Raw genomic sequence first — 133,576 nt, 5'->3', positions numbered from 1 at the left:
ATTTTATTTTGGTATATGAACAAATGCTGCATGTCTCCGGTTTCTCTTTTGATATATGGTACAGTAAACCAATGTCGCTATGTATATTAATCAGAGATGGCAGTCTGTGTAGAAAGACTGGCCCATGTGTTCTATTCATTTTGTCACCTTATATCTTTAAACCCAATGCAAAGTAGGTTAGTACACCCCACCAGCTTCCCTTTTGAAATGGTTATACTGGCAGTGTCCTCAAACCTGCCCTCTAGAAAATTCTGTGCTCTGTTAGGACCAGGAGAAGGTGCCGAGGAGTACACAAGTAAAGCCTTTTTCTAGAGCTACACATGGCATTCTGTGTTTGAAAACCAAAACTTCCTCCATTTCACTGCAGTACAGAGGAGTAAGATAGAGGAGGAGCAAAATGATTGGAGGAATGAAAATCATTCATGAAAAATGGAATGACAGGGAGAAGACCAGAGAGATGGAAAAGCAAGCAATACAAAGGGAAGTGAGGATAGGAGAAAGGGAGAGAGGAAAAAAGAGAGAGTAGAAGGGCATGTTAGACGGAGGGCAGGGAATGAAAATGAAGTGAAATCTGAAAGATGTGAGTAGAGTGACTTAAGAGAAATGGAAGAGGGAGGTGGAATGATGAAGGAGAAAGAATGGCAAAGTAAAAGAATGATAGGAGATTGATAGAGAAATAGGACAAGAGAAAGATGGAAAGAAAATTTAGAAACAGACTAGAGAGATTGTGACATCACAGGAGAATGCCACCATACTCCTGTTAAAAGTGTGGATGCTCATACATTCAGCCTCACCAAGCACAAAATCCTACTTCTCTCTGACTGAACTCCAAACAGGAGTGAGGCCTCACTGAGGGGGGGGGGGGGGGTGGGGGTTAAATCACTAAGAGAAAGAGAGGACTGATAAAAGTGAAGAAAGGATTGAAGAGAGAAAGGGAGCGAGACAGATAGACCCAGGTAGCCTTTGTTTGAAGGTCAGAGTAACTTACCAGTAGTGATGTTGATTTTGGTAATAGTGCTTGAATCCAAACTGATAGATTTTGGAAAAGCTAGGTTACTGAAAAAATCCTGAACCTGGGAGGAATAAATTGATGTTTCTAACACAGGAATTAATTGTATATAGGCAGCATAGGAAAGTAAACCTAAAATACAAAATATATATATATAATTAATTAATACATTTGTGCAAAGTTTTCATGTAACATAAGAAGTCCATGATAATGGACGATCACATTTGTCATGCATGTTATCAAGTTTATTTCCCTTTCTTATAAAGCCTGTTACACATGTTCTAAAGTTTCAATGTAAAATAAGAAGTCTATGTTTAATAGACTCCCCTATTAATCTGTAAACCGGAATGATGTGTCAATTTAATTTCGGTATAGAAAAACAAACAAATAAATAAATGCTTGTAAATTCATCATTTTTTTTTGCTCCAGAATTATTGGTTGTATGTGAATTCTATTTATCCTTTATTTTGAATTTGGAGTTAACTTTTGTACTGATGAAAGATGCTGAACTGATAACTCTTGAACTTGAAGTCCTCTGGCTAACTTTGATATTCATACTGTGACTGAATATGGACCGCAGACATTTTTTTTTAGCTTGGAATGAGAGAGCCAAAGGACCTCCACAAGGTAAGTGGATTAGTTTTATCAATAATTTGAATTTTGAAGTATGGCTCTAAGGAGCTTGGAAGAATTAAAGTTTTTTCAAATGGCTTCATCTGCAGTTCTCCATAAAACACTTTTTGACAATCAGTGTCTTTCACACTCATTTTTAGAGGTTTTTGGCTGCCTGGAACACTGAGTCCAGCGTTGCCTTCCTGCCATTTCTACATGCATTATGCCACATAAGCAGTATTGTGCTATGCTTGTGATAACTACATGATGACCTTTGCAACCTCACAAAATATGTCTTCTGCTTACCAGCTTCTTTCTTCTCTCGCTTCAAAGACCTGTGGGCATCTGCTGCATTCCTGTGCCACTTAAAAACAATGCAGAAAAGATCCTGTTGGTGAGGGGCAGGAGGCACCGAAGATTATTGCAAGCAACAAGACAGGGATGTGTAACTGCTCAAGAGATAAGGTGCACAGCCAAGGTAGGGGGGAGAAATCTATAGTATATGTATAGTAGACTTTCCAGTATATGCATGTAGCTTTTTCTGTTTAAGTCGCTGCAGAAATGGCTGGTGTACTTTGTGCCTGTGAAATTTCTAGGTGGATTTTCAGAACAGAAGATCCATCTAAAGTTACACAGATACAAAGTATCCACCTATGCTGCTACTAAATGATTTACTCAAAATGTATCTAATTATCATGTTTATTAAGCCTGAATAAGAGGTATTAGTGATGCAGGAAAGCTTTCAGTCTGACCATTGCATTGTTTTACTGTAGGAACATGCTACAACCATTTCTTTTTAAACTGGTTTTCAATTTAGCAGAAAAAAGATTGCAGATTACTAAATAAATTTTTTTTTTGTTGAGACATTGTTGCAATGTCTTAGCAGTGATTTGCAGGCTTGTTATTAGGTTTTCTTTTATTGATTTTCTTTTTTTATTTCTTAGGTATGTTTTATTTGTTTTATCTTTATTTTTATTTCTGTGGCAGGGAACTATAATGCAGATCCCTTCCCCCATGAGCCTGTATTTGTATAAGGCTTGGGCAGGGTATTGACAATAGGGCTGATTTTCAAAGCCCTACATGCGCCGGGCCTATTTTATAAAGGCCCGGCGACGCGTATAAAGCCCCGGGACGCGTCTAAGTCCTGGGGCTTTACAAAAGGGGTGGGGTGGGGCGGTCCAGGGCGCAGAAGGTAATTAAAATTTTTGGGGGGATAGGTTAGCGGAAGGGGGTGGGAAGGTTAGTTTAGGGGGAAGGGAAGTTCCTTCACAGGGCGCTCTGATTTTGGAGTGGCCTGAAGGGAACGGGGGAAGCCTGCGGGCGTCGGCACATGCAGAGTGCACAATTATGCACCCCCTTGCACGCGCTGACCCCCGATTTTATAACATGTGTGTGCACATGTACGCTCGCACGTGCATATGAAAATCTGTCCCAATGAGTGTTATTGAATTGCTGTACTGTCTCCCAGTTGCTTAATAAAGGGAGGGACTCAGAATGTTTAGCAGTCCACTGCTACAAGAAAGAAAAGTAAGAAAGGAAACCAGAAGAAACTGTGGCTAACAGACTTGTTTCACTATAGCAGTTGTACTTTTCAGAACCATATGCTTCAGGTAGGACCTAAGAAGCAAGAAGCCTCCCCCCTCCCTGCCTGAGACTGACATAAGCCAGGAGATCCCATGGCTGGAGTCAGTGAATGGCAGCTCAACAGAGATCCAGAATCAAGGGGAAACCTACCCAACGGAGAGCCAGATAAGAAAAAAGGCCTGTTGTGTTTGTTTTTCCCATGGTTCTGTGGGTGCCATTAGCCAGAAACAAGGGCTGGAAAGAGGGGGAAAAAGGAAGGACAGTGTCTCTGGGGAAGAATCCAGAGAGAAAAGTTCTGGCTGAGGACAGAGAAGCTGGCTGGTTTCCAGAGACCTGCAAGAGCTAAGGAAAAGCAAAGAAAAAAAAACAGCTGGAGAGGAAGAAACAGAAGAGAATAAACAGTAGGAGAACAGCCAGAGAAAAGCGAGAGCTGTGACTGATACCAGGGGTCGAGCTGCAGAAAGGATTCCTCTCACGTTCCCCCACAGCCACCTGGAGCCACTGTGCACAGAAGGAGCCTCCGGAGATTTTGCTGCAGGAGCTGGGAATCCAAGTCTTCCTCCTTCAGGACCAAGCTAAGCTAAGTAACCATAAATGCTTCTGATATCAGTACAGATGAAAGAGAGTTTTGTTTTCTTTTACAACCCCAGTGACTGTTAATTTCACCAGTGAACTGCCAGTGTATTATTGCTATTAGTCACTGCCTGAGCAGAAACCAACTCAGGGTTTTCAAATACCTACTAATGGATTGGGGATCCAGTTTGTTCTCCCCTATTGAGCATTCCTACGTTTTGAGTTGTTGGTTTTTTTTTCCCTGAGAGTTCTACACTAATCAAACTACAGCAGCAACTCATTTGTGTGGTTTATTACTGACTTCTTATACACAGACAGGACTCAGTATGATACAGTTTTTTTTGTTGCTGCTGTTGTTTTGGAATGTATACAGGTCCTGGACTGGGGACTTTTTATGAGGGGAGGGGCGGGACTGGTAACATTTTTATTGCAAGGATGTGAAAGTTACCCCTGGGGTTCTGGGTAAAAGTAAGTTTATCTTGCCAGGGGCAATCAATTCTGGCTACACCACTGGCGTGATCATATCTCACACATTCTATTTACATTTCAAATTGATTATTGCCATTGTTAACCTGATGAACTGCTTATTACAAGGGTTTCAGAGAAATTAATATTTTGGTATATCTTGGCATTTATGCATATATTTGTCTTGTTATTAATGGATGATTATTATTGTTCCAGCCTTTTTACTCCTGCAAAAAATTATTTGTGCTACTTGCCCATTTGATAGTAAAAGCTTTAAGTGTTTACTGTAGGGTGGTGGTTCTATTTATTTATTTACTTACTTTTTTGAAAACTTACATGCCGCAAATCAAAATTACTAAGTAGTTTACAATAAAACATTCATAAAACATAAACAAGACACATTTAAAACATAAAATACCTTAACACTAGCTGACTACATTCATAGTCATTTTTGGTCCATAATAGGTATTGAACTTCTGTTTTTATACATTAGTGCACATCATAGAATCTGCTGCCTACTTAAGTTTACATTAAGCATGAGCCTGAGAAAAAAGAAAGTTCTTTAGGAGTTTGCTAAATTTTAATAGAAAGGACTCTTCCTTTAGATTTTGAGGGAGAGAATTCCACATTACAGGGCCCTGCACATAGAATAGTCTCTCACAAGATTCATCAAGGTGAACAATCCTAGGAGAAGGAAGGTGCAAAAGCATTTGGCCAGCGGATCTTAAGGTTTGTGATGGACAGTATAGTTTCAGTGCTGCATTAAAACTTGCAGGAACACCACCATTCAAAACCTTTAAAAACTAACATTAATATCTTAAAAGAAATCCTCCATTTAACAGGGAGCCAATATGAACTCTAGAATGTGTGAGATATGATCATGCCAGTGACGTAGTCAGAATTGATTTTTTGGGTGGGCATAAGGTTAACATGGGTGGGCTATAGGCATGCAGGTCTGAGACCTACTAATTGTTTTCTTATTGATAAATAATGCCATATACTGCACCCTAGAATGGCTAAGTAATTTGCAATAGCCATTATGCATCATGCATGAAACTTTAAAACATTTTACCTCATTTATTTCAAGCACTTACCAGCATTAAAATTTCCTTATTAATCTGAATTTATTTTATATTTATTGCAGTTTATAAATGCACAAGTATAGAAAACAATCAGATCCAGTCATGTAATAAAACAAAAATTAATGTATTCTTTCATGAACCATCTTTGAAGAAAACCAGAAATCTTCAAAAATACAATAAAATATAATTAATCTTCAGAACAGGTGCAGCACAGAGCCAGGGCAATTGACATTACAACTAACATAAAAAAAAAAAATTCAAATTCTGGTGTCACCTCAGCAAAAAAATAACCCTCCACTGCTATTTTGTGAAGTAACACAAACTCTCGCAAAGAAAGAGGCATCTAGAACCTTGCCATACAGTCACAGCACTGACTCTCAGGATTCAAATAACAGCATCCTTATGAAAAAGCAGCAATGCAAATACTACACCAGGCCCTAGAACATTAATACATCACCTACGGGAATAACAGAACAAGCTGGACTACTACTACAGAGAACTACAACGCTAGCAAAATACTGCATTTCAGTCACACACACAGGCAAAAGAGAGACCAATCTTTACCTAATATATAAATAAGAGACCACAAATTAGAAATAGAAACATGCAGATAAAACCAAAATAGAAGCCTAAGAAACTAAAGTGGAAATACTGAAGAAAGAGCAAAATACAAAAATATAAGAAGTGCACATTCCCAAAGATGGCATATCTAACATCTCAAAATATATATATTTTTTACCTTTGTGATCTTTGTATTTTTCTAATCTGTTGGTCCTGGTCTCTTTATCCTATTTTTTCCCTTGTTGCTCATTTCCTTGTTGCTCATTTCCTAATTCCTTTTCAGTGTCTCTCTTCTACTACTGTTTTCTTCCCTTCCACACACACACATACACGCTTTCTCTCACAGACTCCCTCACACACTCAAGCTCTCACTCTCATATGCCTCCCCCCCCCCCCCCAAAAGCTCACATTCTCTGCAGACACACATACAAGCTCTCACTTTCTCACCCCTCCCCAGGCTTACATTCTTATGCACACACAGACACACATCCAGGCACCCATTCTCACCCACACACTCAAACCCAGACTCCCATTCTCACCCACAAACCGATGCTCCTATTCTCACCCACACATACACATATTCAAGTTCCCATTCACACCCACACAATTCAAGCTCCCATTCTCACGCACTCACAAACCCAGACTCCCATTCTCACCCACACATACACACATTTAATGTCCCATTCTCACCCACACATACACACATTCAAGCACCCATTCTTACCCACATATTTAAGCTTCCATTCTCACCCACTCACAAACCCAAGCTCCCATTCTCACCCACATACAAATCCAGGCTCCCATTCTCACTCATATATACACACATTCAAGCTCCCATTCTCACCCACACACAAACCCAGGCTCCCATTCTCACCTACATATTCAAGCTTCTATTCTCACCCACACATACATACATTCAAGCTCCCATTCTCACACACACACACACCCTGGCTCCCATTCTCACCCACATATACACATTCAAACCCGCGCACAGCTTCAGCTTCCTCCCCCTCCCAAGCAGGAAGATCAGTTGGCCTCTCTTGCTGCCACTGGCCTCCTGCTATCTTTGGGCCGCACAGCCAACTGATCTTCCTTTTTTTTGGGGGGGGGGGTAGGGGGAGGAAGCGGAAGCTGTATCCGGCGCTTCTGCTCCCTCCCCTCCCCAAAATAGGAAGATTGGTGGGCCATACGGCCGCAGGATCACTTCCCCATGTGTGCTGTGCAAATGCACGGAATGGCACACCAGCCCCGGGTCCTCCTCTTCGCCATGTGGAGATGGGATCCCACAACAGCCTTGCAGGTCCGGTGCTCCATTTATAGTTCCAGTTGGGTGGACCGGGGTCCAAATTGGGTGGGCAGCTTCCCACCCAGGTCCACCCGTGGCTATGCCACTGGATCATGCATCAGCATCCCAGTAATTATCCTGGCAGCAGACTTTTGGGCATGTTGCAATGCCTTCAAAGATTTTTGGGGAAGACCCAAATACAAGGCATTACAGTAGCCCAGAGAGGAAAGGGCAAGAGAATGGGTGACAGTTCTTAAATCGGACTCACTTAAGAATGGCTGTAATTTACAGAGTGTATGAAGTTTGAAAAACACCCCTTTCACAACTCTTGAAATTTGAGGCTTTAATGATAAGGTAAAATCCATAATAAAACCGAGATTCCTTGCCTCAGCCACTATTTATAGATGAGCAAGCTTTATTGGATAGCAATCTGGTATTTTAATCTAAAATAATCCCCAAATCATGGGAAAAATAACAAAGTCCACAAATACATTAATATCTCAGGGGTCTGTTTTTTCTTTGATTTTTTTAATACTCTTTTCCCCAATGTCTTTAATCCCTCCCCCCCCCCCCCCTCCAGATGGCATGACTGGGCAACTCTGGCCCAAGGGCTGGAGGGGTGTCTCCTCTGAGATTTACCCTCAGTGCCACTTGTTAGATGGTACGGCCACTACAGTAGTAGTAGTAGTCTTTCTTCCTTCTCCAGTCCTGCGTGTACCACTTCTGTGGCACATCCAGGTTTGACCCAGCCTCAAAAATGAGGGATCCAAACCTGCATTTACCAGGGTCCCATCAACAATAGTAGATATAATAGGAGAAAAAAAAAAAAGTACCAAAAGGTTTGTTATCTAGGTGTCTTGATTGACCCAACATTATCCATGAAAGCTCAGCTAAATGTAGTGGTAAGATTTTTCTTTTAGAAACTGCACCTGCTATAATGGTTGAACCACTTTCTAGAACCTGTCAACTTGAGCTTTGCATTACAATCTTGGATACTAAAAGGTTTAGACTATTGTAATTCTCTATACTTGGGTTTGCCAGCTATCAGGGCAAATGCAAATAGTCCAGAACTCAGTAGTTAGAATGCTATCCGGGGCTAGTATGAGTGACCACATCACCCCTATTTTACATTGTCTTCACTGGCTCCCTATACAATATCACATCCAGTACCAAGTTGCCACAATGATTCTCTGATTCAGCTTCCTGCGATCCTACGGCAGTACAAACCTGCAAGAGCTCTCCACTCAGCAAATAAAATGCTTCTGGAGGTTCCTCAAAATCAGCACTCTTATTTATAACAAAAGACAGTGTCTTCTCCATAGCTGGCCCATGCATTTGGAACTCTCTCCCAGGACAAAGCATTGCAAGGGCTGTGTTTTATTGCTTGCCCAAAAGCTTTTAAGGAGGCTTTAAAGATTTATATATTTATCCAGGCTTTTGAAGCAACATGACAATTTAATAGACTGTGGTATATAAGACTTTTAAAATAAACAAATAAATCAGGACATCTGTTATATTGCTGATTCACACAATAGTCTGTTCTTAAATTATGTATTTATACATTTGTAATCCACCTTGGGACATGTAGTGTATATTATATAAGTGCAAAATATAAGGTTAGTTAAAATAAAGTAAAATAATAAATGTCAATATTCTGACTTACCCAGTTAGGTTAACCAGATAAATTAGACCTGCTCAACAGCAGGTCTAAAGTTAACCAGCTAAGATATCTGGCTATCTAGCAATTTCTTCAGGGATATTCAGCAGCATAGCCTTACTGCTGAATATTTCTTGTAATTAGTTGAATAAGTCTTATGTGGCTAACTTACTTAAACTTTCAGCTTTAAATATTTCCTTTGTATGTGCTTACATTTTCATGAAAAAACTATCTATACAAATTAGTAGGTATAATCATATGTAGATAGTTTAAAAACATCAGAACATAAGAAATGTCATGCTTGGTCAGACCAAGGTCCATTGAACCCAGCAACCTGTCTCCAAAAGTGGTCAGTCCAGGCACAAGTACCCAACAGATCTCAAAAGATGGATCTGTTTCCTGTTGTTCCCTTACAGGGATAGCAATGGCTTTCTCTAATCTACCTGGCTAATAATGTTCTATGGAGTTTTCCTCCAGGAACTTGTCCAATTCTCTGTTAAACCTTGCTATACTAGCCACCTTGACCATGTCCTCTGGCAGTTGATTCCACAGCTTGTTTGTGAATTGAGTGAAAAAGTACTTTTTAAGGTTTGTTTTAAATCTGCTGATTGTTAGTTTCATGGAGAGTCCCCTTACTTTAGTATTATTTGAAAGGGTAAATAACAGTCCTTTATTTACCTGTTCCAATTCACTCATGATTGTGTGAACTTCTAGCATGTCGCTTCTCAGCCATCTTTTTTCCAAGCTGACAAACACTAACCCTCATAGGGGAATTGTTCCATCCCCTATATCATTTTTGTTGCCTTCCTCTGCACCTTTTCTAGTTCCACCATGTTTCTTTTGAAATGGGGCAACCAGAACTGCAGATAATACTCATGTTGCAGTCGCACCATGGATTGATAGAGAAGCAATATGATATTTTCCGTTTCATTCTCCATTCCTTTTCAGATCATTCCTAACATTCTATTTGCTTTTTTGACCACTGCCACAAAATGAGCTGAGAACTTCAATGTATTGTCCACAAGGTCTCTGAGGTCCTTTTCCTGGCTGGGGATGCCCAATACAGAACCCAGCATCGTGTACCTGTAATTGGGATTATTTTTCCCTATGTGCATATGTTTGCACTTTTCCATATTATATTTCATCTGCCATTCAGATGCTCAGTCTCCATCTCACAAGGTCCTTCTACAGTTCCTCAAAATCTGCTGCTATTTTAACAGCTTTGTACAATTTTGTGTCATCTGCAGATTGATCTCCTCACGCATAGTTTGCTTTTCCAGATCATTTATGAATATGTTAAGTAAGGGCAGGAGAGGGGATGGTATGGAAGTGGACACATTGCAGTAAAGTAGCTTCCTCCCTCTGGATGTTCTTTTAATCGCAGCCATAAGACTTTGCCTTAAACTCCTGGTATGGTCTATGTGAATCATCTCTCCATTAAAGCAAATTAAAAAAAAAAAAAGTATACACAGCATACAACATTTGCTTAAATCCCTTCTGGAAAACATTTACATTTTTTGTTAGATCCGATTGTGATGTGTGTGTCATTCAAATATTAAAACTTAATTTAAATGCTCCCAGAATCTCAAACATTAAAGAAGCCATGATCATTTTCCTCTGCTGAGAGTCAAAAGCTCAGTGCCTTAGCCTAAAATACTGAGAGACATACTGTTCTGCTGAAATTGTTAGTTTGACAAAGGACAAACTAGAAAGTTTAATTGGAGGTGATCTGATTTACCATCACCAGAGCTGCCTACTTGCTATCACAGCCACAGTCCCAACTTTGACCTTATGTGAGAGACAGGTATTCAAGATGATGTGTGGCCTATTATTGGACTTAATAGCCCTGTTTTCTAACTTCTATGAACAAAAACTGATCAGACAACTAAGTATCATCAACATACTTTTTAATGCAGATAACTCATTTCAAAAAACTTTCTTAGAATGTTATCCAGCCATCTAACTCTAAATGTTTCACTATGTGCATGAGCACTTAGATTGAGAGAATGGCAAACACTAGCTCAGAGATACAAAAGGGATGTGAGACATTATAAATCTCAAGAGGGTTGTGGTAAAGGGAATATACTTTACCACAATGTTTTTTTTTCCAGCATGTAAGTGGCCAAAAATGTGTAGATGTGTGAAATGGTGGTATTTAGATTAATACCCTGTTGCCAGTTTAAAAAAGGCTGGCTTTCCATTGAAAAATTAATGGTGCTTCTTTTTATGGTAATAGTGCTATCATTTCTTTCCTGCAGCTTGAAACAGCAGACCTGGATATCACTCAAATGTATGCTCATGTTTGAGGTGGTCAGCAGTGTGCCTAATATGCAAGAGCGCCTCTTTTGTTGCTTAGGATTGCTACCCCACACAGTTCAATCTGAAGAAGCTATCCTGGTTTTCCCCCACTATATACCTACTTTTCTTATAGAAATCAGAATGCAGTGTGGCAAGACTGTTTCTTTTGGTTAATTTGGTGAGATGGCAATCTTAGCACTGTGTAACAAAGTGCAATGATTCACAAGATAATATATAATAATGATGCAATTTGGCTAGGAGATTCATTACACTTTTATACTACCCATCATATTCTAAGGTCAGCCAATAAAGGTTTACTATCGATCCCAAGCATCCCACAAGCACATCTGAGCAAAGTCAGAAACTGTACAATATCTATAGCAGGTCCATCAATCTGTAATAAAATACCCGAACAGCTGAGTATTGTGGCTGACTCAAAAGTCTTTTAAAAACTGTTTAAAAATGGCTGTTTCAGGAGGCATTTGAATTGATGAGACCAATCCATAGAGCAGCTCCCAGGTAGATTGCTATTGTAATAAATAATCCCATGTGTAACTAGGCTACAGTCTGTCAAAGTCACATTAAGTAAACCTACTGCAGAGGCATTTAACTTTAAAAAGGGAGACTATGATAAAATGAATAAATCGGAAAAAAAACCTAAAAGGAGTGATTTCAAAGATTAACAGTTTACAAGCAGTGTAGGTATTTTCAAATATTGTATTGGAAGCCCAGATAAAACATCTTCCATGCATTTAAAAAGGTCAAAGGAAGACCAAACAGCTGGCAGCATGGTTACACAGTGAGGTGAAAGAGGCAGTTAAAACCAATAGGACAGGACTTCCCAAATGGTGGGTTGTGACCCCAAATGGGGTCATAAAACCTTCAGTTGGGATCACAAGTGCCACAAATGGCAGCACTCTTCTGGTGCCAGCAACACTAGAGGAGGTGAGGGGTGAGAGGGGATCAGCTGGGGGGAAATGTGACAGAAGGAGTGGAGAGGAGGAGGTGATGCTGAGAGGTGAAAGAGGGGATTGGAATGAGAATAAGAAAGGAATGAGGAGTGGAACAAATTGGAAGGGTTATAAGAAGGTCTTGGGGGGGGGAGACAGAATCAGCTGGGCAGATGTGAAAAGGGCTGGATGGGCTGGGGCAGTGACAGGAGTGGAGACTGAGTAAGGGGGTCTGCTGGAGGGGAGAAGGTTAAGAGAGAATGTCCTCTGGAAGAGTTGGAGGTAGAGGGGATCAACTGGAGGGTGGGGAGGATGAGATGGAGTGAGTTTTGGAGGGGGGGACTGCACCCCTGCTAATTTGTTTTGGTTGTTCCCTGGGATCATGTGAATTTCTGAGTGCTAAAATGGAGTCACATTGGGGAAAGTTTGGGAAGCCCTGCAAAAGGACATCATTCAGAAAAGGAAAAGCAGATCCAAATGAGAAAAATAGAAAAGATCATAAGCAAAAATCCCATCTATAGGTGCACAATGGTGGATTAGGAGTCACCACCCAGGAAAATGATTGTGGAGTCATTTTGGACAATATATTGAAATTATTATCTCAATGCATAGTGGTGGCAGTGAAAAAAGCAAATAGAATGTTAGGAATGATTCAGAAAGTGATGGAGAATAAAACTGAGAATATTATAATGCCGCTATATAGATCTATGCTGCAACCGCACCTTGAGTATTATGTGCAGTTCTGGTCACCCCATCTCAAAAATCAGAACTAGAAAAAGTACAGAAAAGGGTAATAAAAATGAGAAAGGGGATGGAACAGCTTCCTTATGAAGAAAGATTAAACAGGTTAGGGCTCTGCAGCTTGGAAAAGAAACAACTGAGGGGGGACATGAAAGAGGTTTAATAAATCATGAGTGAGGTGGAATAGTAAATAGGTGACATTTATTTACCCTTCCAAATATAACTAAGACTAGGGTATGCTCCGTTAAACTAACAGGTAGCAGATTTAAAACAAGCTGGAGAAAGTATTTTTTTCATTCAATGCCCAATCAAGATGTGAAAGACATTTAACATAACTGGGGTTTGGACAAATTCCTGGAGGAAAAGTCCATAAACCATTATTAGACAGATAGATTTGGAAAAGCCACCACTTATCCTTGGGAGTGAACAATAAGGAATGGATCTACAGTTTGGGAACTTCTGGATAACTGGGACACAGACTGGCCACTGTTGGAGACAGGATGCTAGGCTCGATGGACCTTAGGTCTGACTCCAGCATGGTATTTTTAATGCAACAAAACTTACAAAATCTTTGAGGTCAGTATTCAAAGCATGTTCAGTGCTATTTAGCCAGATAAGCATAACTTATGTGGCTAAGTAGCGGCCATTTATTTATTTATACCGACGTTTGTATGGTACATCACATCGGTTAACAATAAGTAAAATTTAAGTTATAAAAAAATCACATTGTAAAATACAATAAAACATCAAACTATAAAGTTACTTAAATGGCTAGCTTTGAATATTGACCTCTTTAGGTTTCTGATATGGAAGGTCAAATTTTCACCTATACAGATCACAATGACTTTGAGCAGAATAATTTTGAACTTTTTAAAGTCACTTTTGTTTGTGTGTTAAGAGAGTTTCCTCCCATTTTTTTTGAAAGGGATTTGTAGAGCGTTTTTGTACCTTTTTAATATGCATTTTCTGTTATTTCAGTGTTTTCATGTAAAACAGTAATTTTGTTTGGAAACCCCCCTTCAGCAACACTGGTGTAGGTCCTGTTATAATTTATTGTGGTGTTCTGTTCAATTTCCAATTGTTTTTGTGATCAATAAAAAGAGTCCGAAAACAAATTCAACTTTCTTTTCATAGTAAATATGATTAAAGCATTTCATATCCCGCAGATCAAAAGTGAAATAATTATTAGAGAGAAAAAAAGGGGGAACTGGTGGCAGCAGTACATATGTAGTAAAATGTAAGAAAGTTTTACAGTAGCTTTAAAAATCAGTTCAAGTGAAACAAGCAGCACCAACATCCCCACACATGCGCTGGCGTCAAAGAGCGCATGGGTTGCACTGCTGATGAGCCATTGAATAATCAGGCATGAACTAACTATTACCAGCTGGAGACTAGATCCAAGCAAAGAGATCGGTCATCTTAAGGGGTCTTTACCCAGCAGCACTGCTCAAGAATCTTTTGGAAGCACCAAACTCTTCCGGTTTGAAATGTTTGGGCAGATTTGGAATAGTGGCTAAAAAATAAAACTGGATTTGGAACCTAACACTATCAGCCGGAAAGACAGATAAGAGGGAGGGGAGGTAAGAAAGGGAAGTTGATGTAAGACAGAGAGAACGAGAACCAGGATGAAAGACAAAGAAAAAGAAAATCCAAAGGACAGGAAAGGCAGAGGACACAGTGAAGTGGAATGAGACAGATCTGTATAACTTCAAATTGAACAAATTCTTGTGTTCAGGAGGCAACGTCTTCTTATGGATGTCTGTTGGAACCTAATGATGTATTAACCTTCCCATACCTGTTTATACCCTGCATTCCCATGGAAGTATACAGTTTTCTATTAAAAATATCCCAGAACCTCGCTGGCACTCACCATAGGCTTCTCTCCTGGGAGGGTCTCTTCAGCCTGCAGAGCGAGGCTGGAGATGGAAAGAAGCAGCCAGAGCCATAATATCTCAGGGCAGCCCATTCTGTGACCTTCACAACGTGCTCTGCAGACTGACTGCCACCCGGGGACACAGCTCTCCTGGGGAAAGCAATTATGCAAATCTCCCAGAGTGATTTAAAAATTTAAACAGAATACAAAGCATCATGGTTTGCTTAATGCCCAGATGTGTACAGCTGCTAGACTGAGGCGACCTGGAGCAGAATGGGCCATTTGATATGCCATGCATGTTATTCAAGAATCCCTAGAGTGATAATTGCTACTGAGTACAGAGGGAATACATGCAAATATACATGTAGCTGGTTGGTGAGTGCCTTAACTGGTTTGGGATATTAATAAAATTAACTTTTTAAATACTCTTCAGTGCTACACAGTTCAGGGTAAGGCCACTGGGAGCACTAGGTGGCTTAGGCGGCTGCCAAGAGAACCACGGTCCCGGGGTGGCAGCAAGAGCTGACATGTCATGGGGGCCACCCTGCCGGATGATGAAATAGAGTCCGGCAGCCCCAGCAGCTGGCAGGATATACAGTGCCTGTTATATAGATGTCAATTTGAATCTGAGTGTACCTTCATACGATGCTGTAAAAATTACTGCTCTCGTGTCTGTGAGCCTGCAATGAGGCTTCAAAAATCATTAGGTACCTCAGTGATGATACTCTTTAAATGTCCACACTTCAAAGATATTGCATGGATGACAGCACAAATAATGCCATTATTGTCACTTTTAGTTCTGTGGTCGGTCTTGCACAGCCGACCTCCAGATGTTTCGGAGGCTAGCTCCTTCTTCAAGGGCTGGTTGTTTTCAAGAAAGACTCGTGGAATAGTGCTGTAATGGCAGTGTTCTTTCATCAAATGTGGACTGTGCCGCTGCTATGGCATTACAGCACTATTCCACGAGTCTTTCTTGAAAACAACCAGCCCTTGAAGAAGGAGCTAGCCTCCGAAACATCTGGAGGTCGGCTGTGCAAGACCGACCACAGAACTAAAAGATAAGTGACAATAATGGCATTATTTGTGCTGTCATCCATGCAATATCTTTGAAGTGTGGACATTTAAAGAGTATGATCACTGAGGTACCTAATGATTTTTGAAGCCTCATTGCAGGCTCACAGACACGATAGCAGTAATTTTTACAGCATCGTATGAAGGTACACTCAGATTCAAATTGACATCTATATAACAGGTCATATATATTATTCAGATTTGGTTACATGTTATATTATTCAGGGTCCTATGAATAACAGGATATACAGTGCAACATGTTAGCATGGTCTGAAATCGTCTCGTGCACAGATGCAGCAGAGAGGCTCGTGCTGTCTGCCGCGTGCGCACGCGAGGTGTGACGAAGCAGGTGAAGGAGGAGGAGTGCCGTGCGCGAAGAAGGAATCGCGACATCAGAGCCAGCACGAGGGGAGTGGAGTAACTGAGCTGATAAAGACATTTGAAATCCCAGCGGCAGCCAGGTAAGCTAGCCAATGCCTCCTCTGCATGGGGAAAAAAAAAATCAGGGGCCTGTGCTGGATCAGAAAAGCTGGGCGGCCTGGGCCAGTCAGAGAACAGAAGTGGGGAGGGGGTCGAGGCAGAGCACTCAGAGCTGTTCTGAGGGGAGAATGGAGATTTGATAGAAGGGCCCGGGGAATTAGCATGGAGGGAGAAAGAGATGGCTGGAGGAGAGTGGGGAGGGATGAGGGATTAAGTGGGCGAGGGGAAATTTGGGGATTGAGGGAAAGAGCATGGACTCAGATTGGGTGAGGGAGGAATTGAGGGAGAGAGCAAGAGGGAGTGAAAATTGCTCAGGTGGGGAGGGAAGAATTGGGATTGATGGGAGAGCAGTGGTTTGGATTGAAGAGTGGGTAGAAAACACCAGCAGGGATTGGGTGGAACAGCGGGAATGGAGGGAGGTGGGGAGCAAGTTATTGTATATTCTTATCATATTCTCCTTTTCATGTAAAATACATTTATTGTTATAAATTCAGACTTCATTATTCATACCAATTCACAATGTTAATTTTCTAAAGTTAATTGTGTGTTTAGGGGTGGCCGGGGGGGAGGGGGGCACATGACTGCAGTTTTACCTACTGCACTTGCACTTGCCGTGGTTCAGGGGGAGCTTATAAACTGCACCAATTTCAGGGAAAGTTGTGCAGGTTTTTGACAGCTCTCTGTGGTTCAAGCAGTCTCCTTCATGCGTGAGAGAGCCTGAAATGCTATCTTATGGACATTCAAAATGGCATTTCACCAACACACTCAGCAAAATGACTCCAGGAACACTCACAGTTTGTTAATTACTCCTGAAACATTTGTTGATATTTTATAACACTTAACATGCACTTTGGAGTGCAACTGATTGAATATTCACTCTGCTATAAAAATAATTCACAATTTCCATATTTCCATATTAGGAGCTACCACCCAGGAAAAAGATCTAGGCATCATAGTGGATAATACTTTAAAATCTTCGTCTCAGTGTGCTGCAGCAGGCAAAAAAGCAAACAGAATGTTAGGAATTATTAGGAAGGGAATGGTTAATAAAACGGAAAATGTCATAATGCCTTTGTATCACTCCATGGTGAGATCGCACCTTGAATTCTGTGTACAATTCTGGTCGCCGCATCTCAAATTAGATATAGTTGCGATGGAGAAGGTACAGAGAAGGGCAACCAAAATGATAAAGGGGATGGAACAGCTCCCCTATGAGGAAAGGCTGAAGAGGTTAGGGCGGTTCAGCTTGGAGAAGAGACGGCTGAGGGGGGATATGATAGAGGTCTTTAAGATCATGAGAGGTCTTGAACGAGTAGATGTGAATCGGTTATTTACACTTTCGAATAATAGTAGGACTAGGGGGCATTCCATGAAGTTAGCAAGTAGCACATTTAAGACCAATTGGAGAAAATTATTTTTCACCCAACGCACAATAAAGCTCTGGAATTTGTTGCCAGAGGATGTGGTTAGTGCAGTTAGTGTAGCTGGGTTCAAAAAAGGTTTGGATAAGTTCTTGGAAGAGAAGTCCATTAACTGCTATTAATCAATTTTACTTAGGGAATAGCCACTGCTATTAATTGCATCAGTAGCATGGGATCTTCTTAGTGTTTGGGTAATTGCCAGGTTCTTGTGTCCTGGTTTGGCCTCTGTTGGAAACAGGATGCTGGGCTTGATGGACCCTTGGTCTGACCCAGCATGGCAATTTCTTATGTTCTTATGTTTACCAAATGTGATTTTATAATAACTATCTTCTGAAAATACAGAAAACCATTCTACAACTTTGCAAAGGGAAATTATCAATAAAGAACTGCAGCAACAGCAGTGCACAGAGGCAAGCACACATCAAAGCTAATATTTATTATAACTGTATTTCTTCCTTTGTCTTAAGATAAATCAAATCTAGGCAATGCAGTGACAGAGAGCATAAATGCAGTTAATAGTGGGGTTGCTATTCAAAAGTGTTGGACCAAGATAAGTCTTGGGTTACATGAACCAACCTCAAGTTTTAAATTTCCCGCTCCTCACAGCAGCAGCTACAAAAAATTTTAGCGGGGTAAGTTATTACTTATTTAAAATTTAGTTGGATATAAAGGGGTAGATTTTAAAACAGCGCGCCTTCGCGTACTTTTGTAGGCGCATCAGGCGCAAATAAAAGTACGCTGGATTTTAGTAGATACGCACGTATCTGCTAAAATCCAGGATCGGCGCGCGCAAGGCTGCCGATTTCGTGTAGCCGGCGCGCGCCGAGCCGCGCAGCCTACCTCCGTTCCCTCTGAGGCCGCTCCGAAATCGGAGCGGCCTCGGAGGGAATTCGCTTTCGCCCTCCCCTCACCTTCCCCTCCCTTTCTCTACCTAACCCACCCCCCCAGCCCTGTCTAAACCCCCCCCCCTACCTTTGTTGGGGGATTTACGCCTCCCGGAGGGAGAAATAAATCCCCGCGCGCCAGCGGGCTGCTGGCGCGCCGAGACGCAACCAGGGGGCGGTTCCGGAGGGCGCGGCCACGCCCCCGAACTGCCCCGGGCCGAAACCACGCCCCCGGGCCCGCCCCCGAAACGCCGCGTCCCGCCCTGAAAACGCCGATCGGCTCCGCCCCCGACACGCCCCCCTTGAAAAACCCCGGGACTTACGCGAGTCCTGGGGCTCTGTGCGCGCCGGCAGGCCTATGTAAAATAGGCCTGCCGGCGCGCAAGGCCCTGCTCGCGTAAATCCGGGCGGATTTACTTGAGCAGGGCTTTTAAAATCCGCCCCTATGTGCGTTTCAGCAGCTATGATTGCATATGTTAAACATTGTGTTAATGAATGCTAATGGCTGATGTTTACTTTCTTTAGTACATTGGACCCTACAATTGTAAGAATTGACAATGGATCTGCTTTGCACTTGTTATCGCTATGTTTGGTATTTAGTATCTGTACCAAAAATGTATCAAATGCAATTTTTTTTTGGGGGGGGGGGAAGGAGGATGGGAAAAAAGCATGGTTAGTGGGAAAGATCAAGAGGAAGGAAGAAAAATGGGGTGAATATTTATTTATTTATTTTATTTAACAGATTTTTTTTATACCGTCATTCAGTTATACCGTCACAACGGTTTACAAAATTAAGAACATAAATATATAGTGTTAGTGTAAAACAAGCTAATAAAATAGAAGATCAAAACTAATATGTAATCTTCCTATTGCCCCACCACCTTAGTGATGCTTCCTCTAATATCTGGCCTTTCTGAATGCTACTTATATTCTGATCACACATTCCTCTGCACCAAGTGACTCGTGCTCTGTGTCTCTCATGCAGTCAGATTCTCAGCATTATGATTAAATGAATCAGTAGGGCTCACAACTTGTCCCCTCTAAGCTGAGTTTGTAGTTAGCTGGTAGGGAAACTGATTGACAGCTAACTCCTACGCTTATCAACCTGAATTTCAAGGAAGTGGGCCAGGCCGTATGAGAATATGTGCTCCTATGGCTATATAGCCAGTACTTAGGGGTTTTGTTCTTAGGCTGCTATGGTGTTCTTTGGTTAATAATTCAGAACTTGCCATGAGCCATGGTGCTACCTCTACTTCCCTCTGCTCTTGGAAGTGCCTGTACTCCCTAGTTCAGATGTCTGCTCTTCATTGATTAGTTTGGTCTGGGAGTTGTGGCACTGCCCTGAGGCTGCATGTGGATACCCTCTGGTGGAACTGGGCCATGGTTGTGTTAGTGTGATATAGGAGGGGGTGATATGATGTGGCGTCAGCGTTCTGCCCACAGCAGGTATACCCCTCCCCAGTGGGAGGGGAGAGAGGAAGAGGATCTCAGTGTTAACATGTGAAGGTAGGAAAAATCAGTGGTTAAATGCTGACTTGTGGAGAACCCAACCAGTTATGCAGGGCTACAGAACTGAAGGGTTGTCTGATTTGATTTATTTAAGAACATTTTTCACTCATACATTTTTGTAACTTTTAAAATTTTTAGTGTAAAAAAAATGGATTTATGTCTAAAAAAAGCACGAGTCATTTTGAGAAATGGCACAATCTGATTAATGCTTTCCTCTTAAAGCACCTTATATGGTAATAACTTTATTGAGGATTGATTCAAAATGAAAAAAATAAACTACAGGCAACAATCATTATCTTTGTTTGATCCCAGATACTACCAAGAACTTTGCCATTTTTGTCCCACTTTCAACTGATCTTATTATTGAGATTGGTGTTGATTTGCTAAATTCTACCTCTATTGAAAATTTCTGGATTTAGGATAGCATTGAGGCTCTCATTTCAAGACTGTGGTTTTTCTTTTCCTTTTTAAAATATTTATTAGTTATTAGAATTTAGCATGTTAAGTAGAAACGTAACTAGACATAGAAAAAAGTATGCCTAACACAAAGAAAGAAATAATAGAACCACATAGCAAAAAAACAAAGAAAATAAAATATTAGTGCACTATATTATGAGAGCAACATATTAGAGAAGCCGAGGGAAAAACCTGGGAGTGGCACACAAATATAAAAGAGAGAAAAAAATAAGAAATCTGGAAAAGGAGGGAGCATATACCCAGATATCACTTAACATACTCCCAAACTACGCTGACCTCAGACAGAAATGTTACTACATACAAGATTTATTGGACTCAAAGTAAACTCACTTAATGTTAGACCACACGAGAAAACATTTGCAAGGAAAACAAAGTAAAAAAGAAGCACCAAAAGCAACAGAGCCAAACATTTCTCCTTTCTTTCTTGGGTCGCTCTACTTAATCAGGGAATATCCATACTTTAAATCCCATAAGACTGTGATTTTTCAGGCAGGCTTCCATCCCAACTGAAAGAAATGAATCTGCTATCATAACTAGACCATTTTTGAAAATCTAGTAACAGTGACCAGGGGTGCATATTCAGCCATTGCGCGGATACACTTATACGACTAACTTAACTTGAATATACAGCTGACTTTAGACCAGCCCTACGGTGTGGCTAGAGTTAGCCTGATAGATTAACTGGCAAACTCCACTCCTCCCCAGAATGCCTACCTCTATCCCAGGAATGCCCCTGACTTCTCTGGCTAAATTCTAGCCAGATAAGCCATTTAATATCGCAGCTAAGCCATTTAATGTTTTAGTTATCCATCTAAATGGCTTTTGAATAGTGGCTTCAGCGTGGATATCTCTGAGTGCAACACAAACTGATACTGCAATACTTCTACATTGTATATGTAGCAACCCTAGTTACATAAGAACATAAGAAATTGCTCTACTGGGTCAGACCAAGGGTCCATCAAGCCCAGCATCCTGTTTCCAGCAGTGGCCAATCCAGGCTACAAGTACCTGGCAAGTACCCAAACACTAAGTAGATCCCATGCTACTGATGCCAGTAATAGCAGTGGTTATTCTTTAAGAAAACAAGATTAATAGCAGTTAATGGACTTCTCCTCCAAGAAATTATCCAAACCTTTTTTAAACCCAGCTACACTAACTGCCCTAACCACATCCTCTGGAAACAAATTGCAAAGCTTAATTATTTGTTGAGTGAAAAATAATTTTCTCTGATTTACTTTTAAATGTGCTACATGCTAACTTCATGGAGTGCCCCCTAGTCCTTCTATTATTTGAAAGAATAATCAATTCGTATTTACCTATTCAAGACCTCTCATGATTTTAGAGATCTCTATCTTATCCTCCCTTAGCTGTCTCTTCTCCAAGCTGAACAGTTCTAATCTCTTTAGCCTTTCCTCATAGGGAAGCTATTCCATCCCCTTTATCATTTTGGTCATCCTTCTCTGTACCTTCTCCATTGCAACTATATCTTTTTTTAAATTAGGTGACCAGAATTGTACACAGTACTCAAGGTGCGATCTCACCATGTAGCGATACAGAGGCATTTATTCACCATTCCCTTCCTGAACCTTTTTTAGATAGGAGTTAGAGTTAGGCAGCAGAGGGAGGGGTGCATCATTTCAGAACAGCTCCTGCACTGAGGTTGCTGGAATGGGCAGCTTCTGCTAGTATAAAAGCAGCTTGCTTCATTGCTAGGTGTTGCAGTGCAGCTTTGGTTTGAAAGTTAGAGGAAGCAGGAGATTTTTATGATTTGACATTGGGGCCTATTTCAGGGACCAGACCCCACAGTCTGAAATCCCTGGAAAGGTGAGAGGATTAAGCCTTCCAGTCACTCCCTGTTTGGCTGAGTTGCCTCCAGAATTGTTTTAAAGGTTTCTACTAAGTTTTTGGAGTTTTTGCGAGAACCCTGGTTTTTGGCCTGGGAAGAGATTACAGGGAAGTCTTTTTTTTCTGGGGTGGCCAGGACAGGGAAGAGTCTGGCCTGTTCAGCTTGGAGAAGAGACGGCTCAGGGGGGATATGATAGAGGTCTTTAAGATCATGAGAGGTGTTGAACGAGTAGATGTGAATTGGTTATTTACACTTTCGGATAATAGAAGGACTAGGGGGCATTCCATGAAGTTAGCAAGTAGCACATTTATGACTAAAAAGAAACGACCCTGGCTAGTCTGGGGTCGTTGAAGGTAACCTGGGCTCGAGCAGGGACGGCGGCGAAGGAGGGGGGCGGGGAGAAGAAAGGGGGAGGTAGGGGGGGGGGGAACCAGTCAGGCGGGTTACACCAATGGGAGGCGGTGAAAGTCAAAAGCTGTCCTCCCATTGGTGTACCGTCGGGGGCACTTAGAAGTCAGGCCAGGCTGACCGGCAGTTGGGAAACAGGCAGCGGAGCAAGCGGAGGGTTCTTTGCTTCCCGCCCTCCCTCCCTTTGGATGTTGTGTTTTGTTGTGTATATTGGTGCATGTCGCAGTTGGAGGCGGAAAACCCGAGCCATATGTTGTATTTGTGTATTGGAATAATGTAATGGACTGTTCGGAGGAGGGGGAGGAATGCCCGTGTAACTTGGGGCCGTTACACGGGAAGGCCTAAAGAGCAAGGGGGGGGGGCCGATGCTCAGGCCGCAATCTTACCCTCGCTAATGCCGTGGCAGGGGAAGTGGGGGGGGGGGGGGCAAATCGCTAGCTTACCACCGGGCCGCGGTGGTAAGTGAAGAAGAGGAGGCGGCCAAGGAGGGGGAGGGGGCATTGTTATTTGGATGCATATTAAGATAGCGGCTCGGGTTAGGTTAATAAACTGCGGCCTTTGTTAATACCATACAGTTGTCAAGTAGTTTTATTACAAGGGGGGGGGGAGAGGGCGGACCTGCAGCTGCCGGAACGAATGTCTCGAGTCCCGATGTTAGCGGAGAAAATTCTTTTTCACTCAACGCACAATAAAGCTCTGGAATTTGTTGCCAGAGGATGTGGTTAGTGCAGTTAGTGTAGCTGGGTTCAAAAAAGGTTTGGATAAGTTCTTGGAGGAGAAGTCCATTAATGGCTATTAATCAATTATACTTAGGGAATAGCCACTGTTATTAATTGCATCAGAAGCATGGAATCTTCTTAGTGTTTGGGTAATTGCCAGGTTCTTGTGGCCTGATTTGGCCTCTGTTGGAAACAGGATGCTGGGCTTGATGGCAATTTCTTATGTTCTTATGTTCTTCATGCCCAATCTGAGGGTGGTGGGCTGGTGGTGAACTGTTGCAGTAAACCTCCAGATGTTTTGGACATTTGAGTGAAGAGTTTGTTTTGAAGGAGACCTGGTAGGAAGGTTTTTGCTGCCACCCTTTCTGTCCTGAAGGGGAAAACCAGAAGAGCACTTTGGATTTCTGCTGCCTGGACATTTCCTCTGAAAAATCCTGTGTCTTCTGAAGAGAGAGAGAGATAAATGTGTGTAAGAAATGTGATAAACTTGGAGACCCCTATCTGGAGTCTTCACCCTGGGGAGAAGAGGTATAAGTGAGACATTGTGCAGAGATTGAGACTGTGTTTTTTCTCTGTCAGTATTTCTGGAAGGGGATTAAGATACCCTGTCCACCTGGGAAGCCTTTCTTTTCCATGCCCTGGCTCATTTGCTGAGAGACGCTTGCATAGATATGGAAAAGTGGAGAAGTGTGATGATAAGTTGTTTGTGATGAGAACTAGTGTGTAAAGTGCCAGTATTCACTTTTGAACTGTTTTAAATGCTAACAGAATGTTCCTTGTAAACCGATACGATGTGCAAACGGTTATCGGTATATAAAAGCAATTAAATAAATAAATAATAGATTTGTTTGTATAAGCAACTTGAGAGTCCGGAGTATTTTGTTGGCATTCACATTCCTCCCCCAGAAAGTGAAGAGAAACCTCCCCAAAGGAAGAGTAGACAAAAGAGTCACCCCGACACACTGGGCCCTGGAGAACTCCCCTGTCCCTCCAACCCCTGTTGGTAAGAACCCTAAGGTCGTAGTACTGTAAAGGAAAAACAAGAACTGCCCTGGGACATGTGTACCCCTATCACTCTAGGATAAAGCACTGGAACAGGGGCTTCAAATAAATATTTTATTGGTGCTGATTAACATACCGTAACTGGAATACAAAAGCCAAACACAAGCATTCCACATACAAAATCTTATAGCACAGAGGTAAAAGATTCATGAAACTCAATGCCAATCAAGCTGACATCGTTAGGCGTAAGCAGACTTGCAGAGATTATTACTTAAGAGCCGACTCTTCATAAAGGTTTTTCTCCCCTTCTCTAGAGTTTAGACAACTGAGAGGCTCACTTCATAGGCAGTTCTTTAGGTGCATGAGGATGTTTCCTGTGAAAAAAGGAAAGAGGTGTGACTACTGACAGAAATCTTATTTGATTGTTCTACTCATGCCATTTGTGATATCTGAAAAAATCCATGAAATTTCCCATAGAAATTTTATTGCAAGCCATCCCTGAAAAGACAAATATATTTTGACAAAATGCAGACACTGAGAGGACAATATTCAGTAAGCTGGAGAGTGGACAAGTTATCCGGATAAAGTTAGCCGGATAACTTGTCCTGTATATTCAGCGGGATAAACGTTCTGCTGAATGTACTCACCAGATAACTTAAAAATCTAATCAGCTATGTTAAAATATGACCGGTTAGTATTTTAAGTTATCAGTCTTGTGTAGCCAGATAACTTGCTACTTAACCAAATATCATCAAAGATATTTGCTGAAAGGTGAATTTTAAAAGCCCGGTGCGCGCAACAAGTGGGGGATGCGAGCACAAGTCGGGCTGGTTCGCACTGACCGAATTTTAAAAGCCACTCAGATACGCGCGTATCTCCCGCTGCACGCAGATATAAAACTTTTCAAAAAGGGGCAGGGCATGGGCGTGGTTCAGGGCGTGGCCAAGAGATGTGTGCATAAATACTTACACACCTGGCCGCACACCGAGGTTCAGTGGTACGTACGTTTACTTTTGTTAGGGATGAGGTGTAAGTTAAAAAATAAACAGAGCCATTTCTCAGGGGTTTAACTGGGGGGAATGAAGGCGGTTTGGAGGACCTAGCTGTTAACTGGGAAAACTGGTGGATGAAGTGGTGAAGCTGGCAATGGCGTGGGCGCACGCCCCTTTTAAAATTCCCCGACTTAGGTAGTAGAAGCACGATTTACGTGCATAGGTGCACACCCACTTAAAACTGGGCGCACATATGCGTGCGGTCAGGCTATTTTATAACATTTGCGCATATATGCGCTTGAAGTTCTAAAATGGCTGCCTATCTGGGTGTGTGCTGATGCGCATGCACTAAAGAGCGTCTGCACAACGGTTTGAAAGTTACCGTCTTAGGGGGTTATTTTCAAACCCTATCGCACGCGAAAAAGGGATTTTTTGCGTGCAATACCTAGATCGGGGCGGAGTTGGGGTGGCGTCAGCACCGGAAGAGGAGGAGTTGGGGCGGCGTCGGGGTGGATGCCGCAGAAACTTCGCTGACGGCGAAAAGGTAAGTCCTCTTATCGCTGCCAGAGGTGCCCAAAAGCACCACCTTTTACGATGGCGATATTGGGTGCGAAAGCCGGCAGTGATAAAACCGCAGTGGTGCGATCGCTGCCGGCTTTTGCAGGCCCGCCCCCCTCTTCGTTCCCCCGCCCCCCCGTTAGCGCCGGGATTCACAAACCGGTGCGAAGAAAGAAAATCCAGGCCTTAAGTAGCACTGTAAAGCAAATATATAAAAAGTGCCTTGCGGGTCTGCGGCCCGATTCCCATCCCTTCCCTTATATGTTTTAACTGGCCCTGCCAGGTTAAGCAGCCCCCAGCCCACCAAACCCCCACCAAAGACTTTAAAAAAAGATTTCTCCCAGGGTCACAAATCACCCCATCCCCTCTTTCCCTGATTTTTTGTTTTTAAGGCTGTCTCCTGCCCCTCCACTCTCCTCCCACCTGCAACCTCAATAACACATACCCCCTATTTTTTACCCAGCTAGATTTTAGTATTTGTTAACCATTCTGGCCGGATCTGGAATCTGTTGAGTGGTATATAAGAAATAATATATATATAAAATAAATAAAATCTAGCAGAATAAATGGCTCAGTATTCAAATACTTGCCATTTAGGGCCTCATTTTCCAAGCCGCTCGCACGCAATACCAGGTTGGGGGCGGAGTCAGCCCCGGAAGAGGAGGAGTCGGGGCGTCACCGGGGCCGACTCTGCGCCGACGCCGCAGACAGCGAAAAGGTAAGTGCCTTTTCGCTGCCTATTTCGCTCCCAATAGCTACACCTCCTATGGTGGCGCTATTGGGTGCGAAACCGGCAGCGATCGCACCGCGATGGTGCGATCACTGCCGGCTAGCGCAGGCCCACCCCCAGTTTTGGCGGACCGCCCCTCATCTTCTAAACTATCGCAGGCCTGCGATACTTTAGAAAATGAGGCCCCTTAGTCAGGAAAGGCTAAAGAGATTATGGCAATTCAGCTTGGAGAAGAGCTGGCTAAGGGGGATATGATAGAAATCTACAAAATCATGAAAGGGCTTGAATGGATAAATGCAAATCGGTTATTTACTCTTTCGGATAATACAAGGACTAGAGGGGCACTCCATGAAGTTAGCAAGTTGTTCATTTAAAACAAATCAGAGAAAATTATTTTTCACTCAACACATATTTAAGCTCTGGAATTCATTGCCAGAGGATGTAGCTATGGCAGTTAGTATAGCTGGGTTTAAAATAGGTTTGGATAAGTTCCTAGAGCAGAAGTTAATAAACTATTAATCAATAATCAATTGTTTGCTCCGTCCCTAGCTGGCCCTATGTTATGGAACTCCATGCCTACTGTTTTACGTCTTGAACTGTCTCCCAAGATTTTCAAACAAAAGCTCAAGACATGGCTATTCACTCAAGCCTACACATGATCTCTACTTGCTCCATTATTCCCTCATTCACAATAAACATTATCTTTTTATGTTGGGAGATTGGAGGTGTTGCCTCGCTTACCTTCCTCTTTTCTACTCCATGCAACCTTAGAATTTCCTGTATGTAATCGCTATCCCTGTATATAATCACTACTCAGCTCCCTCGATGCCTTTTACACCACTCTTATGCCTATTCCTAGATGCAACGACCGTCATACCCTTGCACCCTAATTCTCAATCTTTCTTTACTCCTGCCCTACCCCCTCAGTTTTCCCCGTCAATTTAAGTTATTTTATCTCCTTTAAGCTCTGCCCTAAGTTATTCCTCGTTACTATATCAAGTTGTTTTTTAATAGCTATACCTTGTTTCTATTAAGTATATAAGTTATTCACTGTTACTGCTTTAGCTGTTTTATGTATTGATTTTCAATTGTTACCATACTGTTTTATGTATAACGCTTTTGCGTATGCTGTTTCGTTCTCTGTACACCGATGTGATATCTCTGATGATCGGCGGTATATAAAAACTAATAAATAAATAAGGATTAGTAGCTTGGGATCTATTAATTTAAAGTTTGGGTACTTGCCAGGTACTTGTGACATGGTTGGCCATTGTTGCCACATGATAATGGGCTTGATGGACCCTTGGCCTGACCCAGTATGGCAATTATTATGTTGTTTTGTTCTTATTTTGGAGTTTTGTATTTCCATTTTTTGAGCTCCATTGGATTTGATGCATGATGGATTCATGTATGGGCTAAAGATTTTATTTCTTTTTCCCATTTTGGGTTACTTGCCCTTCTCATATTTAATGACTTAAAACTTGGAAGGAAGGGAGGGATACTTTTTCAGAATATGCATTGTTGCTGTTTGTTCATTATTTACTCTTCCCGTTGTATTTTTTTTCTGTGTGATAACTGAATACTAAAATATTAAAGTTAAATAATGTCAAAAGTAAATCAGACAAAAATTTTAAGAAAAATATATTTGTGGGTATATTGATATGGTTAGATTTTAAACAAAAGTTCTGAGCCAGCTGATCACCATATTTGGGGTCAGGATAAATGTTTTTTCTCACTGTTGCAGAATTGGTTATAGAAGCACAGTGTTTTGTTTCTTTGCTTGAATTTTTACCTTCCCCTGAATTACATGTATAAATATATTTCAGGCTGTTAGAATTTAGCATACAGTGGACCTCTGGTTTCCTTTCAATGACTAAATCAACCAGTAGCACCAGGTGTTATCAGTGTTGATCTGTAGTATCTTAAAGGGACTATTGTACTGATACTTCCACTTCCTTTCTTAAATCAGTTATGTGAATATGTGACTTTGCAACAAATAACAAAAAACTAAATCTACTGAGCTTACTTTAATATGTAATTTGTAATTATTTCTTCCACAAGGAGTAAGCCTAAATATTTTATATTGAGGTCCATATTCAGACACAGTCTGGCTAGCAAAGTTAGCCGGATAAATTTATAAGGCTAACTTTGGATGTATTTTCAATAGTGAACGTGCACTATTGAATATAGCCGGCTATCTTAAAGTTAGCTGGCTACTATAGATGCCTAATTTTAGGACAGCTTTTTGACCTGACCAGATTTAGCCAGCTAAGTCATCCGACTAACTCTGAATATTGGAGTTAGCTGACTAACTTAACTCCTCCCAGTTATGCCCCTGGAATGCCCCTAGCTTAGGAAGCTAAATTCTAGCTGGTTATCTTATTAGTTCTATCTGGTAGACTTCTGAGAGGTACCTAAGAGGCTATGGGCCGGATTTTAAGAGGTACGCAGCCGCGCGCATGTTATAACATCCGGGGTCGGCGCATGCAAGGGGGTGCACACTTGTGCACCTTGCGCGTGCCGAGCCCTAGGGGAGCCCCAATGGCTTTCCCTGTTCCCTCGGAGGCCGCTCTGAGGGAACAGGGAAAGTCATTGGAGCGGCCTCGCAGGGAACTTTCCTTCTGCCCCCCACCTTCCCCTACCTAACCCGCCCCCCAGCCCTACCTAAACCCCCTCCCCTGACCTCTGGGCAGGCGTAGGTTGTGCGCGCCGACCAAGTGCCGGCGCGTGATCCCCCAGCCTAGAGGCTCTACGGAGGCCTCTGGCCATGCCCCCGCCCCGCCCCTTTTTCAAGCCCTGGGACATATGCGCATCCCGGGGCTTGCGAGCATCGCCGGGCCTATGCAAAATAGGCTCGGCGCGCCTAATCCCCCTGTGCGCGTAAATCCAGCTGCATTTTTGTGCGTAGGGCTTTTAAAATCTGCCCCTATATGTTCAGGCAACAGCAACTCTAGTATGGGTAGCTATTTAGATTAGGTCCGTTTCCCAACCAGTTGCCTTCAGACCTGATCAGGACTCAAAGGAGGAAGGTGAAGAGGTGCTGTGTGCATTGTATGTGCTGCACAAAAGTGGGCACAGCTTTCCATGCCTTGCATATTGCCCATTGATCAACATACTCCAAGGCTTATGCTGTAGGTAGGATGAAGAGGCATGCATGATTACACATGTTCTCAGAAAGGAGCTCCTAAATGTTTAATTAAGCGTCACTGCTGCTAACTCTTCTTGCTGCGGGGTGTTGATCCTGGATCTGAGCAAGTGCTGGTCTGGATCTAAGCATCATGTATGGATGATTTTTTCATATATGATGCTGATATACATGTATCAGGTATACTGTAGTCTCTGCTAGCTGTATTGTTCAAATCAACTCCTTTTGATCACTTATAAGGTTTAAAATTCTTTACTGATGTCAATTTTACAATGAATACCTCTGAATGTGTCTGTAACAAACCCCCCCAACCCCAACCTATCTCCCAAAACCTCACCCCGATTCAAAGTACCCCTTTACAATGGTCCATATATAGAGTATCAGACTGAGCCTTATAAAGAGGTTAAGAACATAAGAATTGCCATACTGGGTCAGACCAAGGGTCCATCAAGCCCAGTATCCTGTTTCCAACAGTGGCCAATCCAAGTCACAAATACTCAAACATTAAATAAATCTCAAGCTACTGTTGCTTAATAATTAATTAATAGCAGTTTATGGATTTTTCTTCTAGAAACTTATCCAAACCTTGTTTAAACCCAACTACACTAACTGCTGTAACCATACACTCTGGCAATGAATTCCAGAGCTTAACTATGCACTGAGTGAAAAACAATTTTCTTCGATTTGTTTTAAATGAGCTACTTGCTAACTTCATAGAGTGCCCCCTAGTCCTTCTATTATCTGAGAGAGTAAATAACCAATTTACATTAACTTGTTCAAATCATTTCATGATTTTGTAGACGTCTATCATATCCCCCTTCAGTCATCTCTTTTCCAAACTGAACAGCCCTAACTTCCTTAGCTTTACCTCATTGGGCAACCATTTCATGCCACTTATCATTTTGATTCCTCTTCTGTGCACTTTCTCCAGTGCAACTATATCTTTTTTGAGATGCAGCAGCCAGAATTGCACACAGTATTCAAGATGTGGTCTCACCATGGAGCAATATAGAGGCATTATGACATCCATCAATTTTATTTGCCATTCCCTTCTTAATAATTCCTAACATCCTGTTTGCTTTTTTGATTGCCACAGCACACTGAGCCAACAATTTCAATGTATTATCCACTATGACGCCTAGATCTCTTTCCTGGCTGGCAACTCCTAAGATAGAACCTAACATTGTATAACTACAGCAAGGGTTATTTTTCCCTATATGCATCACTTTGCGCTTGTCCATATTAAATTTCATCTGCTATTTGGAAGTCTAATCTTCCAGTCTCGCAAGGTCCTCCTGTAATTTATCACAATCCGCTTGACATTTAACTACTCTGCATAATTTTGTGTCACCCGCAAATTTGATCACCTCACTCATCATCACCCTTTCCAGATCATTTATAAATATATTAAAAAGCATCGGTCCAAGTACAGGTCCCTGAGGTACTCCACTGTTTACCTTTTTCCACTGTGAAAACTGACCACTTAATCCTACTCTCTGTTTCCTATCTTTTAACCAGTTTGCAGTCCACAAAAGGATATTGCCTCCTATCCCATGAATTTTTAGTTTTCTTAGAAGCCTCTCTTGCAGGATTTGTTGAATGCCTTCTGAAAATCCAAATGGTTCACCTTTGTCCATATGTTTATTCACCCCTTCAAAAAAATGTAGGAAATTTGTGAGGCAAGACTTCCTTTGGGTAAAGCCATGCTGGTTGTGTCCCATTAAACCATGTCTGTCTAAATGTTTTGTGATTTTATTCTTTGTAACAGTTTCATGATTTTTCCCGGCACTGAAGTCAGGCTCACCGGTTTATAGTTTCCGGGATCACCCCTGGAGCCCTTTTTAAATATTGGGGTTACATTGCACATCTTCCAGTCTTCAGGTACATTTTTTAGTTCTTTCAGAACCCTGGGGTGTATGCCATCCGATCCAGGTGATTTACTACTCTTCAGTTTGTCAATCTGGCCTACTACATCTTCCAGGTTCATCAAGATTTGGTTCAGTTTATCTGAATCATCACCCTTGAAAAACATCTCCAGAATGGTTATCTCCCCAACATCCTCTTCATTAAACACCGAAGCAAAGAAATTGTTTAGTCTTTCTGTAATAGCTTTATCTTGCCTAAGTGTTCCTTTACCCCTTCTCTCTCTCTCTCTCTCTCTCTCTCCCCAATGTTCACCAGACAGACTCCTGTGTCTAGTGAGGATCTGCACCTATGTGTTGTGTTTTTGACATTGAGTCGTGGACCCCTGGTCACTGCAAGAGATGGCACCTCCCACAAGGCAGAGCCCTGTGGGGACTTGCAGTGATAGGCTAGTTCTTGAGAGTAATAAGAGCACAGCAAGTTGTAAGTCTTTATTTTACAGGAGTGTGGTTGGCAACCTGGGGCACGAGTTGCAATCCAGGCTTGAGGAGAGGAGTCTCTGAGGATGGAGCAAAGTCTGTTCAATGCACTGTAGAAAAGAGTCTCACCAGGTCCCGAGAGGGAGAAGGGTTCGGTAGTGGGGTAACCCAAGAATCTGCACAGCAGAGATGAGGCAGAGACAGACCAAGAGCTGTGATACTCGAGGCAGGAAAGAACTGTCGCGAGAAGGCCCCCGAGGGCAGAGGTTTGGGACGGAGGGAGGTCCCCGAGGAGTGGGTACCTAGGTGTCCTAGCTGAAGGCAGGTCCCCCGGAGGGTAGGCAGGATCAAGGCAAGGCCCCCGAGGAGCGGGTACCTAAGTCATTCCGAAGTGAGAGTACACAGAGCGAGGGTGTCAGGTAGCAGGCAGAGATCAGCAGGGAGATTCCCAGGCAGGTTGGAATAAACAAGTAGAGTCCTTGGTAACTCACCAGATGAGAGCGAGAAGAAGCTTTAAATACCCCACCAGGGGTGGAGGACATCTGGAGGGTTGGCCCAGGGTTTTCTCATGCTGGCCCCTTTAAGGAAGGGGCTGTCGTCACGCGCATCTAAGCGACGTTGGGGGCGGGCCTTAGATGGTGGCAGCATTCCTGCTGCTGGGGAAGGCTTCTCGACCATGGGACAGGCCGTGAGGGGAACAGGCACGCTGCCGATCTTGGCGTCGGGCACCCCGGAGCAAGCAGACCACTGCGGGGAGATGTGAGCATGGTCGACCACGGCAACCGTGGTCGACTGGCGTAACAATATTTGGCCATTTTTGCATGCACAATGCTTTTAAAGTCTACCTCTATGTGTGTAGGTGCAGTGCACTCACAATTGTTTTATGCTGGGATCTGCATAATTTTTATACCTATTTTATAAAAATGCACATATATAATTTGTTAAATATTTGTAACATATGCATGTAATAAACCCTCAGGATAATGTATGCATGTACTGCACCTGTGGAAATATTTGTGCATGTACTTCCAAGCACAAGTTCACTAAGACCTCCACAGCTCACCCACCCCCCCTCCACCAGTTGCCCCAGATCCTCCACCCAAAAACTACAGACAAAACAGAAGTCTGATTTAATTTCCAGAACTGTACTAGTAAGTGTAAAATCATCCATGCCTTTTTGATGATGTATGTGCATAGTCCGCTTAGAAAATATGTGAGTGTGAATGTGCTTTCTGACCCCTGGCCTGGAATGCTCTCGCAATGTCCATGGTATGCTCTCTTTGTACGTGCATACGTTTTCCAGGACACAGTGGCAGTATGCACTTCCGGTCTTTAAAAATTTGCTTGGCCTGCACGTTGGCTGCTTATCTGCGTATATCCCCATGTTACATGCACAAACACCACATAAGTGTTTGAAAATTCACCCCTACACATGCAAAATATTGTACTTACTTTAGGCAGAGAAACTGTGATATTATCAGTGCTCGAGGTAAAAGCCTTAAAAAAAATAACAAAAAAACATTTCATTACTGTACATTCTTGCAACAACTATTATCTTGCTGCAGCTTGAATCAGGGCAGTGCTTAATTTCAGATGTAAATACTAAGTTGTAAAACTGATATCAATAAATAATTTTTGACCTTATAAGTGAGGAAAATTCAAACGAGGAGTTGATTTGTAGCTTGCAGTGTACAAATCAACTCCTTTTCATCACTTATAAGGTCTAAAATTATTAAATGATGTCAGTTTTACAATGGATACCTCTAACAAGAGGAGTTGATTTGTACACTGGATTACTGCACCTAAGAAGGAGCTGTGGCAAAGTGATGCATGCCAGCTGAGGAAAACTGGAGTTGTGCTGACCCTTTTCCACCTACTATTTCTGGGCGCACGTACCTCAATGTAAACATGCCCTTCCTGGCTATTTAAAATTCGCTTAGCTCCTGCACGGCCCACTTATGCGTAAGGTTTTTAAAATCTACCTTTAAGGGATTTTCCCCATAGACACAAAATGGGAGAAAAGCTTTAATGAATCTGGCCCTAAGTTAGCAGGATAACTCAACTCCTCCTTGGAATGCCCCAGTAAAGCCCCCTTTTTATCCAGCTAAATTATTATTATAACTTTTGAATTATCCATCTAAATAGCTTTTGAATATAGACCTCAAGAATTTTCCTCTGGATTCATGTCTAAAAGGCATTGCAATAATAGATAGGTTAAGTTTCTGGAATTGGAAAGTAAAGGAAAGTTATGTCTACTAAGTATTAGACTCTTGTTCTTCCCTCTACCAGACACAATCATTGGAGAAGAAAGTATTTAATAAATTGTAGTAGTTCTATTAAGCCTCTCCTCTCTGCTTTTATACCCATGTAACCCATTTTCGGGGAATATAATCTAATTCCAAAGGGCCATAAAAGAATTTATTAGACGTGGCTAGTTCCTCTGTCCTTTTCCCAACTCTTTTTTTTCTCCCAAGGGGAGGATTCTTTCCCTATAGGGGCCAGGCAGTAGTGTTATCCCATATGTATGTGTTACCATATCTCTTCAACACAGGTACACTTACTAAACAGGCAGGACTGACTGGACGGGTGTTGTTCAAATTAAAGTTTACTGTAATTCCTTTTAAAAGAATCAATATATGCAAAACATAGTGTCCAGATACTTCCAGCATTTCCAGATTTACATAGGCCAGGATATGGATTCTCTCTAACTCTGTAGAAATGTTCCTCCAGGCAGGGGCTTGAAACCTACTTATCCTCCATGGTAGGGAATGATAATTTCTCCAATGTAGTTGGAGTATCCTAACAGTGACCTGATCCCTTTCCAGAGTACCTGTGGTCCACGCTGAATCCCGAACTTCACTTGGCAGTGTCCTGGAGTGCAGCGTCTCCAAATTTTTCTCCCTTGATAATTCCTCTTCAAAAGATAGAAGCTGGCCTCCCAGAAGGAAAGGCCTGTACTGGAAACAGTTATCAAAAGTCTCCAGTTCAGAGGAAAAGAAGCAGAAAGATTTGCCCTTTCCCCAAAGATGGAAAAATATAAAACTTGAAAAAACTTGAATCAGGATCTCTTCTCACACTGAGTGCTGCAACCTCCTCTTATGCTAATCGAAAAGGTGGACAGAGCCCTCCTGATCACCCTGAGCAAGAGAAACAGCCTGCCAGGAGTGGAACAGGTCAAAAATGTAGAAACCAGAAAAAAACTGTAAAAACCTCTTAATATCCCTCTTCCTTCCTGCCCTATTACAGGAACTGGCAAGACATGTGCCTCTCTTCTCCTATGTTAGACTAGTGGGCCTAGTCAGAGAGCACACATGATACACATCCTTCCCTTCTGAAAGCAAACTATATCTGCCCTAATCTCACCTAAACTAGCCCCCCCTCCCCCCTGTGCCTAAGGGATCTTCCAGTTCCCAACAACCTCTGGGGGAGGTGCAGATCAGAATGGTGTGGTGCTCTGCAGCTGTCTATTCATGGGCTGGAACTAGGGACATCTAGTGGAGACTCTGGGGGGTCTTTATATCCCTATAACCTTTCATTTTGCAACATTCCCTAACTGCAGCGAGGCTTCCCAAGATTTGGTGCATTTATTTGTGCCCTTCCTGCTGTCATGTGATAGGGGCAAAGACTATTTGTTGCCAGTTTGAAAGATGGTATTGACTGGCCCAGTGCTAGGGGCTACTCTGGGCCTCCACTGGATCACCAGGGAGCCTTTTAAAGGTACATTAGGTGCAGGGGGTACATGGGAACCCCATTAGATAACAGGAACTTAATCTATGGAAGGTGAGGCTGGGGGGGGGGGTTGGATACTTTGGGGAGGAAAGGTTGGAATGGGGAGGTTAACCAGGGAATTATTTTTTGGCAAAATGGAGGAGTTTGGGATGGGGGACACTACGTGACACTGTGTGACACTGCGATCATTTTTTAACTGTTTTTTTTTTTAACTTCTAGGCCACCTCAATGGGTAGCGGGAGATGGGTGGGGGTCGTCCATGACCCCTGGGGAGAATTTTTCACTTTGGGGGCAGGGAATATTTCAGACTACATGGCCCTTTAAGACAATGGCAGCCTCGAGAGACTTTTGCCATCATCGCATGGTTTTCCTCCTATTTCTGTGATATTTTTTCAACAAAAAAAATATTGCAGCGATATCACTGCAATATTTTAGTGGGGAGGGTCAAAATATCACGGGGATGCCCCCTGCGATATTTCACTCCTCTAGTGGTAAAATATCATGGCTTAGTAAATAGACCCCTTTAAATTGTAAGTCCTTTGGGGATAAGTGAAATACCTACAGTACCTGAATATAAGTTATAAGTTCCTTTGAAATGTCACTAAAGGCAGAATATAAATAATAAAAAAAAATTGGAAATCCAAGAGAGTATCTCAATGAATCTATCCGAAGGGATACTCTGGTGTTGGTGGCTTACTTTTGGTGATTCATTTTTTTCTTTGCTTCTTATGGTTAAGCGTAAAGGATGGGTTCAGGGAATTGTCCCTATGATTCCAAGCCTACCTTCTATGTGCCTTCACTCAGTTGACGACTTCTATGAGGTACAAGAGAGTACTGGAGGCAGAGTGTTTGCTTCACAGCTCAGGCTGTGATATCTTGCTTATCCCAGATCCTCAAACATTACCCCATCAGCCAGTTCTCATTGGAGAAGGATTCCTGTTACCGCCACTGGAAGCCTTAGTTGCTGGAAGTCCTATGAAGGATTGGGGAACTGGAATCCTGTTTTACGCGAGAGTTGAGCATCATGGCATCCCAGAGAGAAAGACGCTGTGGGAACTGCAGGGAGAGGGAATATCCATCTGCACAAAACCAAAAGGTGTTGCTGGGAAGAATGAGGACCTGTTACTTGAGGCAAGTGAATGTTTGTTTTCTTTTTCTTCTATAACTTCTATTTCTCCTTTTGTGGTTCCTCCTTTGGAAAAGCCTGACACTGTAACACTGGAATCTACCTGGACAACTGCTGCTTCTTGCATCAAGTGGTTACTAGTTTGGTTTACCTTACTGTAAATTCTGATTCACGAGTGAAATTACTGGAGTTCAATACTGACAAATGTATTAAAGAAGTTGAATGAGTCTCTGAGCAAGTTGGCCAGATTTCTGCTGTACAGATGATTCTAAACAAAAGAACATATGACTTGCCATACTGGGTCAGACCAAAAGTCCATCAAGCCCAGTATTCTGTATCCAATAGTAGCCAATCCAGGTCATAAGTACCTGGCAGGATCCCAAAGGGTAGATAGATTCCAAGCTGCTTATACCAAGAATAAGCAGTGGATTTCTGCAACTCTACCTTAATAATGGTTAATGGACTTTTCCTCCAGGTCCAACCTTTTTTTAAATGCAGCTACACTAATAGCTTTCACCACATCCTCTGACAAGAACTGCAGAGCTTAATTATACATTGAGTAAAAAAATATTTTTTCTTATTAGTTTTAAATGTATTTCCTACTAACTTCATTATGTGTCCCCTGGACTTTGTGCTTTTCAAAAGATAAAACAACTGATTAATGTTTACTCGTTCCATTCCATTCATTATGTTATTGACCTCTATCATATCTCCCCTCAGCCATTTCTTCTCCAAGCTGAAGAGTCCTAAACTCTCTAGCCTTTCTTCATAGAGGAGGTGTTCCATCCCCTTTATCATTTTGGTTGCCCTTCTCTGTACGTTTTCTAGCTTTTTTGAGATGTGGTGACCAGAACTGCACACAATATTCAAGATGAGGTCACACCATTGAGCGATACAGAGGCATTATGATATTCTCTATTTTATTCTCCAGTCCTTTCCTAATAATCCCTGGCATTCAGTTTGCTTTCTTGGCTGCTGCTGCAGACTGAGCAGAAGATTTCAATGTTTGTTTAGTGATGACACCTAGACCCTTTTCCTGAGTGGTGACTCCTAACCCATTATGTAGCTATAATTTGGGTTACTCTTTCCTAAATGCAACACTTTGCACTTATCCACATTAATTTCATTTGCCATTTGCATGCCCGTTCTCTTGCAATTTCTTACAATCCTCTTGCAGTTTAACAACTTTGAATAATTTTGTGACATCGGCATATTTGATCACCTCACTTGGTCACATTTCCAGGTCATTTATAAATATATTAAAAAGCAGTGGTCCCAGAACAGATCCTTGGTACACTCCCTTATTCACCTTTCTCCATTGGGAAAACTTACCAGTTAGGTCTACTCTCTATTTTCTATCTTTTAACCAATTGGCAGTTCCAACAGTGTCCCCCACAATAGGACACTGCCTCCTATCCCATGACTTTTTAATTTCCTAAGAAGTCTCTCATGAGGGACTCTGTCAAATGCTTTCTGGAAATTCAGATACACTATATCATCTGACTCACCTTTATCCACATATTTATTTACGCCCTCAAGAAAATGTAGCAGATTTGTGAGGCAAGACTTCCCTTGGCTGAATCCCTGTTGGCTTTGTCCCATTAAACTATGTTTATCTATATGTTCAGCAGTTTTATTCTTTATGATAGTTTCTACCATTTTGCCTGGCACAGACATCAGACTCACTGGTCTGTAGTTTCCTGTCTCACACCTTGATCTCTTTTTAAAAATTGACGTTACACTGGCAACCCTCCAGTCTTCTGGTGTACAGATGATGTTACTGATAGTTTACAAGTTTCCAATAGCAGGCCCGCAATTTCATTTCTCAGTTCTTTCAGCACTCTGGGGTCAAGATAAGTTGGTAGTGAATTAAAAAATTGGAAAATTTGGAGAACTTTACCATACATTTAAATTTAAGATAAATTAATTTTCCTAAGATGCTCACTGCTTCCCTGTTGGAATTATTTAAGAGGTATTTGGTAGAAATATTTAATGTTCCAGAAAATTCTGTTCCACCTCTTAATAAGATATACAGTATTATCTTCCTGGAGAAAGAAGGATGGACAATTTGGATGTGAGAACTTTGTTGGAGAAATCTGTGGATTTAGAGGTTAATAGAGCAACCTTATTGGTGTCTTTTGTTTTTGAACAGGTTAAGGACTCTATAATGTGCCTTTTCTTCGTAATCATAACATATTGTTTTTCAGTGCTAGGATACAAATTTTTCCAGGTTTAACTAAGAAGACTCAGGGTTGTAGGAAGAAGTTTCTTAAAATGTACCAGGAAGTTTTATCTCTTGGCACTTTCTTTATTATAGGATACCCTTGTAAATGCTTAGTTAGAATGTATCATACACCTTTTTCAAACCATCTCAATTATGTTTTTTCTTAAATGCAACAAAAGTGGGTAATTATGGGAGCCCCAGCAGTAATTGAGCATTATTAGATGCTCATTACTGTATATTAGTCAACTCTGTTCATTTTCTTTTTCTCCTTTTGCTTTATATCATTTCTTCATTGGTTGTGGTTGGATCCCATTCTTCTCTTTGTGGGCTAATATTGGAGCTACTGTTTTGCTTTTTAGTTTATTGCTGGGTGTTAGTAGCTTATTTTCTTTGCAAGTTATCTTGTTGCAATATTCAAAAATTTCCAAATAAAAAGTTTAATAATAATAATAATAATAATAATAATAATAAATCATCCTCCCTCTTACCACTTTTATGAAGTGATGTCTTCCTTCCTTCTAAGCTGTTGCCAAAAATTGATTGAATAGAACCGTCAGTGGAGTTGCCAGAATCTCCTGAGCTCCCTTAATATTCAGTGTATCCTAGTCATTGCCTTGTCCACTTTCGGATTTGCTAGTTCCATGTAAATCCTCTCTCAAGGAATGTCTACCACAGTATCATATGTACTCCTGCCTTCTTCAGTCTCTTCTTCAGTAAGCACTGAACAAAAGTAATTGCTTAGTTTTTCTTTATCCTTGACATCCTCCTCACATTCCTCCTGTTTACCTCTCTGTTTTACAATCACTCTCTGCACATCCTCCTGCACTGACATATCTGAAAAATGACTTGTCACTTTCTTTAATACTTTTTCTTTTTTATTTATGCAGCTTTCTGATGAAGTTCCTTGTTTCCCTCAACATTTCCAGATATTGTTCCCTATCCTCCCATTTCTGAGATCCCTTATAATTTTTTACCTTACATTTTTACCTTACTTTTTCACCTTACATTTTCAGCCTTTTCTTCTGAAAACAAGATTGCTCTCTTTTTCCTTTTATATTTTATTTTCTAACATGTATATTTGTTGTCCTTTGTTGTAGGCTGTAAAGAATTGCTTAATACTGGCAGCTAACAGAGAATAGTCATTTATTGAGATATCTCAGGAGAGTGCAATTATCAGCAAGGGCAATTCGAAAGCAGTCTCAGAGAAAGTTAGTGATACAATAGGTTAAATAAGATGCCACCTCTAATTTTCACACCAGTGAGTTAGTTAACATAGATTTTCATAATTGGTTGGCATTGTAATTTTATCTCATATATGCTAATAAGATTGAATTATTGTAAGTCATATGTTTTCTTATAAATTGAGTCCAGAAAACAGAGTTGACCCTTAACATACCTTTTGACCTTTTACATACTTTTTAGCCTTTTGGTAGCTTTAGCTATTCCTGTAAGACTAATCACTTAATATGCACTGTCATCATGTAAGTTGAGATTAGAATTAAGATGGAATGCAAGCACTAACCTTTTGTACTTTCAGCATTTCCAAGTACTTTTTCTACAGTGAACTTGCAGCACTAGTTTTCTCCAGAACATTCCTTTAGCAAAAATGTGATTCAGTACATAAGAGTAATGATTTATACTGTGGCTTGCCTTGCATCTCTGCCTTGTCATTGTTCAGAGATATACCTTTTATAACTGTATTTTTCATAAAAAGTTTATGGAGTACCTTTCCACCTTTCTGTCGCTCCTTTTAGTTTAGCCAATTGTTTTACTTTACAGAAATCATCTGACCTGCCAGGGCGACCTTATGTTATTCCTTCATCTTAACAAAGTTGGTACTTTTGAAGTTCAGAACCCTGAGCTTTGTGTGACCACTATCTGCCTTAGTTTTTATATTAAACCATTGCAGCTTAGGTGACCACCTACGTTAGGAGCATTTTCCTAATTTGAATATGGCATCTGTGTGCCACAGAGTGTGTAAGTTTTAACATTCTAAAGGTGTGTAATGTTAAAGTGGAGATTTCTCTCCTAAGGGAAGTCTGTAAAGATTGCAGTAAAGTAATGTGAGAAGGTTCTGGTGCAGAGGGTTCATCTGGTAGTCAGAGGGTGATATAAACAGCTCTTTGATGCAGCCCTTAAGGGCAGGAGAAGGTTATAAAAACCCTGACTATACTTGGTCTGGGGCTTCTCCAGAGTCACAGAGCTAGAAGGAAGAGGTAGCTCTGACCCTGTCCCAGGGGTTACAGGGGAAAAGCAGGAGTTTAAGCAGAGATACTCTCAAAGTGTCTCAAAAAGCTAGAGGGGAATGAGAATCTATGATCTTCTGGTGGAATAGTGAAACAAAGAGTACCTTAATTGTGGTGGGAATTTGTTTGGATCAGGAGGAAAATTGTGCCAGTAGAAACCTGCTACAGGGCTAAGTTGATTTCTGTCTGCAGAATCAAAGGGATTTCTTGAGCTAATCAGGACATGGTGAGTGACTACGTCAGAATGAAAGACTGTAAGAGAGCCAGGGTAGGTCGAAGCAAGGATTGTTACTTAGAATATAAAGTAGAAGAAATTGATGCAAATATCAAAACATTTCTGGAATGTTTTTTCTACTCACCTACTACTAATCTAGAACACTACCTTTTTTAGTGGACATTGGACTTATTTGAAGGTGAAAGCTGGTGTGTGTCCTTGACCCAATTTGCCCTGAAGGTTATCCTGCCCCCAGCCCATGGGAAAAAGAGACAATGTTTTTCCTTCCTTTGAGTGGGTTTTCTCCGATGGAATGGGGGGCGGGGGGGGGGGGTTATATGTAGGTACCAGGTTTGATATCACCCCTTCCTTTATGGTTTCTGTAAAGACAGCTGGGTTTAAAAAAGGTTTGGACAAGTTCTTGGTGGAAAAGTCCATAAACTGTTATAAACTAGGCAGACTAGAGGAAATCCACTGCTTATCCTTGAGATAAGCAGCATGGAATCTAGCTACTGTTTGGGATCCTGCCAGGTACTTGTGACCTGCACTGGCCACTGTTGGAAACAGGACAATGGGCTTGATGCATCTTTTGTCTGACCCAGTATGGCCATTCTTATGTTACTATTTACCTAAGGAGAGCCCATTGAAGGAGCATCTGAAGCTAGAAAAACATATTTAGAAGAGGTACCCAAGGTATGATTTGCCAGACATTTCCCCCATAGATACAAAGTGGTAGAAATGCTTCAAAAATGAAACTTCTAAAAGGCATTTTTGGAGAGAAAGAATAAAGTAAATCAGACTTACTGCATTAGCTTTTAATGGAATCCGCTGGAAGTATTTCCTTGTAAGTTCCATTACCTGAAGTACAATGGAAAGATTAAGCATTAAACACAGTGGCTGGACAATTATATAAAGCAGAAATTGTCTGATTAGTATACTGTGTGTTAGGTATCACTAAGTCCATATTAAAGATAACTCTTTAGTAAGTATAAAATACGCTTATAAAATACACTATCTTCAATTCAGAAGTTCCACTAAAATTAGAAAACTAGAAGGTGGCCAGCCTCAGTACTGGCTTTTGGGTGGGGCAAACTGGACAGTCAACTGTGAGGCTTTGGCCCTATCAGTATCCCCAAGTGGGATGGCCAGTTGGTGGGCTAAGTAGTAGCAGTGCTGACTGGTGCATGAGAGGCAAGACAAATTAACTACAGTATAGCAAAATTCCCCTCTGAGTCTGCGCTCTTAAAGATTCAGGCGTTCCCGAGCCAGCATCGTGGACCAGCTTAGATAGAATATGCCACTTCTCAGCGGCATCGGCTGTGAAGAAGGAGGGAAAGCAGAAAACATGGCTGCAAGGCAGCTAAGCAGAAGGAGCACCGGCTGTACAAGGACATGAGTGAGCAGTGGGCCAGAAGTAGCAGCCAGTAGTAAGGAGAAAACAGAAGTCACTTCGTGCTGGCCTGTGCAGGCAGAAAAAAGGGCATTCAGGCAGAGGGAGGAAGGAGGGGTCTGGGCAAGACCCTGTCAGAGTTCCAGAAGAGAGGAGGAGAGATAGGAGAGAATAGCTGAAGGAAGAGAATGTCTGTCTGGAGGGAGAGAATGGATGGATGGAGAGAGAGAATGCCAGGAAGAATGGATGGAGGGAAGGAGGGAGGAGAAAAAGTAGAAAATGCCTGGATGGAGGAAAAGAGGAGGAGAGAGAATGCCTGGATAGAAGGAAGGATGGGGAGAAGAGGAAGAGAATGGATGAATGGAGAGAGAAAGGGGGCAGATTGCTTGGAGGGAAGGAAGAAGAAAATGTCTTGGGTTGAGCATCAATAATTTTTGCCCAGGGTGCCATTTGCCCTAGAACTAGCTCTGGTCATCCTGGTTAACTGCAAGTCCAAATGTGGTTTGCTGACTTCATGGTGACCAGGGGTAGAGGAGATGGAGGGAGGCAGGTGAAAGTTACATCAAATACAATTTCCCCTCCTCAGAAAAAAATCCCAGAATATCAGTAGTACTTGCTAAGTGCAGGAAATAGCATGGACAAGAGAAGACCAATGCCACAAATCAGTTATTGCACCTAAAGTTTCAGAAAGTATATTAAATATATATGCAATGTATAATTTAAAACGTTCACAAGCCACATAATCCAATATATAAATTGAGAATACATTTATTTTTTTGTCTCCCTAATGATACTGCTCTCAGCCTCCCTTTACTTTACCTTGTCTGGCTTTTGGTTTGCTTTCCTGGTTCTCCTATCCTTGTAGGTGTTTTACTCCATCTCACCTGCCTCTCTCTAATATCCAGTTTCTCCCTTCCAGGTAACTTCTTTATATCCCACCTCTCACCTATTTCTCTTTCCTCTTTTAGCACATCTTCATGTAATGCCCATGGATTGTAATTTCACAGTGAGTTTTTCTTTAAGAAGCTTTGAGAGAGCAAGGGCATAGAGCAGGCTCAGTTGGATGCTCTTGCTTTACAGCAATACACATGCTCAGTGTTTGAAGAAAGTACACGTGAAATAGGTGCATACAGCTTGCAGAAGGGTGGGGTTTATGCAGTCCTGCACAGACCCCAAGGAGACGGCAGACCAGTGCTCCCAACAGGATAGCTATAGGACAGAGGTCAGCGAAAATCTGAGTGGGTTGCAGGACTCAAGTTTTGGAAATGTCTTTCAGGCTAGTGCTAAATAATTATATTAAGAAGCATAATTGATGGTATCTTTTTTTACTTGCGGACAAATATTTCTGCAGATGTAAACCTGTGTAATATATGTGAGATGATTTGGATCATAATACTGTGGCAACACAAGTTAATAGAATGGAAACATTATACTAAACGTTTGTAAAGTGCTTTTCTTAATCCTGCAAGGACCCTGGAGGAGACAACAGACCTGTGCTACCAACAGGATCAGTGCAGATAGAGGCCAATAGAAATCTGAGCAGGTGAAGGACTCAAGTTGTGGAAACCTTTCTTTCAGATGGAGTAATGGACTTCTAAAAGCAGTGGAGCCAGAAGACTATACATAAAAAAGATTACATCAGGAACTGGACCCTTATCGTGGAAGAAAGTTACAAGTAAGAAGTTTGAGGATAGGACTTAGGCAATTGAGAAATTCTATTTTTCCTGTTACAGAAATTAGAAAGATAATTGTACAAAAATTATCATATGCATTAATTTAGTAAATTCTTGATTTAATGTTATTTTCATGAGTGAGTGAAGAAACAACTTTTCAAGCGTAAGTTATATAAGTTGGGTTATATTTTTGGTCAAAACAAATAACTGTTTCTCCTTCTCTCTGACTTTTCCAGAGAAGCTGGTAAGTGGTTACCAAAGGGAAAATGAAACGAATCCAGAGCCTGATGTGAACTCCGAGCAGGTTACATTCACATCTTATCTTCCTTTCCATCTCCTTCCATGTCTTTTTCCCACATTTTTATACCTTATTCCTTTATTTGCCTCTTTTCCTATATTTCTCACCTTACTGCCACTCCCAACCTTCCATCTTTTCTTGCTTCTTTCCCATAGCTCACATTCTCCCCTCCTCCACGCCAATCTCTTCTCCCCTCCCCCCCCACTCTCCTTTCAGTTTCCAGAACAGAGAGTGGGAGTGGGCAGTGGAGTGCCTCAGGGATCTGTTTTGGGACTCGTGCTTTTCAATCATACCTATAAGGGAGCCTGGACCGACGTGCCGCAAATGCGCAGTAGAGAGCAGCTCTACTGCGCATGTGCGGGTAAGCATCAGTGGAAAAAAAAAACATGGCGGCGTCGGGCGGCAGCGAACGGGAGCGGCGGCGAACGGCAGCGGCGAGCGGCGACAACGAGGAGCGGCGACAACGAGGAGCGGTGGCAGCGGCGGCCAGTAGCGAGGGAGGGACTGAGTGAGGGGGAGGGAGGGACTGAGTGGGAAGGAGGGACTGAGGGAGGGGGAGGGAGGGACTGCGTGAGAGGGAGGGACTGAGGGAGGGGGAGGGAGGGACTGAGTGGGAAGGAGGGACTGAGGGAGGGGGAGGGAGGGAGGGACTGCGTGAGAGGGAGGGACTGAGGGAGGGACTGAGTGAGAGGGAGGGACTGAGTGAGGGGGAGGGAGGGACTGAGTGGGAGGGAGGGACTGAGGGAGGGGAGGGAGGGAGAGTGGGTGAGTGTGTGGGAGGGAGGGAGGTAGGGGGTGGGGAAGAGTGAGGGGAGAGGGAGAAATGAGGGAGAGGGTGAGAGACAGGGATGGGAGTAAGTGGAGAGGGTAAGAAGTTGTGGAGCAAGAAAAAAGGGAGTGGAGGAGGGATGAGGGAGAGGGGGGGGGGAGTGACTGAGGGAAGGGGGAGAGAGGTGGGAGTGACTGAGGGAAGGGGAGAGAGGTGGAGTGACTGAGGGAAGGGGAGGGAGGTGAGAGTGAGGGGAAGGAGGCAGTGGGAGACAGAGGGTGAGTAAGACTGAGTGGAGGGAAGGGGAGGAGTGAACGAGGGGAAGGGGGAGTGAGGGAGAAAAAGTATAGAAGGGTGCTGTGGTTTCAAAAAATGGACTGAAAAAAAATGTAATGTAGCCCATTGTTACGGGCTTAAAGGCTAGTATATTTATAAATGATCTGGAAAGGAATACAATGAGTGAGGTGATCAAATTTGCAGATGATACAAAATTATTCAGAGTAGTTAAATCACAAGTGGATTGTGATAAATTGCAGGAGGATCTTGTGAGACTGGAAAATTGGGCGTCCAAATGGCAGATAAAATTTAATATAGACAAGTGCAAGGTGATGCATATAAGGAAAAATAACCCTTGCTGTAGTTAGACAATGTTAGGTTCCATATTAGGAGCTCCCACCCAGGAAAAAGATCTAGGCATTATAGTGGATAATACTTTGAAATTGTCGGCTCAGTGTGCTGCGGCAGTCAAAAAAGCAAACAGAATGTTAGGCATTATTAGAAAGGGAATGGTGAATAAAACGGAAAATGTCATAATGCCTCTCTATCGCTCCATGGTAAGATCGCACCTTGAATACTGTGTACAATTCTGGTCATCGCATCTCAAAAAAGATATAGTTGCGATGGAGAAGGTACAGAGAAGGGCGACAAAAATGATAAAGGAGATGGAACAGCTCCCCTATGAGGAAAGGCTAAAGAGGTTAGGACTGTTCAGCTTGGAGAAGAGATGGCTGACGGGGGATATGATAGAGGTGTTTGAAATCATGAGAGATCTAGAACGGGTAAAAGTGAATCGGTTATTTACTCTTTCGGATAATAGAAGGACTAGGGGGCACTCCATGAAGTTAGCATGTAGCACATTTAAACTAATCGGAGAAAGTTCTTTTTCACTCAACGTACAATTAAACTCTGGAATTTGTTGCCAGGGGATATGCTTAGTGCAGTTAGTGTAGCTGGGTTTAAACAAGGTTTGGATAAGTTTTTGGAGGAGATGTCCGTTACCTGCTATTAATTAAGTTGACTTAGAAAATAGCCACTGCTATTCCTAGCATCAGTAGCATGGGATCGACTGTTTTTGGGTACTTACCAGGTTCTTATGACCTGGATTGGCCACTGTTGGAAACAGGATGCTGGGCTTGATGGACCCTTGCAAGGTCTGACCTAGTATGGCATGTTCTTATGTTCTTAGAGATTGGCAGCAGCATTCTCGGCCACAGGGAATGACACAGAGAACATAATCACCATGAGACCGTAATAACCTCATCTACTCCTTCTGTAAAGTACACTTCCTCTTCCAAACCAAAAGCACATGGCAGAGAGTTGAGGAAGTGAGGCAGCCATGGGAAATAAACAGTGTTCTCTCTCCTTTACTGTGATTTGTGCTGTTACTTCCACTGCTCTGGAAACCAGCTGCTGGTGAAACTTGAAAAGCGCAATCAAGTTAGGGATCCAGGAGCTGGGAGAGAGAGAAAACTTCCCAGGATCTTCCAAGAAAATCTGGTGACTTAGGCTATCTATGATTGCTCCTTGGGATTCCATGCTTCGTGACCCAGTGTAGCATTGTAGACATGATGTGCACCTTAATATTGTCATTCTGCTAATTGACCTCTGAAATGAAATTGCCTAATTCATCCTGGTTCAGGGGACCCAAACCCCGAAACGGATTTTCCCCAAACTTTGGGAAAAATTTGTTTTTCAGGTTAGTCCGGGGGGGGGGGGGGGGGGGAGGCACATTTATAAAAAAAACAAACACCCCAACCCTTCAAATTTACTTTATTACAACCCCCCCCCCACACCATCCCGATCCCTCCCCAAGACTTACTAAAGGCCCTGGTGGTCCAGCGGGTTCCCGTGAGCGATCTCTCCTTCTCGGGCTGTCTGGCCGTTGGGCCTGCCAGGAATCAAAATGGCGCCGGTGGCCCTTTGCCCTTACGATGTGACAGGGACTACCAGTGCCATTGGTCAGCCCCTGTTACATGGTAGGAGCAATGGACGGACGGCACCATCTGAGAAAATGGCATGGGCCATCCATTGCGCCTTTCATGTGACAGGGGCTGACCAATGGCACCGGTAGCCCCTGTCACATCGTAAGGGCAAAGGGCCACCGGCGCCATTTTGATTCCTGGCAGGCCCGATGGCCCGAGAGAGAGACTTTGCTCGCGGGACCCCGCTGGACCACCAGGGCTTTTAGTAAGTCTTGGGGAGGGATCAGGATGGTGGGGGGGGGGGTTTGTAATAAAGTAAATTTGCAGGGTTGGGGTGTTTTTTCTTTTTCCGATTCGTTTTTTCCGATTCATTTTTTCCAATCCGTTTCGCCGAAAAATGACCCGCGGGAAAACAAATTTTTCCCACGAAGCGCCCAAACCGAAACCCGACCCGACACAGAAAAACGAAGCTCATCTCTAATATGTTGTTCCTCACTTTGGGTAAAATTTGTATTCAAAAAGGTGAGTAATAAATACAATTATAAATAAATAGTGCTTTTGTTTTATACTGTAAGCCCTCTGGGGTTAGGAAAATGTCTCCAGTACCTGATTGTAATCTGCTTTGAAGTGGCATGAAAGGTGGAATATAAATACAAATTATTTTGTTTTAATTAATTTATTTTTTAGCTTGTGAGTCTTATTACCCTTCTATAAATAAATGTGAGTGTTCATGTCAGCTCTGATGCTTTCCTGGATAGAGAACTGGCACCATAGTGAACTATTTTGTGATAGTATATTTAGTGGGTAGATTGTACCCTACGATTATAGTCCCCATTGGGTAATACCTCTTGCTTTCTTACAGGGTCATTCATCAATTCGCATTAGAGCCTTATTGCGGGTGTTAGGGCCCTAACGCCCACAATAACACCATAATGCATGTGATAAATAACGGATCGCGAGATACATATGCAAATTTAAAAGGGAGGAGTTTGAGCAAAGTTTATGAAAATGAGGGGTGTTTAACATCACGTGTGATATACCCTGTTTCCCCGAAAATAAGACATCCCCTGAAAATAAGACCTAGTAGAGGTTTTGCTGAATTGCTAAATATAAGACCTCCCCCGAAAGTAAGACCTAGCAAAGTTTTTATTTGGGAGCATGCCCGTCGCACAGAACACCAGAGCATGCAGCTGTGATTTTTTTACCCTGCAGGATTCACAGTTAGTTGTCATCACAAACCAGCATAACCAGACAACTATTCAGAATATGATAAATGTTCATTTTTTTGTTCAGCAATATATGTGAATTCTTCTTCATGGAAAAATAAGACATCCCCTGAAAATAAGGCCTAGTGCATCTTTGGTAGCAAAAATTAATATAAGACACTGTCTTATTTTCGGGGAAACACGGTATATATAGAGAGAGAGAACACCTGAAGAAGAGCACCTATTAGTCAACTTTTTATACCACTGTAAGAGGGGCACCTAGTATCTTGGGATGAGGTTTTGGTGGTGGGCTAGGTTTTGTTTGTACCTCTGACTTTGCAAGCTGCCCCAGCTTGCAAAGTCAGAGGTACAAACAGCACAATACACATCAGTGAAGATTTGATGTGATTTAGAGTGACGAAATGTACACAAAGATGAGATTTGTACAATGTATTCTTGACCTAGTTTGATGCACTCTCTACCTAGCTGTTATCAAGTTAGGTCAAGGGTACAATATACAAATCTCATATTTTTGTACCTGTCATCACTCCAAATCACATCAAATCTTTACGCTGTTCGTTCCTCTGACTGTGCATGTAAAATTGCCCCCCAAAACCTAGGCCACCACAAAACCTCACCCTGAGTTACTAGTTGTCCCTCTTACAGTGGTATAAATAGTTTACTTATATGCAAGCCTTGTAAAGAGTCAGTCAGTCTCTCTTTCTCTCTCTCACTGTCTCTCTCTCACGCTCACATTGTGGTATCTTGAAAATTACCTTAACCACACCCCTTTTTTATTGTAGGTGCTATATTTAGAGCAAAATGATGAATCTAGGTCTGAGTTAGGAAAAAGATGATTGCAGCTCTGCACTATTTTAATATTTTTGGAGGTTCTTCCACAACTTTGCCAACAACAACATTTATGCAGATGATATACAATTACTGTTACCCATTCCAAACACCATTGAAGAAACAATGAAACTAGCCAATATGTACCTAGAAATAATCAAACAGCTCCTAAACCAGATGGAATTGGTTATAAACATTGACAAAACTGAATTCTTACATCTTGAACGTAAAAACACTCACCACACACAACCAACATTCACAATCAAAAATATTCAAACCACCGAGTTAGCAACAAAAGTTAGGAATCTAGGAGTAATAATTGACCCTGAGCTAAACATGAAACAACACATCTCACAGAAAATAAAAGAAGGTTATACAAAACTAATGATCCTAAGAAGACTAAAACCTCTATTAACGATTAACAATTTTCGCACAGTTCTACAAGCAATGATATTCGCTAGCACAGATTATTGTAACTCCCTGCTGTTAGGACTACCTCAATCTACAATTCGGCCTCTGCAAATATTGCAAAATTCCGCTGCCAGAGTTTTGAAAGGCAAAAAAAAGAGGAACACTTGCTGAACTCCACTGGCTTCCAATTGAACAAAGAATACAATATAAAGCACTTTGTATAATCCATAAACTAATCCACGATGATAAAGCCGACTGACTTAACATGGCACTGCGCGTGCATGTACCACAAAGAAACCTGAGATCTGCAAATAAAGCTCTACTAACTGTCCCCTCTGTCAAATCAGCACATCTCACGCAAGTAAGGGAAAGAGCACTGTCACTGGCTTGTCCTGTACTCTGGAATACCATGCCACTCGATATAAGACTACAGACAAATCTGAAATTATTTAAAACTAATCTGAAAACCTGGCTTTTTAAACAAGCATTTTATAAAGATAAAGAAAAGGAGAAAAATAGTTGAGCGATAAGGATGCACCAAGCTAGAAGTTTTTAGTAACCTACATAAGCATATTAATGTTAAAATCAAACTGCCTAATTTGTTCCTAACAATCAGGTTTAATTTACACACCTACGGGCGGATTTTAAATGCCCTGCTCGCGTAAATCCGGGCGGATTTATGCGAGCAGGGCCCTCGCGCGCCGGTGCGCCTATTTTGCATAGGCCGCCGGCGCGCGCAGAGCTCCGGGACGAGCGTAAGTCCCGGGGTTTTTTTTAGGGGGCGTGTCAGGGGCGGGGCCGAACGATGCGGCGTTTTGGGGCGGGACGAGGCGTTTCGGGGGCGGGCCCGGGGGCGTGGTTTCGGCTCGGTGCGTTCCAGGGCGCGGCCGCGCCCTCCGGAACCGCCCCCGGGTTGGGTCTCGGCGCGCCAGCAGCCCGCTGGCGCGCGTGGATTTACGTCTCCCTCCGGGAGGCGTAAATCCGTGGATAAAGGTAGGGGGGGGTTAGATAGGGCCTGGGGGGGGGGGGGGGGTAGGTAGGGGAAGGGAGGGGAAGGTGAGGGGAGGGCGAAAAAAAGTTCCCTCTGAGGCCGCTCCGATTTTGGAGCGGTCTCTGAGGGAATGGAGACAGGCTGCGCGACTCGGCGCGCGCCGGCTGCCCAAAATCGGCAGCCTTGCACGCGCCGATCAAGGATTTCAGAAGATATGCGCGGCTACGCGCGTATCTTATAAAATCCAGCGTACTTTTGTTTGCGCCTGGTGCGCGAACAAAAGTACGCGAACGCGCTTTTTTAAAAAATCTACCCCCTAGTTTATTATTTTACACTAGCTGTACCCGGCCACGCGTTGCAGTGGCAGAGCCAGGTTAGGTGGAAAAGAAAGAAAAGAGAATGGGGATAACCGCCCCCTGCCCCCCCCCGAACATGGATGCAATAACATCCCCACGCCCCCCCCCTGCAGGCCCGCCGATACCTGTCAAAAATGGTAGTCGGTGGAGCGGGCGTTCATTCCGGCATGGAAGTATTGGCGCCTGGCCCTCAGCAGCCAGCACTGAAACTGTCTCCGACGGCTGTTAGAACTTATTCTGTCAGTAGGGTGGAGCAATGGGAGCGGTCGTCTCGCTCAGATAGTAAGGGCGAAGGTGCGCCGGTTGCCAGTCCAGAAAATGGCGTCAACGGCCCTCGCCCTTACTATGTCACATGGGCTACTGCCGCCATTGGCGTTCCCGAGTGTCCTAGTAAGGGACAGAGCCGTCGGCGCAATTTTGATTGCTAGCTGCCGACTGCCGTAGTGTATGCGATGTGTCACGGAGCGCTGTTGCCACCCCCCCCCCCCCCCCCCCCCCCCCGCTGGAGCAGCCCGAACTATTCTGCCGTTTTGCGTGCGTTTGGAGGGTGTGGGAAGTAAGTAGAAAAGTCATGTGCGTGGGGGGTGTGAGAAGGGTGTTTTTGTGTGAGTTATAGGGTGTGGGAATTGCAAACATGTGGCATGTTAGTGGCCTCCCGGTGTAGCATGCTGGAATTTTGTGATTTTTTGTGTGTTTTGGGAGGGTGTGTGAAGTAAGTACAATTGGCATTTGTGCGGGGGGGGGGGGGGGGGGGGGATGTGTGAGGAGGGTGGATTTGTGTGTGGTCGGAGGGTGTGTGAATCCCAAACATTGGTCACGTGTGTGTGGGGTGTGAGCGTTTGTGCAAGGTGTAAGAGCTTGCGCTTTTATCCAGCAGATGTCGCTGTTTTGTGGAACCAAATTTTAAAACTTTTTTACCAGCCCCCGGTGTGACATATATGTAATGTAAGTGTAGAAGAACCTTGCCGTATGTGAGGTGAAGCTTGTGTCCAAATTTGAAAGCAATCGGTTCAGCTGTGGCTGAGCCTGGTAAAGTTGAAAAAACAGAACAGAGCAGTAAAGGTTACAGTTTGTGTGTGGTTTGTTTTTTTTTTTTTACCCCAAATGAACAGCACCAGCAAAGAATAGTTTAAATATGCAAGCACACCTTCCTGGCCCCCCCCCCAACCCGGCGAAATAGAACAACCCACGCTACAGCCCCCCTCTCGGGAGGCGTGGAGAATGAGTGCCCCCCCCCCCGTGAAAAACGCGCGGCAGAAAATAAGAACGGTCCCCCACCGTGCTCCTCCCCGGCTACCTGTGAAAACTGCCAGCCGGTGGCGAGGGTGTGTGCTAGGATTTGTTCCGCCGGCTGCCATGTTGCAAAACTTCACCGGTAAAAGGGATGCATCAGGATTCGTGACCTAGTAAGGGCAAATGTCCGCTGAGGATATGGTGCCGACGGGCTCTTGCCCTTACTATGTCACATGGTGCACCGACGTCATTGTTGTCTCCGTATAGTATAGAAGGGCAAGGTCCACCGGCACCATTTTGGTTGCTGGCATCCGACGGCCCTACTGAATGCGATGTGTCCCGGACTGTTCCTGTGGTGCCAGCGGAGAAGCACGGACTTGTTTCAGGTGTAGTGTGTGATCGGAGTGCAGTGCGTGGGTGGGTGGAAGAGGGTACTTTAATTTAAATTCGGAGGGTGTGTGAAATGCGTGGCTTCCCAATGTAGCAGCCAGGAATCCGTGTTTTGGTGTGTTTTGGGAGGGTGGGTGAAGTAAGTGACATTGGCAGGCGTGTGGGTGGGGGTGTGTGGTGTGATGAGTGTGGATTTCTGTGTGTTATGAGGGAGTGTGAATGAAAGACAATAGCCCTGTGTGGTGGTGGGGTGTGGTATGTGAGTGTGTATGAAAGGTGTAAGAGGTTGCGCTTGCGCTGGCGGCCACCAGATGTCGCTGTTTTGTGTAAGCAATTTTTAAACTTGTATTACCTGTCACAGGTGTGACCTATATGTAATGTAAGTGTATAAGATCCTTCCCGTATGGGAAGTGAATGTTGTGTGCAAATTTGAACGCATTCGGTTAAGCGGTTGGAGAGATTAGCGACGACGTACAAACTATTTAACATTTTTATTTATATAGATTGTTACCGTACTATGATGGCACACGAGTAATTTGTAATCTATACCACCCATATTTCTCTTTATCGTGCCCTTCTGTAAACCGTTGTGATGGTATTTAACTTAATGACGATATAGAACATTTTTTAAATAAATAAATAAATAAACAAAAATAAACTAGAAAGTGAGCTTAGTACTTAGATTCTGAGATCTATTGGTGGCACATCCTGTTTACTGACAGCAGCATTATCTTGACAGCTGCATATAGGATAGAAAATGGAGGAATAGTGTTTCTCAGTCCTGGAGGCACACCTAACCAGGTAAGTTTTCAGAATAGCTGTAATGAATATGCATGAAATAAATCTCCATATATTAGAAACCCAGGGTATGAATATCTATATATTCATTGTGGAAATCCTGAAAACTCGATTGGCTAGGTGTGCATCCAGGAGAGGGTTGGGAAACATTGATCTAGTCCTCTCATGGAGGCACACCTAACCAGGCAACTTTTCAGGATATCCACAATGAATTTCATGAGAGAGATTTCCATATATCAGAGTCCCAGTATATTCAAATCTATCTAATATATATTCATTAGGGCAATCCTGAAAACCTGACTAGATAGAGGTGTATAGGAGAGCATTGGGAAACACTGAAATAGGGAATTACAGTTCCTTATTCTTGACCAGAGAATAGAACTCCCACCCCAGAAAGAGAGAAAACTGATAATAGAAAACATGGCTTACAAACCTTTTTATCCAACAGGCACCCGAACAGCAAGATGAAGAATCCCTGTGGTGTGAAAGAGGAGTCCTTCAATGGTCTTTAATACAGTTTACAAATGCTAACTATAGACAATTCATTTACATTGGCTTATCTTTATAACAGACCATTTATAGGAACTTTTGATTTAATTTAATTTCAGTTTTTATATAGAGCCCTACGCAAGATGTTTTGCTATATATAGATTCAAACAGTACATAAAGCCATGAAAAAAATGAACCAGAAGATTATAGAATATCAGAAGGCATAAGAACATAAGAAATGTCAAGCTGGGTCAGACCAATGGTCCATTGAGCTCAACTTCCTGTCTCTGACAGTTATCAGAATGGGTCACTTAGAAGTGCACATCATCCAAATAGGAAAGCCCTTCCATGTTGCTCATATCCTGAAAAGGGTGGTGGAGACACCTAAGGTTATCTGGCTAAATAATGGTTAATCTCTCCTTAGAAGGAGACAGCCAATGGGAATGCAGATCCATACTTCTAGCTAACGAACTGCTCTCCAATTGACTCTTTTTCACTTATTGGTAACATTTTTTATTAGTGCGCACTAACTCCGAAATTAAGAAAACTAGGTAGTGCGCACTAACATCTAGTTATTGCACAACAAAGTCCCATTAGTGCACACTAAGCCTGAACTTAGTAAAACTGGTTAGTGTACCCTAACTCCAAAATTAAGGAAACCTGAAATAAATACCTCCCGGACCATTATAAAAACGAAATTTAATAGATAACCTGAAACGAAAACAGCATGAAAAAAACATCAGTGCACATATCTATTCATTACAGAAGAATGAATAGTCAGTTTATAGAGCAGTGGGGATTCTGTTGAAGTGCAACACAAAAGTTCTACAAATGTATCAGCTCACACTAACCTAATAAATATCTTCACGGTTGTAAGCGGAGAGTACTGTTATCCCAGCACTAGAAATAGGGGACCTGGGGTTCTCACAGGTACTGGGTGGGTGGGTGTGTTAGGGTTGGGGTGGGGAGGTGGGAGCAAGGGTGAGAGAGGAAGGGATCGTATTTAAAGGCTGATTTACCAGGGAGAGAGCAAGGGCAGGGGGAGGCTGGTGCCAGCATGAAAGTTATATATTTAAATTACTCATTGCAGGGGTTGGAAGGTCTCAGCCAACAAAGTAATTTTTAAATATTCAATTGGAGGAGGGGTTCAGAATTGGGCTAGGAGGTCCAATGCAACTTTTTTTTTTCAAGGAAAAATGTGCCATTTAACTGGCTATATTTTGAAGATATCTGCTTAAGTGTCAGGTTATCCAGCCACACAAAGCCCAATAACTTTAGTCTACTCTAAGGCTGGTCTAAAATTATCTGGCTTATTTAGCCAGTTATAGTTGAAAATAGGTAAGTTACCTGGATAACTTTACACTGCCCCAGAATGCCTCTATTTATTTGGCTAAATTATAGCCGGATAATGAATTATCCGGCTATAATTTAGCCAGATACACCCCAATATTTAAAGAGTTGCCATTTAGCTGGATAACTTATGAATTACCTGGCTAAATAGCTTTGAATATTGATCTCCTTAACTGCTAAAATTCAGTTCAGTATAGAAATTATGAAGAAGAAGCCTAGGATGCTGAGAAGAAACACAGACAATTTAGTCAGTTTGAAGACTGTTTAACAGCTAAATGAACAATGTTATAAATATACTCTTTAGCATAAGTGTTTATAAATGTGTATATATAAATAAGTCACATGAGTTCTACAACAGTGTGTCATAAGGAAAATGAGGTAGTTTTGTGATTTTTGCATAACAGGTGAACATGACTATTACATACCTGAAGAGGGTTTAGAATATCAAATAAGTAGTGTAACACCAGGGAGTTATGATATACGAGTATTGGGATTCCGACTGCCCACGTCAAACCAAACTGTGGGACACAGAATATAATGGCTTTAACCAGCTTCCTGATGACCTCCTCATCTTCAATGGCCCCTTCAGGAACAAATGGTCTCAGGAGTTTTTGGATTACCACAAGCAGCACGAGGAAGTTCCCCAGGAGAATCACAATTGCTGGAACAGTGAAGGCCAGGGAGGCACCAGAGCAGCTTTCCAACCAGCACATACTATCTGTAAAATAGCCATTTGTCGAAGAGAACTTCAAGAAGGTAACTAAAGCAATGAGAAAAGGACAAGCATATCCTAGCAAAATAGCAAGAGCCATAAATTTGGTTTTGCTGACATGGTGGAACACAAAAACCAAGCGAGAAAATAGAAAAAGACTTTGGACCAGGGTCCAGCAAAAAAATGTCAAAAAGAAAAAATGGCAACAGAAGGTCACAGCCATGCAGAGTTCCTTCTGGTCTGTGCCACTGATGGAAGAAAGTACAAGATACAAGATGTTGCTCAACAGCAGGCAGATAGCAATATTTAAAAGAATCACATGTCTGAAATATGCAGTGAGGCTACCAGCATCTTGAAGGAGCATCATTTGTAGTAAAATACATAGGACAAGGGAAACTATGGAGATACTAATACCAATATTTGTAATGTGATTCAGAATAGCTGCATGAACACTGTCAATCGGTGGTACAGAGCCTGACATTAGAACTGCAAAAGAGGTTAAATGGGTGCAGAGACATGTTGTGACACCATTGGTGATGTGTGTGGTGCACCCATCCGATGACCACTTTTCCAGAGTGGAATTCCAGTAAACACAAATGGGGATTTGGCCACATTTCTTGTTCTCAAGCTTGAATGTCATATTAACATTAGCTTTCTTGCGTTGCTGGTTATCCAGAATCATTACATTGGTTACAATGTCACTGGCAATTTCAAACTTTCGGCTTGTCTCGCTGTATTCTTCAAACTGGTTTGGAAAGTTGAGCCCCAAGGTTTTGTAAGTCAGTGAGAAAAACTGAGCAGAGCAATTCAGAGAAGAAAGTGTTGCTGCAGATTTTTCTGGTAGCGCAACATTGACCCCTGACACAACCTCCAAATTGTTCCCATCACTAATACTGCTGCATGAGCTTACAGCACTATGAAAGTTAACATTGGTATAGGTGATATTCACGGGTCGATCAATGGACTCCATCTTCAGGAAATATTGTTCCATCGATTGGAGAAGTTGAGGGCCAAGATTGCTGTTTTCTTCAGTTGTGTATTTCCATGAATTTTCATTAAGAATCTCATTAGCAACATCCAGGGCATACTGAAAGAAGAAAAAAACAAGTTTGTAATTCTGAGGAAGTTGTCACCAAAGGTCTTTGACCATCCATGAGATAAGGTGCATAGTTCAGTGTTCTACCTGTAGGCCTATGCATTCAGTTTCTAATGTGTTCTTTGTTTTATCCCTATAAAGCAGATTTCCTTGGCTTTGATTAGCAGTGGCACTAGACATCCACAAAAGGTTCAGTTTCAAGGAGGAGAAAGAACAGAGGGCCTTTAAGGAAGAGAACTAGAGGGACCACATAAAGGAAGATTTTTAAAATAACAAATGAGTTAAGCTGAAGGCAGATCCAAAGGTTCATTGTATTAAATTTTCTTCAGTTGTTCCTCTGGAAGTTTTACATTAGTGGTGCAAAGGAAAGTTAAATGAAAAATTACCTAAATGATTCCAAACAGAGCATCTTTCAGGATGAGCAACAGAAATATTTTCTATTCCATATCAGAGAAGTACAAGATGGAGCTTTCTTAAGGAACTATGTTGTAAACATGTGTTGTTGTTAATGCATGATTTATAAAGGCTCAAAAATGGCTTATTTAGTGCCTATGCATGGATAGTAAAATTCACTGTGCATGCATATGCAAATAGCATGGTAATGATCTCTTCAAGAATTACTATTCTATGTATTAAAAGCCCTGAATCTGGCATTAAATTTAGTGCAGTCTTGGAGCATGTTAAATTTAGCATCTGATACAGGATTGCAGGTAAGTGCTGGGTTGGCATGCTAGCAATTTTTGTTATCTTTATTTAAAATGTATATACCGTTATATACCAAGGCCCAAGGCAGTTCATAGCCAACAACATACACATTAAAACAATAACAATGATAAAATACAGCATATAAAAACAATACATACTAATTTAAAAACATTAAAAAACAATCAAATAAATATATTTTAAGTATCCTTTAAACATGAATGTGCAGGATCAATTACCAAGACATACACTTCTAACCACAGCTACCTTGACATATGTCAATCAAATGCACGCTCAAAAAGACAATCCCTTAAATGTCTTTCTGCAACCTATAAGACGCAGCACCATGGGAGGGGAGAGTACCACATATCTGGAGCAGTGATTGAAAAAGTCCACTCTCGTGTTTCCATCAGATGGGCTTAATGCATGTCCAAAAATCCTCTCTCAGCAGATTGCAGCAGATTGATATAGGTTGTAAATCCACAAGAGCACATTAATTCTTCTCAGCTTGGAGAAGAGACGGCTGAGGGGGGATATGATAGAGGTGTTTAAAATCATGAGAAGTCTAGAACGGGTAGATGTGACTCGGTTATATACTCTTTCGGATAATAGAAAGACTAGGGGGCACTCCATCAAGTTAGCATGTGGCACATTTAAAACTAATCGGAGAAAGTTCTTCTTCACTCAACACACAATTAAACTCTGGAATTTGTTGCCAGAGGATGTGGTTAGTGCAGTTAGTATAGCTGTGTTTAAAAAAGGATTGGATAAGTTCTTGGAGGAGAAGTCCATTACCTGCTATTAATTAAGTTGACTTAGAAAATAGCCACTGCTATTACTAGCAACGGTAACACGAAATAGACTTTAGTTTTTGGGTACTTGCCAGGTTCTTATGGCCTGGATTGGCCACTGTTAGAAACAGGATGCTGGGCTTGATGGACCCTTGGTCTGACCCAGTATGGCATGTTCTTATGTAATAAGAATTCAGGGCAAGTAAATTATAGACAAGCAAAAGGACCTTGTACATGATTTGTGAATGGACAGGTAACCAATATAATTCCTTTAGAGATATGGTTACACATTGAGCAGCTGGAGATCAGTCTTGCAGTGGCATTTTGCAGCATTTGCAATGCTCTAAGAGGTGAATCTTAAGACCCGCATGCAGGCACACATATGCGCATGTTTGGCGGCTCGTGCACATGGATTCAGCAATTTTATAACATATGGGAGAATTAGAATGTATAGCAGTGAATGATGACATAGACTTAATTGGCATCTCAGAGACTTGGTGGAAGGAGGACAACCAATGGGACAGTGCTATACCGGGGTACAAATTATATTGCAATGACAGAGAGGAGCACCCGGGAGGCAGTGTGGCGCTTTATGTCTGAGATGGCATAAAGTCCAACAGGATAAACATCCTGCATGAGACTAAATGCAAAATTGAATCTTTATGGGTAGAAATCCCTTGTGTGTCGGGGAAGACTATAGTGATAGGAGTATACTACCATCCACCTGGTCAAGATGGTGAGACGGAAAGTGAAATACTAAGAGAAATTAGGGAAGCTAACCAAATTGGTAGTGCGGTAATAATGGGAGACTTCAATTACCCCAATATTGACTGGGTAAATGTATCATCGGGACACGCTAGAGAGATAACGTTCCTGGATGGAATAAATGATAGCTTTATGGAGCAATTGGTTCAGGAACCGATGAGAGAAGGAATAATTTTAGATCTAATTCTCAGAAGGGAGTACAAATCTGGAACCACTGCCGCTGATAGGAGGGAGCGCTGTACTAGAGGTAAATTGGGGGAGGGGGTGCATGACCCAAGGCTCTTGCCAAATGCTCTTGCATTGGCCCTGCTTGTGGGTTCTCTTAAGATGATCATACTAAATGCCTGGTCTTGAACTTTTAAGGAGAATCTGACTCAGGTAAATATAAATTATCTTCAATACTCAAACGATGAGAACATTACATTTCTGGCAATCTTTCCTTGTGCCTTACTCTAGATGCCTTCTGTGTGTCCATGAGTATTTTCTGTCTGTGCTTCCCTTTGTTCCTGGCCAGAAATCAGTGGCATGTGGTCAGGGCCTTCAAGGGATTCAGAGAAACCCCAGCCCATAGGCGTTGCTACAGGGTGACAAATGCCACCCCAATTTTAAACATCGGCCTGGGCAGGGATAAGCCATATCCCTGGCTGATCTGATCAGTGGCAACACACTTCCCTACTCCCTCCCTCCCCCTCCAATACAGACAGCAGGAGTTGCAATTATCCAAACTTCATCTCCTGCTGCTGCGGGACCAATCTCTAGCTTTTACCACGAGACCACCCAGCAGCAGCAGGAGATAACATTCGGATAAACGTGATTTCTTCTGCTGCCCATCCCACAACTTGGCAGGTCATCACAGAGCCTGTCCCACAGCAGCCGAAGAGAGAAGGAGGACTCTCTGGCCAGCAGCGGACCTCATCCTTCTGGTATTCTATCTATCTATTTATTTGTTTGTTTGTTTTTATATACCGACATTCGATCAAAATATCACATCGGTTTACATTGAACTGTTAGGTTAAATAAGATATGGGTTTCTTATTTTTACAGAATAACATAAGAACTTTCATACAAAATGATTTAAGAACAGGGATAACGTGATGGTTTAACTATACATTGACAGCATGGCTGAGAAACTTACATAATAACTTATATGGTAGCAGAAGAGAGGAGAATGTGGAGGTCACCAGTCGGCCCAGGCCCTATGTGTGTGTATATATGTGTAGCTGGGTTAGAGCTTATGTGTTTGTGTATGATTGCATGTGTGGGTGACTGCCTGCCTGTGTGTATGTGTGTGGGTGTTTGCTTGAGTGTGTGTGTGGGGGGGGGGGGTGAGAGCCTGTGTATGTCTGGATAACTATATGCATGTGTGAGTGAGAGGCTGTGCAGTTGTGTGTCTGTGTTTGTGTGAGGCGTGGGTGATAGCCTGTTTGTGTCAAGGGGATGAGAGCATGTGGGTGGGTAAGTGAGAGCCTGTGTGTGTATGTGGGTGGGTGAGTGAGAGGCTGTGTGTATGTGTGTGTGGTTAGTTAAGAGCCTGTATGTATATGGGGGTGTATGTGTGGCTGCTTGTGCGTATATATGACTACCTGAGTGGATGAGTGATAGCCTGGGTGTGTGTTTGCGGGTGGGTGAGATCCTGTGCATGTGTGGTGAGAGGCTGCATGGGGGTGGGTTTGAGAAGCTATGTGTGAAAGGATGGGTGGGTGAGAGCCTGTGTGTGTAGGGGGTGGGTGAGTGAGTGAATGAGTGAGAGGCTTTGTCGGTGTATGTGTCTGGGTGAGAGCCGTGTTGTGTGTGTATGTGTATGTGACTACCTGTGTGTTTCGGGGGGGAGGGTGAGAGTCTGTGTGTGTGTGTGTGTGTGTGTGTGTGTGTGTGTGTGTGTGAATAACTACCTGGGTGGGTGGGAGAGATGTTGGGGGTGGATGGGTAAGATCGTATGTATGGGTGTGTGTGTGTGTGTGTGTTTGTGTGAGAGAGAGGCTGTATGGGGGGGGGGGGGAGAGAAAACCTGTAGGTAGGTGTGTGTATGTGGGTGGTTGGCTGAGAGCCTCAGTATGTGGGGGGGGGGGGCCTGGGTGAGAGCCTTTTTGTGTGTATGTGTGTGTATATGTGACTGCCAATGTGTGGATGTGTGACTGCCTGTTTGTAGGTGTGGGTAAATGACTGCCTGTGTGCATGTTTGGGTGAGTGAGTGGGTGACTGCTTGTGTGGGTGGATGAATACCGGTATGTCCATGTGTGTATGTTTGTGTGTGTGAGAGCCAGTGTGGGTGGGTGAGAGCCAGAGAGTATGTGTGAAGGAGAACCTGTGTATGGGTATGGAGAAGAACCTGTGTGTGGTTGTGGAGGAGAGCCTGTGTATGGGTATACGAGTGTGAGGGAGTTAGAGCTTGTGTGCATGTGTATGTGTGTGTTTGAGTATGTGTGTTAGAGAGAGAGGACAAAGTTTGAACAGCTCCCCCTCCCTAAATCCACAACAGTTTCAGAGAGGCTGGAAACCAAAGCATCCCAGGTATGCAGAGGGGGAGATGTTTTAAATCCTTAGTTTCATTACAGGATGTTATTTGATATATTTGCTGTTTTGAAATATATTGGTATTTTGGGAAATTTTATAAACATTTTTATGAGGTTTTAATTATTTGATGTTTTATTCATTAGTTTTTAAATATTTATTCTTTTTATTAGTATGGTTTTACTTTTATGAGTGATGTTTTATATTTATTTATTTTGTTGTTTGTTGGTCTCTTATTTTGCCATTGGTAAGGGTTTGTCTGGGTTCTGTATGTGTGATCGAGATGAGGGATTCTGCTAGTTTATAGTTTCTGTGTAGGGGTCAATAGCAGTCCATCTTGCTTTGTTTTCAATAGGATGTGTATTGATCATCTAAGGCCTGATGTAATATTTGCTCTTTCCTGGGTAGGATTATTGCTGCTTGAGTCCTGGGAGTTGGTGTTGTTTTGATATGGCAGATTTGTGTCTTGGGGTAAAATGTATTCTTGGCAGTCTGTAATAGGTTTTGTTGGAGCTATGTAAGTATTATCCAAAAATACTGTATATGAGTCACTGAGGCACTAAGACCCATCTTTAGATGTGAATGTGTCTGATCTTAAATTTGAAGAAGGGACTTAATGATTGTTTTAAAAGCTTTTGTACAATATTTTTAGGTATATATATATATTTTTTTTTTTAATTTATTTTACAGGTATTTTAGGCATCCTGGCTTGATCTGTTTTCTAAATAAGAGGTATATTGGTGATTTAGAGTCTGATGAAATATTTGCAGTGTTGCCTTTTCGTTGATAGGGTTGTAGTTTGAGTGTTGGCAATTAGTGCTGTTCTTGATATGTAAGCTTTACTATCGGGCTGATGCAGTAAAGTGCGCTCAGGTGGAGCGCACCGTTAGCCCCCATTTGGATGCACATTTTCGACACGCTATTTTTACCCTTTATACAGTAAGGGGTAATAGCGCGTGGAAAACGCGCGTCCAACCCCCCCGAAACTAATAGCGCCCGCAACATGAAAATGCATGTTGATGGGCCTATTAGCTATTCCCGTGTGATTCAGAAAGTAAAATGTGCGGCAAAGCTGCACATTTTACTTTCAGAAATTAACACCTGCCAAAAGGCAGGAGTTAATTTCGGCCGGCACCGGGAAAGTGTACAGAAAAGCAGAAAAAACTGCTTTTCTGTACACCCTCCAACTTAATATCATAGCGATAATAAGTCGGAGGCCCCAAAGATTTAAAAAAAAAAAAAAATCTGCCCATGTCCCGCGGGTTGGAAAACAGACGCTCAATTTTGCCGGCATCCATTTTCTGAACCCCTGGCTGTCAGCGGGTTCGACAACCGATGACGGTAAGATTAATCGTCGGCTGTCAAACCCGCTGACAGCCGCCGCGTCTGTCAAAAAGGAGGCGCTAGGGACTCGCCTCCTTTTTACCACGGGCCCTAATTTGCATACCTGGGCTTCCTGAATCGCGCCCAGGAGAGTGGCCTGGGCTCGTGTTGAGAGAGTGGGCGCTCGCCGGCTCTCCCGCAAAGTTTTCTGTACCGGCCAGTATATTGTTGTAACCCCCATTTGCTTAGAGTCATCTTCAGAGGATGAAGAAGGGGATTATTTGCACTACTGCAGCTCCAGGAAAAGCCAAGGTCCTCCAGGGTTCACCAATGGGACCAGATCAGTCTCTGAGAGGCCAGAGGGAAGGCTTACCACACTAAAGAAAGACCAAGGTCCACAACAGTTCTTGATTCCAAATGATAAAAAAAATTATTAAAATTTAAAAAAACAAATACTTCTTAAGGATTGAATGCTTCAGTCAAGACACAGGATACAGTTCCAAACTAAACAATGGCAGCTAAAATCCCTCTTCAAATTATCTCTCTTTGAAAAGGAAAAACACTCGGAATCCACTGTTAACCCCAAGGCATTTAGAGCAACATGGTCCACAACTTCTTTCCTGCAGCTTCCCCATCAAGGAAGATACTCTTTGGCTTTCAGGTTCCTCACTCTGGCTGGCTGTAGGAATCTTTTAACTTTCAAAGCTTAGGCAACAAATCTATTTCAGGAGCCCTTACGCTCCCAATACTTCTCTCTCTCCACATACTCCCAAGATACCTAAAAAAGCATCTTAAATAACCTTTCCTCAATACCTCCCCCCTAGAGGGCATATACCTCCTTTTATTACTACCTTATCTACATCATTACATCATGCTTCTCCAGCACCAAATTCTCATATCCTACTATAATCACCCTCCCCTAACAGAAAGGATGAGTGCAAAGCACACGAGCCCTGCAGTTTGCATGTGCTCTGCAGTACCAGAACTCTGCTAGAAAATTTTACCTTTAAACTAAATTTCCTTTCACATAAATTTTTTCCTTTGCTTACTCTCTCTTCAAGGGTTCTCTTTTTCTAGTAGAGCTGTACCTGTTACCATTCAGCAACCTGCTGCATTGGTTTCTCCCTCAGGGCCGGCGGCCGCGTTCTTTGGCGGCATTCCTCAGCTGCAACGCAGGTTGACACACACCGCATCATGACTCCTCCCACCGCAGCACATCATCGCTTCCCCCATTTCCCTGCATTAGCGTGGGAAATGGGGCTATTTAAACGCCACTCTTCAGCACAGCATTTGCCTCGGCTACAGGCTTGCTTGTGCTGGTACTACTCTCAGATTGCTTGTGACCTGTCTCATTGACCCGGATTGTGCCTCGGACCTTCTCTTGCTTGCTGCCTGCCTCTCTGACCCGGATTGTGCCCTGGACCTGCTATTGCTTGCTGCCTGCCTCTCTGACCCGGATTATGCCCTGGACCTTCTATTGCTTGCTGCTTGCCTCTTTGACCCGGATTGTGTCTTGGACTTTCTCTTGCTGGCTACTTGCCGCTAGGACCAGATTGTGGTCTGGACCTTCTTCGTCAGACGACCAATCCAGGGGTACTGGATTACACCCTTGACTGGGTATCTGGCTGTGGTCCAAGGGCAAGTCAAGGTAAGACTGTTACACTATCTTGGGTCCACTAACCAGACTGTAACATATAGTCGAGGCCATGGACCCAGTGGACTTAACAGCCTTACAGGCCATTCCTGGATTGGCTTCTCGTGTACAGCAACAGCAAGGAGTCCTGGATCAAGTGACTGGCGATCTGGAGAGACTGGCCGCCCGAATGGATGCCTTGGCTGTTGCACCTCCAGTGGCCGCAGCTTCTGTTAATTCAACTCCTCCCCAGCAGTGTCGAGGTTTCATAAATCAATGCCGCATGCATTTTTCTCCGGAATCCTCACTATTCCCCTCAGAAAAAAACAAGGTCACCTTCATATTATAATTATTGGAGGAACCAGCCTTGGCATGGGCTTCACCCCTTTGGGAACGAGATGATCCATTATTATATAATCTGGACCGTTTTTTGAAGGACTTCTGATTAATTTTTGATGATTCTGGTCGATCTGCCTCTGCAGCTTCTGATCTACTTCAGATTCGACAAGGGTCTCGCTTCAGGGGGAATATGCGATTCAGTTTCAGACTTTTGTGCCAAACTCCGTTGGAGTGAGGATAGTCTCACAACAGTTTTTCGTCAAGGGTTATCAGAGGCCATTAAAGACGAGTTAGCAGCTCGAGAACCACCTGAGTCTCTAGAAGAATTGATTCGCCTAGCTATCCGTTTGGTTCTCAGGTTTCAGGAGAGGTCCCATGAGCGAACGGCTCTTTGATGTCCTATTCAACTTGCTCCAGCCTTTCAGCGACCATTTGTGGTTCCTAAGACTTCAGAGACTCAGCCCATTCTCGATGAACCTATGCAGATTGACCGATTCCGGATTTCGCCTGAAGAGTGGCATCATTGAAGACAGAATAATCTCTGTTTGTACTGTGCTGGAACAGGCCATTTTGCCAACAAATGACCAAACAAGTCGGGAAACTCCAGGCCTAGGTCTGGTGGGAGAGGCCTCCCTGGGTCATGCTGTTTCCTCTCCACAAATCTTAATTCCAGTAACATTACCCACTGCCAGAGGTTCCATTCATCTCCAGGCTTTCTTGGATTCCAGGACTGCTGGTAATATCATCAAGGGAAGCCTCGTTCGTCAATATCAATATCCCATAGAACTCTTGAAAACACCACTTACAGTTTCCTCAGTATCAGGACAGCCTTTGGGGAACAAAATTCTGTTTATCACCAAGCCTATTAAAAGGAGACCATCCAGTTTTATGTGCTCCCTTCTGCAGTTAATCAGGTGATTCTAGGTCTACCCTGGTTAAGATTCCATCAGCCTCGCCTGGACTGGGGATCTTTGCAGCTAGCAAGCTGGAGTTCCTTTTGCCGTCAGAACTGTTTGATTACATTAAAACCAGCTAAGTTTCAAATTCTTTGCTTCACAATTGTTCCCTCTAGCTTACCTCATCAGTACGCTGAATTTGCGGATGTTTTCAGTAAGCAGGAGGCTGAGGTCTTACCACCACATCAGGCTTATGACTGTAGAATAGACTTACTTCCAGGAAAATCCCCGCCCCGGGGTAGAGCCTATATATTATCAGGACCTGACTTGGAGGCCATGACTCAGTATATTCAAGAAAATTTGGCTCAGGGATTTATTAGACCCTCCTTGTCTCTAGCAGGGGCTGGATTCTTTTTTGTTAAAAAGAAAGATGGTTCCCTTTGACCTTGCATTGATTATAGATGGTTAAATGCCATTACCAAGAAGAATGAGTACCCTATCCTGCTTATTTCTGAACTCTTTGACCAATTAAAAGGTGCACAAATTTTTACTAAACTCGACCTCCGTGGGGCATATAATTTAATACAAATTCGGGAAGGCGATGAATGGAAAACCGCTTTCAACACGAGAGATGGACATTATGAGTACCAGGAAATGCCATTAGGACTCTGTAATACCCCAGCTGTATTTCAAGCCATGATCAATGACATATTTCGAGACCTCTTGTATTCTCACGTTCTGGTTTACTTGGACAACATCCTTAATTTTTCCAGAACTGAGGATCAGCACCAGATTCATGTTTGACAAGTTCTCAAGTGCCTTCGAGAGAACTGGTTATATGCTAAGTTAGAAAAATGCTTGTTTCACAAAGAAGAGCTACCCTTCCTGGGCTACATTGTCTCTTGGACTGGTCTACTTATGGATCCAAGGAAACTCAAGGCCATTGTGGACTGGCCTCAACCCAAAGGGCTCAAAGCCCTACAGCACTTTTTGGGTTTTTCCAATTACTATCGTCAGTTTATTGCAGGATACTCCACTTTGGTAGCTGCTTTAACGGCCATGACAAGGAAAGGGGCAGAAATTCGGAAGTGGTCTTCCGAGGCTCTTCATACTTTTCAGAGTTTAAAAGAAGAATTCATCAAAGACCTTGTCTTCAACAACCGGATCCTACTAAACTTTTCATCATGGAGGTCGATGCCTCAGCATTAGGAGTAGGGGCAATCCTTCTGCAACCTTCAGAATCAGGGAAGCTACTTACATGCGCTTATTTTTCTAGAAAATGTACTCCGGCGGAAAAGAATTATGCCATTGGAGATCGAGAACTCCTAGCCATAAACTCCGCTCTTGAGGCATGGCGACATCTATTAGAGGGGGCCAAATATACAGTTATAATTTATATGGATCATAAGAACCTGGCGTATCTTTCACAAACTCAACACCTAAACCCACGACAGGCCCGCTGAGCGTTGTTTTTCAGTCGATTCAATTTCAATTTATGCTTCTGACCTTCAGAGAAGAATCAGCGAGCGGATGCCTTTTCTAGAAGTTTTCTTCCCGATGACACTCCTGACCCACCTTACTATATTATTGACCCAGCTCGAATCTTGCTCGCCTCTATCTTCACGGTATCTTTGGGGAAGACGGTGGTACCCAGGCGACTGAGGCAGAAGGTCCTTCATTGGGCTCACGACTCTCACTTAGCAGGACACCCTAGAATTGCCCGGATGAGAGATCTCATCTCTCGTCATTATTGGTGGCTCCAGTGGAGACTGGATACCAAGAGGTACATTGAATCCTGTCCCACCTATGCGGCAAATAGAACTTCCCGAAGGTGACCTTGCGGGCTGTTGCAACCATTGCCCATTCCTGGTAAACCATGGACCCACATAGCTACAGACTTCATTACAGATCTTCCCCCATCTGATGGGAACACAGTCATTTGGGTTGTGGTTGATCAATTTTCTAGAATGGCTCATTTTATCCCACCCTCCAGCTTGCCTACGGCCCTGGTATTGGCTTGACTATTTATACAGCAAATCTTTAGAATTCATGGTCTACCCATGAATATCGTGTCTGACATGGGAGTGCAATTTACAGCTTGATTTTGGAAGAACCTTTGTAAGAAATTCAGAATAAAACTCAGTCTTTCATCAGCCTATCATCCCCAATCCAACGGATTAACTGAACGGACAAATCAATCCCTCAAGACCTTCCTGCAATGTTATGTTAACCAAAGACAGAAAAATTGGGCATCTTTATTACCCTGGGTGGAGATGTGCCATAACAATCATTCAGTGCAAGCCACTGGAACATCCCCTTTCTTCTTAGTCTTTGGCAGACATCCTAAAATACCTTTGCCTATTACTACCTCTTCGTCTAGTCCAGCTGTAGATCAATCCATCTGCTCCATGACAGAGCTATGGAAAGATACCTGATAATTGTTACAGCAAACTGAGATCAAGGCTAAGAAACAGGCAGATAAAAGGAGGAGGCCGGGCCCTCAGCTCCATCCTGGGGACCTTGTATGGTTAAGTACCCAGAATCTCCGATTATGGATACCCTGTCTAAAATTGCACCCAGATTTGTTGGACCTTTTCCTACTGAAAAGCAACTTGGCGAAGTCACATACAAGCTTCGTCTGCCACTCATGCTGCGGGTCCACAACGTGTTTCATATATCACTTCTTAAACCTTCAATCTTGTCTTGGCCATCTAGGAGGCCTAAGCTGAACACCCCCTCTATTGTGGAGGACGACACTCAATAAGAAGTTGAGGAGATCCTGGATGGCAGACGAAGGTGAGGAACTTTGCAGTAATTATGAGCCGGAGGAGAACACCTGGGAACCAGCTCACAACATTCAGGCTCCGCGGTTACTCCAGGAGTTCCATCAAACCTCATCCTCAGAATCGGAGATGGAGGCCCTGTGGGGGAGATACTGTTACCATTCAGCAACCTGCTGCATCAGTTCCTCCGATTGGGGCTGGCAGCCGCGTTCCTCAGCAGCATTCCTCAGCTGCAGTGCAGGTTGACGCACGCTGCATCATGACTCCTCCCACTGCGGCACGTCATCGCTTCCCCCAGGAGTCCCCGCGTTAGCGTGGGAAATGGGGCTATTTAAATGCCACTCTTCAGCACAGCATTTGCCTCGGCTACAGGCTTGCTTCTGCTGGTGCTACTCTTGGATTGCTTGTGACCTGTCTTGTTGACCCGGATTGTGCCTCGGACCTTCTCTTGCTTTCTGCCTGTCTCTCTGACCCGGATTGTGCCCTGGACCTGCTATTGCTTGCTGCCTGCCTCTCTGACCCGGATTGTGCCCTGGAACAGCTATTGCTTGCTGCCTGCCTCTTTGACCCGGATTGTGTCTTGGACTTTCTCTTGCTGGCTACTTGTCGCTAGGACCAGATTGTGGTCCGGACCTTCTTTGTCAGACGACCAATCCAGGGGTACTAGATTACACCCTTGACTGGGTATCTGGCTGTGGTCCAAGGGCAAGTCAAGGTAAGACTGTTACACTATCTTGGGTCCACTAACCAGACTGTAACAGTACCACTGGGTTAAAATACAATCTACATCTGCTAGGGATAAGGACTTTCATTAGCCAAACAATTTATTTTGCTCGCTGACCAAAAAATAAAAAAAACCCTACTTTTCTTTCTCACAAGCTGCAGCTACTCAGGAGTGCTTCTGATCCTCTCCAAATCCCTCTGCAATCTGACTCCAAATTGTTCTTGTCGACAGGAAGAAACAATCAGCACAAACACTGCTCAGCTTAATTGCTTGTTTACTTTTCTTTCCTGTTCAAGTGCTCATTCTGCTTACCTTTCCTTCCTGTCAGGCCAATTCAGTACGGTGCGCTCAGCCGAGTGCACCATTTAGCACCCGATTGGCTGCGCGTTTTCGATGCCGTCTATTACCCCTTTCGCGGCCAAACTTGCAAAAACTAATAGTGCTCATCACATGCAAATGCATGTTGATGAGCCTATTAGTTAGTCACCCGGGATACTTAAAGTAAAATGTGCGGCCAAGCCACACATTTTACTCTCAAAAATTAATGCTTTCCCAAAGGCAGGCATTAATCATAGACAACACCGGGAAAGTGTACAGAAAAGCAGAAAAAACTGCTTTTCTGTACACTCTCCAACTTAATATCATAACGATAGTAAGTCGGAGGTTCCAAAAATAAGAAACCCCAAAAACGTCAAAAAAAAAAATCTGTCCGGGGGTTCGAAAACGGATGCTCAATTTTGCTGGCGTCCGTTTTCCGAACCCGTGGCTTTCAGCTAATAAGGAGACGCTAGGGATGCGTTAGTGTCCCTAGTGCCTCCTTATTAGTGCCCGGCCTCATTTAAATAGAGAATCGCGTGCCCAGGAGAGGTGCCTGGGCGCGCGTCGGGACAGCGGGCCCTCAACACGGAGCGCCGGCTCTCCTGCACTTTATATTGAATCGGCCTGTGTGGAAGGCTCTACAGGTCAGTAAGCAATTAATTAAAAAAACATAGGCTCTCTTTGTTAAAGCTAATGTAGCTCTGCTTCTCTTCCTCCCAGGACCATTCTTCAGGAGCCGAGTGAAAGAAAATGGGGCTTGAATTTATTTTCTTGGTGGGTTTTCTTGTGGTCATTATATGATTTTGTATATCAACCTGGAAAGCTGTATCCCTGTGTTGAGATAATTGCCTTACCTTTGACTTAATAATCCTTATAAATAAATAATAAATACATTTGTATGCATCATTCAACCAGTTCTTTACTAAATGGTAGTAAAGTCTGAGGTGGAACAGAACCAGTATAAACCCAAAATGTATAAACAAACACTCCACAGGCACAGAAACCCCCACCCTCTCCCTCAGCCAACAATGAATATGGAACAGAACTAGGATGTTTCCTCTTAAAACTCACAATGCACACTGAAGTATTCAAATTTTGTGTTACCTCAGTAACAGCCACACAAGCTTCTTCCACTGTAAGGCTCACTGTGAAATATAAAACCCTGGAAAAAATCACTCAGCACATAATAATAGCCATCCTGCCGTACCAAAACAACATTAACTACCAGGACTCAAACAACAACAACCCTTCCTATGAAAAGACAGCATTGGAAATATTACAGCAGACCCCAAAACTCCAAAACATCCATGGGGGAAACAGAACAAGCTGGACTGCTACAGATTCCTACACAGAAATTACATGCTAGCAGAATCCCTCGCTTCGGTCACACACACAGAACCTCACCACATACAGAAAAAGTGACCACAAATTTGAAATGTGCAGACAAAAAATGAAATGAGACCCCAAGAGGCTAGAGTCTACATGCAGCAATGCTGGAGAAACACACACATGTAGCTCCTGTCCCAATCTGGTTTTGGGCACAGGGGCTTACAGTAAAACTCACAGACCACAGCAGGCACCATGATCTCCCAGGAGTTCCTGTACAGTGGGGGAAAGATCTCTTTTTTAAGGCCCTTAGAATTTCTTCCATTCATAAGTCCAGTTAACCTCAAAATCACCACTCAGATCCTGGATTTCTTATTCAGCAAATAAAAGTCCTTTTACAGGCATTGAAAATAGGGATGTGTAGAAGAAAAAAATTTGTTTTCATTTTCAGGAGGTTTTTTTTTCCACAAATTTCAGTTTGTGGATTGTTTGATTTGTTTTCATTTGTGAGAAAAATCAAATCAAACAATTTTTTAAAAAATGGCCAAAACACGAAAAGGAGACCTCCTGGGTCCTCCCACCCACCCGCCCGAAAAAATGCCAGGGCCGGGATCTCCTCAGTCCCCCCTTACCCAGTCCAGTGGGGATCCGCCAGCTTCAGCCTAGGTCCAGACCAAAGCCTCGGCCTTCTGAAGGCTAAGGGCGCAGTAGGTCGCCAAGACCTCAGCCTACTCAAGGCCGAGGCTTCAGCCCGACCCGAAGGTCGGGTCCTCAGCCCGGACCCAAGCCTGATGCCGCAATCCGGCCTTGAAGCTGGGAACCAACGCCGGGCCTCGACCCGGACCCAGGCCGACACCATGACTCGGCCCAGAAGCCAGGTCCCAACACCAGGGCTTTGGCATGGACCCAGGCCTGATGCTGCGACCCAACCCGGAGACCAACACCATTCTGATGTATGGCAATGCCAAAGTCCTAGGTAAGGCCCCAGCATCAGTCCTGGGTCAGTGCCCCAGTCCAGGCCTAGGCCCCGGAGTCAGGACCTGGCCTTCATCGGATACCTGACGGATAAGGTAAGGGTTTTTTGTTGTGGTTTAATTCTTGGGGGTCGCACGTGGACCTAGATCATGGCCCCTGCTTTGGGCCTCGACCTATGTCCTAGGCTAGGCCCTGGCTTTGGGCCTAGATCAAGGTGCCAACATAGTGCTCGGGCATAGGCCGTGGCCCCTGCTCTGGGCCTTGACCTATGTCCTAGGCAAGGCCCTGGCTTCAGGCCTAGTCCGAGGTGCCAGCATAGCGCTCAGGCATAGGCAGTGGCCCTTGCTTTGGGCTTTGGCCTTTGCCCTAGGCAAGGCCCCGGCTTGAGGCCTAGACCTAGACCCAAATGATTAGTTTATGTTTAAACAGTTTTATCAAAGTTTATTAAAGTACATACATACAGTTGTCTGGGTGCGATTTGTTCTGCCGCCGCCCCCAGCAATACTGAAAACAACCACAACAATAACAGAACAGAGACATCGATTCCCTCCCCCCCAAACCTGCCCCCCAATCTCCGTTTATCCCTGTCCCCTGTTCTTCTCTGAATATAGTGTCCAGTCCAACACAAAGCTCACTTGCTTCCTATAGTGTGAAAAAGGTGCAATGTCTGGGAATACCCATCAGGTCCAGATTCGCTATGACTTCATGCATTAAGAATTCGGCTCCGAGCCCGATGAGGAAGCGATTGGATATACGGTTCCCAAATGGCTAAGAATCTCTTCCGCAACCGAGGAGGTCCTTTGGAGGAAAAAGACTCCATGTGCATCATTGTATATAAGAGGTTTCTCCACACCCAAAAGGAGGGTGGATCCACCTCTCGCCACTGCAATAAGACCACTCTTTTCCCCACCGCACTAGCCTTTTGGATGAAAAGGCGAGTGCCCAGATCCCGAATCCACATCTCTGGGATATAACCAAACAACAGCCACATAGGAGCAATTGGAATGGAAATCCCCAATATCCCGGCTAGATATTTAGCAATAAGAGTCCAGAACCTCAAGACCGCTGGACACGACCAAAAAACATGAGTCAAAGTTCCAATTCGGCCTGGGCATCTGAGACAACATTCTGAAATCGCAATATGTTGTTGAAATGCCCGCTGTGGTGAAATATAGGCCCGTCCCAAAAATTTATACAGCAACTCATGATATGAGCTATTACTCGTGATCTGGGATACCCCCCGATAACAAGCACGTAACACATTGACTGTCATCAGAAATTCCCCATCTACATTCCAATGAGCCGTCATGGTTTCAAAGAAATCAGGACAGCTGGCCTTGTTTAAGCATTTATAATAATAAGAGAGAGTGGGGGCTTTGGTCTGGGACAATTGCAATGTCTCCTCCAGTTTCTGGAATACTCTATTCTGCAGGAAGGCTGGCGGCAGCGATTTCAAGTAATGGTCAATTTGCAGATAGGGAAAGATATCCTTACGATCCACCCCATATAGCTCACTGAATTCAAGCCAGGTAAGTCTACGTCCCTCTGTGTGATAAAAGTGCCCCAAATAGGTCAAATGATTAGTTTAAAACAAAATGAACAAATAAGATTTGTTTCATTCGGGGAGCCCTGATTCATTTCAGGGCCCTCTGAATGAAACGAATTAGCCTTATTTGTCGCGTTTTGCAGTTTCATTTTAAATAATTGCACATCTTTAATTGAAAATGGATAACACAAAATCCAAAGATACTGGTACACTAGTGAATAATGCACCAGCAGCAAATGAGTCCAAAAACAGTAGACAAAAAATACTCAGTCTCTTTCAGCAGTATCATCCTTCTGCTCCCTGGGGCAGAGTCCCATCTTCTATTGCATCTTTCTCCAGTTCCTGTTTTATAGTGTCACTGCCCTCTTTCTTTCAATAGATTCTGGCACTCGAAAGAGTTTCTGACTGAACTCCTATGTCAAACAGGAATTCATACAGTACTTCTCCTCTAGTGGATGGTTTCCATTTCTCCAAACTCTTTTCTTTCTGTAATCACTTCTAAAAGAATTACTTCAGAAATGAGTGAGATTTCCTACTTCCTCTTTCCTCCCAAGACTTCAAGTTTTTACACACAGGTCTACTGGCTTTTACTCCTCCTGGACTCTGAGACTTTTTCCTCCCTGTAAAGCCTGAAAACCTTTTCCTGGGCTCCAGCCACTTTCTCTGGGAAGGAATAATTGCATTTCTCTTCTCTCCTGGAAATTTCCCTGAGGAAGAAAGAGGCCCCTTGCATCCTTCTGTGAAGAAATGTATACTCAGACTCCAACTCCTGGAATCCTACTGCATACTCATGGGCCATGTCTTTGAGGGGGGAAACCCTTTCTGAGAATCCTCCACAAGGAGAGGTTCTCCTGACTCCCTCATTCCTTGGATGGCTTAAGGCTGACTTCCCTTGCATCACATAGGTGTAAGCCTTTTAATCAGACTCAAAATCCCTCCCAATGGGGAGTGGCACATCCCCTTAACATCTAGTAATCTCACCACAGTAGCAGTCTGTTGAGACCACTATGGACATTAAGGTTAAGGGAAAAATCTGCTAGTAAGGGGAAGGATTGAGATTCTCCTTACACAGAAATGCATTTCCTCCTGTACTGAGCAAAATTCAAAGATATAAGAAATGCACATTGCCAAAACTGACATATTACAAACATTAAAGTGACAATAAAATGTTTTATTTTCTATCTTTGTTGAATGGACATTTTCTTTTAAATCAAATTGGTCCTGGTCTCATGTTTTTATGTTTCCTCTTGTCTTTCTTCTTGTAACTCCTTTTCTAAGATCTTCTGTTCATTTCCTATTTCTTCACTTCCTCCTCTACTTTTGTCTCTGATATTGATTTTCCCCCCTGCCCTGCTCTCTCTTTCCCCTTCTTTTCCTCTGCCCAGAATCCACCTTCTATCTTTCTCTCTCTCACCCATCCCCACAACAAACCTTACTCTTTCTCCCACCCTCTGCCTAGCACATTCCATCACCCTCTCTCCCCTCTCTACCCCATGTCCAGCATCTCCCATCACTCTTTCCCCCCTCCCAGGATCTCACCTCTCTTCTCAACAAACCCCTGCCCAGCATCTCTCTTCACTGTCTCTAACCCTGTGACGGGGTCTATATTCCAGCCCGGGGAGATAGGCCAAAACCCCAGGAACAAAAACTCCCCGGAACTAAAAATCCTGGAGTAGGGGGGGGGGGGGAGGGGAAGAAAAACCCGGCGACACAAAGTCAAGGACGCACACTGGTTCCTTCTCCCTGTAACCATAGAGAAAGAAAAGACGCAGGTGTGGGAAATAGAGGGTGGAGCCCCAGAAGCCAATCCCTCGCTACTGCCCAATCTATCAAATCTTTTAAACTCTCCTCTACTATAAACAGAGCCTTTTCTCTTGCCGGCCCCACCATATGGAACTCCCTGCCCCATGATATTCGCATGGAGACATATACCCCCACTTTCAAAAAGAAACTTAAAACCTGGCTCTTTCAACAAGCCTACCACATGTCACCCCCTATTATATAAAACCCCCTTATGAATTTTACAATGTCATTTTGTTATGAACGCCTTATGTCCGCTGATTTTGTACTGTGCACTCTCATGTATATAGTTATAGTTACAGTTCTATTGCTTTGCATCTACCCATTGATGTTTGTTATATGTAAGGGCTTCTCCCAAAAGTTAATTGCATTTTTCCTAGTTCACTAAGTTATCTGTTACATGTAAGGGCACCGCCCAAAAGTTTTTGTTTATTGTGAACTGATGCGATGTGCGAACGGATATCGGTATAAAAGAGATGTTAAATAAATAAATAAAAATAAATAAATAAATAAATACTGGAGGAGGAGTCTACATGATATAAAAAGGAGTCCCTATCAGAGCAGTCTCAGTCTTCTGCTGGGGACTGAGGAGGATGGATCGGGACCTTGCTACCTTTTGCTCTGGGAGACTTTGACCCTGGATGTTGTGTCTACAGTGCGAAGAAGGACAGCAACAGTGATCCCAAGGAAGGTGAGCTTGTGGATACAAAAGGATACCTGCTTTAAGGACACCTTACCAAGAAAACTGCCAAGTGGGTGGTTGTATCTCTGGGGAAAAGTTTGAGATCCCAGAGGTATGGCGGGAGGTGGCAGTTAGGCCCATTGGGCCAGACTTTGAGTTTTGGAGAACTTATTGAGATTAGTTTTTTTTTGTGTTGGCTGTCATAGAGGACTGAAAGACAAAGCTAGAGACTTAAGGTTCGAATTCAAGGCCAGCCTCTGCTGGGTGGCTCAGCAGGGTGGGCACTTGCCTTCCAGCCAGACCCGGGATGGTTCAAACCCTGCCTGAGGACTTGTGGGAAAAATTGTAAGTGATTTCTATTGAGTTTTCAAGTGGCCAGGAAAGTCCCCCTCCACGACTGAGTTCGGAGTCCATCAGCCATAGGAAGCATCACAAACCCCCACCCAGCCTCTCCCATCACTCTCTCCCTCACCCTGTTTAGCATCTTCCATCACTCTCCTCCCCCAACCCCAAGCATCTCCCATCACTCTCTACCTTCTCTCTTCCACAACTCCCTGTCCTGCATCTTCCTACTGCTGCATCCTGGGTCCTCCTCCCTCAGTTGATCCAGGACTATGGGGCTGCAGGAGTGGATGGTGTGGTTGTACAAAAGCTGTGCTATTGCTGAAGAAGCAGCAAAAGAGTAGAAAGTAAGCATGAAGTGTGACTGAGCTGGTGTGCACTCAGGCCCCAAAGTGACCCCGTACCGCTTTCTCTTACCTAGTAAATCCATCCAACTCTCCTCATGATGAAAGTGCCCGTTGGCTCAAAACGGACCCCCCATGCTTACTTATTTCTGTTTCTTTGTCCAGAGCATGGCCTTTGTGCAAGCACACCATTGCCCCTGCCATCCTCCCGGCACTCTTGCAGAGTAAAGGAGGACTGAACTGGCCTGGGAAAGGGGTGGCAAGCCCTTTTTTGGAGGGGGTGAAGAGGGCGCTTTCCACCTCTTGCACCACTGTGGCGATATCACTGAATCAAAACGGTGCTACTTGCATTGCAACAAATGAGCCGAGCCAGCAGGAGGAAAGTACCTCTTATTCAGAAGCGGGAGATATCTGTCTGAATCCTTTGGCTGAATGTAGATGGAAATGAGGCAGATTTCCATTGACTGGTGATAGCATTTGAAAGAACTCTACTGTGTTTCTTGCTCCTGAATATTTCTGACCTTAACTTTTGTAAATATTATTGCAGCACACAGTATGCAATTTGCAATGCAGACTTACCGATGTTGCTCTGATGTTCGCGATGAAGAGTGGCTGACCCGCGTTTTGAGTTGTATTCCCCAATTTATACTGCATCTCTGGCATTTCGTTCTGCTTGATATCTTCCAAACTAGCAGAGGACAAGTATTTGATAAAGTTCTGCAACTTTACTTTGTTTTCACTACTGGTTTTAGCCTTAAAAATAAAAAGAAAGAAACTCAGGATTTCTTCATATGTTTTCATTTTTATGTTTTACAGTATATCTCAATTGCTTAATTGAAAAGTAATAATGGCGGGGACACTCACTAGCTATAGACAAAATAGTTGCCTAAACTTTCTGCTCTTCCTGGCTTGTTCTAGAATATCATCTTTTTTATCCCTTTATATATGGATTTTTGTTGATACTTTTTTGAGTTTCTGAGAATGGATAGTGGCAAAGGCCGTAGGCAAGATGCGGGTTTGTGGTTACTTCTGGTTTAAAAATGTTGAAGCCATAAACCACATCTCCTGATAACTGGCATCCAAAGAAGGTGGTACATCTGGTGCAATTATGGAAGAATTATTGAATCTTTAAACCTTGGGGATAATTTTCAAAGGAGTTATGCACATTTATGTAACATGCTCTCGTAGCAATTTTCAAAAGCCCACTTACTTGAGTAAAGTGTATTTACTCAAGTAAAGCCCAGTTTTTCTTGAGTAAATGCTTTTTAAAATCAGGCACATACAGGTGAATTTTAAAAGCCCAGAGCGCACCAAAACTGGGAGATATGCGCACAAGTTGGGCCGGTGCGTGCTGAGCGGATTTTAGAAGCTGTCCAAGTACGCATGTACCTCCCGCTACACGCACAAATAAAAAGTTTCAAAAAAGGGGCAGGGAGTGGGCATGGTCTGGGCGTACCTGGATTTCTCAATGAAACCAGCACACAAGTGATTGCTGGGGCCCCCTGGCATGTAAATTTACTTCTGCTGTGGATGGTGTGTAAGTAATAAAATAAAAAAATCTAGGCACGTCAGCCGGGTTTTAAGGGTTGGAGCTAAACAGGGGAGAAGGGAGGCTATTTAAATAGGGGCGTTAGGAAGTCCTATCCCTTACCTGGATGAACTGGGAATGAACTGGTTTGACGGGTAATTGCATTGGCGTGTATGGGCATGCACCCACTTAAAATTGTGCGCACATGTACAGCCTATTTTATATCATGTGCTCATATATGTGCTATATTATAAAATGGCCGCATCTCTGGATGCGAGTCGGCAAACACGCATACATATGTGCCCACGCGGCTATTCCAAATGTACCATCCCTTTGTGTAAACCTCACACCTTGAGTAGGAGGGGCCACAAAAATAACTCTACCTCTCAGCTGTGTGATTAGAGACAGGCACATGTAGTGCACCCACACAACTAAAGGTTCTACCAGGGATGGGATGGAGAGGCTGGTGCAGACAAGAAAACAACAAGTAATAACATAAAAACCACAATATGTGGCTATTGCAAGTAGTGCCTGTAAAATCAAGGCATGCACATTTACATAACTCATTAGGATTCTTACACTCTATAGAAAATGAGGACACATGGCATAGTAAAGAAAAAGAAAGAAAATGTATTTACATTGGAAAATGAGGAACAAGTTATAACTTATAAAAGAAAAATTACGAGCCCTACTCTGTATCTCAGTTCAGTTCACTTGTACAATATTTCAAAACTCCCACCTAAATTCTGGCCAGAATAATAGCATAAGTTCTCAGTTAAGTCTCACGTGATTTCTTTTCATCCCTTTAGATGAGCTGCTCCGCTGTTTGCTTAATGAAGCCATTGCAAATGCTTGCAATCAATCCCCTGACTCTAGGCAGGTATTACTCACCCAAGTTCTGATTCCAAGAACTGCCTTAGGTCCAGTCAAATCAAAATTTTCCTTCTGCGGAAATATCTATTTAATTTTAGCAATTGCAGCCAGGTCATTTTGGTGTCATTGTAATCTAGGAGATAATACCAAAGGCTTCCTGCCATAGCATTCCCCCCCCCCCCCCACCACCACACTGCTGTGGAGACAGGGGGTAATTTAACATTAACCTAGGTAGGAATGACTTCTGTCAGATTCACAGGAAAGAATTTGCATTGTTATCTCTCTGTCTAGGCCAACAAAAGGACTGCAACATGATTCACATGTCACCCTTGGGGTGGTTTCTCCCGGCTTAGGTGTATTTGCTCCTTGGTGGATGAATTTAAAACTCAGTCAAGTGACCTGTACTTGCAGTTTCTCCAACGTGGGTACTCCCGTTCAGTAATAAAAAAAGCTTACAAAAGAGCACTATTTGAGAATTGTTCGTTATTGTTAACATACAAAACTGGATCCGCAGATTCTCGATTGACCTGTACCTTACGTTATACTGATTGTGCAAAGGATATTGTAAACACTTTATGTACATATTGGCCAGTTTTGGCTTTATACGAGTTTTTAACACCTTTCCCAGGATATCTTTTTCACGGGGGCGCAGCATTCGGGATATTGTTATACATTCCAATTTACCGCTTCCCAATTAGGTATATGTATGGTACATTCAATAACTGGACACTTTCCATGTGGAAGCTGTGATATGAGTCCATCGTCATTATCAGGTTCGGAGTGGCAACATCCTAATCTTCATCACAAGCTAGCCCTATGTTCAAGTACAAGTTGTTTATCCCAACGAGTGATTTATTTGATAATCTGCCCATGCAATCTGTTTTATATTGGCCGCACAAAGAGAACTGTTAGGGTCAGACTTATTGAACATAGGAGCTGTATTAACACAGCAAAAATTACTGCTCTGATGGTCTCCCATTGTCTGCAGTTCTCACATAGTTTTGCAGAATTGAGATGAATTGTATTGGAACAACTTCAATTATCGTCAAGAGGGGGTGATTTACAAACTCTCCTTAATAAAAGGGAACAGTTTGGGATTTTTCATTTAGATACAGTAGCCCCTCGTGGTCTTAATGAAAGTATTAACTGGTATTCTTTGATCTAGATCAGCGCTTCTCAACTGGTGTGTCACGACACACCAGTGTGTCGCCAAGCAGCGGCAGGTGTGTCACGTGCTACTGGTCTCCCGCTGCACTTCCCCCCCCTCTTCCTTCACTGAGCGAAAGGCAGGCTATCTTCCACTGCTGCCGTTGCCGCCCGGGCTATCAGCACGTTCAAGCCCGGATGGGAACGGCAGCAGTGTTAGTGGAGACAGGCAACTGCGGCTGGGCCTTTTCTTCTTCCCGCATCTGCCCCCACCCTGGCCTGGAACAGGAAGTGATGTGCAGTGGGGTGCGCGGGAAGAAGAAAGAGCCATGCTGAACTAAAAGGTAGTGGCAGCGGTGGCCCCGAGCAGTAGCGTGGGCCCGAAGCAAAATCAGAAGCAGTCAGAAATCAGCACAGGAGACAGCAGAATTAGCCTCCCGTGGCCGATGGGATTCTTCTTTCTTGGCCTGCGGGGGCTAGAGGAGGAGGCTGCTGCAGCTATCATGTGTGCTCGGGGGGGGGGGGGCAGGAAATGAGAGAGAGACATTGAGAGTGTGCATGTGTAACTGTGACTGAGAGCCTGTGTGTGAGAGCATTTGATTGAGATCATCTATGTAAAGTGTGTGAGAGAGAGCATGTGTGTGACTGAGAGAAACTGGTCAGAGAGGTGATGTGTATGTGTGTATATAGGAGAGACAATGGAAGTGACTGGTCAGGGAGATAACTGGAGTTTATGTGTGTGTGTGAGAAAGAAAGTGATTATGGGAATGAGAAGCCTGTGCATGTGGGGAGAGCTAGCATAGGAGTGAAAAACATGGGTGTATGTGTGAGACACAGCATGGGAATGAGAAGCCTGTATATGTAAGATAGAACATGGGAGTGGGAAGCCTGTGTGTGTGTGTTCATGAGAGAGAGAGACTGTTCGGGAAGGTGACTGGTGTGTGTGTGTGTGTGTAAGAGAAAGATTGAGAAACAGAAACTGGTATGCGAGTGTGACTGGTATGTGTGTGTGAGAGAGAGAAAGTGATTATGGGAATGAGAAGCCTGTGCATGTGGCGAGAGCTAGCATAGGAATAAGAAACCTGGGTGTGTGTGAGACACAGCATGGGAGTGAGAAGCCTGTATATGTAAGATATAACATGGAAGTGGGAAGCCTGTGTGTGTTTGTATGTGAATGAGAGAGAGAGACTGATTGGGAAGGTGACTGGTGTGTATGTATGAGAAAGGCTGGTCGGGAGATGATTGGTGTGTGAAAGACAGAAACTGGTCATGGGGGTGTAACTGGTATGTGTGTGTGTGTGAGAGAGACAGTGAGACTGGTTGTGGGCACTAAGGAAGAGGACCATGAGTACAGAGCTTCAGCCACTACTGCTTCTGGTATATGCTACTGGCCTGCATGGAAGAGGAGTAGGAGAGCTGCTGGAGGGGGTTAGTAAAGGTTGCTTTTTAAGTTTATTTTTCTTGATTGACTGCCATTTTAATTACTGAATATTATGTGATGTGTCTGCTGTTTTGAAATATTTTATTGGTGTTTGGAGAATTTTAAAACATTTTTGAGTTTTTAATTGTTGGATATTATTCTGTTCATAGTTCTTGTGAAACATTTATTCTGCTTATTAGTATAGTTATACAATTATTTCTGTATTGGGATCTGTAGCTGCTTGGCTAGTTCTGTTTTCCTAATAGGTGTTCCTAATTGGTGTTTAGGGCCTGATTTAATATTTGTAGTGTTGCCTTTTCATAGGTAGGGTTGTTACTGTTTGAGTGCATTCCATAATACAAGTGTAACTGTGTGTGGATTAGTTTATGTGCATTACTGCAGATCCTGGTAGTATGTTAGGTCGGTTCTGTGTATGTGACCGAGATGAGGTATTTTACTGTATCAGTCTTATTTGTTGTATTTTCTCAAGAGGACACGCATTAGTGATAAACTGCTGTCTTTTCATAAGTAGGGCTATTGAGCCTGGTAGTTGGAGATGTGTTGCTGTTACTAAGATGACACTAGAACCAGAATATATTTTTTGTAAGGTGAGTTGTATGGGGAATGTCATAATTAATTTAATTTAAAATCTTTTCTATATTGTCGTTAAGATATATACCATCACAACGGTTTACAATAAGGCACATAAATTAATGTTGCTAAATGTATTAAATTATATCAACTACACAGGTGCCATCAAGTTACGGTTGTTATGGCCGCGGCAAGCCGCGACCGGGGCCAACCATCATGGCCGTGCCGGACCGCGGTCGGGATCAGCAACTCACCCGAGACATCGGGGGAACCCGGAGGCTCCTGCAAGAGCAGGGAGCCTCCTCCGTTCTTCTCGCGGCCTTGGCCGCTGTCCGGGCCAGCCGCGGAGCCCAGCGGGGCTGCGATGACTCCTCCCCCTTCCTGGCTTCTTAGCGCCGCGCGTGCGGCTGAAGAATAGATTTAAAGGGGCCACGACAGGAAATGTCATGGCTCCCTTCTGATGCTGCTTCCTCTTCCAGGTATTTAAAGGCAAGGTCTGCCTCTCAGACCTTGCCTTGGTATTGAGGTTCCTGCCTGAGTGTGTTCCTGGCTCCTGGTTCTTGGTTCTTCGTCCCGCTCTTCTCCCCTGCTCTGTGGATTGATTCTTGGCTTCTGACCTCTGGACTGTTGGACGTGTCTTCTCCTGGCTTGATCCTGGTATGGCGTTGGACCCTTCTCCTGGCTTGATCCTGGTACGGCGTTGGACCCTTCTCCTGCTTTGACCCTGGACTGGACTCGGACCCCGCAGGTATATTGCTTCTCGGACCGGCTTTGGACTCTTCCTCAACTCCGTTCTCAGACTGTCGCGACTTGCTGGAGGTGCCAGCAATCTGGAACCCACGACCTGCAGGAGGCGCCTGCATCCAGACCTTCTACAGTCTTCAGAGGAGTCGCCTAAGTCCCAGCGGCCGGACCCCTACGGGCTCCACCTGGGGGGGGTTGTGTGCTTCCAGGGTGAAGTCTTCTAGCAAGTCTCTACAGTCCAAGAGGCCTCACCCTTCGATGGTAGCCATCTACCTCGAAAAAAGGGTCCACTTTCATAACAACGGTAACATAGTTGTATAGTCAATGTTATTTGGTGGGTGTGATAAATCATGTCCATTTCTATCTGTATCAGTTTTAAGTACAAAAATAGATTAATAATTGTATCTTATCCTTTGGTGGTGAACAAAAAATTAAGATAAAATAAAATACATCATGATTAGGGTGTTGTGTGTGGGTGTTCTACTGTCTGCATCCTACACTCCCCTGGGTTCTATTCTCCATTCTCTTTGTAATAGCCATGTTTTTAAACTTTTTCTGAAGGTTTGATGTCTCTTTGTAATCTGATCTCTGAAGGCATGGTGTTCCATGGTAAGGGACCTGCTAAGGATAGTGCCCTTTCCCTTACTTGGGTTAGTCTTGCTGTTTTGACGGAGGGAATGGTTAGGAGTGCTTTGTTAGCTGATCTCAGGTTTCTGTGAGGGATGTGTACACGAAGGGCGGCATTCAGCCATTCTGCTTTTTCGTTATGTATTAATTTATTTATGGTGCATAGTGTTTTGTATTGTATTCTTTGCTCAATGGGTAACCAGTGTAGTTCGGCTAGGGTTTCGGTGATATGGTCTCTTTTATTTTTACCAGTCAGAATTCTTGCCGCAGTGTTTTGTAGTATCTGGAGTGGTCTTATCGTGGTGTATGGTAAACCTAGTAGTAGGGCATTACAATAATCCATGTTTGCAAAAATTAACGCTTGTAACACTGATTGAAAGTTGGTGGTTGTTAGTAATGGTTTTAGTCTTCTAAGAATCATGGGTTTAGCATAACCTTCCTTTACTTTTAAAGATATATGTTGTTTCATGCTTAGTTCCGTGTCAATTATCACTCCGAGGTTACGCACTTTCTCTGTTAGTTCTATTTTTTGGTTGTTTTTGAATGGGATTGGGTTTTGAATGATCTGTATATTTTTTCGTTCTAAATGTAGGAGTTCTGTTTTCTCTATATTAATAACTAATTCCATTTGGTTTAGCAGCTGTTTGATGATATCTATTTACATGTTAGCTATAATTCTGCTTTACATCCATAATTGTGGGTCAGGGGGGTTCCTGTGAATGCAAACTGTACTTTTACATTTAGCCCTATGATGGTCATGTGTTCAGTGTGTCATGCATGTGAGAACCATCTGTCAGGTGTGTCCCGACAGAAAAAAGGTTGAGAGCCACTGATCTAGATTACACTTTCTCTCATTGGTTCTCGTTGGTATTATGTCATTTCCTGGTGAATTTTAAAGCCGTTCCCATTGCCTCCTTGTTTTACAGCATTGATTCAAAGGCTGACCGGACCAACTATCAGTGAGCAGTATTAAGAAAGTTCTACAGACCCCCTGATGCGGACATCACTCAAAATAAGGATCCTTGTCAGAGTGATATTGAGAATGAAGTTATAAGCTAAGTATATTTCTAACATTGGATTTTATTTGAACTAACTGGGGTAGATTTTCAAAGCAGCGGACGTGCATACATGTGCGCGTGCTACATGGCGTGCACACATGTACGCCCGATTTTATAACTTGCTCGCGCAAGTTATAAAATCAGGGGTCGGTGCGCGCAAGGGGGTGCACAATTGTGCACCTTGCATGTGCCGAGCTGCACTGCCTTCCCCCATTCCCCCTAAGCTTCCCACCCCTTACTCTAACCCCCCAAAATTTTTTATTGTACCTTTTGCGCCTGCCTGGAGGCCTATGCTTCCGAGCTTCCTCTGCCGTCCCCAGCTCCACCACGGACCTCTCTGCCTCCCGGCGGGTCTCCCCATGTGTGCCGCAGAGAGGCACTGCCATCCAGCGCCCTGTCGCCCTCTAGGCATGCATGCGCCTTGCCAGGTTTTAAAGGGGCTGTGGCGGGAATCCAACCCATGGCCCCGGATGATGACATCGCCGGCCCTGGCAGGCCGCATAGACCACCACCTCCAGGAGCGTCACTGGGAAGTGCAGATGCCCAGATGATCCACCGTGGAGCGTTCCTGTTCACCTCCAGCTGCAGGGCCCGCAACCAGCGGGACCCCGCCATCTACAAAAATGGAAGAGCCCATGCAGCTGGGTTGAGGGCGCCTGTCTCCGGAGGAACGCCTCAGGCGGAGGCATTCAGGTCTGTGCCTGTACTGCTGGGCTTCCGGCTACCGCCTCCAGTCCTGTCCTGTCTGTCCGGGAAACTCCCGGGCCTAAGTTCAGTTGGGGTCCTGAACTTGGGCACTACTTCTCCAGCCCCTCAAATGTCCTTGCCAGTCACCTTGATTTGGGACTCTCATTCTTTCCCAGTCCTGGCTCTAATTGACTCCGGAGCAGGAGGGAATTTCATTCTTAAGGACTTGGTGCATCTCCTGGGTATCTCCACTCACACACTTGAGACACTGTTACGTATTGCCTCTATTCACGGTGAACCATTTCCCGGAAGGATCTCCGAAGTGACGGTACCCATCCTTCTCCTCACTGGAGCCCTACATGAGGAAGAGGTGGAACTCTTCGTTCTGGAGAAATCAATTCATGCAGTGGTCTTGGGATTGCCGTGGCTCCAGCATCCCTCCCCCCATTTTGACTGGGGAACTCTACCACTCACTGAGTGGAGTCCAGCTTGTCGTCAGACATGCCTCAAGCCTCCTTCTGCGATTCCTCTAGCAGTGACTGCTTCTGGCCTTCCGCCTCCATACGCGGATTTTGAAGTTTTATTTTCTAAGCAGAAGGCCGATATTCTTCCACCTCTAAGCAAGTGTGATTACCCCATCGAGCTGCTGCCGGGGCACAACGCCCCCTAGGGGTAGCACTTACCCACTTTTGGTGCCCGAAACCCATGCAATGATGGAGTATATCCAAGAGAACCTGGCCAAGGGTTTCATCTGCCCTTCAAGCTCTCCCACGGGCGCGGGCTTATTCTTTGTCAGAAAAAAGAATGGGTCTTTGAGACCATATATTGATTACTGTGGCTTAAATGCTATAACCCGCAAAGACAAATACCCCTTTCCATTGATCACGGAATTGTTTGATTGCCTCCAGGGCGCCACCATTTTTACCAAGTTGGATCTGCGAGGCGCTTATAATCTGGTCCGTACATGCCCTGAAGACGTCTAGAAGATGGCATTTAATACCAGGGATGGACACTACGAATACCTTGTCATGTCTTTTGGACTTTGTAATGCCCCAGCGGTATTTCAATACATGATAAACGAGATTTTCCGTGACATTCTATACACCAAAGTCGTTGCATATTTAGATGATATCTTCATCTTCTCCAAAGACCTGACTACACATCTTGCCGACATCCATATGGTGCTCCAACGTCTCCAAGAGAACCACTTATTTGCTAAAATCAACAAGTGCTTCTTCGAACAATCAAGTCTACCTTTCCTAGGCTATATTATCTCTCAGCGAGGTTTCACGATGGACTCAAATAAATTGAAAGGCATTTGAGAATGGCCCCGGGCTGTTGGCCTTTGGGCGCTCCAGAGGTTCTTGGGCTTCACTAATTATTACCGCCTCTTTATAGCAAACTACTCCTTGCTAGCAGTGCCCTTCAAGGCTATGTCCTGTAAAGGCAGCAACACCAAAAATTGGTCACCTTAAGCCCTCGCTGCCTTCCAGTAACTTAAGGAGGCCTTCCTCTCAGGCCCTTGCCTGCACCACCTGGACCCGAATTGCCCCTTCATTGTGGAAGTGGACGCCTCTGCCATAGGGGCTGGGGTGGTTCTGAATCTGCACTCAACCCAAGGAGTCCTCCATCCAGGCTCTTTTTACTCCCACAAGTTTTCCCCTGCTGAGCAAAATTACAGCATCGGTGACAGGGAGTTGCTCGTGATTAAACTCACCCTTGAAGAGTGGTGCCCCTGGTTGGAGGGCACTCAGTTCAAGTTCACCATTTTCACCCACCATAAAAACCTTGAGCATCTTAGACATGCCCAGTATCTCAAAGCTTGCCAGGCCCGCTGGGTGCTGTTTTTCTCCCGGTTTAACTTTGAACTTCATTATCGTCCGGTTGAAAAGAACCTCCTTTGAACCAGATGACACTCCGGATGAACCTAGTCATGTCATTGATCCAGCCTGTATCTTTCTGTCTGCCATCGTTACAGTTCCAGCCGGGAAGACAGTGGTACCTCGACGGCTCCGATAGAAGGTCTTGTGTTGGGCACACGATTCGAAGATAGCCGGTCATCCAGGATGCCCCCGAACTCTGTCTCTCCTCCAATGCTACTATAGGTGGCCCACCATGTCTACCAACACCAGTGCCTATGTGGACTCTTGTCCAACTTGTGTTCAGCAGAAGCCACCAGTAGGTCGACCCTGGGGCCTCCTCCAGCCATTACCTGCACCAGAAGAGCCATGGACCCACTTATCCACAGACTTTGTGGTGGACCTTCCACCTTCTAAAGGGAATATGGTTTTCTGGGTCATTGTGGACCGATTCTCCAAAATGGCTCATTTTGTCCCCTTGCTTGCCTTACCGTCGGCCCTGGAGCCAGCACATCTCTTTTTCCTGCACATGTTCTGTCTGCATGGTCTACCCACGGATATTGCCTCTGACAGAGGTCCCCAGTTTGTCGCTCACTATTGTCGCGCCTTGTGCAGTAAATTTGGCATTACCATCAGCCTGACGACTGCGTATCACCCTCAGGCCAATGGTCAGACTGAGCGGATGAACCACTCACTCAAGAGCTTTCTTCACGCCTATACCAATGATCATCAAGACGACTGGGCAGAATTACTTCAGTGGACGGAGTTTTCCCACAACTCCCACATTGTAGCGGCCACCGGAGTCTCACCATTCTCTATAGTTTATGGCAGGCAACCCTGGCTCCCATTACCGATTCAGCTTTCGGTACCCTTGCTGGCAGCTCAGGCCACTGCAGATGCTCTCCAGGCACATTGGGTCCAGTCCAACCTTCGTCTGCATCAGGCTGCGGCTCAGACCAAGAAAGTTACAGGTGCTCATTGTCAACCAGCTCCAGAGTTTCAGCCAGGTCAAAAGGTCTGGCTAAGTACACGCTATATTCAACTCAAGCTTCCGTAGCAGAGATTCATGCCAAGATTCATTGGCCCTTTTCCTGTTACCCGGTGTATTGGACCAGTCACATACCAACTCTGACCACCACCAACTCTTGGTATACATAATTCATTCCATGTATCCTTACTTAAACTGGTGGTACACTCCTGGCCTTCTCGTAAGGCTCCTGTGCCTTCCCAAGTTACAGCTGAGACTGATACTACATACCAAGTTTGAGAAGTCCTCAATGTCCGCAGAAGAGGCCGCCACTGGGAGTATCTTCTCTCATGGGAGGGCTATGCCACGAAGAAAATTCATGGGAGCCCGCGAGTAATATTCTGGACAAGGGGCTCCTCCTCCGATTCCATTGTGCTCATCCAGGAAAACCCAGGCCTCCAAGAGGGGGCTGTAAATGGGGGGGGGGGGTACTGTTGTGTGTCCCATCCACGGCAGGTCCACTTACCCTCGGTGCCTAGCTCCCAGTCCTAGTCCATCCTCCCTTGCGGCTGTGGGCAGCCGCCTACACTCCCGAGCCTCCTCTGCCGTCCCCGACTCCACCACAGACCTCTCTCCCTCCTGGCAGGTCTCCCCACGTGTGCCGCAGGGAGACGCTGTCATCCAGCACCCTGCCGCCCTCTAGACGCACGCATGTGCATGCCTTGCCGGGTTTTAAAAGGGCCGTGAGGGGAATCCAACCCGCGGCCCCGGATGATGACATCGTCGGGCCCTACTATATAAGGCAGGGCCCGCCACTTGTTCCCTGCCTTGGCAACATGTCTCCACACTTGTTGTGTGCTCATTCCTGATCCATACCTGGTTCCTTCCTTGCCTTGTTGGACTGACTTCTGGCTTTGACCCTTATACGCTTTGGCCACACTTGGACTGACTTCTAGCTTTGACCACGCTTGGATTGGCTTCTGGTTTTGACCCTTGCTCATTTGACCACCCTTCCATGTCTGCTGCCTGCCCTGATGCCAGCCTACTCTCTACTACGTCTTCTGGTATCTCCCTGGACTTGGCCTTTCAGGCTCCAGACTACTATTACTTGGGCGCCATCTGTCTTCGTCTCTGGTTCCCTTTGGCACTCGGGTGTCTGGATCCCTGCCTTGTCCAGACCTGCTTCGGCCTTCCTATTACCTCTGCTGGTCCCTGGCTGATCACCACCTCGTCTACTGGGAGTTGTCTGACAGAGGTCTGCCTAAGACCAGCAGGCCCCGGCACCCAAGGGCTCAACCTGCAGGGAACATGGGCTGGTATTGGCGAAGCTCCAGTCAGCCTCCATCTCTCAGCCAACTCCGCCTCCCGACAGTGGGGACCTGTAGGGCTTGCCCTGCGGGTAGCGTCAATCCCAACTCGGGCCAAGGGTCCACCTCCGGCGCAACAGGCTGGAGCTGTGTTAGCCCAGCTATTGAGGCAGAGAAATCAGCAGACTTTAATAACAGGGATATGTAAGGCCGATGGAAGCATAACACATACGATTTCAGAGATCAGCGAAAGATTCAAATCATACTTTGCTGCCTTATTCTCTGCAGATGATTCTGTTTCAGACGAGAAAGTTCTTCGCTATCTAAGCAGGGTGCTCCTTCCATCTCTTACTGAAAGGCTGAAGGAGAGGCTTGCTATCAGGTTATTATATTACAATGGCTGATTTGCAGAAAGCTGGGTTGGATTTTCCAGGGAGGAAAAGATGGATACCCCTTGAATTTTTATAAGCGATTCTTCCAGGATTTGCAGAACCTTTAAAACAAGTTTTTGATTATTTACAACCTCACCCAGAAAGGTGCAGGTGTTTTAAATGATGTTCCGTTAGGCCTCAGGATCAAGCCCATCCCTTCCCTTTTTATAAATGAGACCTATTGCCCTATATCTCTCTTAAATGAAGATGTTAATATCCTAGCAAACATTCTCCATCTGCGACTGGAAAGATGTATGGAAGATTTGGCAGGCAACGATCAGACAAGGTTTGTTAAGGGCTAGTTTTCTATTAATAACACTCAGAGACAATTCAATATTTTATTCCTAAGAGAAGAATTCTGGGTTACTGCTTGGGTTGGATGCTGAAAAGGTTTACAACAGTCCGAGATGCATGCCTGGAAACTTCTGAATTCTAATCACCCTGAGATTATCATGGGGGAGAGGAAGAGGGAGGTTTTATGTGTACCAATTTATTCTCATTCATACTAACTCTCTTTCATACATATACATACTCATTCTCATTTTATATGCTTGCTCACTCCTCTTCTTCATACTCATGCTCATGTACACTCACCTCTCTACTTCTAACATCTTTATTCACACTCATTCACTCTTTCTTATTCATGCCTACTCCTGTTCGAGCCCTAGGCAAAGGCCTCTGTTCAGAGAATCGAGGGGACAAAGGAGAAAGAAATCCTGTGGTTAGAAGTTGGTTAAAAACTAAATTAAAATATTATTTTATCTGGGGTGTTGCAAGATGGCCCTTGCAGTGAGTGCTCAGGCTGGAAACTGTTGCTGGCTCTTGAGTGGCATGGCCCATTGTGGAGAGGTGGCAGAGCATGGCCACTGCAAGGTCAGAAATAGAAATAAGAAAGCAGGAGGGTTGATCCTGGGAGAAGTGCAGGTCTGCAGCTGGGACCAATTTTAATGGGAAGTGGAGTCTGGAGTCCTGCCATTAAGTTGCAGCTGTTCAGAGGTTACTGCTTTGGCTGGGACCATGAAGAAATGATTGGGCCACCATAGCCAAAATGAAGGCCGGGTTCGCTTACCATCTGAATCGCCATGGTGGGGCTAATCGGGGAAGAAGTCCATGTGAGCTGCAGGGAGCTGCTAACGGGAGGCTTCTACCACTGCTGAAAGGTCTGGAGGAAGAGCAGATGGCCAGGGTGAAGCTGAAAGTGCCAGGCCAGTTGATTGGTTCTGCTGGGCAATGGAGGAGGTGCTGCAAGTGGTTCCACCAGCCTCCTGCCCCCCTCAGATTTTTGTTGCCCTAGCCACAGGCCTAGTATACCTATTGACAAAGCCAGGCCTGGTGTCGGGTTCAAAGCTCCTGTCTTTGTTAGAACCCTTCACTGCCACTATCTTAAGTTGGAGGTACCATTGTGTTTCTCCTCCTTCAAAGAAGCCATTTCATATATAAGTACTTGGGATGTCCTTTCATGAACTGCAAACTGGTTAAAAGACTGGAAACAGAGAATAAGATTAAATGGTCTGGTTTTTCAGTGGAGACAGGTAAATAGTGGAGTGCCTCAGAGATCTGTACTTGGACTAGTGCTTTTCAATATATTTATAAAAGATCTGGAAAGGGATATGGCAAGTGAGGTAATCAAATTTGTAGATGATACTAAATTATTCAGAGTAGATAAATCACATATGGATTGTGATAAATTGCAGGAGTACCTTAGGAGCCTGGAAGACTGGACAACCAAATGGCAAATGAAATTTAATATGTACAAGTGAAAGGTGATGCATATAAGGAAAAATAACCCATGCTATAGTTATACTATGTTAGGTTCCATATTAGGAGTTACCACCCAGCTCAGTGTGCTGCGGCAGTCAAAAAAGCAAATAGAATGTTAGGAATTATTAGGAAGGGAATTGTGAATAAAACTGAAAATGTCATAATGCCTCTGTATCACTCCATGGTGAGACCACAAATTGAGTACTGTTACAATTCTGGTCGCCACATCTCAAAAAATATATAGGTGCACTGGAGAAGGTACAGAGAAGGGCGACCAAAATGATAAAGGGGATGGAACTGCTCTGCTATGAGCAAGTGTTTAAAATCATGAGAGGTCTAGAATGGGTAGATGTGAATTGGTTATTTACTCTTTCAGATAATAGAAGGACTACGGGGCACTCCATGAAGTTAGCATGTGGCACATTTAAAATTAATCGGAGAATGTTCTTTTTCATTCAACGCACAATTAAACTCTGGAATTTGTTGCCAGAGGATATGATTAGTGCAGTTAGTGTAGCTGGGTTCAAAACAGGTTTGGATAAGTTCTTGGAGAAGTCCATTGATTGCTATTAATCAAATTGACTTAGGCAATAGCCTTCTTTTACCGGCATTAGTAACATGGGATCTATTTAATGTCTGAGTACTTGCCAGGTACTTGTAGCCTGGATTGGCCACTGTTGGAAACAGGATACTGGGTTTGATGGACCCTTGGTCTGACCCAGTATGGCAAATTCTTCTGTTCTTATGGGAATTTGGGTGCCCCGGATCTTTGCTGATTTGTATATTATTAATTGTGTCCTAGTTTTCAGCCAGATTCAAAAAGATTGGACAGGGCACTTTATTTCTGGGCAGGTTAAATCAATGTTATTAAAATGAATGTGCTTATTTTATTCATTTCAACATGTCCCTTGTTTCCTCAATAGTATGCTCTTCAAGTTTCTCTGGTGAAATAAGCCTCCATGTGTGAAAATGCAAATTCTTTGAGGACCCGAGTTGGCTGGGGGTATGGCCTTCCTGAGCTTGCAAGCCTGTTACTGAGCCGTGAGATTAACAGATATATCCACTTGGTTAAATATAGACAAGCAAGTCCTCTGGGTCTTATTTGAATCTGAGCTGGCTGGTGAGGTGGAACTCTCTTCTTTGTTTTGCAGTCTCTTCTGTCTGCGGGAGGGAGGAGGGCCTGTCATACATGCCCCATTATTGCTTGCACAGTCAAGGTCTGAAAGTCTATATGTAAGGAGTTGGGGACTGGAGGGGGTTTTCTGTCCCCTCTTTCTGTGTTGAGGTGAAATCCTGCTCTGTCAGTCCATACAAGTAAGTGGGATCTTGGGACAATTGTTTGATAAGGGTGCTGTCAAGTTCTTCTTTGCGATTAGATCTGAATTTGGGGTGCCTGATCATTCCCATCTTTATTATGATAATTTGTTTAGAGCAATTGTTAGATACCAGCTCAGTGGGTAGGAGTGGGTGAACCCCTCACCGGTTGAAACTCACTTTCTGCAGGAGGATATTCCTTGGAAGGTGAGTTCTGTAATTTACAAGGTGAAAATCCAGACTCGTTTCTTGGCTGAGGCCTTTCTTTGCATTGAGGAATAATAGTATGGAGATCTGGGCCTGCAGATTGACAAGGGAGAATTTGCAGTGATATGTATAGCGTTTCCCTCTGTGGTGAACTGATGGTGAAACTTTTATTATGAAGTTATACATATGCTCCTCTCTTCCATAAGATTTCTTCTTCTTTGCCCCCACTTTGCTGGAGGGGTTTTGGGCAAGTGGGTATGTGGGTATCTGCATGTATGATGGAAATGCCCCTTGGTCTATTCGTTTTGGTTGAGGATGAATATGTTGATCTGCTACATTCTTGACGTGCGGTGGATTTGGGCTGGTGGGGGGAACCAAATTGTGGACAAATGTAAGAATGCATTTGCTCAGCATTTAATTCATGCAACACAGTTCTATATTGCAACTAAATGGAAATCGGCACCTACCCTCAAGCTTCAGTGTGCAAGTTCATGCTATAGCACTGATTGAAAAGTTGACATTTATGCTGAGACATAAGATGGCATTGTTTAACAAAGTAAGGGTCCGATACTGGAAATTTTACAATTCTACCTGTATCTTGGGATAAGGTGGAAGTTTGAACGGTTGTTTATTGCTTTGTTCTTGATGCACTGTTGTAATTTTTCTTGCTTCAGGTGTGGTTTGCTATTAAAAATAAAAAGTCACAAAAAAAAATCAAACATAATACATCAAGGTATTAACAATATAAAACTGACTCCGCTATATGGCAGAGTCTTTGGATATTTGTTTATTATGCCTTTCAATAAACAGATTCTTTTTTATTTGCATCAAGAGCAATACTAACTAATATGGAGATGTCTGTGGTTGGGGAATGTGTAGCTATGTACGAGAAAATTACAGTGACTGCACATTGCTGTTGCTCTTGATGTAAAGTCAAAAGGATTTTAGTGATTTATGGTAATAATTATTCCTTTTGCCATATTTTCCCATCAGAAACAAGTGTGCAAAGACTTCTTTTTTATGCCATATGGCGGAGTCACTTGACAATCACATGCTCTTCAACACGGATGTGATACCTTGAAGCAAACATACACTAACATGTAAGCTGTGTCACAGTGTTTCTTTTTGTTTGTTCTGTATCTCAGCATTAAATGAAAGCTATATTATCTCTCTAGTGATTCCTCCATTTTATATCATTTTGAGGGACCACAGGGCAAACAGGTGGAGGAAAAAGATGCCCGAGCTCAGTACCAACAAGTAGCCTCTGAGAAAAAGCCCCTGGCCATTACAGAAGTAACATACAAAAGGCAAACATGCAAAAAATGAAAAAAATCATAGGTTTATGGACCCAATAAATTGTCTTTCCATTTATCTTTGACACAAGCAATCGTTTTCTCCTTCACCCCAACCCCTTCTCAATTGCTCTTTTTTTCTTGTTCTCAGATGTCCAGATTAAAGACACTTTTGAGGATGTTTGTGAAAGAAATAACAGGTTGGCCTTAATGTTTTCAGAGGAAATTTAATTCAAAAGGATTGTAAAAGAATATTCCTTATCATCTAGACAGGCCAGTCCACAAAAGTGGGTTATGCAACCAAAACAAAATCAGATCGGTGTCAGGAAATACTTTAATTAAAGGTAAAAACCAGTGCCCGACTTGGGACGAATTTCACCCATACAACATGGGCTGCTTCAGGGGCTATATGTATAAGAGCAACGTGAAAAAGAAAATGACCATACCGGTATGCTGAGACGTCGACTTGTGCATTTGTTCTGTTTTGTACTGTAAATTTAAACAAGATTCCTGCAGTGGACAAATACAGTAGACTTCCTGTTTGCTGAGATGTTAATCGGTTTACAGACTGTGCTCTGAGCTATAGTGCCTAAGCTAATGTCTGTAGCTGCACTACTATTACTGTGAAGGAATTAACATTATTTGAATGTTCAAATAATGCAGGGGAGAAAGACTGATACTTCACGCATATCCAGCATAGCTCTCTGCTTCAACAGCAGAGGTGGAAGTCTGATACTTCACTTTCAATGCATATCCAGTATAACTCTCTGCTTTAACGGCAGGGGGAATGAAGAAAGGTGGATCTATATACAGACAACAACCAACAAGGACTGAATTATTTAGTCTGGGTGGGCAGGTGGGCATGGGTGTGGCTTGCTTATTGCAGCGGATGCTACTCCTAACTAACTGGGCTAGATATTTCACTTAGATGCAGTTCCAACACTGCTCTCTCATTAATGGTGGGGGTGGAAGGGAAATAGAACCAAAAGGTTACTAAGAGCCAGGAGTAACATAAGTATGAGAGAAAAAAAAAGTGCAAAACTTGCTGACAGACTGGATGGACGTTTGGTCTTCTTCTGCCGTCATTTCTATGTTTCTATGTAGCCCCTGAAGCAGCCCACATTGTATGGGCGAAACTCGGCCTGAGTCGGGCACTGGTTTTTTCCTTTAAAGTATTTCCTGACACCAATCTAAATTTGTTTTGGTTGCATTGCTGCTACATTGGATCAACTTCCGTGTTGTTTGCTGGCACAAAAGTGGGTTATGCAATCCTGCCAGCAGATGGAGACTGAGATCACTGACTCACTGATGTCACTCATATATATAGTCCTGCACTGACATCAACCTGCCAGTACTCTCTGTCTCCAGCAGATGGCGGACATGCAAACCTTCTGTGGATGTAGTTAGGCCTGTCAGGTATGGAACAAATGATGGATGACTCCTGAGGTGAGCACTCATATCACCCCTTTAAAGCAGGGGTGCCTTTAATCTTAAACTTTTTGCAGGAAAGTTTGATTAAAGGGTTGGCTCTTAATACACTCAAAGTGCAGGTAGCTGCCGATTATAGAGGGTGTATTCAGGGTAAACCTCTATTTGTATCCAGATGTTTCCAGATTTTTGAGAGGAGCTAAATATATTTGGCATTTTCCAGTGCCACTCTGGGATTTTAATTTGGTGTTATCCATTTTAGCAGGTCCCACCTTTCATCCTCTTAGACAGCTTTCCTTATGTATGCTAACTATGAAAACAGTTTTTTGGGTCATGATTTGTTCAGCAAGAAGAATTTTGGAGTTGCAAGCTCTTTCATGCTGGGAGCCTTTTTTTGTGATTACCAGGAACACAGTTCGAATTAGGATGGTGCCTTCCTTTTTGCCAGATGTGGTTTTTGCTTTCATTTAAATCAGTCCTTCTCTTTATCATCTTTGGAAGTAGACAGGAGCAGTGCAAGGCCTTCGGAGAGCAAGTACCTTATGCGTCCTGGTAGCTGCGGATAACCTGGAGAGTAGATAAGAATGAAGCAAGGCCACCAAGGAGCGGGTGCCTTGAGTGGCCTGACTGGAACATCAAAACCCCATAGGGTAGGTAGGAGCGGCAAGGCCCCTGAGGAGCGGGTACCTAGAGCGTCTTTGGAGGTCTGTGTAACCCCGGAGAGTAGGAGCGAGTACTCAGAGTGGAGCATCTTTGAAGAATCGAAATTAGTTGAACCGGAATCATTGCTAACTCATAGCTGGTTTGGAGATCGGAGGCTAAGTACCCGGTAGTAGTAAAGTCATGCAGTGGGGACACCCCCGAGGTTCCCGCCATGATGTATTCAAAAGAGAGGGCGATGCATGCCCTAGGAGGTCTCAGTGCAAGTATGGTGAACGCAATCGCCCATGCCAGTCTGGGGACGCCGGAGAGGTCAGCGAGGTGAGACGGAGGCAGCCATCCTGCCCAGAAGAGAGGAAAGAGAGAAAAAAGAGGTGAGACAGAGAGGGCGCAATGGTACTCCCCTTCAAAGGGCCCCCTCCAGGCCTCCTTCCAGGGGGTTTGGGTTTCCAAGAATGCGTCTGATGGAAACGATGGATCATGTCCTTGTCGATGATGTTGGCAAGTAGTTTCTCAGGACCGTATCCCTCCCAGGAGATAAGAAACTCCCAAGCTTGCCTTTTTTATGAACATCTAAGATGTCATCAACCTTGTATTCAATGTCCTCCTCAGCCTCCAGAGTCGCTGGTTCGGGTATTTTGGTAGAGAACTCGGAGAGTACAAGCAGTTTTAGCAAGGCCACATGAAAGGTGTTGTGTATTTTCATGGACAGAGGTAATTTTAGGCTGTACGTTAGGTTACCCAACCGTCAGAGGATGGCAAAGGGTCTGACGTAGCGAGGAGCAAAACGTGCTGAAGGTAGCTTAAGGTGAATAAATTAGTACTCAGCCAGACTTTGTCTCTGGGTTGAAATTGAGGTGCCTTTCGATGATGAGCATCGTAGGGTTTCTTGGCTCTTAGGCCTGCCTTGAGTAGCAGTTCCTTTGTCTGTCTCCAGAGCTGTTGAAACTCCGCTGGAGTGGATTGAGCTGCTGGTGAGGCCACAGATAGTGGAAGCGGCATAGGAGATAGTGGTTGATGACTGTATACAACTTGGAAAGGGGTGGACCCTGTAGCAGTGGCAAGATGAGAGTTTATGGCAAACTCTGCCCATGGTAGCAATTCGCCCCAATTGCTTTGTCTTGAGTTCACGTAAGATCGTAAGAACTGTTTAAGCGTCCTGTTAATTCTTTCAGTTTGTTCATTGGATTGTAGATGATAGGCAGACGTTAGATCCAATGAAATGTCAAATTTTTGACAAAGCGTTCTCCAGAATTTTGCGGTGAATTGGACACCCCTATCGGATAAGATGTGCTTGGGCATCCCATGGAGGCGAAAAATGTGCTTGATGAAAAGCTTCGCTAGTTCAGCCGCCGATGGTAATCCTGGCAGAGCCACAAAATGTGCCATTATTGAGAAGCGATCGACGGTTACCCAAATTGTATTGTTTTCCACTAGAAGGTGGTAGGTCCACTACGAAGTCGGTCGCAATATGTGTCCAAGGTTCCTCAGGAACCGGCAGAGGTTATAGGAGACCCCAGGGATGTCTGACAGGCGGCTTTTTTCTTGCACAGGAAGACACATAATCTTGCACGGCCTCCTTCATCGTAGGCTACCAATAATAACGTTGGAGCCTGGCGAGTGTACGACTTTGTCCAGGATGACCAGCAAGACGTGAATCATGTGCCCATTTTAATAGTTTTTTCCTCAGACTCTGAACCACTATGGTTTTACCAGGAGGAGCAGTATGATGTGGTGCAGTTCATTGAGTATGTCTTCTGGAGAAAATCAACGTGAAAGAGCATCTGCCCGAACATTTTTGTCTGCTGGACGGTATTTGAGCAGGAAGTCAAATCTGTTGAAGAACAGTGATCATCTGGCCTGTCGGTGGTTAAGTTGCTGTGCATGTCGAAGATACTCCAAGTTCTTGTGATCAGTGTATATTAGGATTTGATGTTGGGCGCCCTCTAGCCATGGACACCACTCCTCAAAAGCCAATTTAATAGCGAGCAATTCTTTGTCTCCAATTCCATAGTTTTTTTCAGCAGGAGAAAAGCGTCTCGAAGAATAAGCAAAGATGGAGAACATTGGAGTCGCTGAATTAACTTAGCACTGCTCCCACGCTGACGTTGGAGGCGTCGACCTCGACGATGAATGGGCGATGAGGGCTGGGGTGGCGAAGACAAGGCTTTTTTTGGAAGGCTTCTTTGAGGGTCAGAAAGGCCGCCATGGCCTCAGTAGACCATTTAGAAGGGTTGGCCCCTTTTTTCGTCTTGGCCGTGAGCGGAACCTTCAAGGTGGAATAATTCTTGTTAAATGAACGGTAGTAGTTCGTGAAGCCGAGGAAGTGGCATAACGCCTTCAATCCTGTGAGTTGAAGCCATTCTTGGATGCTTTTCATCTTTTGAGGATCCATCTGAAAGCCCTCCTTGGAGACGATGTAACCTAGGAACAGTACGGACTCTTTATGAAAAGCACATTTCTCAAGCTTTGCATAAAGATGTTTTTCTCGTAACCTCCACAGTACCTTTTTTACATCCTCTTGGTGCGTCTGAAGATCTTGTGAGAAGATCAGGATGTCATCTAAATACACCACTAAGCACCGATACAGAAGGTCTCACAGGATGTTATTCATCATATTTTGAAACACCGCTGGTGCATTACACAAGCCGAAGGGCATGACAAGATACTCGAAGTGTCCGTCACGGGTGTTATAGGCTGTTTTCCACTTGTCCCCGTGACAGATTCGGACCAGGTTGTAGGCCCCCTTGAGATCTAGCTTGGAGAAGATCTTGGCCCCCTGAAGTCTTTTGAATAATTCCGTTATCAGCAGTAGAGTATAACGATCCTTGATGGTGATCTCGTTGAGACCTCTGTAATCAATACAAGGGCGGAGGGAGCCATCTTTTTTCCCAACGAAGAAAAACCCTGCGCCGACTGTGGATTTTGAGGGTCTAATAAATCCTTTTTGTAGATTTTCTTGAATATAGGCTGACATAGCCTTGGTCTCAGCTACTGAGAGGGGGTATACCCTTCCCTTGGGAGGCTCTGAGTTGGGCTTCAGATTGATTGCACAGTCAAAAATCCTATGAGGTGGTAAGACACGTCTGCTGCTTGCTTGGAGAAAACATCCTGGAACGATGCGTATTGAGGTGGTAGGCCGGGTAATGATGGGATGGTAGGCATACAGGGCACAGGAGTGACCTTCGAAAGACATTGGTCATGACAGCCAGAGCCCCATTGTGACAGTTCAAGAGTTGCCCAGTTAAACTGAGGCTTGTGATCCTGTAGCCAAGCACCACTGGGTGGATAGCTTTCTCAAGAACAAGAAAAGAGATAGTCTCAGAGTGTAAAGCCCTAGTGCGCAGGCATATGGGCTGCATGGTGAGGGAGACTTCTCCTGGAAGTGGTTCTCCATGTATTGAAGATAGCACCAATGCCATAGCCATGGGAATTGAAGGAATTCGCAGATGTTCCACCAGGCATTTTAAAATAAAATTTCCTCTGGCCCCAGAATCTATGAGGGCAAGTGTCTGAAACTCAAGGCTTCCGCAGATGAGTGAGACAGGAAGCGATAATGGAGGAGAGGGTGTAGTTAAACCTAGGAAGAGTCCTCCAGGGATCCTAGTTCTGCATGTTTCCCAGACAATTAGGGCAAGTCTGGACAGCATGGACAGAGTGGCCACAGTACATGCATAGACCCATGCATTTGCGGTAACTTCTCTCCTTTGAGGTTAAATGGCTGCGGCCTAACTGCATTGGCTCGTCCTCTTCACTGGGTGAAGACTGAGGGGTAGGAGCTGTGTGCAAAGGTTTAGGATGGGTACCTCCTGAGACATGCTTCTTGGGACTCTTGGCCTCCTGGGTTCGATCCTGAATGCGATGGTCAATTCTCCCAGCCAATTCGATGAGGGATTCCAGGGTGTCAGGCAAGTCATGAGTCACTAGTTCGTCCTTCAGTCGAGAGTGGAGACCCTCCAAGAAAATAGCACGCAAACACCCCAAGTCCCAATGGAGTTCGGACGCCAAAGTTTTGAATTCAATCACATAGTCCGGTAAAGGCTTGTTCCCTTGCTGAAGGTGTAACAGAGTAGATCCTGCAATGGTCTGATGAGCTGGGTCATCAAATACTGACTTGAAAAGGGTTAGAAAGCTGGACAAGTCGTTCAGAATAGGATCACCGTGTTCCCAGAGCAGTGAAGCCCAGGCCAGGGCTGTTCCATCGAGTAGCGATAGGATGTAGGTGGACTTGGCAAAAGCAGTGGGAAGTAGTTAGGTTGCAAAGAAAAGTGCATACTACATTGGTTGATAAAACCCCTACACATCCGTGCATCCCCATAGAAGCGTGGAGGAGCAGATAGAGGTATAATAGTCTTGACAGTAACCACTTGATATGAGTCTTTATCTGGAGCTGTCGGGGCATTCAGCTGGGCATTCAACTGGTTGAAGGCAACGGCCAGTGTCTCTAGAGACTTCTATTGCTCGGTGATCCTTTGGGCCAGGCCAGGGATGGCCTGCAAAGCTGAGAGCTGAGTAGTCTTTGATTATGCAGGCCAGAAGACCATGTGATCCACTCCATACTCCATGCTATTTCATTTCATGTGCTCAGGAGTCTTGAAAGGGTAACAAACTCTAAAAAAAAATATAAGGCCTGATTTACTAAGACTTTTTTCCCTCTCTATCCTGTGCCTATGGGGGAAAAGCTTTATTAAATTAGGCCCTATAGAATAATAAACTTTCAGTCTAGCTCAACTATTTTTATTTGTGAGCAGATAACAATCACCTTTGTACCCAGTAAAACTTGGTGTGTGACATTATTAATATTATTATGTGATACTCCACCTCGCTCCATCCGATCACACCTACTTCCTTGCAATCTGTCCACGAAACATGATCTCTTGCAGATTCTGGTTTTGTCACTACATGCTTTTCCCAAGATATTCTCTCAGTTTACCTGCTTTGTCACCCAGTTGAATTTTTATTCACAGTTTTACATGACACCTTGTGATTAGTAACTTTGAATTTGACTACCCCTTCCTACATACTTAATTGCGACAGAACCTGGTCATGAGGGCACTCACCCACTAAACAGTGAATCACTTCTGCAGGGACAATGAGACTCAAAGAAGAGATTCCTTGGAGTCTATGGCATAAGTTCAAAATAATTGTCCCCAAGTGACACTTTTGAAAAGGCCCCCCAGAATGGGGAGGGATTGTCCACTTTAGAAGATCTGGGAGCAGCTGTAAATGGGCTCCTGTCTTCCTTGGGGGGGTTCTCCTGCACTACAAGGAATGCTTGGGCAGAATTTACATCACTCTTTGGAGTCCTTTGTACATTGCCCTTCTGTTCTCTTCTGTGCTAGCATTGTGTGATGAAGAATAGGAAGCAGCTCCCTTCAGGCTTACTTCTAGTGCCCTTCAATTCAGCTGATACCTTTCTCTAGAAAAGGAGCACCTTGTGTTTTGCTTCACCAATATAATCCTATGCTAATGCTCACCGATTTCAGTCTGGCCAGATCCTCCACTTAGCATACCAAGCTAATTAATACAACTTCAGTTAGAAAAAAAAAACCCCAACTACTAAAATGCCCTTTCTAAACACCCTGATAATGCAAGGCAATTCAGTATAAGGCCATTCTTCCCACTGATTGATATAAGTGCTATCTTTGGATTAACAGAAGTTATTGGCCATATTTGGTGGAGAATGATGTACATTAACATTATGAGATTATATAAACTTCACACCGAAAATGATATCCAGGGGTTCTTGTGTGGATATAGCTCCTTGAATGAAGATGAAGGTTTTTTCCTTTTTGATGAGGTCCCTAAAGAAACAAGCAAAAAAAACCCCTAAACAAACAGAAACAGATATTCATGCACATGGTAGAGATGAGGGCTGTAGAGAACAGGATGGTCACAATTCAAAGGATATTTTCTATGACTAATTTGAACATGCGCCGCAGAAATGAGGAAAACACCGAAAGGAAGAAGCAAATTAGAAGAATAGGGTTGAATTAGGTGAAAGAATGGAAAAGGGAAGTAATGAATATAAGAGGGGTTAGGTGAGGGAGAAAATTAGAGGTGTGTGAGAGGAGCTCCCATTGGTTCTTATATTGTTGTGCACCTGCAAACTCAGGAGAGTGGAGTTATTCTCACCTGAAGCTCCTTAGGCAGGAGAATATTTATTCAATCTGGAGGCACAGGAATAATACATTAGAATAGGTCTTTTACAAACCTGCACTGGTGATCCCATAGCCAGTGACATTTTCAAGATAACCCCAATGAATGTCTAACCCTTACTGTGAATTCCCACTCTGACACTGTAATAAAAATGAGGTCCCTTTAAAGGTTTCCACACATCCTGCATTCACTACTAGGGATCTCTCACTTGCCTGTAAGTTAGTTGCACAGCAGGCAGAAGGCTGCAGTGGAAGCCCTTTCCAGAACTAATAAAGTTTTGAATAAAAGCCTTGTGGAAGAGCCCTAATATTATTTGTTTGGAAAAGGGTACACTGGAGTTTACTGGGAAGTAATCAAGTTGCAAGACTGAGCAACTGCCCATCCTCTTGCTGTCTGAAACTTTAGCCCTGCAGGAAGCAAACATTAAGACACATTAAAAAGACGGGAGACATTTGCCTTCTCCTATCCTGGAGGCCAGAGAGCAAGCAGTATCTTGATGCCTTTCTCTAGCTCCCTTGTCAACGAACTCTCACTCCACTCTCAAGGAACTCATTTATACCAAATTATATAGTTAGTCTTATGACCCATCCTTTGGGGATGGACCCGCCTGCCATTCCTAAGGGACCACTACTCCCTTGGAACCTCCCATTGCTGGGGAGCATAAAAGGGGGAGATTGGAAGGATGAGAGGCTGGCAGAGTCCGGGTGGGGGAATCAGGGAAGAGGGAAGAACAGATAAGAAGTTGGTAGGTGAGGGTGAGTATTTAAGAAGTGAGAGAGGGGCAGAAGGAACAAGAGGATGCTGAGAGAAGGATGAGAGAAGCAAATGAGAAGCCAGGAAGAATGAGAGGTTGTCAGAGGCTGCATGAGAGAAAAGGCAGGGGTAGAACTGGAAGACAAGTGAAGCACATTATTCCTTATGCCAAGGTTTAGCAAGGGCTTATCCCAGGTCACCTTAAAGGAGCTGTGTGTGTGGTTGAACTAAACATAAACAAATGTTACAGTAGTGTATGAGACAAAGAACTGCTATTGTTTCATAAACAGGAATTGTTGAAACTAGTGTATCATGGGAACTTTTCTGGGTTACCAGTAAGCCCTGGGACAATACATGTTAGTGCAGTTAGAGAGATAATTAGGGGGAGGATCCATTCATGGGCACCCCCTCCTACTGCGGGTGCTGAAATGGATATCCCCTGCAGGAGGTTTTATGGCAGATCTCCACAAAGGGCTCTGGGGGCAGTCTTAGTTGGCAGTTTGAGAGGAAGGCTGGAGATTTATCCTGAGTTGCATTTTTGGCCTACCTGAGGCCTTGGAATCCATTCAAGATTCTCCTGTGCAGGTCAGGGACTGCTGTTCTCTCCTTCAGAAGTGCAGAGTGGCTGTGCAGGGACTAATTTGGAGTTTTGAACTATTGCTTGGTAGGAGCCTTACTGAATACCTAGGCCTTTCCGGGACTCAGAGAGTGGGGGACCCTCTGCTCAGGATGCTGAGGAATAGGAAAGACCTGCCCCTGAAGTGGTGGTGAGCTGTTATTTACTTTTGGTGAACAGAAGAATTAAGTTTGAAGGCCTGGGAGGAAGCATCATTTGTCTGCCCCTCTTCCTACCCATCTGTGGGCCTGTGAGACCTGCAGTTCCATTCAAAATCTTTCTCATCAGGGATTTACATCAAGACCAAGACATCTAACTGCTACGGAAGTGGGCCTGGCACCCATATTACCCTGGGCGGCTGGGTACAAGACCCTTCCACCTTTTCAGCTTTTAGGAAACAGCTACCAATCATTCTGGATTTGGGAAATGCTTATACCACTGGTATAAGAATCAGAACCAACCCACACCTTTAACACTTGCATTGCAAAGCTTAACTGCCCAGCATAAAAGTAATAAACAAGGCCAGGTTTTACATATGCATCCAGGAAGAAGAGTACAGCGTTTGGTAATCTATCAGCAATAGTCCAGCTGTCTGGTCCAAGGTCTGCTCTCTCTGTGGCTGGTAACACTTGCAGGGAGTTAACAACTCCTAAGGTTTAGCTAGAAACAGTTCCACAATGTCCATAAAAACATGAAAGGTTTCTTATCAGTCTCAGGAAGACAGATGGCTTTCTGCAAGGAAGGACTGGAAAACAAAGCTTTGCATGCTAACAATAAGACTTTAGAGGCCAGTCTGGCTTGCAACATGTGCAGAAAGGCAGGGTCCACAAGGAGGGTAACGATATGTAATTCAGAAGCACAGCTAGGGGTTTAAAGAAAAGTCTAACAGGCAAAACCCTGTCCTTATTTAGATTTCCTTTTCCTCTTAGTTCCTTTCTTTCTAAAGACTGTTGTCATGGCTTCTGGGTCCTATGTGAATGCCCATTAACTCCCAAAGTTGAGCATTGATTAGATATGGATAAATCATTGGTGGGTGATTAAAAGCTGATTTTCCTACTTAGCAGCAGATAAGTCATGATGGATGTGCTGGGAGACTTAGTTTGTGGATGAGTATGTCCTGTTTAACTGGATACAATGTCTGTGAAGGCCTCTGCAGCCTCAGCATGTTCATGTCTAGCTAGCCATGTAAGCTAGTGTAACCCCATCCCGGTATGCACGCCTGGCATGGGTAGGACCATAAAGTTATTTTTAAGTTCTTTGGGGCAGGGACATTGACTGGCTCTTCTTCTTCCCTTAACTCCCAAACTGTAGATCCGTTCAACTGGGGGAAGAAAGGGGTCCTTTCAGATCCCAGGGCAAGGTGACTGACTTCCTCCCTTGAATTCCCTGGGTAAGATGAATTTTTACACTTTGTGTGCAGTGTACTCAAAGAAGACATAGGGAGACAAGTCTAAGCATAGGAAGAAATGCGATAAATCCAGTTCTTCTACTTGTCTTCGTCCTCTTCCTCTTCTTCCTCATCTGACTCTTCATGTGCTTTGCTTTTGGCAGGCGTGGGATCTGGAGGAAAAGGGTCTGATAGGGGGGCTCTGGCTTTGGTGACTTTCTCAAAATTGTGGGAAGATATGCCTAGGTCTTTGTGGAAGAAGATTCAGCGTCGTAAATGTATCGATATATTTCAGGTGTTGGAGGGACATAGGGAACATAGGAAGGAGAAAAAGAAGAAGGGCAGTGTTAAGCGTTCTCCCGGGACTCAGAAGAAAGTTTTGCGTAATATTCTTAACTGGATCCAGTCTTTTCTTCGATTGGCAAGTGTTGTCGGGGATAGAGATAATTTGCAATATGGGCCTTTGCGGATGCAATTTTGGCTGCCAGTCAGGAGTATGAGGGATGGTCATGGCTCAATTATGATGAGCGATTTCAGGACTGCATGGAGAACAATAAGTTTATGTCGTGGGGTACCCAGGATGTGGGTCTGTTGTTAACTCTAATGAATAGTAAGGTCACTTCCTCGTCTATGGGTACTTAAAGTGGTGTTGGTGGTGGTTCAAGTGGGCGGCCCTTTAGAGTGGGACCCACGCCTAGTGGTGCGGGGAGAATGGGGGCGGGCGTGCTCAATGTTTGCTGGCATTTCAACCGATCAGTTTGCAACTTCCCTGACTGTAATTTCCGTCATGTGTGCTCCGGTTGTGGAGCTAGCCACCCCGTCTCTAAATGCCTTAAGCGGGCAGGTGATGAGGCCACTGGTAGGCTTGCAGCCAAAGGAGCTTCAAAATGAATCTTTGGATAGGGCTCAACTCTGATACGGGTCTGTGCCATATTGCCATGGCTTAAGGTTTACCCGAATGTGGAGGTCGCTTTACTATTGTTTAATGGATTTAAGTACGGCTTCTGGATTCCTTTTTTGGGTCCGTTGTCAGTGGGTGGGGGAGAGAATTGCCCTTCAGTTCGAAAAATGGTCAGTGTGGTTAGGGACAAATTGCAGGGGGAGATCGTATTGGGCAGAATTGCGGGTCTTTTTGTGGAGCCTCCGTTTCAGTGGATGGTTTTGTCATCTTTAGCAGTGGTCCCTAAAAAGGAGCCGGGCAAATTCTGGGGGACGGGGTTACCAAATCTCCACTGCTGCGTCCATGTAAAGCGCCACTGCCACTGAGTTTATGCCCCTCCTGGGGGAACTAAAGATCTGCCATTGTTCTGCTGCTGGATCCATTACCCTCCAGTTGGACCAAAGCACCACTGCCTAGGCTTTACAACCTACCTTCCAGACTACCCTGGCCGGGAGGGGTTTCTTTTCTGAATGATTATAGTTCGGCTAAGTCCATGGCCCACTTTTCTATCCTCCCTCACTGAGAGGGGTTTTTTCATGTGATAGCCCTCCTCTTCCCACCTGGCAGGCAGGGCATGCCAGGTGGTCAGAGAAAGTAATGCCCTCCTAATTTGGAAAGAATGCAATATAGTTTGGAGTGTTAGACAGACAGAGCCGGCATGCATGCCACTCCATGGCTATGCTTGATCCGAGCTAAAAGACCAAGAACCATTCAGGAAGGTAGAGAAAGAGAGAGGGAGAGATCATACCCTTGCACTCTCCTCCTGTTTGGATTTTTCTTCTATTCTAAAATCCAGTCTGAGCCTAGGTTGCCAGCCTCACACTATAACCTTGGGTTGGAATTCTGTCCGCTTGCCAAAAGTGTCTTTAAATACACTCATTATGCTTTCCCTTAAGATTCTGCTGTTTATTTTTTATGTAACCAGAGTCAATACTGTTCAACACTGTCCTGCCATATGCAAAATATCCAGCCTGACCACATCAGGCTACTTGTCTTTGTTTCATGCAAATCCCCCAATCCGACAGATTTGTATTACACTTCTCCCTGCCTCATGCAAAATCCCTGTTCAGATTACACAGCAGGAGTCTGCCTGTACTTTCTTCCACCCTTTTTGAATTTCAGTTCATTTCAACCGGGGTGGATAGGGGAATCACAAATCATGTAAACTTTATTCAAACTTATACAAATGTGTACAGAATTTCAATAGCTTTGCTGCAGAATGTTCTCGCTTTCTTCAGAATTTACCCTTGAGCTGCAGCAGGAAACTGGAGCTGTGCTTCCAGAGGGCATTGTCATTTGCCGGGGTAAAACGGCTGTAAATTACCTTCCTATGCCTGGATAAAAGTATGTGCTGGCTTCCACAGCATGCGTACTTTTAGCCTGTGTAAAAGGATGCATTCCTGTGGGTGGAGGAGTGAAACCACACATGTGCATAACATTTTCATATGTACACGTGTTATTCTGCCCACACTCAGCTGCGGGTGCTAAGCATGCAGGTGCTTTTAGCAAAAGTCCTTTGTGCTTGCTGATTTTCTTAGGAAACAATGAGGGTTCCTTCCCTTTTAAAACTAGCCACAATGTACATGGGTTAAAAGTGCCTGCATACATTGCACATACCATGTGTTATTCAAAATTGCCTCCCAATAGTATATTAAGTCTAATGGTAGACTGCTTGAAAGTTTGTTTTTTCCTTGTCTGCAATATATGCTTCCTTTAAATTTCATTTCAATGTATCCTTAATAAGTTTTGGATCATGCCCTCCGGCTGTACCAACTGAATGTCACCTTGAGCCTACTCAAATGAAATCTCAAAGACACAGTGCTTCCAGAAAGCTGGAACATATCTGTTTGCCCACAGTATTTCCAGAGTGAACATGCCGATTCTCCTGGTCCCCCTTTCGTGTGGTAAATGCCCCAGCCTCTTAAAATCTGAACTTTATGTCAAATGCCACAATTTTCTCAGGATGTGAATGGTATGTAACCCATCACACTTCTGTGCATGAGCTGGACTTACCGTTTTCGAAGAAAAGAAACAAGTCCAAGCATGCCAAAGAATTTTATGTATTAGATTTGGGATTAGAATAGCCTTACCCCTTTCAGGAACAGCTTGTAGCATGAGCACTGTGAAAATAATAATGCATTCCATTAGAATAGTGGTGTTTTGGGGGATGCATGGGTGAGTTGGTATTGTTTACATGACACAGCTAAGGGTAAGGTTCAGAGGGGGACATCAGGCTCATATCAAAGCATACAGCATCATTAATAATCTGCATGTCATCCCTCTCACACATGGATAAAACGCACTGTAAAAATCCAGATAATTATTCCCTATTCTTAGCTTGTGCAAGTGACTTTACTTTCCTGTGCATCAGCTTATGTAACAATATCTAAGCTATAACAAAATAATGTTGCTGTTTCTTCTCTTCTTGCAAAATCTCTCAGAGAATCCAAGCAGTAGGAATGTGTTGACAGGCCATCCACTCCAGAAGTGGCTGCTGCTTCTCAGATCATATAATTACACACACTTTGTGTAAATAAATATTTTCTTAGATTACCCCCTTTCACTCTCATCCCATGAATGTTCTAGAGCCTCCTGGCCATTGAAAGAGGTGTACAAAGTGGAGAAAAAAAGGAGGCTACTATAATTATCCATAGATAATCCCTATAATCCAATGCTAAAAAAGATTGACCTAAATAATACTCATCAAATATTTAGAAAATTCCTTAAAAAAATAAAAAAATTAGAAAGCGTGAAAATAACAGTCAGTTAATGCAATCATTATAATCCAAAAATGTTAGCCTAAGTAGCTGATCCCCTGACCTTACACTTGTCACATGGCTGGGGTAGGGTGAGGTCAGCATCATTTTGGAAAATGGCACCAATTGGGTCAGGATCCCTTGTCGTGAGATCGAGGATAAGGTAAGGGGATCTCTGGAGAGGGGCTATGGCTTACAGGGGGGAGGGGGAAGGGGGATTCAGTGAGGTACATTGGGGGGGTCAGGGGGAGGGGGATTCAGTGAGGTTCATTGGGGGACCAAGGGGAGGGGGAGGGGGGATTTGGTGAAGTTCATTCAGGGGGGCCAGAGGGGAGAGGGATGTAGCATGACTCATTTGGGGGGGTAGGGGGAGGGGGGCTTTGTTTTGCTCATTCGGGAGGCAGGGGGGCTGCCGCCATGCGATTACTATACACTTTATTTGTATTTTTGGGGAGTCGGGGCTGCCTAAATGGCGGCTTTGGATTGAAATGGGGATCAGCAATGACCCCCCGCTCAACCTCCCTGTTTGGCCACAGGTAATTTTTGGGCAGCCTGTGGCCCTTTAAGACAGTGGATGTCCGTGAGATTGGGGCCGCCATCGCGTTAAAGGGCCGCTTGCCGTGTTCTTTTGTGTGATCGTATTTTCCCATGACGCAAAAGAACGCACCATGGAACAATGATGTGTTTTCAGGGGTGGGGCCCCACTATTGTGGTGTTACCCCCCCCCCCTCGTGATAGTGTGATGCCTCCTGCGAAGACGCATCACAGTTTGATGAATCTAGGGGTAAGTTTGTACCTGAAGCAATGGAGGGTGAAGTGACTTGCCTAGGGTCACAAGGAGTGACAGTGATGTCCAGCTGAATATTTTTTTTTTATTTATATTTTATTGAATTTAAACAATTTGTATTCAAGAAAAACAATTCTTGTTTGAAAACAGAGATATAGCCTGGTAATTAATACTAAACATATTGTTTTTATGCTGGAAATATTAACATCTTAAAACTATTAGTATCTCAAATCATAGTCCACAATCAGAGATCTCAAGATTCAAACCTAAAGGATATTTACAACTTGCAATCTATGAAGAAAACTAAACAAGCTTTCATATTAACATTTAGTAAGTTATTTACTGTTAACGGACTATATACCGTGTTTCCCCGAAAATAAGACATCCCCCAAAAATAAGACCTAGTAGAGATTTTGCCGAATTCTTAAATATAAGACCTCCCCGGAAAGTAAGGCATCCCTTGTAAACAGGGGCGGATTGACCTATCGGGGGATCGGGCTTCCCCCGGTGGGCCGGTCAATCCTGTGACGTCATTTAAAAAAAATTTTTTTTTTTTTTAAATAAAGTTTCCAAAGTGTTAGGGGCAGACGCGAGCAGTGGTATCCCGAGGGGAGCCAATGCCCCCGGGCACAAGGAGGCTCATGCGGCCGCTGAGCCTCCTTGCCCGAAGAAAAAGATCGCGTTCAAACGCGTTGATGCTCTTCCTCCTTCCTGCCTGTGCGGCCCCGGAAGTAAACGTTGCCGGAGCCGCATGGGCAGAAAGGAGAAAGAGCATCAGCGCGTGCAGAAGAGGAGCCGCCGCGGGCTGCTGCGAATCCCAAGTCGCAGCGGCCCAAGAAGAGGAAGAGGCCCGGTAGCAGGGCCGAGGAAGAGGCCCGAGAAGTTCAGGGCCGCTGCAGAGCCCATCCTGCGGCGACCCGCGAAGAGGAGGCCCAGAGGTGAGAGAGAGGCTGAGGGTCTGTAGAGGGTGTGTGCGTGCGTGTATGAGATGAGTTGAGAGATTGTGTGTGGGAGTGAGGATCTGAATGTTTGCAGAGGCAGCATGTGAGAGCCTCTGTGTGTGAGAGAGAGACAGCGTGTGACGGTGAGAGCCTATGCTTGAGCAAGACAGCATGTGGGAGTGAGAGAGAGCGTGTGTGTGTGAGCGTCAGACAGCATGTGCCAGTGAGAGACTGTGTGTATGAATGATTGTATGAGAGACAGCATGTGACGGTGAGAGCCTGTGTGTGTGTGAGAGAGAGAGAAATGCATGTGAGAATGAGAACCTGACTGTGTTTGAGGGAAGAAGACGGAGAGAAAAGAAATACGGAAGAAAAAAGGACAATATAAAAGGAATTGGCAAAAAAATAAGAAAGGGAAGGTAGAAAAAAAAGCCTGTGACCAACCGATTAGAAAACTAACATCAGCCAGCAAAGGTAAAAAAATAATAAATTACTTTTTAGTGATTTGCACATGTAATCTTTGAGAATGTGCAAGAATAGCACTTTCTCTATGCGGATCTCACAATGTACGAGATCAGCATGGAGAAAGTGGAAGCCCACGGGGCCTGCACAGAGGAGGCAGCAGAATGGGCTTCAGTGTCAGTAGCAGCAATCGGTACCTCCCCAATAGCCATGTGGCAGCAGTGACAGTGGCATCAAGATTACTGACATCTGGGGATGGTGGCAGTACCAGTCGGGGGACCCCTTCCAAGCAGTGTGCAGAGGTTCAAAAGCAGCAGAGTCAGCCCAAGCTGACTACCATGAATGCTGCACACTCTTACCTCTCTCTGACAGCACACTGGTGAGGCATGGCTGACGCAGGGGCAGCCAGCAGCTCAACGGTATTAGACATCCCCTGAAAATAAGGCCTAGTGCATTTTTGGTAGAAAAAATTAATATAAAACACTGTCTTATTTTCGGGGAAACAGGGTATAATACTTTACACTAATCAATAGGAGAAGAACTTCCTGGTAAGGAATTTTTGCCCACAAGAAAGGCTGTAAGCTGATTAGGTTGGAAAAAAACATATGATAATCCTTGATGTTTGACTAAGCATTTGCAAGGAAATTTTAATAAGAACATAGCACCAATTTCCAGAAATCTAGGTCTTAGTAACAGAAACTGTTTTCTTCTTTTTTGAGTGGCCTTTGAAAGGTCAGGAAAAATATTAACTTGATAACCCAGAAAACTCTCTGATCTATGTCGGAAAAACATTTTTAATGTCCATTTTTTATCCGCTTCAAGCAGGAATGAGACCACTAAAGTAGCAGGGGTAATCTGATCTTTCTGGGAAGTTTCCAAAATTTCCGTTAAATTTAACTGTTTGGAATCAATTGGAGGAATGATCTTACTTTCTTTATCCTCTATATCCTTTCGTTCTTTACTAACAGATTTCTAACGGGTAAAAGCAAATATGATCACATTACCCCTGTCCTCAACCAATTACAATGGCTCCCAATTGAAAAAAGAATTGAATACAAAGTTCTTTCATTGATCCACAATGCAATCTACAAAGCCGACTACACTGCCTTTGATGACATTATACACATACTTCGCCCTCAACGCACAACAAGAACTTCTAGTAAACTTCAACTTGTGATTCCCTCACTCCCAAATGCCAAACTATCCTCCACCAGAAACAGAGCCTTCTCCATCATCGGACCAAAACTATGGAATTCACTACCCCACTTCCTCACCGCGCAAGAAAACTCAAAATCCTTCAAAAAAGACCTAAAGTCTTGGCTTCTCAACCATACTCTTAAGGACAACTCTCAATGACTTTATACTATAATCCCATTAACTGCCAACTTTAAATATTCCATTTGGACAATCTCTACTGATTCAAGCCACTGATGCCTCCTCTTTGAAGAACCCAGTTATCTCTGCCTATCTATTCAGTGTATCTACCCTGTTTACACTATGTTCTTTGTTCATATCTCTTCTTTTGGTGCCATTTCCCACTATTGTTAAATTTAAAGTTTAAAATCTTTCAATGTAACAAGTTGTTCTATATGTAAACCGGAGTGAAGGCAACTATGCTATACCTCGGTATATAAAAAATGCTAAATAAAATAAATAAATAAATAAATAACTGGTATATCATACATCCTCGATATTACTGGCAAAGCTTGATCTGGAATCTTTAGGATTTCTAACAAGTATTTTTTCCACATCTCTTTTGGAGATACAAACTGACATTTTGGGAAATTAATAAACCGTAGGTTTCTCCCTTTTAACACATTTTCCATATTTTCTAATCTGTTAGTCAGTATATAATTATCCTTCATTAATGTGCTCTGCAGTACTTTATTACTCTCCAGATATAGTTAAATTTTTGTAATGTTCTCTTTTTCCACAGTTATATCCTTTTCCATATTCTCGATTCGAGTGTCCATTTTTTACAAATATGTATACACTGGGGCCATCTGTTTATGAATGTTTATGAAATGAAAGTACATACTCTGTTATCTAATCCACGGCTCTCTGTTACTGTTTTTACCTATCCCTCTTTTCCAATGACCAAGTTCTTCATTCCCTGTTTTATTGTAACTTTTTTACGCCTGCTGTGTTAATTGGTTCTCCCCTAGTTCTTTGTAAACCGGTACGATAAGACTTGTCTTGAGCATCAGTATATTAAAAGAAATTAAATAAATAAATAAATAAATAAACAAACATAAATAAATAAATCTGTATTTAATGTCTGGATAGCATCCCAGATAGAATCTAATGAAATGGCAGTTGGTTTTGTCAAGTCCACTTTCAATAACTGTGGAAACACATAATTCTCACCAGGTTTCTTCTCTGACACAGTGCTTCTGATTTCACCCCCAATAGATGATGGAAGTATGGAGAAGTTAGATAAATCCTGTGGTGTTTTTCCCCCTGGTCCAATGGAGACCGGTTACCGCCCAACTCCACTAGGTCAGGGGTTTGAATTTGAGGCCTCTTCTCTGCAGGATTACTTGGGGGTGTCCGTTCTACTGGGGATAAGGTGGTATATGACTCAGGAGAGGGGTCGGGTAAATCTTTCTCCCTTCCCTCACTCAGTGAGATTTCACCCAGTATCCAAGTGCCTTGATGTACATGTGCATCCATTGGGCCTAGCGTAGAGGTAAGGGATCCCGGATGGACCTCTTTCTCACTGAATGAGGCATTGAAACACTATATTATAAAAGTTATGCCTTCTGGTACTACTCACATATCACTGGATGCTTCAAAAAAGTACTTGGATCTCTTATAGGTGGAGATAATCGGGAGGGCAAACACTTTTTCAAGATCAAAAGTCCAGGTAAATTTTTCAAAGCCGCGCTTGGCGAGCGTGGCTTAGGCAGCGCGCCGGCGTTGGCTATGCGCCGCAGGGGGGCTGCCTTTGAGGCTTCTCAGCCAGACCCTCCTTGATGACGTTTGAGGAAACAATTAACCAGCTGCACCGTGCTCACTGTCGAGGACTGGGTTCCCAGCTTCTCCCCTGGAATAGCTGCTGTAAATCCTCTGTCAGCCGTGTAAGTGCCTCTCCCTTCTCCACCTCCCAGCTGAATATTTTAACCTGCTCTCACCAAACTTCCAGGTAAGTTTTAGCCACCCAAAGATTTTCTGTGGACAAACTTACCTGGCAAAGAGGGGTATATTTAAAGGGTGAGATGTATATGGATAAAAGACACATCCACCCACATAAATCTTTTGAATATGGACCTCTCAGTGTTTAGAATACGTAATTAAATGAAAAAATAGAAAAGCTTCCAGAGTGTGATTTATATTCATCTCTGTTTTAAAGATGTGCTTTTTAGGGGCGATTGTCAAGCAGCCTTACTAGATGCAAGTCAATGGATAATGTGTACCCGTGGATATTGTATCCAGTTTTCAAAGAGAAAGCATTAACATACTTTCCTATTTATATAGCTTAGGGTACAATCATCTATAGAATTTTGCACCTGCTTTTTTTACATATAAAATTTATTTGGAAAATAGCATATGTAGATTTGAAAAAACAATCTACCCAGATTATTTTCAAATTCCACTCACTAAATGCTGCTAAAAGTACTCAAGTTGTGAAACAGCACGTACCTTTAGCTACCTCTGGGGAGGGGCAATTATCAATCTGTAGTCAACTCTTTGGTCAGCCACTAGATGGCACTATGTCCCTGCATTAGAAATTGTAACAGCTTAGTATTGAGATCACAATCCTGGCTGTGATTGGTTGTCTCAGGTTACTTAATGGGGCTAGGAAAGGAGCATGTGTGGCAGTTTTGGAGGAGTAAGAAGTACCTTGGATTTTTCCTTTAGAGTGTGGCCTAACCCCTCATTGTTTGTTTCTTTGGAAGCTAACACTGATGTGCACTCCCTGCCAGTGGATTTTGCTTTCATGTCTTTATACAAATTTCCCTTTAGTCTGGAGTTGATGCCTGTTTTTTAGTGAAGGCCCATTCCCAAAGCTGGAAGTGAGGACTCTGAAGCTGTGGGGCAAGGCAGGTTTTGTTCTCTCCACGAGGCTTCGATTTAGTTAAAGTATTATTTTTTTTGAAATGTAGGAGGTTTTTGTCCACCCTTCTCCACTCTGGAATGTAGGGCTGCAAGCGATGGATTTTTTTTCCATCAGACCATCCCATCTGGAAGGTCACACCAAACATAAGGAGAATGGGAGCAGAAATATCTGAAGACCCTCCATCAGGATCTTCACCTTCAGGGACAAGGACATGGGCTGGGTACAAGAGACTGAGAGTTTGGACTCAGGTAGGATTTTTACGTGGCTAAGGGAATCCCATCACCCATAGGATTTCCTTGAACATCTGGGTAGTTTATTCACCAAGGGGCGGATTTTCAGAGCCCTGCTCGCCTAAATCCGCCCAAAACCGGGCGGATTTAGGCGAGCAGGGCCCTGCGCGCCGGTAAGCGCAGTCCCGGGCCCTGCGCGCAGAGTCCCGGGACTCGCGTAAGTCCCGGGGTTCTCCGAGGGGGGCGTGTCGGGGGCGTGTCGGGGGGGCGGGCCCAGTCATCGCGGCGTTTCGGGGGCGTGTCAGCAGAGTTTGGGGGGCGGGTACGGGAGTGTGGCTACGGCCCGGGGCGGTCCGGGGGCGTGGCCGCGCCCTCCGTACCCGCCCCCAGGTCGCGGCCCGGCGCACGGGAGGCCCGCTCACGCGCGGGGATTTACTTCTCCCTCCGGGAGGCGTAAATCCCCGGAGAAAGGTAAGGGGGGGGTGTAGACAGGGCCGGGCGGGTGGGTTAGGTAGAGGAAGGGAGGGGAAGGTGAGGGGAGGGCGTTAGAGGATTCCCTCCAAGGCCGCTCCGATTTCGGAGCGGCCTTGGAGGGAACGGGGGTAGGCTGCGCGGCTCGGCGCGCGCCGGCTATACAAAATCGATAGCCTTGCGCGCGCCGATCCAGGTTTTTAGCAGATACGCGCGGCTCCGCGCGTATCTACTAAAATCCAGCGTACTTTTGTTTGCGCCTGGAGCGCAAACAAAAGTAGGCCTATTCGCGGAGTCTGAAAATCCGCCCCCAAGTGAAGAAGCAGTAATTTAAATCCCAGGGATCTGAGAGACAGGACACATACCCAGAGAAAGAGAAACATCTGTAAGCAAAACAGCTGTAATATTACCATTTTGATTGACTGGACATTGCTGTAACTTTGAAAGAATCAGCAGATATTAATTTGAACACCCAGCATATTTTCCAGCCTGTTTTGTCCCAGCATCTTACCCGTTGAGACCAGCAACTAACTAACACACACGGGAGAAAAGCACTCCATCATGTGGGCCACAAAATACTACCTTTTTCCCCACAGAAAGAATCCACCCTTGGGAGATGGAGAGAAGGGGAAAATGAGCGTGGAGACAGCCCCAGCAAATAAATACTTTTATGGCCCTTAGGGGACATCTGAACCCTGGACAAAGGGTTACAAATCAATTTAGCTAAATCAGTGGCTTAAAATATTGCCCTCTCTAGGACTTTCGGCAAGTCCCTCTGCCTCAGTTTTCTAACTGTAATTGGAAACAAGTTATTTCTGCCTTATTGAAACTGTCACACAGTACAGTTACCAAAAATATGCTGCTAGATTTTTCACCGGAGGCTGCATGTGGATTCCTCAGGTCTTACGATGCTAAAGCATACAATGATCTTATTTGGAGGAACGATGTGCTATAGACACAAATTATTGTTACTGTTAGGGCTGTCATAAGTCATGTGACTTTAGTGGTGAAGACGTTCTTGGGCTATGTGACCAAATCAATTAAGAGTCTCAGTGTATATTCAAATGTGGAGGTAGTGGCTTTGAACTTTACAAGGCATGAGACAGAATAGACATATTCAATGCCATTCTCTATGTCTAGGGAGCAAGAGGAAATTCTAAGGGTAACTAACCTTTTGTTAGGAACCCAAATAAAGGTAAGAGGAAAAAGAGGCCACTGTGGTTTTCTAAAAATGTGGCTACAAATGTAAGGGGAAAAGGTTAGCATTTATAAAACTACAAGAGATCACAGAAAGAGGAAGACAGGCAATATCTGGAAAAGCTAATGGAAACTGGGAAAGTAACAGGAGAGTGAAAAAGCACAAGGCTGGGGTAGGGTGAGGTCGGCGCCATGTTCCAAAATGGCACCGACCAGGACGGGTGCAAAGGAGTACCCACCCCACCGTGGGATTGAGGATAAGGTAACTGGGTCTCTGGAGGGGGGGGGGGCATGGCTTTTGGGAAGGGCCAGGGGGGAGGGGGGTTGGATGAGGCTCATTGGGTGGGCAGGAGGAGGGAGATTTGGTGAGGCTCATTAGGGGGGGCCAGGAGGAGGGGGATTTGGTGAGGCTCATTAGGGGGGGCCAGGAGGAGGGGGATTTGGTGAGGTTCATTGGGGGCCTGGGGGGAGGGTGGACTTTGATTTGTTCATTCAGGGGGGGCGAGGGCCGCCACAGCCATGCGCTTACTATACACTTTATTTGTATTTTTGAAGTGTTGGGGCTGCCTTGACTGGTGGCCCCAGATTAAAACGGGGGTCAGTAGTGACTCAACCTTCCCATTTGGCTGCTTTTTTTCCCCCCCCCCTGCCACTTTAAATGTGCAGCAGACGCCTCAGGACCCGCATTAGGGTCCTGGGCCTCCCACCGCGCATCTAACACATGCCAGAGAAGTGTAAGTTTATCGCGGCTGACTACCTTCTCGGTCGGCCATGATAAAATATTAGCATTGAATTGCCTAGTAATGACATTCTTTGCATGCATTTGTAGTCTACATGCATGCAAATTGGATGTAAAGAGGGTCATTGTAATAGGGGAGGGTATCTAGGTAGGGACATGCAAAATATCCCTTGTTGAGTCCCTAACGTGATTTGATGAACGACCCTGTTAGATTGTGAGCCCTCTGGGGGGGCGAGAAATACCTGCAGTACCTGACTGTAACTCCCCTTCAGCTACCAATGAAAAGGCATGAACAAAATACGCAATAAATGAATAAAATAAAATAAATAAACATTGAGCGCTATTCAGCTAAATGTCTGTGGACAAGTCAGTCCACACAAATAACTGTTGTAAAGCTATCTGGATAACTTTAATCAGCTATTTACTGGAAAGCTTATCTGGATAACTTTCGCTGAATATCTTGGTAACGTTATTTGATTCACTTTCCCTGGATAACTCTCCTGCTCACCGCCTTACTGAACATGGACCTCTGCACTTACTGATAGGCAAGACAAACATCAAGGAAAACTAAACAAAGAAAGCACAATTGATTGAGTTTTCATTGTCTGAAAAAAGTATAAAATGTTCCCTCCTATGCCACCTTTCCTACAAAACAAGCCTAATATCCGGTGTTTGCTCGCACCCCTTCCCTGCCACACGTGCTTCACATTGCATCCTTTCCTCCCTGCACACATGCCCTCTCTCATGAGTCACTCCATTCTCTTCAGTAGACATTATCTTGCTCAGGGGCAGATTGACCTATCAGGGGATCAGGCATTCCCCGGTGGGCCAGTCGCTCTGGTCATGAGGTCTGCTGAGCGCGGCCGCAACAGAGCCGCGCTTGGCAGACCACGGGGTATCTCCTGGGCCGGCCTGGGCGGAAAACCCCCAGGCCGATCTTTACTCAGAATCCGCCCCTGATCTTGCTTGATGTACCTGCTTAATGAGCTCAAAATAGGTACAGAATGTGGCCCTCCACAGACTTCCCTTGTTTTTGTAAATGTGGACAGGGAGGAAATCATTGATTCTGCTCCTGTGCACTGATTGTTCCATTTTTGTATCAATGAGCGTTTCCTCATTGATAACAATGATTTTTTTTCATTGATACGTCTGGAGCAATGCTTATGTAACCCCCGGTTTTGGGGTGGCAGCTTTATACCTCAGGGGCCATAAAAGTACATCTAATTTTCTTGGGACTGGATCTCACTGTATTAGCTCTCACACCAGTCTCTTTCCACGGGGCCTGAATCCTTTGTTGGTGGGGGGAAGAAATCTTCCTCCAGAAAGACCGGGGTGCCTTGATAGCCCTTTTCCCTTTTATTGCCAATAACACACGGAGACTCTGAGTGTCTAAAGACAATACTTTACTGAACTAATGGCACAAGTCAAAACAGTTCTCAAACCCCACAGCGGGTCTCTTCCCGTTCACAGCCCTTCCTCTGTCTGTGCAAAGGTCTCTCTCTACCAGGACAGGGGGCGGAAACACTCACCCTCCAGGGCATGGATAAAACAAGGTTCCCAAATGAACAGGGTATCCTTGCTTGTTTGGGTACTTGCCAGGTTCTTGTGGCCTGGTTTGGCCTCTGTTGGAAACAGGATGCTGGGCTTGATGGACCCTTGGTCTGACCCAGCATGGCAATGTCTTATGTTCTTGGGTAGGAACCCCCTCCCCCCTCCAAGCTGGCAAAAATGGTAAATCAGTTTCTGCACAGCGAGTCTCAAATTCCTCTCTCCCCAGGGGTGAAGACTCCAAGTGGGTGTCCTCAATAGATCTCAGTTTGGTCTTACTCACAATTCTCCAAGTTTTCTCTAGATCTCTCTCACTCTCATGAATCCCAGGATGGAAGGGATCCACACTGGAACATACGGCTGTCGAAGGAAGGAGCAGCAAAACTCTTCCACGTAGTTCTTCTAACCAAAAAGTCTTTTTCTCCAAATTGGATCCAAACACCAGAAGATCTCTGCTACAGGTCACTACCATTCCCCTTTCCTCAAGGCAGAGGGACAGATCTTCTCTATCCTGGCTTCCCCAGGGAGAGGTTTCCCCCAGACCTCCCTCCAGGCAATGCACAGGGGTCTCCCAGGCTTCTTATCAAAATATGGAAAATCCTGAAAACAACCTGGAGAACCACCCTGTAGCGAAGGTGTGGACTGCAGAGGCAGGGTCCTCGACCTTGCCCAGGAACTGCAGGCATGTGGTACTGGGGTCCAGAGGTAGGCCCAAAATCAAAACAAAAGTAGAAACTCCCCATACCCCCTCTAACTTCAAAACTAAAACTGCACTGCCTCCAGTCTCTCTGCTTTTATATCCTCACCAGGGGGATGGCCATCCCAGCTTCCTCAAAGGAAGGGGCTGTACCGAATGGCGCCTCCCCATAATCTCCACCTCTCAAGGAGTTAAACTAAGGGCACTATTCATAATGAATCCCAGTGGGCCGTTACACTTGAATTGGAGCAAAACTGCAACAAGTCTTGGGTGAATCCCCCCAAGAGTTTTTTTCTCCTTGATCCTTTATGCAATAAGTCTGTCTCTGCTTTGAGCATCCTTTGCTATGTAGCATCCATCCAACTCACACACTGAACAAATCGCAGTCCCCCTGCCCCACACATTATACCATGACATTTGACTCTGTCTCTTTATGTGGCATAGTGTTCATACCACAATTTGGAATTAATTGCTTATGCAGTATTTGCATGATCACTCACTTGTATAGTCTTGGCATTCATTAATTGCCAGAATCTTTTTATACAGTGCACAAAAGTTCACATTTTCAATTCAACATTTGTTAATTTGGAAACTGATTTGAGATTGTCAACTAATTCAGATACATATAGTGTATCTTCAGCTATCAGACTTTCATAGTTGTTGCCGCCATATGGCTTGAATTAAATACTTCCTACTCCCACTGCTTCCTTGGACATGCCATCTGCCATTTTTACAGATATGTCTTGCATTGCAGTATAATTATTAAGTATTTCACGCTATCCAGTTAAATGGCATGAGAGCTATGACTTTCTAAAACGTATAAGTGATAGTGGGAAAATCAAAACATATTCACGTGAAGACAGGAGCTCTAGATACATGTAAAGATTACATCAAAAGTAAACATTCAAGAAAACCATTTAAGGCAATTTAAAGGAACCAAGCAAAAACCTATTTGAGCTAATAAACATGTGTAGGGACCATGTCAGCTGCCTAATAAGAGTTAGTGAGAATGTACCAATAATGTGGGGAGGAGACAGAGCATTAGTGAAGGTGTTTGGTTTTCCCATGTGAAGAGAGACATTGGTAGTTTCCTCTGGTACATAAAGCCAGGCCACCATCTTAGGGTGTGGATCCTGTAGTGCCTTTTGAAGAAGCAGCATGTCTTGGCTGTCCTCTGATATTTTTTTCTATTTTTTGAGTTGATGTCTTCATGGAGCTTTTTTCTTTTTGGCTGAGCGTTTTCTTCCACCTTTCCAATCCATGGGCCTCATTTTCTAAAGTATCGCAGGCCTGCGATACTTTAGGAAATGAGGGGCGAGCCTGCGCTAGCCGACAGCAATCGCACCGTCGCGGTGTGATCGCTGCCAGTTTCGCACCCAATAGCGCCACCATAGGAGGTGTAGCTATTGGGAGCTAACACGGACGCGAAAAGGGCCTTACCTTTTCGTTGTCCGTGATGGCTTCGCGGAGTCGGCCCCGGTGACGCCCCGACTCCTCCTCTTCCGGGGCCGACTCTGCCCCCATTTTGGTATCACATGCGAAAAGGGACATTTTGCGTGCGAAACGTCCCTTAGCGTGTGCAATACCCTTAGAAAATAAGGCCCCATGTTGGTATTTTTAAATTGATTTAAGTTTGAAGTACCCATTAACTATGGACCCCATTGAGTTAATTTATTTGTTGCTTTAACATCAAATGGGAGATGTTCCTTTCATGAAAAAGGAATCTTAGATCATCAGAATCTATGGAGATGATCATCTCCATTAGATCTTCTTGTGCTCTTCTTGGGGATTTATCAAACTCCTTTCTCCCCCCTCTCTCCTCCTTAGGATGCCTGTAAGGATGACTTACCACCAGCCTGAGGAGAAGGAGGAGAGAGGGGAGAAAGGAGTTTGATGGGCCCCCAGAAGGGCCCAGGAAAATCTAATATAGATTTGGAGAAGAGGAGTTGCAGAAGTATCATCCTGATTCTGAAGGCAGAAGAGGAGGAACATGGGGTGCCATTCAGGTACTGTGAAGAGACTTAGAAATTCAGAGGAGAAAACTGCATGGAGGAGGTAGGAGATGAATGTCTGTGTAAAAATGGATTTCACCTTTAATAATTCAACAGCATTTGGCGGGAATATCGGTGTTCTTTTTGCTGTGTAGAGACTTTGACACTCATCAGTGCTGTTATTATCACTGCTGTATATACAGATTACTTTGATCTGGGACAAAGTTTGCAATGGGAAGGACCTTGACAGTTATCTTTCACTCCATTCAGCGAACCCTGAAAGAACATTGTTTACCATTCTTGAAGTGTATCACCAAAATTTGAGATATGGCCTCTGGTACCACTATCCAGTATAACTTGCCCAGGGGTTACATATGGATTTATATAGCTTAATGGTAGTGATTCTATTGGAAATAGCCTGTATATATTTGATATTATAGAGGATTGCAGTAGGAAGTTTAATATATTTTTCCTTAAATAAAAAGATGAAGTCCTAATATTTTCAGTTATTATGTACAATACTCAGAATGCCAAACAGCCTAGAAGCTGAAATGAGTCTGTACCGACAATGGAAAGTGAGTTTATAATAGATAAAACAGAGAATTTCATGAAGGAGTATGGAATTCATCATGAGAGAACAGTTCCATACCCTCATCCCAAAATGGAATTGCAGAATGTGGTAATTGAGCACTATTAGAAGCAGCAAGAATAATGTGGATAAGATCTGGATTACCAGTGAAGTTTTGGGCTGAAGCAATAAATATTGCTGCTTATGTAATAAACCATTGTAACAATATGTTACTGAATGTTACTGAATGAAAAATTGTGAGAAGTAGTATGAACTGGCCAGAGACATTCCATAAAATACTCTGGCTATTTTTGCACTCTAATTATTTTTTCTGTGATCTCTTTTATTGTTTGAAAAATATTTAGTCACTTTTGCATTTTAAGGATTTTTATTTCCTTTGAATGCACAATAGCAGTCCCTTGCAAAATGTCCAAATTTCTTGCAGTAATAGCATTTTATTTTCTGTCTCTGAAATGTCTCCAAGCTCTGCATGCACTATATGCTGATTCGGTATCTGGAGAATCCATTTTCTGGGGTAGTTCTTCATCAAAACATCTGGCCACTTCACAGTATGCCTGAAGTAGTCCTTGAATTGCTAGTGAATTGTGATTTTTTTGGATTGTGCAGGTATAAATTTGTAAATAAACTAATCTGTAGAATAGTGATAATATATCTTGTTTGTGACGTGCTTAATGTCTGGATGATTATATTCATGACTTTTTTTCTGGCATGTTTTACTTTTTGTGTAGCTGTAACATCAGGTGGATCACATTCTATGACTATTCAAATTATACAACCTGGAGATTGAAGAATAATTTATGATGGTTTAGGGATGCATAACACATCATAAACTATTCTTCAATCTTCAGGTTGCATAATTGCTGGAATTCAGCATTTCTATATGATTTGCAGCATTTTTAGATTTTTTTTGTTACATTCACTTTCGCAGAATCTTTTTTTAAACAGGTTGCTAATTAGCAAAATATCTCTGCAATTTGCTTACCTGGCTTTGTATTTTCATGTTTGTCTGGGAGCTTATTTTACTCTGCATTGGCTGCATGATATGTTTCTCTGTTCTGGATTTCTCTATCTTCTTTTCCATTACCTGGACCCCTAACCCATTTTATTTATTTGAGATTTGTGGCCTTCTACACAGAAGCAAACAAGTTAGAAACCTTTTTTCTTTGTAAGAGCAGTAAAATAGCACTGCTTTAGCAGAAAGGTAAAATGGAGCCATAAGCAGACAGCAACACAACTCACAAAGAAACGTGAAGCAAGCAAGTATACAGAACAGTGCAGAAGCCCCAATAAACAGTTCAGTACTAGCTAACTCAATACAGTCCAGCACAATGGCACGGAAAGCATTTCCAACATTAAAACAATGCAGGGCGCACATTAGGTCTACTTCCAGGCCCCTCTATATTTGCCTCTCCAGGAGCTATTGTTTAATACTATCCCCTTTCCAAGTGAAGTAAGGTATTTTATGAAAAGCAGAAACTCAAATCCATGGGCACAGCTGCTAACTTCAAGTCTCGTATTTCACCACACCTACCTATCAGCAGGACACATTTGTTTATCCAAAGCATGGTTTCAAGTTTTCACCTGTGGAAAGAGAAAAAAATATATATATAATGGTCAAATGCAATTGGGTTTTAACTGTACCTCACCATTTGTGATGCCAGCCACTATTTCAAAGGTCTTTTAGTGGTGGCTCGAGTCAGCTGACACTCAACAGTGGTATTTTCATGTAAAATTAGCCATAAAGTACCTTAAGCACACTACTGAAAATAAATCCCAGCTCACTAATGTCTCCTGCACATCGGGAGTACAATTTTCAAAATAACTGACTTCTGGAAATAGTGATTTACCCAAATAAATTGACTTGGCAGAAAATAAGTTTCCTCTGCCCAGTGAAAAAGCACATACAGGCTTCCACAGTGAACTCACTATTATCTGAGTTAAAAATTCTTGGAGCATGTTTAGGCCGGGGGCAGGAAAAGAGCACACGTACTTGGCATTTTCAAAACTTTGTGCACTATTTTGCTTCCCTCAGATACCCTGACAAACAGCAGGGTGCAAAACTTGCAGCTGAGTTTTGACATGCATAATTTGGTACTGTTAATGTTCAAAAAGATAACAATGTGGGTGGTGCCCCATTTGAAAATGTTCTGCAATGATCCCCGGGCTAAATGTTCCTCTGTGCAATGCAAACAATGCAGGCTATTCAAAATTGGTCCTATAAAGAACAAAATGATGTCAAGAAGCAGGAGATATTCCTGAAGCAGGCTATGGTAGTGAGAGATTATCACTATAACACAAACAGAACAGTGAGTCAAGAAAATAACAAGATGGAGGAGTCATGCTTCCAGCCTAACACAAATAAAGATTGTTCTAAAATAGCCTGACCATGTACACATGTGTGCGTAATTTTAAGTGGACGCGCTTCTGTGTGCACAAATGCCGCTTCTACTGCATAAGTAGGGGAATTTTAATAGGCATGCACGCTGATGCCATTGGCCGTTTTCCCAGTTCGTTCCCAGTTTGCCCAGTTAAGGGATAGGACTTCCATACCCCCACCCAGTTTAATAGCCTCCCTTCCCCCTGTTTCCCCAAACTTTAAAACCCCACTGATCTGCCTGTATTGTTTTGTTTTCTACTTACACGTTATCCATGGCAGAAGTAAGGTTTCGTGGCAGCGGACCCCTGCACACGCCAGTGCGTGTAAGTATTTAAGCACAACTTTCATGGTTAAATCCTGGAATGATCCTCAACACAATGCAGGAGCAGAAGCCTGCACTTCAAATATTCAACACCAAACAGAGGGAAGTGCAGGTAGGTAATTCAATAAGTCCCCTCAACTTCAGATTCTTTTCATCAAAGGTTTCTTTTTATTTTACATCGGCAGCTCCATTGCTTAGACAAGCACAGAATTTAAGAAGGGTCCCCCGACACGGACCCGTGTTTCGCCAAACCCGGCTTCAAAAGCAAACATCAGCACAGTGATTAAAAGTTGAAGAATCCCTGTCTCTAAATGCTTGCTCCTCCCGACGCAGCCGGGTTTGGTGAAACACGCGATAAGCCTTTGAAAATGACCCCCTTAGAGACGTTTTGAAAGTTGTCTCTCCTACTGAATCATCATTGACTCAGACTATATCTCAGTTGTGTCATTTTTTTCCTCGGGGGGCCTCCTCAAAGTTGTCTGAGTTAGAGAATAGAATGGAGACTGTTGAATCTCAAATGGCTGCTCTAACTATTGCTGTAACTACGTTGCAATCTACTGCAGTTGCTAATATTAAAGATAATTTACTTCTCCATAACAAAAGTGAATTGATGGAAAATATGATTAGAGCCAGGAATTTAAGGTTATTAAGATTTCTTAAACTAGATTACTTGCACCTAGGGAGCTATTTAAGAAGTCTGTTGTGGAGGTGCTGTACTTTGCCTCCGATAAGGAGCTTATCTTATCCAAAAGTTGTTATTATACCAGCTATGAAGAAGGGTATTATTGAAAAGGAGGGAGCTTTTGAAGTTTTAACCCCATTTGATAGTGCCGATGTGTCTGATTTCCTTCAAAGTTCTAATGATAAAATATTGAGACGATCCACTCATTATTTTTGCCTTATTTTCAGATAAAGAATTGTTTGAGGACCAGATCTTTAAGTATAGGAATGAGAAATTTTGCGGTCAGAAAATTCAAATTTTCCCAGACTCTGCAAAAGAAACCCAATTGAGGAGGAAAGCTCGTCTTTTTGATTTTGGAGCTTCTTTCTTCCTAAAACTCCTGTGCAAATGTATCATTATATATCAAGGGAAGAAATGTATTTTTACTGACCCAGCTCATTTAGGTACATTTCTTTTAGATAAATCTTGCACAAATTAAATTTATTTCTCTTTGGAGTTCTGCAATAAGGTATATTAGCTGGCATGCTTTCTTATTATGCATTTCTTTTAACATTTTGTCTGGTGTCCCCCTTTGTTTGAGGACTTAGTTATGATAACATAATGTGATTTCACTGTTATATTTACTTTCTTTGTATGCACATTATGATTCAAACTTGTCCTATGTTATTTCATGTAACATGATTAAATTTCAATAAAAACATAATTACAAAAATAAAAGTGCCCAGGGGCAGGCCATTCCTAAATCCATCCCTGCCCATATGCCTTCCAGTGAAGACCTCTGGTCATTTTAATAGCTGCCCTCTGGACTGACTCCATCTTGCTTGTATGCTTTTTGAAAGTGCACTGAAAGAATTAAAAAAGATGTGCGATTAAACCCAAAGGATCCCTAGTGGCAAGAGGATAGATATGAAGTACTGGGGTAATGTGGTAACTCTTTTCTGAATATGAGCACCCTGTATGGAGTGGCAGTCACAACCCTGAAAACCTTGCTGGACAGACTGGATGGACCATTCCGTCTTTCATCTGCCATCATTTCTATGTTACCAGGGACTTATGCAGGAGCAATATTACCTCCTTTGTTCTTCTGACCATTCCTCTCCCTTTACACCCAATCATTTTTCTGACTTTTGCTATCACCTTATCCAACTGTTTGGCCACCTTGTGATCATCAGATATTATTACCCCCAGATCCCACTCTTTTTTTTTTGTGCATAGAAGAATTTAACCCTCAGATTGTACTGTTCCCATGGGTCTTTGCATGATGCTACATTTTTTAGCATTAAAGCTTAAGCTGCTTTACGCTAAACTATTCCCAAGCTTTGCTAGATATCTCTGCATGTTTTGCACACCTTCTTTGGTCTATATTCTGCTGCAGATTGTGGTATCTGCAAAAAGACAAACCTTCCGTGATAGTCTTTCTGCAAGATCACTTAGGAAAATGGACCAATCCTTGCGGCATATCACTAGTAACACCCTTTTTTCCATGGCGTGAGCTCCATGTATCTTTTGTTGCCTCCCACTTAACCAGTTGTTAACCCAGTCAATCACTTTAGGGTTTATACCAAGGGCGATCAGTTTATTTATAGGTCACTTGGGCAAAACCTTGTCAAAGACCTTACTGAAATCCAAGTACAATACATCTCATGCTCTCTGGCCACCTATTCAAAGAAATGGATCAGATTTGCCTGATAAGGCCCATGTCTGGTAAAAACCATGCAGCCTCGCATCTTGTAACCAGTTGGATTCCAGAAACTGCACTATCCTCTGTTTCAGCAGAAATTCCATTAATTTACTCACCACAGAGGTCAAACTAATCAGCCTGTAGAGCAGGTACCAGGGAGGGTAGGAGAGCCCTAGGACCGGTTACACAGAGAAGTCATTTCCATTATAACCGAAAAGGGCTCTGCAGCTGTTTAGAGTAAATGTTGCAGTGAAAGAGAAAAAGAGGATTTATCTACCTAAATGGATTAATTTCTCTGAAAATGTACATTGTGCCAAATTTTCAGTAAATATATTTCTTTGCAGAGCTATAGCCAGGCAATTTGGCACCCTATACTCAACAGGAGCTTGGAGGCTCTCAATTTTTTTTTAACTTAAACTATAACACTATTATTTATAATCTAAAGTAGACATAAGTGTGAGCCTGACCCCAAAAGTGGGACCCTTAGGTTTGCATGGATGTGACCTTAATCCCTACCCAATTGATTATTTATTTATTCATTCTTTCATTCAATAAAAAATCTCTAAGCAGTGAACAATAACTATAAAAATCTACAACCTACTCCCTACGTGAATTCTAATATAAAACTGATCTCCTTCTTGCTAAGCAGTATGTTGTGAAAGTGGACCCTTGTTTCAAGGTAGAGGACTACCGTCGAAAGGTGAGGTCTCTTGGACTGTAGAGACTTGCTAGAAGTCTTCACCCTGGAAGCATGCGACCCCCCCCCCAGGAGGAGCCTGTAGGGGTCCGGCCGCTGGGACTTAGGCGACTCCTCTGAAGACTGTAGAAGGTCTGGATGCAGGCGCCTCCTGCAGGTCGTGGGTTCCAGATGGCTGGCGCCTCCAGCAGGTCGAGACAGTCTGAGGACGGAGACGAGGAAGAGTCCAAACCGGTCCAAGAATCAAAATACCAGCGGGGTCCGAGTCCATTCCAGGGTCAAGGCAGGAGAAGGGTCCAGAGCCGTACCGAGATCAAGTCAGGAGAAGGGTCCAATGCCGTACCAGGATCAAGCCAGGAGAAGGGTCCAACGCCATACCAGAATCAAGCCAGGAGAAGACACGTCCACCAGTCCAGAGGTCAGGAGCCAAGAATCAATCCACGGAGCAAGGAAGAAGAGCAGGACGAAGAACCAAGAACCAGGAGCCAGGAACACACTCAGGTCGGAACCTCAATACCAAGGCAAGGTCTGAGGGGAAGACCTTGCCTTTAAATACAGGAACCTGGAGGAGGTGCTTCAGAAGGGAGCCACGACACTTCCTGTCGTGGCCCCTTTAAATCTTGTCTTCAGCCGTGCGTGCGGCCCTAGTGCAGCAGGGGAAAAAGGGGCGGAGTCACCGCCTGAAGCAGAGCCCCGCGGCCAGCCAAGCAGCGGCCCAGGCCACGCGGAGAACGTCGTCGGAGGCTCCCTGCATCTGCAGGAGCCTCAGCAGAGACCCGACGCCGCGGGTAAGTGCTGGGACCCGGCCGTGGGCTGCCGTGGCTGGCGGCCATGACAGTCGGCCCTGGTTGCGGGCTGCCGCGGCCGGCGGTAGTAACAGTACCCCCTCCTCTAGGCCTCCCTCTAGAAGGCTTTGGTTTACTCGGATGTTCATTGTGAAAGTTTTGAAGAAGAGTTTTTTCCAGGATGTTCTTAGCAGGTTCCCATGAGTTCTCTTCTGGTCCAAATCCTTCCCACGCTAGGAGGTACTCCCATATGTTGCCCCGTTTTCGGACATCTAGTACTTCGCGTACTTGATATATCGTATCATCCTCTGCTCGAGGTGGAGGAGCATCAGGAACTTTTCGATGAGGCCAGGTGAGAACCAGAGGTTTTAAAAGGGAGTTGTGGAAAGAGTTATGTATACGCAAAGTGGTAGGCAACTGCAGTTGGTAGGTCACAGGACCAAGCTGTCGTAATACAGGAAACGGTCCAATATACCGTGGCGTCAATCACAAAGAAGGAACTCTTAACCGGATATGTCTGGTGCTAAGCAACACTTTCTCTCCTGGCCGAAATCGTGGGGCAGGTCGCCGATGCTTATCAGCAAATGTTTTAGCAGTATTGGCTGCTTTGCGGAGCATGTGTTGGGTCTGAAGCCAGAGCTGCCGCAACTGCAGAGCCATGAGTTGAGCTGCAGGCGAAGGTACTGCCAAAGGCAAAGGCAATGGAGGTCTGGGTGGCCGGCCAAACACGATCTGGAACGGGGATGCCCCCGTGGAAACACAAGGATGAGAATTATGAGAGAACTCAGCCCACGCTAGGAGCGTTGCTCAATCATCTTGACGGGAATTGACGTACAAACGGAGAAATTGTTTTAAGGTGCAATTGGTTCGTTCCGCCTGACCATTTGCTTGTGGGTGAAAAGCAGTCATGTAATCCAGAGAGATGCTGAACTTCTTACAAAGATTAAGCCAGTAACGAGCAGTAAACTGTGGTCCTCGATCTGATGCAATGTGTTGCGGAAGACCATGTAGACGAAAAATATGAAGCATGAACAACTGAGCTAAGCGAGGAGCAGATGGGAGGGAGGATAGTGGGATAAAGTGGGCCATTTTCGAAAAACAATCCACTACTACCCATATCACGGTGGTCCCCTCTGAAGGCGGAAGATCCACAATAAAATCCGTGAAAATGTGTGTCCATGGTTTCTTGGGTATGGGTAGCGGTTGCAAAAGTCCACAGCTTTTCCCAACTGGGATCTTATGTTGCACACAGATGGGGCAAGAGTCCACATAAGCACGAATATCCTTGCGCATCTCAGGCCACCAGTAATATTGTTGAAGGAGTGCTTGTGTCCGGGCTCTTCCTGGGTGTCCTGCAAACTGTGAGTCATGCCCCCATGCCAGTACCTTATTACGTAGTCGTTTGGGAACCACGGTTTTTCCAACTGGGATGGTAACTGTAGTCGATAGGATGATACGAGCTGGGTCAATAATGCATTGCATAGGTTCCTCCGTATCCTCAGTAACAAAGGACCTGGACAAAGCATCCGCCTTAATGTTCTTTTCGGCTGGTCGATATCGCAGTTCGAAATTAAAGCGAGTAAAAAACATCGCCCACCGAGCTTGCCGTGGGTTCAAGCGTTGGGCTTGCTGAAGATACACGAGATTTTTATGGTCCGTGTAAACTGTGATGCGATGTCGAGCACCCTCCAGCCATTGCCGCCATTCTTCAAAGGCTAATTTTATTGCAAGTAACTCCTTGTCGCCGATAGCGTAATTACGTTCCGCTGAAGAGAATTTTCTGGAAAAATAGGAACACGGATGAGCAACTCCAGTGGTATTGTTTTGGCTTAAGACAGCTCCTACTCCTTTGGCTGACGCGTCCACCTCGACTACGAATGGGCGTCTGGGGTCCGGATGCCGAAGACAAGATTTCTTAAGGAACGAGTCTTTTAACGCTTGGAATGCCTCTTCCTCTTCGACAGGCCAAGACTTAATATTCGCCCCTTTGCGAGTGAGGGCTGTTAGTGGAGCTGCTAACTTAGAGAAGTTCCGGATGAAACTACGATAGTAGTTGGCAAAACCCAGGAATCGCTGAAGAGCCCGTAATCCATTTGGTTGAGGCCATTCTTGGATGCATTTTAACTTGGCGGGATCCATTTGAAATCCTTGTTTCGAAATGATGTACCCCAGGAAAGGTAAAGATTCTCTTTCAAAAATGCATTTTTCAATCTTGGCATACAGTTTGTTCTCTCTTAGGCATTGTAACACTTGGATAACATGTTGTCGGTGAGACTGTAAACTGGAAGAAAAAATAAGAATATCATCCAAGTAGACCACTACACAAACGTAAAGTAGATCCCGAAATACTTCATTGATGAAGTTTGGAAAAACAGCAGGGGCATTGGTCAGTCCGAATGGCATTACGAGATATTCGTAATGACCATCTCTTGTGTTGAATGCCGTTTTCCATTCGTCACCTTCCCGAATCCTGATTAAGTTATAGGCTCCTCTGAGATCCAATTTAGAAAAAATCCAGGCTCCTTGTAAATGATCAAAGAGTTCAGCAATTAAGGGTAGTGGGTGGCGGTCCTTTATGGAGATGGAATTGAGTCCGCGGAAATCAATACATGGCCTCAGGATTCCATCCTTTTTCCCTACAAAGAAGAAACCAGCTCCGGCTGGCGAAGTAGAGCGTCGAATGAACCCTTTTTGTAGATTCTCCTGAATATAGCTGGTCATCACCTGAGTTTCTGAAACGGATAATGCATAGATCTTCCCTTGGGGAGGTGAAGCCCCTGGAACTAGGTTAATGGCACAGTCGAATTCTCGATGCGGAGGCAAGATATCCGCAGCCTTTTTAGAGAAGACATCCGCAAATTGGTTATACTGTGCGGGTAGGCCTTCTAGCCGTGCGATACAGATGTAGCTGTCGGATGGTATGGATCCCCGTAGACAGGTTTCTTGACAAGTAGATCCCCATTGCAGAAGCTTCAATGTAGTCCA

At 43.8% G+C, this 133,576-nt stretch overlaps 1 protein-coding gene across 2 annotated transcripts; it reads right to left on the bottom strand.

Annotated features, from left to right (window-relative positions):
• Positions 1-24,635: 24,635 nt before the first annotated feature.
• LOC115088219 (adhesion G-protein coupled receptor F1-like) lies at positions 24,636-125,692 on the bottom strand. 2 transcript variants are annotated; one of them, XM_029596268.1, is made up of 10 exons: positions 125,579-125,692; positions 109,670-109,699; positions 103,449-103,528; positions 94,936-95,028; positions 78,404-78,577; positions 56,642-58,015; positions 54,811-54,852; positions 42,618-42,671; positions 33,727-33,771; positions 24,636-24,881 (listed from the first exon to the last, which is right to left on the bottom strand). In XM_029596268.1, exons 1-10 carry the CDS (start codon positions 125,610-125,612, stop codon positions 24,861-24,863), a joined length of 1,947 nt encoding a protein of 648 aa, XP_029452128.1. In that variant the 5' UTR covers positions 125,613-125,692; the 3' UTR covers positions 24,636-24,860. The 2 variants fall into 2 exon arrangements, with proteins under 2 accessions (XP_029452128.1, XP_029452129.1); XM_029596269.1 differs by lacking the exon at positions 103,449-103,528 and having other exon boundaries at positions 125,579-125,650.
• Positions 125,693-133,576: the final 7,884 nt, after the last annotated feature.

The sequence above is a fragment of the Rhinatrema bivittatum genome, chromosome 3, assembly GCF_901001135.1.
Source record: "Rhinatrema bivittatum chromosome 3, aRhiBiv1.1, whole genome shotgun sequence".
NCBI classification, from domain to species: domain Eukaryota; kingdom Metazoa; phylum Chordata; class Amphibia; order Gymnophiona; family Rhinatrematidae; genus Rhinatrema; species Rhinatrema bivittatum.
The sequence above is the reverse complement of the archived record's forward strand: the minus strand, read 5'-3'. Positions and strand labels throughout refer to the sequence as shown.

Bases quoted from the DNA above. Each gene is read 5' to 3' on its own strand.
- LOC115088219 (XM_029596268.1), bottom strand. From the start codon at position 125,612: ATGCTTTGGATAAACAAATGTGTCCTGCTGATAG. The intron at 103,529-109,669 runs GTAAGGCTATTC...TTGTTTCTTTAG, and splicing joins ACAAGCTGTTCCTGAAAGGG to GGACCTCATCAAAAAGGAAA. The intron at 58,016-78,403 runs GTAAGTCTGCAT...TTCTTCTTTCAG, and splicing joins CGAACATCAGAGCAACATCG to TATGCCCTGGATGTTGCTAA.